The sequence below is a fragment of the Primulina eburnea genome, chromosome 9, assembly GCF_022965805.1.
Source record: "Primulina eburnea isolate SZY01 chromosome 9, ASM2296580v1, whole genome shotgun sequence".
In the NCBI taxonomy this organism is placed as follows: Eukaryota; Viridiplantae; Streptophyta; class Magnoliopsida; order Lamiales; family Gesneriaceae; genus Primulina; species Primulina eburnea.
This window is the reverse complement of record NC_133109.1, coordinates 2,744,953-2,887,856: the sequence shown is the minus strand read 5'-3', so window position 1 is coordinate 2,887,856 and position 142,904 is coordinate 2,744,953. Positions and strand designations below refer to the sequence as shown.

The window sequence follows — 142,904 nt, the reverse complement described above, 5'->3', positions numbered from 1 at the left end:
TTATCATTCTCAAAACAATTGTCCGTGAGTGCGCCACAGAATTCCAAGTAGATAAAAACTTTCTACATAAAGACTTTTATGCTACACATAATAAAGAAAAAAGATTATGGTTTTTGAAAAATTTATGGATACAAGAAAAGATATTCAACAAAAATTCTATGAATTTACAAATAAATATAAAATTCATATTTTATTTTTTGATTGGTTTGAAATATATTCCTTTCAAAATTCTTTATATTATCCATTTTCAAATTCTGTTAATCCTATTAAAAATAATATAGAAACCGCAGTTATAGATAGTAAACTCAAAAACCCAATTTTTAAACCATACCAAATAACTGAAAATAGTGTTAAAAATATCAAAGAGAATAATTTTGAATTTATAAAATTAATACAAGATAAATTAAGTAAAATGGATACAATAGCCAATAGCTCAAATCAACCCATAGATCAAATTGCTCCTAAAACACCAATATCTAATCTCAGAATAAATACCTTAAATCATGATTCAGATATTAATGAAGCTTTAGAACAATTCCAAAATCCTACAAATAAAATCAATAAAATAGATTGGAATCAATCTTCACAAAAGTTACAAATTATTCCTGCTCCAGATTTAGGAATAATAAAACCCATAACACAATCTCGTTTTAATGCTTCTTCCGTTTATGATTGGAACATAGATGGAATGACTGAATATAATATTCTTAGTATTTTACAACAAATGACTATGGCAGCAAATGCCTATAAAACTCAAACAAATACACAAGATAGAACCATAGCCGAACTCCTTATAGCTGGTTTTTCTGGCCAAATTAAGGGTTGGTGGGACTATTATCTTACAAATCAACAACAAGAAGATATTTTAAATTCTATAAAAACTGATGAAGACGGAATACCAATTTTAGATCAAGATGAAAATCCCCAACAAGATGCTGTAGCTACTTTAATCCTAACAATCTCTTTACACTTTATAGGTGATCCTTCACATTTAAAAGATAAAAATGCTGAATTATTATCAAATCTTAAATGTAAAAAATTAAGTGATTTTCAATGGTATAAAAATACTTTTCTAACCAGAGTCATGCTTAGGGAAGACTCTAATCAACCATTTTGGAAAGAAAAATTCCTAGCAGGATTACCAACTCTTTTAGGAGAAAAGGTTAGAAATAAAATTAGAGAATCATGTGGAAAACAAATAATTCCTTATAATGAATTTACTTATGGTCAATTAATTAGTTTAACTCAACAAGAAGGTTTAAAAATATGTCAAGATCTAAAATTACAAAAACATTTAAAATGGGAAATGAAAAGAACGAAACAAGAATTAGGAACTTTCTGTCAACAATTCGATATAAATCCTAATAAACCTTCTCCTTCTAAATGCTTAGGAAACTGTAGTGAATCTACTGAAAAGTCATATAGAAAAAATTTTAAATACAATAAGAAAAATTTTAAACCAAAAGAAGATTTTTAAAAGAAACCGTATAAGAAATTTAAAATTTTCAAACAATATCCTAAAAAATCATTTAAAGATATTAAATGTTATAAATGTCATAAAAAAGGACATACTGCCAATTATTGTAGATTGAATAAACAGTTAAATGAATTAGAATTAAATGAAGAAATATTAAATAAAATTTCTAATCTTTTAATTGATTCTTCTGAGTCAGAATTAGAAAATTTTTCTTCTAAAGATGAAAATGAATCTTTACAAATAGATGAATTAATTACATCTAGTAATGAATCTGAAAAACAAATTAACATGCTTTCAAAAGATCAACAATTCTTTCTTGATATTCTAAAAGACATAAATGATCCTAATATTCAAAAAGAATATCTTGAAAAAATTTTAAAATCTCTCAAAGAAAATAAAGAAGAAAAAACAGAAATAAAATTTACTACTTTATCAAATACTTCTAAAAATACTTACGACCTAACCAATATTTTAGAAAAAAGAAATAAAAGAAAAAATAAAGAGATAACAATCTCAGACTTACAAAAAGATATAAAAGAAATAAAACTAGAACTAAAAGAATTAAAAGAAAAACAAAAAGAAAATTCTGAAATAATCAAAAGAATAATAGATAATATTAACACTGAAAATTCTGAAGAATCTGAAGATAATGAAATAAAAAATATTCAAAACCTTGAGAAAATTCCAGAAGACTTTCTTTTTGTATTAAGAGAAATAACCTCTAGAAAATACATACTAAAAATAAATTTGGTATTTTCAGAAAATTTTAAAATTAGTACAATAGCGCTTTTTGATACTGGTGCTGATTTAAATTGTATAAAATCAGGAATAGTACCTAAAAATTTTCAAGAGAAAACTAATGAAAAACTTTCAGCTGCTAACAATTCTAAATTAAATGTCAATTCAAAAACAGAAGCATCAATATTAAACAATGGAGTTTTTATTAAAACTACATTTATTTTTGTTAATGATATACATCATACTGTAATTCTAGGAACACCTTTTATAGGATTAATTACTCCATATAAAGTAAATAATAATTCTATTTCTTTTAAATTTAATTACAAAAAATTAGAATTTGAATTCTTAGAAAAACCCCGTACAAGAAATCTCAATTTAATAAAAGCATATTTTATATATGAAAATAGTATTAATGTACTAATCCAAGGAAAAAATTTTCAATTAGAAAATCTTAAAAAAGATATTTCCCAAAAAAGGATAATAAAACAACTAGAAACACAAGAACTTCAAAATAAAATTTCAAAATTTCAAAAGCTATTAGAAACAGAAATTTGTTCAGAAATTCCAAATGCTTTCTGGAATAGAAAACAACATATTGTAGATCTCCCTTATGAACAAGATTTTAATGATAAACAAATCCCAACCAAAGCTAGACCAATACAAATGAATTCTGATCTAGAAGAACATTGTAAAAAGGAAATACAAGATTTGGAAAGAAAGGTCTAATTTCCAAATCTAGATCTCCTTGGAGTTGCGCTGCTTTTTATGTTAATAAAAATTCTGAAATTGAAAGAGGGACTCCCAGATTAGTAATAAATTATAAACCATTAAATAAAGCATTAAAATGGATCAGATATCCTATACCAAATAAAAAAGATCTATTACAAAAACTGCATAATGCTTCTATATTTTCTAAATTTGATATGAAATCAGGATTTTGGCAAATACAAATTTCTCAAAAAGACAGGTATAAAACTGCTTTTACAGTCCCTTTTGGACAATATGAATGGAATGTAATGCCTTTTGGGTTAAAAAATGCCCCGTCTGAATTCCAAAGAATTATGAATGAAATCTTCAATGATTATTCAAAATATTGTATAGTTTATATTGATGATGTCTTAGTCTTTTCAAACAACATAGATGAGCATATAAAACACCTAAAAACATTCCTTTATATTACAAAACAAAATGGTTTAGTAGTATCCAAATCAAAAATAAGCCTATTCCAGACTAAAATCAGATTTTTAGGACACTACATATCACAAGGAACTATTACACCTATTGAAAGATCTTTGCAATTTGCAAATAAATTCCCTGATAAAATACTTGATAAAAATAAATTACAAAGATTTTTAGGAAGTTTAAATTATGTTCTAGATTTCTGTCCTAACATTAATACAATAGCAAAACCTTTACATGATAGGCTTAAGAAAAACCCAGTTCCATGGACAAAAAACACACAGAGTTAGTACAGATAATCAAAAAACAAGTATTAGAAATTCCATGTTTACATATTGCAGATCCTAGCCTACCGAAAATAGTTGAGACAGATGCCTCAGATCTAGGATATGGAGGTATTTTAAAGCAAAAACAAGGAGACAAAGAGTATATAGTTCAGTATACATCAGCCCATTGGAACGACACCCAAAAGAATTATTCTACTATAAAAAAGGAAATTTTGGGCATTGTTTTATGTATACAAAAATTTCAAAGTGACTTATTAAATCAAAATTTTTTACTAAGGATAGACTGTAAAAGTGCGAAAGAAATTTTACAAAAAGATGTTCAAAATCTTGCATCAAAACAAATTTTTGCACGATGGCAGGCTATATTAAGTATTTTTGATTTTAATATTGAATTTATCAAAGGAGATACAAATTCTCTACCAGACTTCCTTACCCGAGAATTTCTTCAAGACAGAATCAATGCCGCCGAAAAAAGATAAAGACAAAAGGCCTATCCAAACCTCTGTTGATCCAGTAAAACCAAAAAGTTGGTATGAAATTGTTACAAAAGAAGAAGAGCTCGATACTGCCCAATCCAAACTCCAAATTCCAAAGAAAGAAAACTGTGATATTGAAACCAGACTTCAAATTATTGAAGCTCTTCTTGAAGCATCAAAGGACAAAAAATCTCTAGAAAAAGAAAATTCCGAAGAAAAATCCTCAAAAATCCAAGTTTCAAATACTTTCCAGGTATTGTCAAATTCAGATGATTCCCCTACAACATCCTCACAAAAACAATCTTTAAATCCTCAGGTTTCTTTGACCCAACCCTATTTAAAAGCCTCTTCAGAATTTTTTGAAAAACCTATATGGCAAAATATTATTAATACTGAAAGAGGATTCGATAGTTCTGAACCATTCCAGATTCTTCAAAAATATTTTGGAAAAGGAAGATATTATAAACCATATGATATTAATAAAACCCCTTATTTCTATCAAGCCATTCTTGAAATTACAGAATCCGTAATATTTAAAAATTTCTTCCTAGAAGAGAAACATGAAGATCCGGCATATTCTACTTGTAAGATTCTCAAAGTCATTGCTCCAGCTGATTGGGGATATGACTTAACCAAATCCCTATTCTTTCCAGAAAAACTTAAAGAAACACATTTCTTCGAAATACCTTTTAATTATTGGGATTATCATCAAGCATGGTACAATTCCTTTTTGATCCAAAACCAAAAACATAAACACACATGGCTTTTCTATTTTGACACAAAAATATGTGATCCCAAACAATTTCCATTTTGGTGGAATTCATGGTGGGAATTTTTCGGTTCATCATATGAAATTCTAAAACCCCCAATCCAAAGTTCGTTCAATTTATTCAAAGCTCAGTATAAACCCACAGATGAAGAAAAATCATTACAACCCTTAGCCCTTTTTTGTACAAAATTCTATGTTCCATGGGTTCTTGCATGGACAGTAGAACTTTCTAATCAAAAACTTCCAGTACTTGTAAGAAGATTCAAAGTTAAATGGTGGGATAAATTTAAAAGTCCTCCAAGCCTTTCAATTATGAATATTCAAAAATGGATTAAAGACTGTAACGTCAAGACTCCAGAAACATTCCAAACACCACAGCAGACAGACTTTTTGGTACAAAAATCTCAAATGGCAGCTATGCTTGCAACAGCAAAAACTCCTGAAGAAATGCAGGCAATATTGATGAAATTTACACCAGCCTTATCAAACAGATCAGAATCTCCAGAGCCCTCTATCCATTTAGATGATGATGATGATGGACCTATTTTTGGAAACAGTGGAATGTAAATATGAATTGTAAATTTTAATTTTTGTATTGATTGTAATATTCGTGTATTTAAAAAAAAAAAAAAAATGACGACGAAATGATGCAAGCATGACAACGACAAATACTATTCAAGATTCCGAAAATGCCCTTGAAGATATCTATAAATAGAAGACAAGTCTCCCAAGGAAAGGCAAGTTTTTTGATACCAAGTTTTGATTCCCACTTTCACTTCCTTTCTTCTCTCTTCTCTTTCTTACTTTTCCTACTTTCTCCACTCACATTCAAGGTGTTCTTACCTTACAAGCTTTATGTTCTTGAAGAATTTGTAAATCCTTTGAAGATATATTGAAGTTCTTATTTTGATTCCAATGTGTGTTTTATTTATGTGTTAAATACTTGTATATATATATTATATATTATATGGCCGGTTAAACCGCCTAAATATATATAAATACCTATATATATTATATATATATATATATCTTGAAGATTTTGTGGTGTTCTTTGCAAAAGTATGCTCTACATATAATCCTTTAAAGATTATATGCAATCAGAAACTGGAGGAACCTCAAATCTTTAAAGATCTTTAAATTCTTGCATTTAAATTCTTGTATTTAAATTCCTGTCTTTAAATTCCGCATATATATATATATATTATTATAAATATTATATGACTGGTTAAACCGCCTACTTTATTTATTGTTATTGCATTTTCTTTTTATTAATTGCTTTTATTATTATTGTTTATGAATATTTCTATTGGTGTTCAATTATCCCCCTAAGTATCACTGGGTAGTCTTTGGTATCACTGGGTAGTTATTATCCTTCTATATATATATATATATATATATATATATATATATATATATATATATATATATATATATATATATATATATATATATTCTAAACAAGTTCTTAGTCAAATTTAGCTGTTTTAAATAAGGATAAATATCACTTGAGTCTGAGACTAACATATGTGATGTGACATAATGTTTCATTGGTGATGGTACGGAGATGTTCGTTCATACATACAAGTAATCATTTGATGATATACTGAATAATCCTCCCTCAACTTTTCAAATTATCACTTATCGAGTGAAAAATTATGTGGTTATGATTGTACATCATTAGACATTTGATCCGAGACAACATGGAGGCTCTGCGTACTAGAACTGAACTTGAACTCGTTTACCGACTCCATTTAGGGTCATCAAGTGATGAGGTTGGGTGTAATTTCAGAATATGCCGGAGCAAATGGATTGTAGTCGATGATTCACCCATCATCTACGGATGAAGATATCCTATGTGATCTGATGAGTTAATAGTACAAGGAATCTTTGGTCAGAGTAAGACATGTGGATTTTGTAAAGACATTTCTCAGTTGCATATATCGTGCTACTATTATTACTTAAAGATATATCACGTCATTATTAAATTAATTTATGACTCTAGATATAGCAATGGTTGTAGATTCGATCGAGATATATGAGTTGAAGAGACCGTACTGTACTCTAATCATAACTTAAGATTTTTGCAAGCACCATCAGCAATACCCAGAGGATCATGGGCTGATATTACTAGACGCTTTTACCATGATCTGATGGGTGCAATCAGACTTGAGTTGACGTTCTTGATCAAATGGTTGATTAAAAGAATGATGCTAATTAGGGTAAGCACAAATCTGAATAAAATTTATTTTAAATCACATGAAGTTTTGAAATCACTGCTAGTTGTATCCCTAAAACACTGAGACACACAAGTAATGGATTCAGTATTCCCTTTGAGATAGTCAGGTTCAAGGATTTAAATTTGATGACTATAGTTTGATGAAAATCAAACAGATGACTTATAAAAGGAGTTTATAATTTGATTACATTTAATTGAATATGTGAAATTTAGCTTGATTGTAAATTATATGAGAAGAATTGAACTGTCTATTTTAGTGAAAAAGTTCACGAAACTGGTAGTTGCCAAAAACGGATTAGTAGAAAACAATTTCTTTCAAGATTTTTCAATTTTCATTATATGAACGAGATTTGTACTCTCGATACATCGGGACTTTCCGATTGTCGATCGATGCTATAATGAGTTCATGATTATTTGTTTAACAAATTTAGAATCTACTAATTAAATAATAATTTAGTTGTATGACTACTATGTACAAGATTCTAATGGAATATTATAGAGGAGTATATAATTGATCAATTAATTAATAGTTAATCAAGAAAATTAATATTGATCACATATATATATATATATATATATATATATATATATACACCGTCGAATTTCTGAAATTCCGACGATCTAATTTCGACGTGAATTTCGTTTAGATCTCTAGTGCAATCCATACGAGGAATCTGGTCTCTAATCGTAGTCATGATTAGATGATCGAAGAAATGAAGAGATCCGTTCATAGGGATTTAAAAACATCACTATATCCGCTTAAAACCCGGAATAGTTAAGCCAACGTTATATACGCAAAAATTAATTAAACTAAATATCCTATTAATGTTTATTTAAATCATAGGATGCCTAAGAATGTTTTGAATGCCAAACAAATTTTTTAAAATTCTGGTGCGTCTTGAATGCAGAAAAATGATACTCCAATAGTTAGATGTCTTGAACAGAAGATGAAGATAATAATCTCGCCGAAACATGCACAGATTCTATTCTCCATCATAAAATGACACGTGTGTTGAGTATAAAATTAGGAATCAATCCCTCATTTTATCATTGTACACTTTGATTTTTCTTTTATCTAATACACACATTATGTAAGCATCGATCAAACAGATGGTTATAAAAGGAGTTTATAATTTGATTACATGTAATTGAAAATGTGAAAGTTAGCTTAATTGTAAATTATGTGAGAAGAATGGAACAGCTTGTTTTAGTGAAAGAGTTCACGAAAATGGTAGTTGCTAAAAACGGATCAGTGGAAAAATTTGTCTTTCGAGATTTTCAATTTTCATTATATGAACGAAATTTGTACCCTCGATACATCGACGATGTCCGATCGTCGGTCTATGCAATAATGAGTACATGATTATTTATTTAGCAAATTTAGAATTTACTAATTAAATAATAATTATAGTTGTATAGACTACCATGCACAAGATTCTAATGGAATGTTCTAGAGGAGTATAAAATTGATCAATTAATAGTTAATTAAGAAATTAAATAATAGTTATTTTTATTATATATATATATATATATATATATATATATATATATATATATATATATACCGCCATAACACCGTCGAATTTCTAAAATTCATTCTGGCGATCTAATCTCGACGTGAATTTCGTTTAGATTTCTAATGCAATCCATGCAAGGAATCTAGTCTGTAATCGTAGACATGATTAGATGATCGAAAAAATGAATAGATCCGTTCACAGAGATTTACAAGAAGCATTATATCCGCTTAAAACCCGGAATAGTTAAGCTGACGTTATATACGAAAAGATTAATTAAACTAAACACTTTATGAATGTTTATTTAAATCTTACGATGCCTAAGAATGCTTTGAACATCAAACAATTTTTTAAAATTTTGCTGCGTCTTGAATGCGAAAAAATAGTACTCCAATAATTAGATGTCTTGAACATAAGATGAAGATATTAATCCCGTCGAAACATGCACGGATTCTATTCTCCAAATTGAGATATTATCAAGAAATGACCTGTGAGTTGAGTATAAAATTTGGAATCAATCCCTCATTTTATCATTGTGCACTTTGATTTTTCTTTTGTCTAATACATACATTTATGTAAGCATCGATGATATATCATTCATTTGTTGGATGTACAATATTTTTATGTTTCATCTTATTCAATATATGAGTAACATCTCATTGATGCTAACATAAATGTACACGGTAGATATATAACACACATACATACACACATACACACACACACACACACACACACACACACACATATATATATATATATATATATATATATATATATATATATATATATATATATATATATGCACCATGTGTATGAAATCGAATTGTTTGTATATAAGGTATTTATTATTTAATATCAATAAGAGTGGACCCAATTTTTTTTATTTATTTATTAGCCATACCTATACAATAAACGCGCCCCCATCCAAGGTGTCCCAATGAACGTACAATAATTTAACTGGTGATACTGAAATATCACTATTTTAATGTAATTATTTGGGAACAAAACTTTTTCTACTTCAATAACCAGCTGATGATACCAAATCTTTCCTGGGTTCGGTCTGGTGAGCTTGAACTTTAGATCAACAATGTTTGGACTGGGGCGGAGGGAACACTACCGGCTTGTATGAGACTAGTAGGTATTGGAAGGTGCCGAGAATTTTTCCGGCATGATCACTCCGATTTTTCGATTGGGTTTTTGTGTCTTTAGAAAAAGGAATGGGAGAATACCCTCTGAAATAATTCTCAAGAAAGTCTTATATCCTGAATGCCCTTCACCATGAAAATGTACCCGATATTAATAGTGGCTGAGGAGACTTCTTACCATATTGAGCCGAAGTCTATTTTAGGTAAATTTCTTTATAAAATTAAACTCTTCTCCAATCACTGCAAGTTAGGGCCGGATCTCTCGCCACCTCTAATCACATGGCGAAATGCCGGCCTGATCCCTTGTCGTCTCTAATCACACGGCGAGATTCTGGCACATTCAAGGCTCATTTACGCCTTTTATTTTTGACAAAGTTATTAAGATATAGGCAGATTACATGGGCTTGAGATTCGTAATATAAGCATCTGTGTTTGACAAGAGCTCGCTCCGGATTAATTGGACATGATACCAATGGTTTGGCTCGGCCACCGGGGCTCGGCCGAGCACTATCCCGGGCTAGGCCGAGCACAACCCCGAGCTCGGCCGAGCACTAGCTCGGCCGAGCACCAGGGCTCGGCCGAGATAGCCGAGCATTAGCTCGGCCGAGCACAGGGCTCGGCCGATATAGCCGAGCACTAGCTCGGCCGAGCACAGGGCTCGGCCGAGATAGCCGAGCACTACCCAGCTAGCCGAGCATTACCCTGGGCTCGGCCAAGGTTCTCAAGGAGATGAGAGATGATCGGCCGGGCATAGGACTCGAGCACGGTCAAATATTGAGGGCATCACCAGCAAAAAAAATCTGTCAAGTACCAATTCATTCATATATATATATATATATATATATATATATATATATATATATATATATATATATATATGTATAGGTACAAAAATATGACGGATTATGTGGTGAAAAGAATAAAAATTTTCGTGTAAAAAATAAAGGCAAAAATTTGTGTGAGACGGTCTCACGGGTCGTATTTGTGAGACGGATCTCTTATTTGGGTCATCCATAAAAAAATATTACTTTTTATGTTAAGAATATTATTTTTTATTGTGAATATGAGTAAGGTTGACTCGTCTCACAGATTAAGATCCATGAGACGGTCTCACATAAGACCCACTCAAAAATAAATTGTTACATATGATTAATTTCCCTAGTGTTGTTTAAGCACGCAATTTCTCCAGTGCTTCCACTATACTGGCATTTAATTTCACGGTGGCTCAAAAAAGGAGACAAGAAAAAGAAAGCAAACAAAACAATAATAATTCCACAACGTAAAAGTATCCAAGACAATATGTCATAATCATGATTTTCAAGAAAGGTCTCGTAGTAGTCCAAATGGTTATCACATCCTTATTTCATATATTGAAATTTCGATATGATATCAATTTGAGTTAAATAAATTGACATTAATTATGAAATTATATAATTTGCACAATAACTAATATATAATGTGATATATCATTGTCACAATTGTTTGGTACTCTTTCATATCGATGTATCGATGAATTCTCTGCATAGAGACTCAATTGGTTCATGGTTTCCAGAGACATCTTATTCCGAAATTATTTAAAATGGATTTGGATCGCGTTAACACATTGTTTAATTCCAAAGACAGAGACATTAGTTGACTGCACAATAAGCTTCTACAGCTATTTTGTATCTGTTCTCGTTTAACTAAAATGATTAATCTAAGTAGCTATAGAAATATATTGTAAGTCATTATAAACTGTCAATTTTTATCCATAATATCATACATTCATCATAATCTTATCTGACGAGCTAAAATGATGCTTAACAGAGAACGATTTAACTCCTATTTTGTCACGTTGGTTCGATCCGCTCCATTCGTGCCAAAAAAATCAATCCCATCCCATGTAAAAGAAATCTCCTTCGCCCTTTCTTTGTGAAAAAGTAAAAAGGAAAAGCTCAACCTATATTTAATGCCAAGAAAAGCCATAGCAATAAGAATGTTGCCGAAGATGCAATACCATTTCTAGCTCTCTCTTCCTTTCATTCAGAGTGGGTCTCATGTGAGACCGTCTCACGGATCTTAATCTGTAAATGAGTTAACCATACCCATATTCACAATAAAAAGTAATACTCTTAGCATAAAAAGTAATATTTTTTCATGGATGACCCAAATAAGAGATCCGTCTCACAAATACAACCCGTGAGACCGTTTCACACAAGTTTTTGTATTTCAAACTTATTAAGAGAAAACAGCTAACAAAATTACTTTTGTGATCTTGAATGTACATTTTCGGGGAAAATCGTGAAGTTAAATTAAAAAATATTATTTTAAATCTTATTTTATTTAATGTTAAGCATGTAAAATATATGCCTGATTATATATAATATATAATTATGCACGGAAAAATGGATAAATTAATTTAAAAATCAAGAGATTATTTAGTTAGATGAAGATACGATCATATATATTAATAGAGTTTCATTCAACAAATTTAATTTTTTTTAAGAAATAATATATAATTTGATATTTAGTAAACGATGTACGGTACAATAAATATAATTTGAAATTAAATTAATATGTAAAAAAATATTATTGAGTGTATATTCGATGAATTAAAGCACGCACGTAAAATTATTCAATGAAAGGTAAAAAAAAGTACAAAATAATTTTATGTACAATAAAAGTGATTGAGTAATTAAATTCAAAGTACAAGCATTCAAGCAAAAGGCACACCTAATTTTCAGTTTCTCAAAGCTGCATGGAATTAAGGATAGCACTCTGTCCATCTTCCATTTGATCGTAGAAATACTCAGAGCAGTACTCATCCAACGCCCACCACGGCCGATGCAGCCAATCCTCCGCCGAGTCAACCACCGGGAACTCGTAACTCCCCTCCAAGCTCGGCAGCTCGATTAACTCCCCCAATTCATCAGACCCTTCAGCATTGGCATCCGAAGTAGAACACAACGGGCTGAGCACCTCCATCGCCGCAGCTTTAGCCGCCGCCTCTTGCACATGTTGGAGATTTAATAAAATATTAAATCTATAAATCATGTGATTAAATCCATATATCACAACACGCCAGGAATTCATGTCGAATTATCAGAAAATATAAATAACATTAAATACGTACCAGAATCCATTGATTGATCTAGCGTCAGAGTTATGGATCTTCCAAGGTAACAGAGAATCGACCACCTTATTCTTGCCTTTGATGGGGAGAAGGAGAGAGATCTAAAATACGTGTGCCGTATGTATTCTGTGTTATATTCTCTGTGCCTTGGGGACCATAACCTTATTTATAGCCTTAGCAGTCTTCAACCCATCATAGAAGACCTAATTGGGCCGGGCTTCTACACATAAGGTGGACCATACCAATTTATTTAATACTTTGGAAACCCATAATTAATTAGATCACTTTATTGGGTCCTTTATTAGATAGCTTGTCCATGTACAATTAATTAAATTATGTGAGCCCACAAAATAATTCCAACAATCTCCCACTTGGGCCACATAAGTTATCCGGATATTGTACATGCAAAAACTGGATTGAGCTCTTGCTATCTGAACCAAAATATTCCTTAACAATCTGGTCTATCAATTATACCAATATTGAACCAAAGCAGTCATCGCTACATTTAAAATCACTAGACCCATCAATGATCACAATATTAGCATAATCAATAACATAGATCAAGTATGGATGTGTAGCATGGAAATACATAAATGTGATCCCAGAATAAAACCTGCATTTCCAACTGGTCCTCATAATGACTCAAAGAGGCAAATAACAGACTTTCAACCAAATGCTAAACCGCAATGAAAATCATCACTTTATTTCAGAGTAATTCAAATAAACCTTAGTCTGTACAGAAACTCAAATCATGTCAAATGAGCCAATGCTTAAACCGAATACAAACTCCCACTGTACATGCATATCAACTATATGGACAACACCAATGTGTGTCACATGCCCAAAAATCTTGGGTGGCCAACCCATGACAAACGCATCCGCAATTATAGAGTTTGCAATAACATGCTCAATTGACACACAATCACTCTGAATTATTTCCTTCCAACTAGAAACTTCATGTCAATATCTTTTGACTTTGACAAGTTTCAGTTGTTCTTTAAATATAATATAGCGGCTTTATTATCACAATTGATCCTCAATGGTTTCTTAGACCAATGATCATTACCGGTGATAAAATCCCGCAACTTTATTCGGAGTCCAAATATCCAACTATTTCCAAATGTCAGATTTCCGATGTGTGAGCATAAAATCCTCAGTTCACTTTATGTACCGCATAACCCGATTAATAATCAAATATCGGGTTTCTTAAATGTCTGCCCAACATTCTAATGATGTTCACAATATCTAAACAATATTCTCTATAAATCTGAATGAGATTACCACATGATAAAATTTATACCAGCACATATGTACATATAAACATCAATATATTCTTCTCAATGTTGACTTTCCAATATACTCACTCCCACTAAAGTCAACATACGAAATTAATTTGCATTTAATTTCAAATTTTCATGTATGCATAATGTCAATATCATTTAAAATATTGATATTCATTTTATCAAGCTTATCAATCAAGGAACTCATACCAAACATATTTGAATTTCGAAAAATTGAAAATACCACATGAATAAAGGAAAAACTTGATTTGTCTAAACATGATACTAAAATCAAATTTTGTTTTTGCAAATTCAAATACCAGAAAATAAAAATCTCAGTTCCTAAATAAAGCTTTTAAAAAAAAGAAACCAACAGTTTTATTGTTATTTTCCATAAAATGTATCTTTCAACATCAGTTGGCAACCGGCTCCTTAGGCAACCCTTTCTTTGCACGCCAATTGGCGTATTTGGGACAATCTTTCTTCACATGCCCATCAGTCCTTTTGCAAAAGAAACAAGTGATCACTTTATCTTGTTTCTGTTGCTCCATATGATGTGAAGTCCCAGAGTTTCCTTCCTTATTGCTCCATTTCCTTTTCTTATTGATGCAATTACCTTGATAGTTAGATGTCAAGTGAGCACTTTCAATCACATCTTGTTTCAATCTCTCCTCCTCCTGAACGCACTGCGCAATAAGCTCATTCAAAGTCCACTTTTCCTTCTGGGTATTATAACTTATTTTGAATTGATTAAATTGTGCAGGCAGAGAGATCAAGACTAAATGCACGACTATGTCTTCCGACAATTCCAACTTGAATGCTTTTAGTCGAGTCACAAGATTTGACATTTCCATTATGTACTCCCTTATGTTCCCTTTCTCTTTGTACCGCATTGAGACAAGTTTATTCAAAATTGTACTTGTCTCGACCTTTTCGTTTGCAGTGAAACGATCTGCTATTTGAGTAAGGAACTTTTTAGCATCATTTTCTTCAGGAATTGCACCCCTTATAGTATCTGGAATGGAATGTTTCATAATCATCAGACTCATGCGATTTGATCGCTCCCACTTTTCCAAAGAACCCTTTTGATCAGCAGTTCCTGAACTGGTCAAAAGTGCGGGACGATCTTCCCTTAGCGCATAGTCCAAATCCATGCAGCCGAGCACTATCATAACATGCTCTTTCCATTTCTTGAAGTTTGAGCCATTAAGTACTGGAATGTTGTTCAGATTGGCAGATATAGAAGATGCTATAACAAAGTAGAACAAAAAACTCACAATAAAATATAGTTCATGCATATATTTAAATTAAATAAATCACAAATATATATGCATGCAGATGGTGGTGGGCCCATAAAAAATAGATGCCTTGCACAACATTGATATTTAATCTTTGAAGAAAAATAACAATTTGTAAATGATGCACTCTATCATCATGGTTATTAAATATTGATAATAAATCCGCCCAACAATATGCCTTTCTTTGGACCGACAATTGCATGCATGGATAAATCCGAAATTATCACATATTTATTACCACATATTGTGCTAAAATTTGGCCAGAAAATGACCTTCCTTTGGGCCGATCATTTTCCGCATAAATATAACACAATTTAATATCATATAATGTGTCTACAATCTGGCAAGAAAATAATCTTCCTTTGGGCCGATTAATTTCTGCATAGTTTTGACACGCTTTAAGATCACATAATTATGTGCTTATAATCTGGCCAAAAAATAACCTTCCTTTGGACCGATTATTTTCTGCATAGATATAAACACATTTTTTTTTTTTTTTTGTCACTTATTATGTCTGCAATCTGGCAAAAAAATAGTCTTCCTTTGGGCCGGCTATTTTTCGCATAGATATAAATGCACTTGAAAAATATATATTGAATCTAAAATCTGGCCAGAAAATAATCTTCCTTTGGGCCGATTATTTTCCGCATAGATCTAGATACACTTTAAAATCATCTATTGTGTATGGAATTTGGCCAAAAAATAGTCTTCCTTTGGGCCGACTATTTTTCGCATAAATTAAAACACAATTTATTTTTGGACTTGAACAATATCTACATATCTCAAAAAATCACTTTATTAACATGAAATTTAAATTTAACCAAATTTGAGATACAAGATATTAATTTAACTTTGATTGGGCCAAATAAAACATGAAGACCAAATTTGCAAGAAATAAAATATTTACACCTCATAATTATTCATCCACAAATATTTTATCAAAATAAACAAATACGATAAAATAACGAATAATTACATTTTAATTTTATTTCATGCAATTAAATTTTGAAATGGTCTAATTTAATTTCACAAATCAGAATTGCGGAAGTCAAAATTTAAAAATTGTCAAAATTCGGGATTTCAAAATCTGGTTCGAAATTAGAAACCAAACAAAGCCTTAAATTCAACCAAAATTATCCCCAAATTCGAAACCCTAATTTCAACAGTAAAAAACGCCGCTAGCCGCCGCGGCCGCCGCCTGAACTCCGACCAACTGCCGGGAAAAGACGACCCATAAGGTGGCGACCACGTTAGAACAGAATCCGATCAAAATCAGGCCGGAAATCGGCCGGAATATGGCCAGGAAAAAAAATTCGCATGGACTCGCGCATCATGAAGAAATATCATCCAAATTCGATCGGTACAGAGGCTTTTACGGCTAATTGATGGAGGGTTATGGAGCGAAAAAGTGTGAAGAACAAAACGCCTAAGGATTCACCGCCGAAAATGTGCCGGAGAACGGCCGATTTGCCGACATCCGGCGACCCATACGAAAAAAAAGAAAATCGGATTTCGATTTTTTTTTTTTTTTTTTTTTTTTTTTTTTTTTAAAACGAAAATAAATCTGAATTTTGGGTGTAAAATTCGAAAATACTAGATCCAAATAACATGAATTTATTCAGATCCAAATTCAGAAAAATTTAAAAAAAAGAGATCTGAATCCAAAAATTTACAGACAAGAAAATCATCTCAGATCTGAGAATAAAACATACTTTTCTGCTTCGATCCATCAATAAACAAAAATTCTCATAATTCAACATTGACGTGGCTCTGATACCACTTGTTGGAGATTTAATAAAATATTAAATCTATAAATCATGTGATTAAATCCATATATCACAACACGCCAGGAATTCATGTCGAATTATCAGAAAATATAAATAACATTAAATACGTACCAGAATCCATTGATTGATCTAGCGTCAGAGTTATGGATCTTCCAAGGTAACAGAGAATCGACCACCTTATTCTTGCCTTTGATGGGGAGAAGGAGAGAGATCTAAAATACGTGTGCCGTATGTATTCTGTGTTATATTCTCTGTGCCTTGGGGACCATAACCTTATTTATAGCCTTAGCAGTCTTCAACCCATCATAGAAGACCTAATTGGGCCGGGCTTCTACACATAAGGTGGACCATACCAATTTATTTAATACTTTGGAAACCCATAATTAATTAGATCACTTTATTGGGTCCTTTATTAGATAGCTTGTCCATGTACAATTAATTAAATTATGTGAGCCCACAAAATAATTCCAACAGCACATCCATCGGAGATTGTGAAGCTGGTCGAGGAAGAAACTCGCTGATCTCAGGGAAGTTGAGAACAGCCGAATTCCCCTTTATGCTCAACGCCGCAACGTCATGTGCTCTTGCCGCCATTTCCGCCGTTGGGTAAGTTCCGAGCCAAATCCGCGACTTCTTACGCGGCTGCCGGATTTCCGAAACCCATTTCCCCCAGCTTCGCATTCTCACACCCCTGTAAATTGGATGCTTGGTCCCGCTGCTAGTTCCTTCTCTTTTCTTGCATTTCTTTTCATCATTCTCAAAAGGGTTCTTGCTTTTGTTTTTTCCGATTTTGTTTTGAATAGGAGTTGAAGCACCGGTATATTCAGCAGTGTCGCACGGCGGCTCTGCCATCAGAAAGAGGTGGCTCAGCCTTGCCCGTAAATTTATAGTGTGTGTGGAAGTTGAATATTCTTCTCCCGGGATATATATACATATATATATATAGGGGGGTGGGGGTGCGGGTGGGGGGAGGGTTTAGTGGAGGATATGAAGAGAATTTAATGCATTTAGTTGATTTATGCAGGAAGGAAAAATGGAGTTGGTTGAGGTTTTTGGTGCAATAATTATTTACACACAAAGAAATATATATACTAGTCACGATATTTTCCCAATTTATTATATAATATAAATTATTAATATTCTGTAACATAATATATTAAAATTCTACATATCATATCGTTGATAAGTCAACTCATACCTAGTGAAAAAAAACAAATGAAAAAGTTTAAAAAACATACAATTATTTCATAGTTGATAGAAAAAAATGATTAAAAAAGACCATCATGTTCCTCTTTTATTAAATTTTTTTGTGATAAAAAAAATTTGTTTAATTCCTTTAGAAATTATTTACTACCTTATATTTGATAATTATAATATAATATATATATATAATTATTATGTCTATTATAAATTATTCTAATCGATGCCCATCACGTTTAATGAATTGAGAATTTAGTGCTAGGAAACTTGTAACCTTTACCAAAAATAATTGTCCACAAGAATAAACTTGATCACCTTTTTCAAGAATTTGGGAAACTTTGCAGGGAATATTCTTAATTTTATTTTTATATTTCCTGTAATTAAAATTTCTTAATCCAAATCTTATATACATTTTGTTTGATGCTATTTAATAATATATACCTGAATATGTCGTTTCCACGAGATTCCCGCTAACAAAAAATTTCGGAAAACTTGCTCGCAACTACTATCCAAGTCTGGTGTCGTTCACTGTGATTTAGTTTGTGGAGATATAAATTTTCATGTAACACGTATTGTTATATGTATACAAAATAGGAAAACTATAATTTTGGTTATGTGTATTTGTTTTATTTTTGTTGCGATTTTAATATTTTATGTCTTCAAATTTAAGTTTTAGTTCAATATCTTTTATTTTTTGTTAATTTTATTTAATTTTCATGATAAGTACAGTAATGACACTACATACAATACATAGCTTCGTGTCGAGGGCATATCAGGACATCATCGACACCACATCAGTATCCCTCGGGAAAATAACAAGTCTTGAATGATATGTCGAGGGTATATCAGGGCCTCATCGGTGTCATATGGTCGTTGGAAATGATAAAATTGAAAAAAAAAATAGCGAATTAATGCTGAAATTTGACAAAATATATATATATATATATATATATATATATATATATATATATATATATATATATATATATATATATATATATATATATATACTCGGTTTTAAGGGGAAAAAAATTATTCATAAAGTAGGGTTTGTGGAACAATGAATGAAGTGTAAATAAGATTACTCATGTTTAATATGAAATGAATGGATCCAGTTATAAACAGGGGCGGAGGGACATTAGCTTGTACCAGGGCTTTAGTCCGAGTGGTTCAATTTTTTTTGAAAAAATTTATAGGTAAATTTTGTATAATTTTAGAATACTATGATAGTAGTCCGGGTATCAATTTAAAATATTTAAAAATTTTAGAGATTAAAATTCTAGCTCGGACGGAGCCATATTTCTGGCTCCGCCCCTGATTATAAACGACATACAATAAATAATTCTTCAAAAATATTATGAATTAAACCTATAATATATATAAATAAAAAATCTGATCAACTATGTACGTATTATTTGGAAAAAAATACTTTCTGGATTCCTTTTTTTTAATCCCTTTATTTTTCAATCTTTTAATTTTGTTTATGCAATAGGGTGAAAGATATAATATGCTCCCCTTGATTTTTTAGAGAGCCTATACTGCCAATTATCTGCCATGTTCCCACACACCATATCGACTTTGCTGTATCTTACAAGGTATTGTTTAATTTTATATTCAACTTTTTAGTGTTTTATTTGCTGTATTATTTGGTTAGATGAGTGAGCCATTAAAGAGAAAAACCGTATTTTAAAATATAAGACTGGTCTCAAGCTGAGACAACATCGACATCAAGAAATGATAAGATCGACACTTATAAGGTGATATGAGATAACATCAGTCGTAATGAACGTCTCTCTTTGGACTCATGAGCCTAATAACCCAACTTATTGGCATATAAGTAGGTGTAGCCCCTTGTGTTCACCCGTGGCTTGGTATGGGGCTTTCACTACCACAAAAAAAGAAACAAAGTTGTCTCTTTGTTAATAACTATAGTTTTTTTTGTATCTAGTGGTATGTTTTTTATCTCAACTATTTGTAGCCGAGCTAGATTACGGATTCGAATCTTTAAGAAGCATATATCTATAATTCTTAGGGGGATTTCTTGGGTTGAGCGTATTTGGGTGAAAAATTAATGAAATAAGTGAACTCTTGCAAAACTCTTAGTCGTCAAGCTGTTGAAACTGAAGTATATATGATGTGGATGGCTGAGTGAGCTGTATAAGAGGATGTCATGTCTTAATGGGTAACATTGATATATGGTGGAAATAACATTGATACCAGTAAATGAGACAACACCGACATCAAGACACTCTCATCTTAAGATGAGCTTAACAACCTGATCAACTGATACCCAAATAGGTGTCAGCCTCGCGCCTCTTCTCCCATCGCTTGGTTAGGGTTTTGCATTGTCACAATATAATGAAATAAAGTTGTGGTTTTACTAATATTTATAATTTTTGATTTAGTGGTAAACATTTCATTCTGATAGATAGTCAATTCGATTACTGTTATCATTTGATTGATGTGAAATCTATTAACTATTTTTTAAAATTAAAACTAGGGAATCGAACCCTAGACCTATGGAGACGGGGGACAAGTTGATCAGACCAGCTGGGCTAAAGCTCGGTCTCCCTCTGTTTTCTAATTACGGTCGCAGTTGCAAGCGTATCCATTTAAAATGGTTTTATTTTATTTTTACAAATGAAATGAACAATTATGAAAGTATTGATCAGCCATAACGTTACCAGTCATTAAATAAATCTACTTTGCAGTAGGGGTTTTCTAATTTATTTGCAATTTTAATTTGAAATTTTTCCTATAAACTCATTAATAGGGATGTAAACAAACCAAACCGTTCGTAAGCTATTCGGAGCTCGGCTCTATAAAAAACTTGTTTGAGTTCGTTTGTTAATCATATCAAACCAAGCTCAAGCTCGATTTTGAGCTCAACAACTTAATCAAACCAAGCTCAAGCCTAAGCGTATTCGGCTTGTGAGCTCGCAATCATGTTCGTTAATAAGCTCGCGAGCTCGAACTCGGCTCGTTTAGGTGGCTCGTAAGCTCGAGCTTGACTCATTTGTTGAGTTGACAAATAAAAATATTAGTACTAATAAAAGTTAAACTTTTATGTCTAATATAAAATTAGTTCATATATATATACTTAATTTTAACAAGCTCGAATCAAACTCAAATTCGAGTTCAATTGTATGTTTTACGAGCTCAAAAACGAGCCGAGCTCAAGTCAGGCTTGTTAAATATGATAAACGAGCTATTAATAAACCAAGCTCGAGCCCGGCTTGATTAACATGATAAACGAGCTTTTAACGAGTCGAACTCGAGCTTTTCACAAGTTTAGTAATTTCAAGACAAGTCGAATTCTAGCCTGATGATAAAAGCTCGAATAAAGCTCGAGTTTGAGCTCGAGCTCTATCAATCTTAAACGAGCCAAACTCAAGCCAGATGATAAAAACTCGAATCAAGCTCGAGCTCGAGCTTGAGCTTGAATTAATCTTAAACAAGCCAAGCTCAAGCCTGATACGGTTCGGCTTGATTTGGATCATTTACATCTCTACTCATTAAAGGCTATTACGTGAATTTTAAAGATTCGAGTCATAGTAACCAAAAAATAAAAAAAAATCAACGTCGTTTGATTCCAAAAAGTTCATTAGATATTTCTCTAATTTACCTTTGTAATAATATATTTTTAATTTAGAATTTTAATTAATTTGTTGTTTCAAAAAAAAAAAACCAACGTATGTTTATATGTTATTTAATTTATCAATCAACTTAATATAATTAAAAACTATAATTTGTGAAACTTGAAACTTGATTGTGATGCTTCGTCACATTTCACGTTTTCTAAAACCTTATTTTTTAAAAGACTAAGAACAAAACACACGCATTATATGTATAAAAAATGTTATATAATTTACGTAGACAATATTAAAATTACATAATTAAATTATTTTAAAATAGAAATAAACGACATCCTATGTTTATAGGTAAAAATGATTGCAACAAATTTAAAATTCTTTTGTATTTGTGGAATACATGTTTACATACTAATAATAAATTAAATTTATACATTTAATGATATTTTAGTAACATATTTCTTAAATCTTTTTTTAATATAAAAATCTTATTTAAAATTCAGATATTTATTTTTGTTGTATTCCCTCTAAATCTCGAATATTCTAGCTGTACAGCAGCCATACAAAGTAACAAATATAATATCCAAAGGAGGTATGTAGCCTCCATCAACCTATTACTTTTATTCTTTCATTAAAAAATTTACTTTTATTTTTTTACAAAAAAAACATATGTTCATTGTGACATTCTTATTATATACAAACGTGGTCCAAATATCTTGCTACCCACTCGTGATAAAATTTACCATTTTCTAATTTCTTGGGGGTTTCCAAGAATTTGTCTCACGCACACATATTATATTGTAGGTGTATTGTTGGGTTAAGCGTGTATAAGTGAGAGTATTACTGAGATACGTAACTTTTTGGAAGTTTCGATGTCGAGCTATTGATGTTGCGCCACTTGATCTGATTGACTATGTATGTTGTTAAAAAATGGCGTCTGATTCTAACGGGCAATACAGTCTCTGTCAGGGATGTGAGAAACAATAGAAAAAATATAAGACTGATCTTCAAGGGATATGAGACAACAACAGCAGATAAACACGCATCTCCGCGGACTAATGAGCCTAATAACACGCCCTATTGACACTTAAGTAGATGTATCGTACCCTGCAATGAAAATAAGAAAATAAAATTGTGCATTCGTTAACAGCTATAACTTTTAGTTTAATGGTAAGCACTTAATCCTAACAATCAGTATCAGAGCGATGTTATGAGTTCAAATTTCCCAAGAAGCATATTTTTATATTTCTTTGGGAGGGATGTTAAGCTAAACGTGCATGAGTGAGATTAGTACTAAGATGAGTGATCTCTTGAGAAGTTCTCGTGCATTAAGCTATTAACGTTGTGCCACTTGATCTGGTTAGTTAGGTGAGCCTTAAAAGAGTGTCGTCGAATCTTAATGGGTAATATTGTCACCGTTGGGGAGAGGGTCGGTGCCAGGGAAATAGTTATACTGATCTCTAAGAGATATAAGACAACACCGACATATTGACACGCATCTCCCGGAGCTTAATAGACTGACCTATTAACATCCAAGTAGGTGCACTATGTGCTACCACGAGTATAAGAAAATAAATTTACGTTTTGACTGACAACTATAGCTTTTGATCTAGTGATAAATACTTGATCTTAACATACACTCAAGAAATTGATTCTTCATTTATTTTCTTGTTTTTTATTCCAAAATTTGTGGAATATATATCAAAACTATTCGAGTTGTTGTGTCTACATATTTTTAGAGGGGAAACTTTGATGGAAATATGAATGATCAAACATCATAAAGATCCTCGATCAGCATCCCACTGAATAAATAACTCAAGAAAGATATATTCGAAATTTCGAAAAAATATATATAACTCAAAATAAATCTTAAATCGATGGGACCATTTTTTGTCGACGGGTGTGACAAAAATGAATTAACTAACATCGATCTATGGTATTTTTGATGAACCAAAAACCATTGGATTCAATCTATTAGTCATTTATCATTCAGCAAGTGAAATTCTTTCAACTTGTAAATAGTGGTTGAACTTAAAATCCACACCTATGTTTAACGTTAAAAAAGTATTCAAACAAATTAAATAAAAATGAAAAACTATTTAAATATATATTCATTTTGTAAAAATATTTACAATATATAAAAAATATTGTAAATATATACAACTCAAAATATTATAAATATATACAACTCATACTCAGCATATAAATATAGACAAAAACTTGTGTGAGACGGTCTCACGGATCGTATTTGTGAGACGGATCTCTTATTTGAGTCACCATGAAAGAGTATTACTTTTTATGCTAAGAGTATTAATTTTTATTGTGAATATGGGTAATGTTGACCCGTCTAACAGATTATGATCCGTGAGACGGTCTCACATGAGACTCACTCATAAATATTACACATAAAATAATGTGAGACCATTTCACGGGTCATATTTATAAGACAAATATCTGACTCGACCCAATTCTTGAAAACATTACTTTTTATGTCCAAAATATTATCTTTTCGCTGCACAGTAAACTATAATTGTTTGTTATTATATTGTGAATAAAAATTGTTTAATATATGTTCATTTGAGTGAAAATATTCGATACATGAAAAATATTAATTTTTATATCTGAAGTATCATTTTTCACTGTAAAAATATTATTCATTTAGTTATATATTATGAAGAAATATTGTGTAATATACGATAATTTGAGTTAAAAATATTATTTTTATTTCAAATATATATTTTGTAATATATACTGATTTGGTTGAAAAATATTACTATTATGTCAAAAATATCATTATTCATCGTAAGTATGAATCGAATGGATCAATTTCCCGAATATAAATCAGCGAGACCCTTGTAAAAGAGAATTATTCAAAATATTATTATAAAAATTCTACTTTGAAAAGTTCCTTTAGTAGTGCTCTTCTAAGAACCACTTAATAAAAAGATAATGTTAAACCCCAATCTAGGACAGCGAGAGGGGTCCCAAGCCAGCTTGCCTATGGTTTAGCTTAGCTTCACCAGAGAGGGAGATATGGAGCTTCATTTATTTCTCTCAAATAACTGTTATTTATGTGTGTAATTTTAAACTTTTCTATTTCAATTTTTTTTTCCTGTATGTTGTCCTTAAATTTTTTTTATATATAATAAAAATTTGTTAAACCTAACTACATCTGTAAACGGATCCAAATTTTCGTAGAGTAATTTTTTCAGATACGTTTTTGTTATCATAAAAATAATGGCGAAAATTCGCATTAGGCCGTGTACAATGAGGGTTTCCTCGCCTGAGAATGTCGCACGGGGAGCAAGCCGCGCTATATATATATATATATATATATATATATATATATATATATATATATATATATATATATATATATATATATATATATATATATATATATATATGCACACCTACCGTGCACACCTTTGTGAGCACCGATGATGTGTCACTCACCTATTGGATGTGATGAAATATAGAAAAATTGTGCATCCAATGGGTGAATGACACATCATCGGTGCTCACAAAAGTGTGCACGGTAGGTGTGCAGGATATCAAAACTATATATATATATATATATATATATATATATATATATATATATATATATATATGAGGGTTGTTCCTGCACCCAAGGGTGCAGGCTCAGCTGGCGCCCACATGTGCATTTTCGTCTAATTTTTTAAAAAAAAGCCAGACAGAGGGGAACAGAGGGACATTCACAAAATCGCTAAACGTCTCTATATATATATATATATATATATATATATATATATATATATATATTCTTAAAAAATATATGTATATATACACATTTTATTAAATTTAAACCCATTTTTACTAACTAATTTTGGTGAAGTGGTGAAACTTTTTTTATAATTTTCATAACACTCTAACAATCCAACTATATGTATTGCATTTTTATTTTACATTTTAATTTATTTCAAATTTTATTTTAAAAAAATTTATAAATTCCATTTTAAATATATATAAAAAAACATTTTCTAATTTTTATACAAAACACACACATCACATGTAGTCTGTAGATCCGCTGTAGACCTCAAAGGATGCTGTACCATTGGATCCATCACTGTACCATCCAACTTCCAGAAAAAGTTCGCCAGCCCGAGACAGCAAAAAATTCTAGCATGATTACTCGGCCCACATTGTATCGGGCCTGTCTTGATTGGGTTGGGCCTCAGTATTCCTTACACTGAAGCACCGTCTTTCCTAAACCCCGCAAATCCACCCTGGATAAAAATCAACATGCCCCATGTAACAAGCTTCCGCCTCCTCCTCTCCTCCGCAAACCACCGCCGCCGCCACTCCTTCTCCGCCGCACCTCTGTTCTTCTCTCAAAACCCCTTCTTATCTTCACTTCCTTTTTTCTCAAAAACTTATATCAAAAAGCACGATTCCCTTCCCTATTTCACCACCTTTTCTTCCTACAACAAAAGACCAGACAATAAAATCAACAAGAATTCACGTTCTTTTAGAGGAACTGTTAAAAAGAAGGACAGTGATAGTAATAAAGGAGGTTTATTGGCAATGGAAGAAAAAATGGATAATACTAAAAGTGGTGATGAGGGCTTTGGGTTTAATAGGAAGAGGGCTGAAGGTAGAGATGAGAGTGACAAGAATAAGAAGAATTTACAGCTTAAAGTTCGGAAGCTCAATCCTGTCAATACCATTGCTTATGTTCAGGTATGGAAGATTTCGAGCTTTTCTTATTTTTGGATCTTTTTTCTCGGTGCCTGTTTGAATTAAGCTCTGATAGATTGTTGGTATATGCTTTTTGAAGCGAAGTTTGTTTCTTGCATCTGGGTTTTATTTAAAAAAATTTTGTCGGCCACGTTCCAAATTGAAAAAGCTGAGCATTCACCCCTGGAAAAGAACTCTAATTTCGTATATCCTCTGTATCAAAATTCATCAATACTCCTGCACCTGGCCAAGCTATGTATGCGATAAATGTGGCTATTGCTTTCTTTACTCCATAGCTATGTTTCTAGATTGTAAGTCGGACGAATTCTTCATTTGGTTCCTATGGTAAGAAATGTTCATAGATTCTATTTTTCACTGACCTCAGCTTTTTCTTAAAAAGTATGAAGTATATTTGAAGTTTGATCACTTTCTTGGATCTGGCCAGTGGAGCAAGATCTGTTGACTGGTTTTCTTTGCGTTCATGTTCTTCTTAAATATTGTGGATTTGAGAATCGTGCCAGCCGCCAGGAGACATACTCCGTTATTTCTTTGGTGGCATGATATTAGTGTGTCCAAATTCATAGGGCCAATTCATGTTTCTAAAAGAAATAGAGATTTTGACAAAAAAGGACGGAACAAAAAAGACATTTGTTAGGCAAGTATTTTGCGCATGAGGTCCATTAGCAGGTTGGCTAATCAAGCTTTCACGTTGGTAGAACCTTACATATATGTTCTGAATGTGAGGATTTGAGTTCTCTTTAATGGAATTGGTAGAGTCTTGAATCTCAGATCTTGATTTTCTTTTCTGAAGAATAGATGCATTAGGAAGAGGAGGAACGTCTAAATGATTTTATTTGAAGATTTGGAGGAAAGGAAGACCATAAAACAATAATGCAAGAATCTTGTAAGATGCCATGTTTGGAAAATCCTTGAAGCACCCTTACTGACTTAAGCATTTATAGAAAGTGTTTGAGATTTGTATGCATGTTAGAAGAATTTCCTAGGTTTCGGGGAATTGCTCCAAGGTATAGAATAAAGGTGCTCTACACCACTCACCCTAATACTTGAGAAACTTAGGAATCAATGTTCCGAGATAGTAGAAAGATGGGTCAGTTCTCAATAATGATTTTACATTGCGAATTAGATTTTTTTAGTGACCTGATTTTGAATTTGTATATGTTTTGTTTACTTGACAAAATTACTACATCTTTTATTTATCATCAGATTCTTGGGACTGGTATGGATACTCAAGACACATCACCTTCAGTGCTGCTGTTTTTTGACAAGCAAAGATTTATTTTCAATGCTGGAGAAGTGAGTTTAATTATTTTAATCCCATTTCTTAGTCTTTCTTGAAATTATGAATCAATTTTTGTGCTGCATGAGAATTCTTTTGCTCGTTTTATTTTAAATTTACAAGGACTACTTGAAACATGGTCATGCATAACTCAGAGGGAATAAATTTAATATATCAAGCTATTAAATTAGATAACTTTATTTGCATCTCTTGTTTAGTTATAATTCCCGATTGGGGGAAACAGAGAAAAAACATGCAACTTCGAGTTGTCTAACATGTAACAACTAACTTTGAGTGGATACATCAGCATTGCCTTTTCTTTCCCTTAGCCTTGTGAATGGATACATTAACATTGCCTTTTCTTGCTCTTAGCCTTATAACTTTCTTGCGAGCGAAGCCTAAAAACCAGAGGCTTTCATAATTCCAATAGACCATTGGTTCCCCCAACTTCCCCATCTGTAACCTGTGCTACATTTTATTCAACTGGTTGGATAGGAACAGGAGAAAGCTGCACAAATATTTACTGTCTGAGTTTTGTTTGTCCTTTTAACTCTATGATTATGTGTATTTGATTAGAACTTTTATACTTGTTTCCCTGAATGTGATATTTCTTTATTCCAGGGGCTCCAACGCTACTGCACTGAGCACAAAATCAAATTGTCGAAGGTATCTGCTGCATAAATCTCAAAATAGCGCATTCTATTTTTGTCACTCTGGGGAATGAGTTACTTGTTTGTGAAAATCTCTGCAGATTGATCATATATTTCTCTCCCGTGTCTGCTCAGAAACTGCCGGGGGTCTTCCAGGTAAGCTATTGAACTGCAGTTCCTGCAATATCCTTCTTTGAATTCAGAAACACATGGTTTTGTATACATCATAAAATAGAATGACGATAGATGATCCCGTGCCATTGTCTGCAAAATTTTGATATGTTGATTGCTGACCTTTGATTGCAGGCCTCTTACTGACGCTGGCCAGCATTGGGGATGAAGGAATGACTGTAAGTATATGGATCAATATTTTTTCATGTTTGGTGGTTATGATTATGAAGAATGGTTCATGATGTAACCCTTAATTTTTCTCTAGGTTAATGTTTGGGGTCCTTCCGATCTTAAATATTTACTCGATGCAATGAAATCTTTCATACCCAATGCTGCAATGGTTTATGCACGTAGTTTTGGGCAGACACCTGATTCGAATGGGTCTCCTCGTCGAATATCAAAGAAGATGGGTGATCCTCTTGTTCTTATTGATGATGAAGTGATTAAAATTTCTGCAATAATATTAAGACCAATGGAAGAAAGTTCTCATGTGCTTAATTCTCCTCAATCTGGGCTGAATGAAACCAAGCCTGGCGATCTTTCTGTTATCTACATTTGCGAATTGCCTGAAATTAAGGGAAAATTTGACCCGAAAAAAGCTTCTTCTCTTGGATTGAAACCGGGTCCAAAGTATCGTGAACTGCAAATTGGAAATTCTGTTAAGTCAGATCGTCAAAATATCATGGTAGATTGCTTTTACCATATAAAAGGTTTTGCAGTATGCTGTATCCTTGAGTTCTTCCGGTTTAAACCTTTCAGGTATTGTGCTTTTTAGGTACACCCAAGTGATGTACTGGGTCCGTCCGTTCCTGGTCCTATTGTACTGCTGGTCGACTGCCCAACATTGGCACATTTTGAGAAGTTATCCTCTCTACAACACCTGACTCCCTACTATGTAGATATAGCTCCAGAGTGTCCCAAAACTGTGAATTGTGTAATTCATTTAAGTCCTGCATTTGTCTCAAAAACTCCTGATTATCAAATGTGGATGTCTAAATTTGGCGCTGCTCAGCATATCATGGCAGGACATGAAACGTTGGTTATTTTTTTCTTCATTTTTTTCTCTGTAATTTATAATTTTCAAATTTGGTGGATATTTTTACTTTGCCTGGTTTGTTCTGGAACAGTTAAATTTGATGGATCTCATATTTATTTTAGGAGGAATATCGAAGTGCCAATCATGAAAGCAAGTGCTAGAATTGCAACACGTCTTAACTACTTGTGTCCTCAACTTTTTCCAGCTCCTGGTTTTTGGTCTCTGCAGCATCTCAAGTCCATGTCATCAGATGCAAGAGAGTCAAATAAGGTATATCTCGATGATTTTATGTTGTGTTTAAACTCTGATTTCTGTTATCGAAAAGTACATTTAGTTCATATGATTGTACTCAAATGTGTATGTGCTCTTTACTAATTTATCTTATTCCATCCTGGCAGAATCTTGTTTCAAAAACTGAAATTATACCAGCAGAGAATCTTCTCAAGGTATAAAAGCTTCGGTGCTCAATCTGTTCTCAAGATAATTTATCATTACTTTCTCTTATATTTCTTGGACCTCTTTATGTAATGGTTAGCTTTTGTGCAGCTGGTTTTCTAACCCATAAACTGTATCATTTTTTTTCAAATTTGCTTGTACAAATACTGATTTATTACTTGTTCTTGAGTTTTAATGGATGAAAAACAAATGAATAAGAATGATAAGGTTATGACTTGATTTTGAGTCTTGACATGAATTGTTTTTAATTATCACATGTTCGTTGTTTTTATGTCATTGCACTCTTCTCACTGTTAGTTTGGAGGTAGTTTTGAGAACTCTGGGTATGTTATTCACAATGCGTATTTGTTAGTTATAGGGTTATTTACTTAGTTATGATTTAAATACTAGTGTCTATTTCAAGTCTGCTGGTGATGAAACTTATAAATGCTATGCAGTTCCATCTACGTCCCTATGCAAATCTTGGGCTTGACAGATCGGGTATACCAAATGTATCATCTCCGTCTGAGATCATTGATGAGCTAAAGTCAGAGATACCTGAGATTGTGGATGCTTCAAAACAAGTGGCCCAATTCTGGTGGGAAAACAGAATAACTAGTCTGGAGAAGACATCATTAGAAGCTGACATAGTTATGACTGAAGAACCCTGGTTACACGGAGGTGCAATTCCAAGCTGTCTTGAAAATATAACAAGAGAAGAAATGGAAATCGTTCTTCTTGGAACTGGTTCATCTCAACCCTCAAAATATCGAAATGTTAGTTCTATTTTCATTAATTTGTTTTCAAAAGGAAGTTTACTTTTGGATTGTGGCGAGGGAACCCTTGGACAGCTAAAAAGAAGGTAAAACCATGTTAAATATTCTTGTTTCGATACTTGTTTTCCTGATGTTATAAAGTTATAACATTTCCATGATATTTTGGCCACAGATTTGGTGTTGAAGGTGCAGATGAAGCTGTAAAAGGTTTACGATGTATTTGGATTTCACATATCCATGCCGATCATCACGTAGGTCTCGCTAGAATACTTGCGTTGAGACGTGATTTATTGAAGGTATCGCCACACGAACCCGTCATCGTTGTTGGCCCTAGGCAGCTTAAAAGATTTCTCGATGCATACCAAAGACTCGAGGATCTTGATATGCAGTTTCTTGATTGCGGGCATACCACAGAGGCATCTCTAGAGGCTTTAGAATCAAACAAAGAAAATGTGAAGAGTCTAGACCCAATCGGGAAAGTAGACAAACATGTTGATTCTACACTTTTTGCTCGAGGAAGTCGTATGCAGAGCTACTGGAAAGGACCGGGCAGTCATACACAAAATGCTGCCGCCATTCCTATCCTTGAGTCATTGAAGAAGGTTCTCAATGAAGCTGGATTAGAAGCATTGATAAGTTTTCCTGTCATTCATTGTCCACAAGCATTTGGTGTTGTATTGCAAGGCGCAAATAAGATCAATAGAGTTGGGAAGACCGTACCAGGGTGGAAAATAGTGTACTCAGGCGACACCAGGCCATGTCCTGAGCTTGTGAAGGCATCATCTGGGGCTACGGTTCTTATACACGAGGCAAGTCTTGAAACTCATTGCTCTACTTGAATTGGTTTTTTGGGTTGATATTTGTATGGTGAATGACATTGAAACCCCATGAGCATGGATTGTGTTTATAATAATCACCCGGGAGATTTAGTTTGCGTTGTAAATATACCTTAGTGTGTGTCACTATATAAGTATTTTAAACATCCAGAACTTATATGATATGAGTTCCATTATTACTGAAACCTATAGCTTTTAGCAAGACGATATCTACTCTTTTAAGTATATGTTTTAAGGGACATTGCTAGCAGCTTCTTGACTGTGACTTTATTGTCTCCCTCTTTTAGGCGACCTTTGAAGATAGCATGGTGGACGAGGCCATTGCACGAAACCACAGCACGACAAAAGAAGCTGTGGAAGTAGGTGATGCTGCTGGTGCATACCGTATAATTCTTACTCATTTCAGCCAAAGATACCCCAAGATTCCAGTGTTCAACGAAGACCACATGCACAAAACGTGTATTGCATTTGATCTGATGAGTGTTAATTTAGCGGATTTGCGTGTTCTTCCTAGAGTTTTGCCATACCTTAAGCTTCTATTCAGAGACGAGATGATTGTTGATGAATCTGATGATGTTAATTTAATTACTGCAATTGGATGAATCAAATTCTTTTTAATTGGTCTTTGAATATGCATATCCTATGTTTCCGTCGTTTTCACTTCAAACTGTGATCTTTTTTTCCCTGTCACCGGTGATAGAAAAATCAAGCCTACATTTTATTTAGGTTATTTCATACTTAGTTTTTTAAATTTAATTAACAATAAACATAATTACCGAAAACACGAACGTCTGCTGGAATAGCTCAGTTGGTTAGAGCGTGTGGCTGTTAACCACAAGGTCGGAGGTTCAAGCCCTCCTTCTAGCGTTTTATTATTACTTTATATGATTTTTTATATTTATGAGATTTCTTCCTAATCACCCAAATCAATGCTAGGCTATAAATGCATTTTGCAAAGAACACTTATTTAAAAGAAAAATATTTCGAAAGGATCGTCCGCTCTTCCCTTTCCCTCTGGATTGTGGTTCATCCTTCATGGAGATCGCTCCCTCGCTTGTGTACTTGAGCCCGCTCTATTCGATACTGCTTTCTTTACTAGATTTTTGTCCCGTTGCATATGGACTCGACTCGCACTAGTGACGCTGTGCTATGCACATATCCGAAAGCGGTGATAGCTTTCTAAGCGCTTGGATGTAGTTTCCTTCCTTGGGTTTTCGTCCTTCTCCGAGGATTTTTTTACATCTCGTAAGCCGGTTAGATTCAATACAGCGAGTGAGGAAAATCCAGCAAGCTTAGACAAGCTAGAAAGTAAGGAAGCTAGCTCAATTTGAGTTCTTCGCTCTTAGACTGAAAAATAAAGTGCATGAACTACCCCTATTGACCTAAAAGGTCAGCTCAGTCAGTGCAGTCTCGAGTTTGTTATAATTGAGATCGTATGTTTGACTATTGAGATCGTTGTATGAGTTTGTCATAATTGAAACAAAACAGAGTTTTAAAATCAGTCCTAAAATTTCTTATTTCATATTATTTTTGTATTTGATCTAACATCTTTTTTCTTTTTTTCCGATTGATTCTTTAGTTCAGCTTATTGGATTCTTCTTTGGCAAACTTTTTTTTAAAAGTAGCTCGAGAGAGAGTTGGTTAATACTAATGGATTTTCTAGTTTATTATTTTTCCAAACATACAAATTATTTTTCCAAAATTAATTCCTCAAAAATTCCCAAAACAAAACAATAACAAGGCCTCTTTGTACATCAATACGTTAAATGCATTTCTTCACCCCCTCGATAAGAGGAGACCTTGAATCCTACGTTCATGCTCCAATAATTAAGTTTGTGATTTAAATGATTTCTTGTGTTCCATTTCTTGATTCTCTCTGCTTCGCTCTGGAATCCACCTGGAAATGATCCTCTCCTCAACATTATAATTCTCTACACATGATGGAGTAACATCACGATTGTCACCATTTTTGCTAATAAAAAGAACCAACAACGTCTTCGCAACACTACCACAGAGACGAAGCGTGCAATTAAAATCAGACCAAACCCTCAACCTGCCATTTGCGTCACCATCTTCCTCAGATATCACAAGTACAGCATATTCTGAATGCACCAGAGCTGGATGATGCCGGTAGGCAACAAAGTCGACACCATACTGAGAGCCTGCCCTCACGACCCAGTTCTTCATTCGAAGATGAGAGTATGCTTTAAATAAGACTGGGAAACAATCTTTCTTGGAAGCCATGTATAGCCACAACTCTGTATCATCTATCAGGCAGTTGTTTCCACCAACAATCTTAATGCACTTCATCACATAGCACAAGTAAAAAGCTTCTTCCAAACACAATTGAAACCACTGCTTATCCTTCTCAGTGGTAATTATCGGGCGACCAAAACACGCTTGATTCAAGATTTCAAGTTGCTCTGGATGTGCTGCAAGAAGAACACTGCAGCCGGAAAGGATTCCATGAGAATCGGACTCGATCAAAGAGGATTGAAGTCGAGAAACTATTTTTGACATGGGGTCTGCAAGGGATGTTGCTTCTGCTGCTTTTCCTTTCCATCTCGGCCCCATTGACTCTTGCATCAAGAAAAAAATGTTCTCTTAATACTTGATGAAAAGCCAAAGCAATTAAGTAATGATACAAGGCAAAATTATAGAGAAATCAGTGAAAAGAGGGACAATGAGAACTTGGGGAATTGACAAGACTACATTCCATCGAACACTTTGTGTGCATGGTAAACGACTAGATTGTGATATAAAAATTGTTGCCAACCATATCAATTGTTCCTTGTTGAACTCGTTTATTTGTCTGCAAGAATTGATTTTCTTCTACCGTCTATGTTCTTTTTCCCACTAGTTCCCACTACACAGGCATTGCAGATTTAAGCAAGTCCCAAAATCCATTCAGTCACCCCCTTAACAGAAACAACCCTAAATCCAATCATTTAACATAAGCAAAAAACTAATTACATTTTGACATCCTTAAATAATATAACCAAAGAAATGTCAGGAGAGCACATCATCATCATCCCAAGAACAGTCTCAAACTGAAAATCTACGACAGTACAAACTCGAATTCAGTTTACCTTGCATCTTAATTTAATTCCATTCCACAATCAACATGAATCGATGACTCAACACTTGCAGCTATATTTTCACAATAATAAAACTAATTTTGCCCCAATTCGAAAGTCATTTGGAATTGAAAATTTTAAAATTAATAAAAAAAATTAGCCCAATCAAATGAAAAAATAACAGATCCAAGGATATTTTACCTTTAGGTGCAAATTACCTCAAGAATTAAATCTCACGAAGAAGATTTCTCCTGACGACAGATGAAAAATCAAAGAAGAAAAATGAAAGACGATGAAATTGAGTAGAGTACGTGAGCACACGGTCAATCCATTTTATCAATATTTATAATAAAAATAATATTTTAAATATAAAAATAATATTTTTTTATGAATAAGTAAAATAAAAAATTTATTTCATAAAATACGATCTATGAGACTGTCTCACACAAATTTTTGTCAATTGAAATTTAAGAAACACATAACTAATTTGTTTTTAAACCAAAATCCAACAATCACTCATTTTTCGCGATTGTAAACACTATCTAAAACTTCTCTATTAATTATGAATTAAAAAAGTAATTTTTATCTATTTATCCAAACACACAAATAACACAACTTTTAGTTTTTTTAAAAGTCAACTTAGAAAAATATTTTATAAAACAGAAAGCTTTTAAATCCAAATACCCTGAATTTGGGTTTGTTCTCCACGGCTGGTGCATTCAAGTTTCAATGGTATAAAATCAAACTCGACTCACCAACTCGACACGGTTCAACCCGAAAAAAATCATATTTATATTTGAGATTTCAGGTTAGGGTCAGATCGAGTTGGACACGATAGCTGACCCGAAAAAATGATCGGGTTGAGTTCCGAAAATTTAAGTTTTTTTTTCTTAAAAAAATATAATTAATAAATACTGCTTGTATTTTTATATATTTTATTTCTGTAAAAAAAATTATTGTATATTTATATCATAAATTTCATAATTTAATATTTATTTGTCCATTTTTTATTTTTTAAATAATTATTTATTTAATTTAATAAATATACTTTAATTTTCTATAATTAAACTTTTAAATTTAAATCATATATAAGAGATTTTGATATTTTGTGTTTAAATTATAATAATATAATTATTTTTTTAAATTTTATTTAATTTTTTAAAATTTAAAGAAAATCAGGTTAGTCGGGTTGATCAGGTTAATCGGGTTCATGTTCGGATTGAGAGTTTTTGAGTTAAATCTGGTTCGGGTTGATCAATTTTTAAATAGTACTATGAATCGACCCGATCCGAACCACCCGTTCCACCTGAATTGACACCCTCAGCAATGTGCTACACACATTGGCGCTTAAAGTTTAGGTTCTAATATTGATACATGATTACCGGGACACTGCATTTCATATATGTTTGTATACTTGTGCTTAAGTATTGGACAATTAAGTTGTTTACGCCCTTACTTTTATTTTGAGCACCCCATTCTCACGAGGCAAGTTTTAAGTTGGACGGACCTTTCAATCCGGCAACAATGTTCTCTTTTAGGCGTATGGCAGCGATTAGCTTGGACCAGGGTCTGATACGGAGGATGTAATTTATCTGTTGTTATTTGGCTTTTTACACCATGCCTTGGATATGGTTGTAAACTAATTACATTTACTTGGTTTTCCGCTTGCTTCTCGGAGGATTATGGACATGTCGGATATATCTTTTCACCAAGCAAACAAGACACCAAGAAAATGGATCCAAAGGCTGCAAACCAAATTCAATAAAAACAAAAGGAAGAAAAAGAAAACAAATTCCCTCAACTCTCTCTTATGACAAAAGAATCAGTTATCAAAAGGGACATCTCATTTTCCACCACGAACATTACAAAAATTGCATAAAACATTCGAAAATCAACCTTAGAACTCATTCGTAGGTAGTATGTGCTCACGATGCATGAATACATTACTATAGATGGTCCCAGCCAATCCTCCACCAATAAGTGGTCCGACCCAATAGATCCAATTGCCCGAGTAGTCCCCACTACCCACGGCGGGTCCAAAAGATCGGGCGGGGTTCATCGACCCACCGGAAAACGGTCCCGCGGCCAAGATGTTTGCACCCACAATAAATCCAATAGCAATCGGTGCAATGGTGCCCAACGAGCCTTTCTTCGGATCAGCTGCCGTAGCATAGACTGTGTAGACTAATGCAAATGTGATAATTATTTCCATTATAACTCCTTCAACGGCTCCAGCAGCCACACCATGGGTTGGGATAGCCTGCATGCCCAATATTCATCCCAAGGTTCAGAAACTGAGGAATTTTGTTGGCTTCTCCTCATTTAGATTTTAGAATTTTTTTCAAATTCGTGGTTATCAATAGCTAGCTATGCTTTAGAAAATACTGCTATAAAAAGTATACTTCATCGTTTCTATTTTGCCAGCATTATATTATTTATAGTTAATTTCATACATTATCCCGTGAAATCTCAAGATTGACTAAAAACCTCATAAAAAAAGATATATCTAACATCTCGTATTTTCAAATCTGAGCACATATAATTTCATGTTTTCAAATCTTGAGCGAACAAACACTTGTTCATTTGCATTTTCAGAAGTCTTTGTGATCAAGATTTGAAAAGAGTAAAAAAATTTCAATAGTATCAAGATTTCACAATGATAGTAATTTTCCTATTATTTACTATCGTAAATTTACTGTTTAATTTCTTTCTTTCAGGTTAGAAATAATTCATTAGGCACTAACTTAAAATGTCATAATTAGACTTACCAAGCCTCCTGTGACGACTTTAAGCAATAAACACGCTACAATGGATCCCAAAATCTGAGCAACCCAGTAGAAGATACCCGTGAGGATAGTGATCTGGCCGCCAACAGCCAAACCGAACGTGACGACCGGGTTGACATGGCCACAGGAGATGTTGGCTCCTACCTCCACTGCCGCGAAAAGAGCGAATCCGTGGCAAACAGCCACTGCCACCAGCCCGTCTAGATCGAGGGCGGCGTCTGTTGTCAACTTGTCTGTTAAGAACAATGAAATCTAGGACGTTTAGGCGTAGCAATGGTCTAGCATGCCGCACATGGATATTCAGATAAAATAGCTTCAAATTTCACGTGAAATATTTTTAAAAATATAAAGATTTTTGTATATATCAATCTTGATTATCGACTAAATTCTTAAGCCTCAACTGTAAGCCATGGCGGAGCCAACACCGGCAAATACAAAGAGAAGCGTGGATATGAACTCGGCGATGTATGCCTTCAACGAGGAAATGCTGAACGAGTCATCGAATCCTCCGAAAGCGATTCCGGCCATAATTAATTACAATCAAATACTTATGATCAAGAAAATAGAAATCGGAAAGGAAAACTAAAAGTTACTTCATACTTTTTGTAGTGACACACATATATATAAATTTTGAAATCTAATATTTATTTAGAATAGTACTACGATAATAAAAAAAATTCATAATAATTTCAAAAATAAAATTTTTGTTGTTCTGTTTTTTCCTTGGGATGAAATAAAGATTGTTATATTGGCTTCAAACTCTTCTTTCATTCAGATTCATAAGCTCTAAGGATTAATGGTTATTCTACATTACAAAGGACCCTAGTCAGAAGTGGGAACAACTTGATTTCAGGATCGAAGGATGAATTTTTCATAAGCAAATAATTAGTTAGTATTATTCCCAACTTTAAACAAGTTTAAAATTGCGCTAAATCAGGGATCAAGATCCTCTGCTGTGGGAAGAGGGTGTGCTATAGATTTTAGTCCACAACGGTATAAAAAAAAAACTTATTTTTTTAAAAAAATTGGTATTTTTATATTTTAATTATTTAAAATCAAAATTATATTTTTAATATTAAAATTTGTGATTAATAATCCAATTTAAAGTTACAATTTTATTTTTGGTTACAAATATATATTTGGGGGGAGGGTAAAATGACATATCTCTTATTATTTTTTCTTTTATAATTTTTTCAACTCTTTTTTTAAAATGTTAATAAAAATTTAATTTTTTTAAAAAATATGTGATTTCGAACGAACAAAAAAAAAAACGAAGGTACATTCAATTTTTTTTAATATTATAGTCCTTTTAAAAAAAAAAATTTATTTTCTCCTTTTTTATCTTGTTAATTTTTTATTTAGAAGTTAAAATTTTATTAATCACATATTTGTAACAAAAATAAAATTAAAGTCTAAATACAGGAAATATATATATATAATTTTAGGTATATAAGAAATAATCCAATTAAAAAAACGTACAAAATTTTTTAAAAGGTTGAACATATTGAACAATTAAAAATAATACAAAAAAATTGATATGATATAAAAAAAAATTATCGTGTATAATTTTTTCTTGTTCGAACGCTTAGTCTTTTTTTAAAAAAATTTTTTAGATTTTTTTTGAAAATTAGATTATTTCTTAAATCTCTAAGAAAGAAAAAAATATTTTTTGTATTTAAAACTTTAAAAAGAAATGAGCAAATTTAACAATACAAAAAAGGAGAAAATAATATTTCAAACAAATATGTGATTAATAAAATGTTAACTTCTAAATATAAAAATTAACAATATAAAAAAAGAGAAAATAATTTTTTTTTAAAAAAACTATAATATTATAAAAATTGAATGTAACGTCGGTTTTTCTTGTTCGTTCGGAATCAAATATTTGTCACAAAAAAATTAAATTGTTATTAACATTTTTTTTAAAAAAGAGTTGAACAAATTATAAAAGAAAACGTAATAAGAGATGCGTCATTTGACCCCCCACAATATATATTTGTAACCAAAAATAAAATTGTAACTTTAAATTAGATTATTAATCGTATATTTTAATATAAAAAATATAATTTTAATTTTGAAATAATTAAAATATAAGAATATCAATTTTTTTTAAAATTAGTTTTTTCTTATAAAGTTATGGACTAAAATCTACAGCACATCACACTCTGTTGTGGGAGAACCCACAGCCGAAGATCTTGATCCCTAAATCAGTCAATTTATTGAATAATTTTAATTTTGATGGGAAAATAACGTTTTTAGTCTAGTAACTTGTTCAATTTTGAGTTTTAGTCTACTAAATATTCAAAGTTTGAGTTTTGTACAGTAACTTTGATATTTATTTTGTTTTTGATTCTAATTTGTCGGAGTGCTGATTTGACAACGAAAAATATTGACATGACACTCGAAATTGTTGACATGTACGATAGTATATCAACATTTAAAACAAAAATCGATAAGTAAATAGACTAGAACCGAAAATTTGACAAAAGAAATCCCTGATTGGTATCATGAAGTAATTAATTTAGTCTGCGAATAATGAAATTTCATTACGTACATATGTCGTTTATAATAACCCTTTTAAATATATTAATATTAATACTCTATGGAATACAAATTCTTGAAAATATCATCATGATTTTATTCCCATTACTATAAACACGTGACATATTTTTTCTCATTTATCTACGAGATTATAAATTTTAGTCACGTAACCAATCAATTTAAGTAATTTTTTGACATAAATATCCTATTTTAATCAAATCTACAAATCACAACATCGTTAATATATAGTTTTAAATTTAAAACAATATATGTTCCATATTAAAGTTGGCAAAAACTAGCGTTAGACGATCTCATTGGTCGTATTTTGTGAGACAGATATCTTATTTGGGTCATACATGAAAAAATATTACTTTTTATGCTAAGAGTATTACTTTTTATTGTGAATATCGGTATGATTGACCCGTCTCACAGAAAAATATTCGTGAGACCGTCTCACATGAGATCCACTCATTAAAGTTTATAGCAAAACAATGTTGATAAATTTCAAGAGTAAACAAATAAGATTATTTGTAAATTATAAGAAAATTTTAATCTCACAATACGATTATCGATTTTAGTTATTAGAACCGATCATATAGAGAGTAGGTAAATTTTGTTAGAAAATCAAGATAACTATGGCAAAATGACTAAGATTGTTATTTAGCACATGCGACCCAATTTTATTTTTTTTAACATTATATATATATAAATTTAAAAAGATTTGTATTAATTTGATATTAAGCAGAGTAGCTTAATTTTAAAAATTAAAAATTTCAAAGTTTAAAGTCTTAGCACGGGTGATCCAATTTTCCTTGTTCCCCCACTATCCACCGATCATATATCTATGAGTCAACTTGATTTATACATATCATGAAAAATAATACATATGACATAAAAAAAATAAAATTTTTATGTAGTTGGGTAGGGTCAAAAACCCGTCTCATAAAATTGACCCATAAGACGATTAGAACACATTATTATATTTGAAAATACCACTTCATGCTATACAAGGGCTCAAATATTTCGCATAATGCCCAAATTACAAAATTCTAAGACGCTCAAAACCAAGAACTGGTCTAATCCAGAAAAGAAGACAACCTCCAACCCAACTAACATACAGACCAAATATGAAATCCGTGCTGCAAAATCCAAAATAAAAAATTGGACAAAGTAATCGATATCTTTCCACACACAACCAGTCACCGCCAGAGTAATCCAAAAATATGCTTCTTCTTATGCTATTTCATAGTTTTTTTTAGAAAAAATTAATTAAAATAAAGTAGATTACACATTAACCCGTCACAAATGAAACTTCTACAGTATTGATGTGTGCATGCACAGCAGTCATATGAATGAACAGAAGAATAGGAATATCGGTCTTTCTTCACCGCGCATTTATAACAGATACAGCAAGAACTAATATGGAACGTTGTTGGGGAGGTTGCGTATAACATTACTCTTCATACCAATCTTAGAGCGCATGGCCTCAATACCAGACCGATTCATTGCTTTCATTACTTTCATCCGGAGTACGTGTTCTCTTGATTGCACTGTTGCCAGACCCATGCTCCTATACCTGTGGGCAAATTGTATAAATTCACTTAAATATCCAGTTTTATTTTACTTTTAGGGGTAGGAAGTAAGGAACTATCCAATCATTTCACATACCTAGAGGCCAATTTGGCGGCAGTAATGGCGCTATTTGCAGGAGTTGGCCGTGGTTTCTGGCGGTAATATATTAAAAATTCTCTTGAACCGATCATTTTGGTCAGGGTTGTGCCGCCAATTCTTCGGGTAATAATTAACTCTGAGCCACCACTACCAAGTTCAACATCTTTCTGCATGTCATCAACCACAACCAGCTGCTTTCCTTCCTCGTCAACAAAACTTTATCCACATAAACAAAAAAGAACCACAGGTTAGGTTACACGTTCGCGCGTATAATATATTCACACACAACTATGTAGTTTCTTGGTGTTATAAAAACCTGCTGCTATAATCATAAAACACTTCTAACTCTGCTTCCTCTTCTTCACTTCCATCACCATAATGCACTTTGCAGTGGCTTTTTGCCTCCATATGCTTCCGAACGGCTTCGATACTGGAGAATGGATGACATCTCTCATTGCAATACAAACACATCAAATCCCTTTTAACCTGTGGGGTTCAGGGCATCAAGATTTAAACTTTAAAGAAGCACGAAAGATAAAATTAATGAAACACCGTGAACAGTTGGAGGAAATAATATAGTTGAAAACAAAATTGTCCTTGATATAAAAACACATTTAATACCTTGAGGCTGAGATAAGTAAGAAGACCTTTAGGATCCTTCAGATACTCAATGTCAGGTATGAAGAACCCATGTTTCTTGTGCATGTGAACCATACAGTTCTCCACTGAATCATGCTCTAAATCACACATAAAGCAGCAAGTTGGATCCAACTTATAATCATCCTCATCCATATCATCATTATCAGGACTCTCGTTCACCCTGAGTTTGGCCCTAGAATCACTTGCTTCACCAGCCAAGTCTTCCTCCATATCATCAACCTCTTCCCATTCACTCTCTTCACTATCGTCATCCTCTGGTACCGAACGATGCAAAGGCACCTTTGGAACACGTGGAAGTGGCTTAATAATTGTACTTCCCTCATCTTCGCCAGTTGTTGATTCAGAAGAGCGTGATAAGTGACTCTTAGATTTTAGATGTTGTTCGTGGGCTTTAGAACTTCTGTATCCCTTTCCACAATGTCCACAACTATACAGGAGGGGAGTTTCATCTGATTTCTTTTTCTCTTCTGCAAGTGCAGATTGTCTAGCTAGAAAAAGTGTTTCAGTCACTCCCGGAACACCTGCAACCTGAACGAAACCAGGAACTTAATTAAAGCATCAGGAGAAATTTAAGAAACACACAGCAGCAGAATACAGATACGATGGCTCTGGAGCAATACCTAAGACAAGAATTTCAAATTATTCAATCATGGAAGACAACTAAAATGTCCATACTAACAGCTACTTGCTTTCACACTCAATTTAACATGAAACTATAAGCGAAAAAAACATGGGCAATCATGATCTTACTCAAAACACCAGCTTCAAACAAAGGCAATAAATAACAGCACTTCTAAAATTGAGCGCTGGGTTTCTACAATAAAGTTTTATATCATCATGTCAATCATGTATTTGGTCGAGTAATGAGTGGCTAGAATATCTTGTTCATAAAATAAGCAAGTACGGAACTCTTCCTAGAGTCCCAAACACAGGCAATCCGTATCCTTCAAGTTCAGACACCCTGTGTTCACGAGTAAGCTGTTCAAATTCAAGACAATATGCTGACTTTTACTTTGATCATGTGCTTTCCTCGATCATATAGAACATCCAACTTTTAATTCTCTAATTACCTCACATTACAATATTGAATATTCTTCCACAAATAACATCAAATGTCAATTTTTTTACAAACAGCTTTCTTTCTATGATCATTATCTGCGGTAGAGAACCAATCATTCACCAATAGTCATCATGAATTCATACAAATATGAGCTCCGTACAATAAGCAACCCATCAACAACTTCTTAAACAAAAGCCAAAAAGAAAAGAGTCCTCCTTTCACTACTTATAACACATGAAATATGATGTGAAGTATCGACTAAAAGAATCCCATAAATATAAACAAAATCAAACACATATAATAAGATTATGAAAAGGAATCGACCGCGGCTCACCTTCCGTTTAAGATTGTAACTGTGCCACTCAGATTTGTAGTGAAGCTTCTGCTCAGAATCGTCAAGGAATTCCTTGTTGCAAGCGTTGCAAGTCAATCCCGGCATCCCTTGCTCTGGCGTCTGAATTTTTTCTTGAAGAAATATCTTTGGTTCCAGGAATTAGGTTAATTTAAGGGAGATCAGGGTTTTATTTTAACCGACATTTTGTTTGGCGTCCCAATATTTATTCACGTATTTTCTTATACGCGTTACCTGTTTTTTATAATAATTTTTATAATTTATTTAATTTATATTTAAATAAAAATCAAAATATAATTATAAGAAATAATAAAAAATACACTATAATTTTGATATATAAATTAAAAAAAATTGAAAAATAAAAATTATAAAAACAGACCATGACACTAAAGTTAGTTACTCTAAGTATCTCAAACTTAATAAAATAACTAGTACACCGATGCAGATGTTGCGTGCTTGTACGATATTTTTTTATAATTTATTTGATTTATATTTCAATGAGGATTCAAATATATTTATAAGAAACAATGAGTGGTTATATTATAATTTTGATATATAAACTAAAAAAATAAATAAATAAGAAATAAAAACGAACTCAATAAAAGAAAATCCGATATTTTCTATAAAAATGATATTTAATTTGAAGATTTCGATATTTTTTTACAAAAAAAATACCTCTAGAATTTTTTTAAAAAAAAACTCATTCTTAAAAATTAAACAACATAAAATATTTATCTAAATATGATAATTTCCGCAAAAACTGATTTTATTAGGCTATCTCTTTATCTATTCTATTTTAGTAAAATTTTTATTAAAGTTGAGGACATGATAGTAACTACAAACTATCTAGGTAGTATACCAACTTCTTTTCCAATTTTACCCTTACACCACGTTTGGTTCGAGGGATTAGGAGTGATAGACTAATTTATCCGGCCCAATCAAGTGTTTGGTTCAATTTTAAATAAACCTACATTATCCCTTCTAGGTATGATTAGGTTCTATTAGGTAGGTTAAAATAATACCTCCTCAACTACTAGGATTATTTATTCCACTCTTAATACCTCCTATTTTTCCGATTTTACCCTTCTCCTAAATTCAACCTCACCACCATTTCCCGCCATCGACCGCCGCCTCCATGACCGCGGCGAGTGGTTAGCGACGGTTTATGTAGAAAGGTTTGTCAAAACACCGTCGCTATTAGCGACGGTTTGTTTATAAAACGTCGCAATTAGCGACGGTGTGTTTACAAAACGTCGCTAAATGTCTAATTTTTAGTAATTAAAATAATTCAAAACTAGATCGGCGACGGTTTCTCAATAACGGTCGCCTTTAGCGACGGATAGTTTTCTCTACACCCGTCGCTATGAGCGACGGTTTTTGAGAATCCGTCGGTAAGCACCTGCTGACCTTTTCCAACCGACTATTTCTAATATTATTTTACATCATATATTACAATTTTATCACAATCATTTTCTTTATCATTTACATACTAATCATTAGTTTATCCTATCCTTCCAACCAAACGCAGCCTTATATGATATTAATATTACACTGTGCTTTGTTTTTGTTTTAAATTTCAACACACACTTTTATTTTTATTTTTTGTATTTCAACAATTTAAATATCAATTTAGTCCCTTCATAATTTGTCAAATTTCACATTAGTCCATCGATAATGATAAAAAAAATTGTACACACACGCATCACGTGTGCAGAATAACTATTATATAATAATGACTAGTAGAAACAGATTTTACTGGATAGTAGATTTTTTTTTAAAAAAGAAAGAAAACCCATTCTTAAAAATATAACTAGAGTAAGGGCATAAGAGAGAGATTTTTAACATCCACAAATATTATGGAGTGAGTCTCATGTGAGACCGTCTCACAGATTATATACTTTTTTATGGGTGATCCAAATAAGAGATCCATCCGTCTCACAAATAATACCCGTGAGACTGTCTCACATAAGTTTTTACCAATATTATGTGTGTAACATTATTTTTGCCGTCGATATATTAAAATGAAAAACCATACATTTTATTTAAATAACTATATATTTTTTAATTGAAATGAAAATGTGAGAATAGGTAGACGACAAAAGGGTGTAGCAATGTGAGAAAATGAAAAGTTAATGAAAATTGAAAAGAAAGAATTGGGAAGTTCAAGAAGAAGACATGTCTATGTAACTCAAACCATTTATATCTCTTTATTAATATCTGAACATGTGAAGTACAATTTGGGGATGATGAAAAAGGTTTCAACAAAAACAGAGGCTCTTTATATATATATATATATATATATATATATATATATATATATATATATATATAGACCCGGCCAACGTCCGGGCCAAACAAGGACCGAACCAGCTAACGAGCTGCTTCATCGGGCCAATTGGTTTGACACGGAACCGTGGTCGGAACCGTCTTGAGGCAGTCTGGTTACAGTCTATTGGTGTAAAACCGTGGACTCAATGGGTTGATCAAATTGTTTTTATATTCTAAATAAACAACCGAGATCAGTTGATCCAATGACCTTTGAATATTTGAGGTCACCATTATGTGACTGTTGTGCAATAGTCGGCCCGAATTTGGACCGGGAGGTCGACCGTTGAACTTTTTTTTTTGTCCGAAATATTTTCTATAAATACCTCTCATTCCCTTCATATTTTTCACACAATTTTCTCTCAATTGTTCCATCTTTTCGTAGGTACGTCGTATCCAGCTTCTCTCTTTCTACTTAGTTTTTATTGCAAATTTTATGTTTTTTGGGATATATTTAGTGTCCACTTTGAGTCAATTAATAGGTTGAAAATTGAAAAGAAATGCACTAAAGGGAACCAAATCCAAATCCAAATCCAAATCATCCGAGGGAAGAAACTTTATTTGACCAATGAGAGTAACAAGCCCATTATTAGAAAATAAGAATTCTCTTCGTGACCAAACATGTCTTACATGTCCATTTTCTTCTTGGTTTAACGGGAGCACTTTTTTATTTGAGTGAGTTTAATGTGAGACCGTCTCACGGATCTTAATATGTGAGACGGGTCAATCTTATCGATATTCACAATAAAAAGTAATACTCCTAGCATAAAAAGTAATAATTTTTCATGGATGACCCAAATAATAGATCCGTTTCACAAATACGACCCATAAGACTGTCTCACACAAGGTTTTGCTTTTTTATTTTTCTGGTTGAAAAAAATAAAATTATAAAAAAATCATAAATTTTGCAATAACAATAATAATACTAGTGATAAACAAAAATAATATTTATTAGTAACATTTTCTTGATAATGAACGAATCGGCCATTAAAATAATTTATTATCGTATTTTATGAGACATGTCTCTTATTTGGGTCATCCATGAAAAAAAATATTATTTTTTATGCTAAGAGTATTACTTTTTATCGTGAATATCGGTAGGGTAAGACCCGTCTCACAGATAAATATTCGTGAGATCGTCTCACAAAAGACCTACTCTTCCACTATTTACGAATCTTAAAATAATTAGAACCAATTAAGTAAAAAGTATTTAATTCTTTTTCATTCTCTATGATGCTAACTACTCTATTCAATTCTTTTACACCAATAATGCCTTCCTAAACCATTTTTTTGACCAGATTGATTTTTCACAATCATGATATTCTGAATTAATACATACAAATCATGAATCATTCATGCTACTTTGAGCTGAACTTCAGCCAATCTTCTGTTAATTACATGATAACGAAAATTGACGATATCGCCGTCTTCGAATTTTAAAAATTTTGATTTGTGAGAGGCCAGTTATTCACATTTTAATAAAAAATATAAAATAATTTTGAGGTGTTTCTATCTATATCAAACCAATCATTTTAGATCCATCCTTAACTGTAATTTTTTGAAGTTCATTAATCAAAATCATGAACTATTAATGGTAATTATAAAAATATTTTAATTTATATATATGGAAGTCTACAATATTAATATCTTTTAAGGATATATAAGTTCAGATTAATAAAAATATCACGTACGCAAGCTGATTAATCATGTCTCTTCCAAATTGCTCTGATATTCATTGCACATTGAAATCATATCACCAATTAATAAATGTTTATTTACACTCAAAAGATAGGGATCCGATGAAAGACCTCCCCATGCTCCAATTAAATGCAACTTAAAATAATGATATCTTAGGTTCAACAATTTTCAAAAACTAAAGTTTGTGTCATATCCAAATACAAAAGTTGGCTAATAAAAAATTTAAAAAGATACTCTCCAAACAATTATTAACCCAAAAAGTAGACATTTTTATTATGATCAAAGAGAAGACTTTGAGAAAAATTTGTTGGATCATTTTATTTATATCCAAATAATTATATATTGTGGGTTGTCGGTTAATCAGACAATATACGGTTCTTACATCCAGGGGGTTATTCGACATTTTTTTCTTCATATAATAATCCATTCAAGAATTAATGCACTTTTAATATTCATCTGATAAAATTTAAAGTCTTTAAAAACAACATAAGAAAGAAATATCTTAATAACTTATAATCTAGCTACAAACACAAATTATTCAACAAAATTTGTTCTTTCTTCATGCTTATAACCTTGTGCTACTAATCCTGCCTTATTACGAATTATATTGTCATTTTCATCAAGTTTATTTATGAAAACCCATATGGAACCTATAACAGATTGATTTGACAGTCTAAGAAATAAGTGCCAAATTTTATTTCTATCAAATTGACCTAATTTCTTTTGTATGACATCTATCCAATTATAATCAATTCGGGTTTCATCATTCTTCGTCGGTTCATTTTGGGAGATAAATGTGCCGTGCAAATATCAAGCATCTATTTCCTAGTTCTTAAAAGGATAGAAGGATTACTTATGACCAGCTCAGATGGATGATTTTTATTCTACTGATAGCATGACCCAAGAGGAATTGAATTTACAATAGGAGGATCTTGTTCTTGGATTGGATCAGATTTTTTTTCAACGAGCTCAGTTTGATTTCGAACTTGATCTGCTGTTGGTTCACCTTGATCTTCTGGTATAAGTTTGATGTCTCAATCAACTTTATTTGTGGGGATATCTGGCTCACAATGCAGGTTATTTATTCTTCTGATCTGAATCTCATCATTATTGTCAGATCGAAGATCAATGTTTTTCATTCTATTGGAAAGATCATTCCAGTGTGCATTTTGTACATTAGGAAAAACAAAAGATTCATCAAATACTATATGAATTGATTCTTCAACATTCAGAGTTTTTGTATTGAATACACAATAAGATTTACTAACAGATGACTATCCTAAAAATATTACAACATATGATTTTGCAGCAAACACAGTTAAATGATTTTTATTATTGTCACAAATAAAATACTTACAACAAAATACCCCCAAGTATGATATTTCTAGTTGATTTCCATTCCAGATATGATAAGATGTTTTTCCATGCCTTTTGTTGATCATCGATCTTTTCTGATTATAACAGAAAGTGTTTATAGCTTCACATGAAAAAGCGTTGTGAAATTCTAGAACCAGCTAACATGGTTCGAGCTGCTTCCTTAAGCGTTATGTTTCGTCTCTCAACAACACCGTTATGATGATATGATCTAGCAGCTGAGAACTTGTGCTTGATTTTAATTTCTTCCAGATAAGTTGCAAGCAACCTGTTTGTAAACTCAGTTTCTCGATCATTTCTGACCTGTCAACCACTAGGGTCTTTTCATTCAGTAGATGTTTTACAATTTTTATTAATTGAAAACAGACCTGGTCTTTGGAGCTAAGAAAGACAACTCATGTAAATTTTGAGAAATCATCGATCATCACCAAGGTATACTCCTCCTAAACTCATTACCGGAATAGGACCAAACTATCTAGTCCAAATGAAGTTGTTCCAAGCATCAAGATGCTGCAGTACATATTTTTTTCTTGAAAGTCGATTTGAGTTGCTTTCCCATCTGACATGATAAACATATATTGTCCTTTGAGAAGTCAATCTTGGGCAGACCGGCTACTATGCTGTTCTTACTCAGGTTAGAAATGGTTTTGAAATTCAAATTATTTAACCTTTGTGTCACAACCAATTATTTTTAAAATTAACAAAAATAAAACATGTTGGATCAGATGGTTGTTGTAACGAACCGTATTCTTTACTACTTAAAATTTGCGGAAAAATTAAAAATTTTCTTTGCACGTCAACATACTTACTTGACATTGAGGGATTCGTTGGACTTCGATCGGGGCCGTTGCTACACGTACTAACATGAAATCACATACTTAACTTGCACCCCTTAGACGTAGAAATCATACTACTCTCAAGTTCAATCATTACTTAGGACGTTCTAAAATTTCCCATGACACGACCTTGGCAAAACCATGACATCAAAACCATGCTAAAATATTTTCCCAAAATATACAAGACACGGACCCTGTGCCTACCTCCGTGTAGGGGTCCGTGTAGACTCGGGTAAAAAGGTTCGGAAAGAAGGGTGGACACGGACCCGGTGCCAGGGTCCGGATAAAGGTCCGTGTAGACTCTGGAAAAAGTTCCGAAAAGAATCAAAGGCACGGACCCCGTGCTTGGGTCCGTGTATGGGTCCGTGTACACTCGGGTCCTAGACACTGCTGAAGGATCAAAGGCACGGACCCCGTGTGGGGGTCCGAGTGAGGGTCCGTGCACCCTCGGGACAAGAAAACTTACGAAACTTCTGTACATGTTTTATTTAACCCTCTCGACTCGATTGTACGGACTATGAGTGGACACCTCGAGACCCATCTTAGCTTGCCATAACATTAAAACACATTCGTATGGACTCCCAAAACAATAATGTTCACCTTACGACGCATATCGTACAAAAAGAAGACAATTGACACCGAAATGACTTCCTACGTCTACCCACTATTTCAAGTGCCTAACGACATGAAACGAAACTCCAATAACACTCCTAACAACATGATAACCGTACCTAAACGCAGCAACGATCGCCCGTCGATTCCCAACGAAGCCTGCAACAATTAAACTTCAAGAACACAAATTTTCATAAAAGTTGCAGTTTGAGCAGTCCCACGAAAAACGTCATAACTCACTCAATTTTCATCCAAAAATCTCGAATTTTATATCGAATCGAAGGTATCAAAAAGTTCTACAATTTTCTAGTTGAAAGTTTTCTCAAAATCCCGACAGAAAAATCGCAGTTTCCATCAGAACAGTAAGTTACGAGATTTCAGATCTAAAAAGTATTTCAAACGCATTCAAATTATTTTCCGCTCAAACGACGAACGTCACACACATATTTTCATGCATAAAAATACACAACGCATACTATGACATGATCGATACAGAAAGAACAGATTATACGTGCCTTTTTGGTATTAAAAATACCGTGACGACGACACCGACGCGGGAAAGAAGCGAGGTTGATCCGGGACGACTTGCGGCTCGACTTTCTTGCAATAAAATTCACCAAAAACTTGCTGGAAATGTTTAGGGGAGGGGCGGCTGCTGCTCTAGCCAAGAACCCTAATATTTCTTCTCTCCAAAGATAAAAATCTGATTTTTTTGAAAGTGTGTGTGTGTTAAACGATTTTTAGTGTGTGTAAAAGTGTGTGTGTGTGTGGGGGCGTGAGTTTAGTAGATTAGGGGAATATAATATGCTAAGTTAACAATTAAAAAATGCTAATTAAAAGATAATCTCCCCATTTACAAAATCCCCCAATTAAATAAAACCCACACTCCCTAAACTTTTAAAATTTTGAAGCTTTAATAACACTAAATAAACCATTTAGGATTCAAAAGGTTAAATACTAATTAAATTATTTAGAATGCCTCAAACCCAACTAAAAATAAAATATCACGTTACAAAATGTCAAATCGTCACCGGCCTCTTCCTCGATCCCGCCTCAAATAATCGCCTGAAACATGAAACTTGAAAAACATTTTAACGTGCATCACATAAACATGAGTAATTTAAAATAATGCATTTAAATAAATCATGCACTGCATAGGCTTGTTTTAAAATTAAATAAAAATAATTTAATAATTAAATGAATGCATGGGTAATACGTGTATTAAATTTGGGCACTACAGTTGTTCTACATGCTAATCTATTTTATTATTTTACCAGTTCTGTTACATATAAACATAGTTTTACCATGTGGATTCTTGACAGTGAAAGTATGTTTGTGAAATTTTACAATATATCAATTGTCACATAATTGACTTGTGCTGATTAAATTATAATATAAATTTTCAATTAACAGTATATCATTGATAATAATATTATCATTAATAATCTTAATATTATCCATAGTTTTACCTTTTGAATCATCTTCAAAAGTGATCCTTGGACCATGATATTCAAAGGTTTTGTTGGAACATTTCATGTTCGTAATCTTGATTTTGATGTTAACAAAACTTGTTATTGTGTTTCTAACATATTTACTCAAGTGTGAAGTTGCAAACACAAGAAGCAAGCTGAAACTGAATTCTGCACAAACTGAATTTCTGGCAAGCTTCTGTATTTTGATGATATCTCTCAGCTGGATGATCCAAACGACAATCCGCCAACTGGACTGATCAGAAAACTCAATTTGGAACAAGTCGTATTTCACGTCAGTTGGGCAAAATCGAATGTTATCAAGGGCTAACTGATCGCTGAAGTGACGAACTGACTGCACGAAAACAGCAATCAGTTGGGTTTGAGCAGCTGCGGTATTTTGGTCATATCTCTCAGCTCGGTTATCGAAACGAAGCGATTCAGTATGCGTTGGAAAGATAAGACAAAGATCTACAAATCATTCTTATAAGTCAAAGTCTGAATCGAAGTTTACGATGCTGATAAATGACGATGAAGCTACTGGTTCTGCACAAACTGAAATCAGCTAGACTGATTTCAGCACACCAGCTGAAAATGAACCAGCTGCTGACCAGTTGACCAATCAATTGAACCAGTTGAACTGAACCAGACCAGCTGAAGAGCAGTTGAACCAGACCAGCTGAACTGAACCAGACCAGTTGAACCAGACCAGCTGAAATGAACCAGTTGAACTGAACCAGACCAGTTGAACCAGTTGAACTGAACCAGACCAACTGAACCAGTTGAACTGATTGACCAGTTGAGTTGACCAGAGTTGACCAGTCGGGAAATTTTCCAGCAAGACGAATTTGACCGTTGCACTTCCTGAAACAGTACAGAAACATTCCCAACGGTCATATTCTTGTGTCTAACGTATATATCAATGTTGGAGCTTATAAATACAACATCTTGAAGATCAAACAAGAGCTTTGGAAGTGGATTCAAAGCATGGGCACTTAGCATGAATATATCAGCTAGTTGAGAGCACAAGCCCTTGTGTGAGGAAACATTTGAGATGTACACTGTAACTGATAAATTTCTCACTCACACATATACAGAGAGTTTGAGCTGAAAAGTTTAGTTGAGTGAGTCTTTACACAAAGACGTAAAACATTGTGCTTGTAGTCTTTGCATATGAGACATTAAACAATATGCTGATTGTGAGGTGCTGCCTACAATCTTGAGTGCTAGGAGTTCAGTTTTAGGCAGTGGGTAAGTCCTAGCTGAATGGGTTTGTACAATGAGTTGTATAAATCAAAGTCTTCTAGTGGATCCTTCCCAAGGGGAAGAAGGGGTGACGTAGGAGTGTTTGAAATCTCCGAACATCCATAAACAAATTCGTGTCTATTTATTTATTGCATTTACTTATGATTTCCATAGTTTTAAAGATGCATTGTTGAAGCATTTTATGTGTTCTTCAAATACCAAAATATTGTACACCAAGTGTTTGATAAAATGCTTCAACTGAATATTTTAACTCATTCAACGTGCATATATTTTAAATGGTTTACAAAATATTTATTCGGTTTCTACGAAGGATTATTTCGAGTATTTTCCGCTTGGTTTGAACACCAAACTCGATTTAATTCATCGGTGTTCAATATTTCAAGAACCGAGCTATTCTAGCTCAACGATTACCCCCCCTAATCGATCCTATCAATTGGTATCAGAGCGGGTTGTTCTTGAAAGAACATTGAAACTGATTTTGATGTTTAAAATTCAAATTTCAGATTTTTTACACATATATATGCAAAACTGAATTTTCGCGCATCTTGCAGCGACCGTGGGAAAAATGGCATATCTCTTTGCTCGAGTGTCCAAATGACGAACCGCTTTTTGCGTTGCAAACTAGACTCATAGAGGTTTACAGCGGTATAAAATTTGCAGCCTAATTATGCACGAGAAAATACAGTTTATTCGTGGAAGACAGAGCATATGTGTTACAGCAGAAAATGAGCCATGGAGAAAATTGGTTAGTTACCCCTCTTCTTTTAAATTTTTCAAAATTTCAAAAATATAGGAGGAGAACTCATTATAGCTTTAATGAGTAGATTATTTTTAGATATTGAGGGGGAGAAAATTTTGTTTAAAATGTTTTGGAATATGACTTTTTGATTCCCACAAAAAGGGGGAGAAATATGTTAGTTGAGTTGATTGTTTATCCAAATTTTGTGATCATCAAAAAGGGGGAGATTGTTGGAACATTTCATGTTCGTAATCTTGATTTTGATGTTAACAAAACTTGTTATTGTGTTTCTAACATATTTACTCAAGTGTGAAGTTGCAAACACAAGAAGCAAGCTGAAACTGAATTCTGCACAAACTGAATTTCTGGAAAGCTTCTGTATTTTGATGATATCTCTCAGCTGGATGATCCAAACGACAATCCGCCAACTAGACTGATCAGAAAACTCAATTTGGAACAAGTCGTATTTCACGTCAGTTGGGCAAAATCGAATGTTATCAAGGGCTAACTGATCGCTGAAGTGACGAACTGACTGCACGAAAACAGCAATCAGTTGGGTTTAAGCAGCTGCGGTATTTTGGTCATATCTCTCAGTTCGGTTATCGAAACGAAGCGATTCAGTATGCGTTGGAAAGATAAGACAAAGATCTACAAATCATTCTTATAAGTCAAAGTCTGAATCGAAGTTTACGATGCTGATAAATGACGATGAAGCTACTGGTTCTGCACAAACTGAAATCAGCTAGACTGATTTCAGCACACCAGCTGAAACTGAACCAGCTGCTGACCAGTTGACCAACCAACTGAACCAGTTGAACTGATTCAGACCAGCTGAAGAGCAGTTGAACCAGACCAGCTGAATTGAACCAGACCAGTTGAACCAGACCAGCTGAAATGAACCAGTTGAACTGAACCAGACCAGTTGAACCAGTCCAACTGAACCAGACCAACTGAACCAGTTGAACTGATTGACCAGTTGAGTTGACCAGAGTTGACCAGTCGGGAAATTTTTCAGCAAGACGAATTTGACCGTTGCACTTCCTGAAACAGTACAGAAACATTCCCAACGGTCATATTCTTGTGTCTAACGTATATATCAGTGTTGGAGCTTATAAATACAACATCTTGAAGATCAAACAAGAGCTTTGGAAGTGGATTCAAAGCATGGGCACTTAGCTAAATATATCAGCTAGTTGAGAGCACAAGCCCTTGTGTGAGGAAACATTTGAGATGTACACTGTAACTGATAAATTCCTCACACACAATCACTCACACATATACAGAGAGTTTGAGCTGAAAAGTTTAGTTGAGTGAGTCTTTACACAAAGACGTAAAACATTGTGTTTGTAGTCTTTGCATATGAGACATTAAACAATATGCTGATTGTGAGGTGCTGCCTACAATCTTGAGTGCTAGGAGTCCAGTTTTAGGCAGTGGGTAAGTCCTAGCTGAATGGGTTTGTACAATGAGTTGTATAAATCAAAGTCTTCTAGTGGATCCTTCCCAAGGGGAAGAAGGGGTGACGTAGGAGTGTTTGAAATCTCCGAACATCCATAAACAAATTCGTGTCTATTTATTTATTGCATTTACTTATGATTTCCCTAGTTTTAAAGATGCATTGTTGAAGCATTTTATGTGTTCTTCAAATACCAAAATATTGTACACCAAGTGTTTGATAAAATGCTTCAACTGAATATTTTAACTCATTCAACGTGCATATATTTTAAATGGTTTACAAAATATTTATTCGGTTTCTACGAAGGATTATTTCGAGTATTTTCCGCTTGGTTTGAACACCAAACTCGATTTAATTCATCGGTGTTCAATATTTCAAGAACCGAGCTATTGTAGCTCAACGATTACTCCACCAATCGATCCTATCAGGTTTCAAATAATAAATTGACATTTCCTGTCATATATCTTGAACATCCACTGTCTATGTATCAGGTTTATTTCTTCAACATATCGATCTATCGTACATGTAACCACACATTAAGAATGATTTTGGTACCCACATTTATTTGGTAGCCTTTTTGGACCTACACCTGAATAATCCTGACAGATTGTGTGTCTGCAATAAGGTATGTGATTATGCTTGCTAGTGTTGTGTGGTCTGTGCTTGAAAAATCTTTTTTTAGGCCTTTCCTTTTGATCATTTAACTTATATATCTTTTGAATTGGTTTGAAGTTGAAGTAATGATTATGTCTGTCCTACATAGAGTTTTGCCAGATATGACTCGTAGTTGTTTCTCTTGTGCTCCAGAAGAGTTCATGAAGCGTTTCTTTGAACTTCTTGCTTCTTTCTCTTGTAATTAGTCACATTGCCAATTCTAATGGATCACATTCCTTCTTAGGTACTTTCTTACATCCAAAATCATCCATGATTGTATCACATGCTGATACCATGTGACTATTTCAATGCAAAATTATTATTTTTTTTTAAAAAAAGTAAGTTAATGAGGTAAGACTGTGAATTGACGATAATATAACCAAAAATGAAAAACGTGCAAGTTGCGTGACCAGAAGATTAATTTATATAAATTTGAATAATAATTATAAATCGAAAAGCTAATATATTCTGTTTGAGTTATTTAATGAGTTTAATCAACTTCCTAATATTTCCAAATAGTGATGATAAATTATGTGTCACACTTTTACTTTTTTGAAGCAGAGAAGTCGTGGAAAAATGTATATATCCGTTCAATAGCACATTAATCATAGGTTAAATATAAAGCAAAGACTACAATAATATTAAAGTAATAACAAATTAAAGTTTATAAGGTGGCTTTTTAAATTGGAACAAGTAAATTAATATTTTAATCCTTAAAGATTATTCTCCCTAAATATAAAAAGGGAATACATAAGATTGCCAACAACATTTTGTTGTTTGTTTACTCAAATGTCAACAAGAAAATGACTGCCAACAACATAGAAAACTCTAAAGCTAAGCTTTTCTCCAATTGCTGTCAAGCTAATAATCTTGATTACTCGATTAGATATGATAATTTTCAAACGAATTATGATTTGTTATGTTACCTAATAGTAAAAATATTCTGAAAAATTGCAAATTTCATGATACGTTTTCTTGCTTTTTGCGATTTTGATAATTTTTTCGATATGTGTTTAGTGACTCATCAACACTCCTGTGGAAACATAGCTAAAATTTTCAAAAATTATAAGATGAATAACTAATACTAAAATTTGACAACATAAATGACCAAAATAAAAAGAGACAAGCATAAATGATCGAAATAGCAATTTTCCTAAAATATTTGACGAAGTCTTGGTTTATGAGGATCGAGGATGTATTAACTATATTTCTTCGTAAAATAAATAAGTTAACTGGTAGATAATTAATTCGTTTTTCTTGAATCATTTAATTTTTATGCATGCATGCATGCACTTGATATAACTTAGTGTGCGCGTGTATATATATATATATATATATATAATCAACAGCTAGACGACATTTTTCCCAATAAAGGCATCACTTTAAGTATATTCTATATTCTGCACAAAACAATAATCCCGCCCCAATATTTAAATTTTTTTTACTCAATGAGTGATTCTAATTTTTTGGATTGTTTTTGTAATTTAAATTTATGTATTACTGATTAAATTTTAAAATAATAATAATAATATTTTCTTTCAATTTTCATAGGCTTGATTGCTGTGGTACAAATTAAGCATTAAAAATTTTGAATTATAATTTTAACGCTGCCCATATATAGTTTTAGATATTTATCTAGAAACCATTATTTTTTTAGTTGTACTAAATTAAGATAATTATTTTTAATTATAATAATCTTCTTGCTAAAGTTATATTCAAATATAATAATGATTATCATTTTATGCATCCATATCAATTACCAATTTATATTTATATTTTTTCTTATAACTAAAAGATTTCATTTTCGCTTCTGGCTCCGTCCCCAATTTTAATAAAATTAGCATATATCATCCAAATTTTTTTTAAAAAAAATAATAAAATAATAAGAATTTAATTACGACCCTAAAAACATTCCTACCCCAATTAAATTGGAACCTAGGTCTCGCATAATCCACCCCCAATTTAAGGAAATAATGTCCATACGGACCAAGGATTGGTTTCTTTTGGCCTGAAAACGCTACTCATCAGCTTTTTTGTCCCGCTTTGGTAATAAAGTTTAAAGCATGAATACATTAAAAGACAGCATACACACGATAAGCCATTATATTACTTATTATATACTAAATATTAAATGATCGAGAGAGACTTATGGAAATAATTACTTATGATCATTTGGTATTGTATTATGTATACCAATTAATATACACAAACTAATTTATAAGATATTGTATACATCAACGTCAGATGTCATGTCAGAAAATACACTAAAAATCAAAATATATAAGATTAAGACTGAAACTCGACGATATAGATGATTAAAATCACAGAGAATAAAATTACGAAAGACCAAAAATACAAATTATACTTGTTGTTATTATTATTTGTTTTATTTATCTGGATATGAACTAGTTAATTAAAAAGAAAAAGGAAAGATGGAGGAGGTAGGGAAACAAACCAAAGGCTAATTACTCAGCCCCACAAGTATAAAATACTCTTACTTGACAAAGACAGGAGGGGGTTTCTTTAGCCTCTTCCTGGAAAGCAAACAAAGTTCTGAAAGCTTCAAGAAAGGCTCGTTTAATTTAGGTTCACAAACAAAAGAATGTTCTGAAAAAACCAAGAAATGAATTTGGGAGAAAACCTTGCCACAAAAGAGAGAGATCCATTGGAAAAAAGTTTGTTTTCTTGTTATATTAAGTGAAGGGTTGAGAGTGGTTTTTGTTGCAGAACTCATCTCCATTTAAATTTTATTAATTTTTTTTGGGGGTTTTAGTGTGACAAATGATGGCTGGAAACCCTAATTGGTGGAGCATGAATAGCATGCACCCACAATTTTCTTCTCAATTTGTATTTGGTTCGAATCCTTCACTTTCTCCAAACCCTTCTGAATCTGATACTCAACATCACCAAGATTTCCCTGCTCGCGGTTCGTCATGGAGCCAACTTCTTCTGTAAATTTCTTCTTCTTTGTTCTTTGTCTTTTCACACACACACAGATAATGATTCTGTCACAAACCCTTTATTCCAATTTGTAAGATTGTTTTAGTATAAAATATATTTATGAAATTGGTATTCTGTTATTTAATAATCACACCTATCTATATCTTCAATTCTTAGCTTCTGTGGACACTTTTTTCATTTATATATTCAACTGCTTGTTCTGCTTCATTAATTTATCTCTTCAATCATAGCCTTTTATGTGAATCTTAGCAGCCTTCTTAATTTTCCTTCCATGTATCTTATGTATCCAGACAAATACATACAATATACATACATGCTGACAGTACATATATAATTAACTCAGACCATTTACGCCATTCTTTTCGCTAAAATCTTCGATTTTACACGTAAATATATATTATCAGAGGCGGGTTGGCTGTTAATGAAGAAGAGAACAAGTTTGGTGGCGGTCTTGTTCAGCAACAGAGGAAGCTGCAAGAGAATTCGTATCAAGACCTGCAAGTTTTGAATCTGAACCCAAGTTTCACTAGGGATTCTGAGGTCGATATCAAGCAAGATTACGACTTAGATTATGATCATCACCATCAATTTCAAGCCAACAGATCATCTCAGCCCTCCAATAATATTAATTCTAGTTGGCCGCATCAACTCATGCCAGTCTCTTCTCCCACTTGTTGTACCACAAATTTGAGCCACAGCTTGCTGAATTTCTCGGTCGAAAAGGCCACGGTGACTGGCGTCGTCGAACGGAAGAACCATCTGCATAATCAGGAGCATTCGTCTGAGGTAAGTGATGCTTTTCGAGATATCATAATGGAATGGAATGGATTTCAAATTCATGAATTTTTTTTAAAATAAAATAAAATAAAGGAGAATGAGGAATTAATCATTTTCTATGATGAGATCACTTTAATTATTGATGTTCAAAGATTCATTATTGTTACTTTATTGGTTTTCTTGGCATGCAATCATATCATAACCTGAATTCTTTGTTAAAATTGCGCTCCAAAACATTAAAAAAATATGATTAGAAAATTTATTTATCAAATTCTAAAATTTGGGATCAGATTTATTTTCTTGATTAATAATTTTTTCCTTGGATTAAAAGTGCAACAGCATTGGGAATGGTGGGGTACCAAAGAAGGCTAGGGTTCAGCACTACTCTTCACCTCAACCAGCTTTGAAGGTCAGGAATCTCACTTTAACAAATTAAATCAAATAACTATAAAATATAGTTTCATTTCATAATATTTCTAGTGATAATATAATAAACATATATGCAATGTATTAATTACTAATTTAGAAAATAAAAGAATATATAACCCTAGCTTGTGATCACAAATTAAGAATATTCAATCATCACCAAAATTCCCAGAAATATTTTATACCAATTTTGTCACAAATATTTTTTTCCCACTGAAATATTCACATTTAATAATCGTCGAAAAAATATATTACATTTCAAATAATTTTGTCTTATGATTTTTTCATGATGTTTTTTTTAATATATTGTGCAGGTGAGAAAAGAGAAGTTAAGTGATAGAATCACAGCTCTTCACCAGATTGTTTCCCCCTTCGGAAAGGTATTTGAACCTATGAACTCTAACTATTGGTCTACTTATGAACATCAAAATTTTTGATAGGATATGATTTATTATAATTTGTAAGAATGAAAAAATTTAAGAAAAACTATCCCTTTTTCAATTCGAAATTTCATTACAATGCATGAAAAAAATGCTCGATCGTTCCATATGTTTGTTTCTTACAAATAGTCCAAATTTAGTTTTTAGTATTGTAATTTTCAATTTTTTGACAGTTTCAGTCATTTTTCCTCGATAGTTATATTGTGACTTGGAATACGTTATATTTAATAACATGGTCAATTAAAATTACAAAATTAAAAGATAAACATATTTAATTTTTCCAGAAGTGAATTGGCATCCACATGTATATAATAGCACCCGAGTTTGATAAATTATAGCTTTGAAGGTGCAATGGGATGTTTCTCTTTTGCAGACTGATACTGCTTCTGTCTTGACAGAAGCCATTCGCCATATTAGATTCCTTCAAGCTCAAATTCAGGTCATTTTCTTTATTCCTTATTATTCTTCTAAACATAATTAAATACCACCTTCATGTTATTAATTAACTCGAAATATAAATATTTAAAATTAATTTTCTTTCATTTTTTATTTTCCTTTCACATTTTATTTTACGAAAATTCAAATGAGTACTTTAAAGAGTGGAAGGAAAGTAGAAAGAGACTTGGTCTGAAACTGAAATGAATAGAGATAATTATTTTTCTTAAATAAAAAGTAGTTGAATTTTATTCCTAAATGTTCAATTAACTAATTATATGCTCCATAATATGTAATAAATTATAAAAGATTGTTGATGAGGATAAACAGATTTTTGAATCTGTCATGAAGAAAGTTTATAATTCCTTTCAAGAATAGAAATATAATCTATAATAAATGTTTTAAAAAACCAAGGAACAAAATGTATAAGTTTATTCTGGTTTTCACAATATTTATAAAATGTTGAGACAATATATTCAAACTCTTCTTCAGAAAAACTTTTAAAGTACCAATCTCTGAAAGATTCCCATTTGGATAAATAAAATTCTGCATTGATCTTTGCTCTAGCAGAAGATCCTTTAGTAAAATCAATCTTTGATTTACTATCCATTAAATACTAAAATTCATTTCTGAAACTGTATCAGTTTCTCTAACTTTTTGAAAGTTACTTTTATGAACTATATTGTTTTGATTTATAATTAAATCATCTACTGTATTAGTAGATTCTAATTCTTCTCTAACTTGAGAAGTAGAAGCTCTAGAAGTTTGTGGTATATCAACCATATAATCTAGAGGAGAAATAAATGAATGACTAGATCTTAATCTAGCATAAACAGAAGAGGGTAATAATCTTCTTTGTTCATTATTAAACTGTATTTGAACAGATCCTTCATTAGTTTGTATGACTTGTTCTAAATCTCTATTTATTATAGGATTTCTAGGAACAGCCTGTTCAATTATCCAGTTTTCTGGAAATTCTATTTCTTCCCATTTTATAGATCTACGAGTTGTAATATTAGATCTATTAAAATTAGTTTCTATTAGAATAGTTTCATTTAATTTTTTATCTATTCTTTTACACATAGGATTTAGTGTAAATAATGGTTTATAATAAATACGATAACAGATACATATAACTTCTGTTCCAGGAGTATAATTATAACCATGAGTTTTAACATTTAATGTTAAAGCGTCTAATATATTTGGATCAAATAAAGATAAAGATAAATTTGGATAAACATCAAAATATACTGGACCATGTGCCAGACTAGATTGAATTATTCCCATAAGGGATTGTTTCCAATTTAAATTTCTTCCATCTCTTAAAGCTGCTATGAAGCTTTCTGGTAAGCCTTCTAATGTTAAAGGTCTAAAAGCAATTTGAATTAATCCTATATGAATAAATTTATAATTTTTCATATAAGGCATAATATCTTTATTATTTAACAATCTTATTACCATTTCATTATTATGAAGAGGTACAAATGATTCTGTAGTTTTAACTACTTGTTTAAAACCAATTCTTTCAAAAGTTCCTAACTTATAGATCATTTTAGATTCTATCTTAGGAATAGTCCATTTATTCAATAAATCTAAATTTTCAGGTAAATCATATTCTTCATTTAAACTGTTATGAACAGTTTCTTTCATACTGAAAATATTCATTTGAATAAAAAGTGCTAAATTATTAACCAGACTATTTCCATGGCTCTGATACCATCTGTGGCTTGGAATCAAAGAGGAATCTGATACGTGGCATTGTTTTACCAAAAAACAATAAACTTACAAGGTTGTAAGCAGAACTTTAAACTTTTATTGATTAACTTCAGAAGGGTTGTATACAAGAGAGAGTAGAGAGAGGGGAGCAAACTCAACCGTGTCTTCCTAAGAACACAGAAATAGCCTATATATAGATAGAAGAGCCGGACATCAAACCCCGGATTCCATCTCAAAATAAAAATAGTAAATGCTTTATTAAAGCAAAAGTAACATGGTTACAAAATTCAAAAAGTAAATAGTGATATGCCACCCACTTTTTGTCATGATATGCCATGATGATGTGTTATTCCACCAACTCTTGAATAGTGAGATTCCACTTTCAACGATTCTAGTCATCTTTGGTATTATCTTTGAGAGATTTCTTCAAACTTTCAAATATATCCTCAATTTGAGATAATTGAGGAATATCCTCATCTGGATCCTGTGCATCATGCATCTTCATTAGATGTATGAATTGATTATCACTGGAATCTGAAGCCATTGATTGGTCTGATTTTGAATCGGAGCATCCCATATTCTTATAAAGATCTTTTTTCATTTCATCAATGTAGATTTCTACCATCTTCTCTTTAGAATAGATCTCTGAATATTTTTGAGTCAAAATTTTAAATGGACTCATTGCATCTTTTTCTTTTTGTTGTTGATTCAACAAATCTTTCTGATATGAAGAAATTTTTTCTTCCATTTGAAGTAAGGTGTCATGACCATGAAGTTTTCCAGATACTGGATCTTCTCGTAACATTTTATCCCAAAATTTTGTAGAGCTAGTTCTCCATAGACAAGGGATACCTTCATCTGTATAACCAAATTCTGGCTGCCATTTCCAGATCCATGGAATACCGAATTCCATGAAGAATAGACATAAAGTCTTTCCATCAATCCAATGTTCAGAAAAAATTTTTGTAATAATTGGTGCAACATTCAACCAAGTATCAAATGGTTTTATAAAAACCTCTGGCAAAATTTTTGCTGATGGACCAAATATTTTCCACCAAATAAAAAACCAATTTGGAATAGGATAATGGAAAACATTTTCACAAATCTTAAGAAACCATGTATGTTTCCTTTTTTCATTTTCATATAATAAAGTTTTATTAAAACTTTCAATATAATCCCAAAAATTGAATTTAAAACTGGTTTTATGATTTTCTGAGTAAAACTCTTTTTCAACCAATGGAGATATACCCCATTCTTCAATAGATATAATCTTTTTGATAATAAACTTAGAGAAGTTATAACTTCCTTTTTGTTGAGTATTACTGAAAAAGTGAGTGATATCAACACTTTTTGTAGATATGAGAAGATTCTCATAATATCCTCTTTGCTTATAAGCACCATATACATATGATGTATTGGTAAAATATCTTTCCATAATAATCCAAGGAGTTTTTTCCCATTGGATATCTTTTTCTTCTATAAGAAGATTTAATTCTTTATGTTTTGACTCTGTATAAAGAGCTGTATCATTATCATCTTCTTTGATGATATTAGCATATGATGCTGAAGACTGAGAATCAGAATTATTTTTCTGCTTCTGTTTCAAGAATTCTTGAAACTCATTGTATAATTCATTCTGCTCAGTATTACTGGCTGATGAACTTGATAAGTTTTGGGCTATTAGCCTCTGTTTTCCATGTTGTGCTATGATATTAGGGGGTTTTCCCCTACCACCTCGCCCTCTATAAGAGGACTCTCCTCTGCCTCGAGAGTACATATCTGTAAATGAAAACATTAAGATAAATATTCTCGAGTTAAGAAATCTGGTAGATGATTATCTTCACCTTTTTTATAAATGATCTCAAAATCAAAAGGAGCTAAATGAGCCTGCCATCTAGCAAACATTTGCTTAGACACATCATGTTTAAAATCTTTATTAAACATAAACTTTGCAGATTTGCAATCAGTTTTTATAATAAACTTTTGATTATATAAATCATCTTGAAATTTTAAAATACATCTAACAATAGCTAAGATTTCTTTTGCTACTGTGGAGTAATTTTTCTGGGCATTATTCCACTTCCCAGAATAAAATCTTATAAGATATTCTTGTTTTGTTTGAGGATCTTTTTGTTTTAAAATTCCTCCAAAACCTATATCCGAGGCATCAGTTTCTACAATTTTATCCCATAAAGGATTTGCCAACATAAGACAAGGAAGATTTTTAACTTTTATCTTTAATAATTTGAACAGCTTTAGTATGCTTATCTGTCCAAGGTAAAGGATTTTTCTTTAGTCTATCATATAAGATAGCAGAATCTTTAGTAAGATTTTGAATATAAGGAGAAATATAATTTAAACTCCCTAAAAATCTTTGTAACTGAGTTTTATCAGTTATTATATCTGGAAATTTTGAACCAAATTCAATACTTCTTTGGATAGGAATTATTTTCCCTTTTTCAATCATATGACCAAGAAAACGAATATTAGTTTGGAATAAAATCATTTTAGATTTTGAAATAACCAATCCATTTTGAATAACAATATTTTTAAACATTTCTAAATGTTTAAAATGTGTTTCAATATCATTAGAAAACACTAAGATATCATCTATATAAACAATTATAAAATTGCTATAATTATAAAAAAATATCATTCATAATTTGTTGAAATTCTGAAGGGGCATTTTTAAGGCCAAATGGCATTACTGTCCATTCATAATGTCCTATAGGAACATTAAAAGCAGTTTTATATCTATCAGATTCTTGTATTTGAATCTGCCAAAATCCTGATTTCATATAGGCTGGAAACCAATAACCTCCATGTATGCGAAAGCCTCTAAGGAAAAGTTTGGTAAAACAATGCCACGTATCAGATTCCTCTTTGATTCCAAGCCTTAGATGGTATCAGAGCCATGGAAATAGTCTGGTTAATAATTTAGCACTTTTTATTCAAATGAATATTTTCAGTATGAAAGAAACTGTTCATAACAGTTTAAATGAAGAATATGATTTACCTGAAAATTTAGATTTATTGAATAAATGGACTATTCCTAAGATAGAATCTAAAATGATCTATAAGTTAGGAACTTTTGAAAAAATTGGTTTTAAACAAGTAGTTAAAACTACAGAATCATCTGTACCTCTTCATAATAATGAAATGGTAATAAGATTGTTAAATAATAAAGATATTATACCTTATAGGAAAAATTATAAATTTATTCATATAGGTTTAATTCAAAATGCTTTTAGACCTTTAACATTATAAGGTTTACCAGAAAGCTTCATAGCAGCTTTAAGAGATGGAAGAAATTTGAATTGGAAACAATCTCTTATGGGAATAATTCAATCTAGTCTGGCTCATGGTCCAGTTTATTTTGATGTTTATCCAAATTTATCTTTATCTTTGTTTGATCCAAATATATTAGACGCTTTAACATTAAATGTTAAAACTCATGGTTATAATTATACTCCTGGAACAGAAGTAATATGTATCTGTTATCGTATTTATTATAAACCATTATTTACACTGAATCCTATGTGTAAAAAAATAGATAAAAAATTAAATGAAACTATTCTAATAGAAACTAATTTTAATAGATCTAACATTACAACTCGTAGATCTATAAAATAGGAAGAAATAGAATTTCCAGAAAACTGGATAATTGAACAAGCTGTTCCTAGAAATCCTATAATAAATAGAGATTTAGAACAAGTCATACAAACTAATGAAGGAACTGTTCAAATACAGTTTAATAATGAACAAAGAAGATTATTATCCTCTTCTGTTTATACTAGATCAAGATCTAGTCATTCATTTATTTCTCCTCTAGATTATATGGTTGATATACCACAAACTTCTAGAGCTTCTACTTCTCAAGTTAGAGAAGAATTAGAATCTACTAATACAGTAGATGATTTGATAATGATACAATTCTTTATGTTTTGACTCTGTATAAAGAGCTGTATCATTATCATCTTCTTTGATGATATTAGCATATGATGCTGAAGACTGAGAATCAGAATTATTTTTCTGCTTTTGTTCCAAGAATTCTTGAAATTCATTGTATAACTCATTCTGCTCAGTATTACTGGCTGATGATGAATTGGATAAATTCTGGGCTATTAGCCTCTGTTTACCATGTTGAGCAATAATATTGGGGGGTTTTCCCCTGCCACCTCGCCCTCTATAAGAGGACTCTCCTCTGCCTCGAGAGTACATATATGTAGATGAAAACATTAAGATAAATATTCTCGAGTTAAGAAATCTGGTAGATGATTATCTTCACCTTTTTTATAAATGATCTCAAAATCAAAAGGAGCTAAATGAGCCTGCCATCTAGCAAACATTTGCTTAGACACATCATGTTTAAAATCTTTATTAAACATAAACTTTGCAGATTTGCAATCAGTTTTTATAATAAACTTTTGATTATATAAATCATCTTGAAATTTTAAAATACATCTAACAATAACTAAGATTTCTTTTGCTACTGTGGAGTAATTTTTCTGGGCATTATTCCATTTCCCAGAATAAAATCTTATAAGATATTCTTGTTTTGTTTGAGGATCTTTTTGTTTTAAAATTCCTCCAAAACCTATATCCGAGGCATCAGTTTCTACAATTTTATCCCATAAAGGATTTGCCAACATAAGACAAGGAAGATTTTTAACTTTATCTTTAATAATTTGAACAGCTTTAGTATGCTTATCTGTCCAAGGTAAAGGATTTTTCTTTAGTCTATCATATAAGATAGCAGAATCTTTAGTAAGATTTTGAATATAAGGAGAAATATAATTTAAACTCCCTAAAAATCTTTGTAACTGAGTTTTATCAGTTATTATATCTGGAAATTTTGAACCAAATTCAATACTTCTTTGGATAGGAATTATTTTCCCTTTTTCAATCATATGACCAAGAAAACGAATATTAGTTTGGAAATAAAATCATTTTAGATTTTGAAATAACCAATCCATTTTGAATAACAATATTTTTAAACATTTCTAAATGTTTAAAATGTGTTTCAATATCATTAGAAAACACTAAGATATCATCTATATAAACAATTATAAAATTGCTATAATTATAAAAAATATCATTCATAATTTGTTGAAATTCTGAAGGGGCATTTTTAAGGCCAAATGGCATTACTGTCCATTCATAATGTCCTATAGGAACATTAAAAGCAGTTTTATATCTATCAGATTCTTGTATTTGAATCTGCCAAAATCCTGATTTTAAATCAAATTTAGAAAATATAATTGCATGAACTAATCTATCTAATAAATCTTTTTTATTAGGAATAGGATGCCTAATCCATTTTAAAACCTTATTAAGAGGTTTATAATTTATTACTAATCTAGGAACACCTCTTTCTTGTTCAGAATGTTTATTAACATAGAAAGCAGTACATGACCAAGGAGATTGAGAAGGTTTTATTAAACCTTTGTCTAACAAAGAATGAATTTCATTCTTGCATAATTCTAAATATTCAGAATTCATTTGACAAGGACGAGCCTTGGTAGGAATATTTCTTTCTTCAAAATTTTCTTCATATGGAAGAGATATAATATGCTTCTTTCTATTCCAAAAAGCATTTGGAAGATCATTACATATTTCTAATGAAAATTTATTATAAATAGTTTTTATTTTTTCCTATAATTTAGGATTCTGTAATTTTTCATCAATAGTAAGAAATTTTATTTCTTCTTTTAAAGAGTTTATTTGAAAGGTTTTTCTTTCAATCTGTTCTTGTAATTCATTTAAGATTCTATGAACAGGTTTAGTTATAAACTTAAAAGAAATAGGATTACCTTGATAAGTTCCTATTATACCTGTTTCATCAACATAGGTTAAAGGATAAATTTGATAAATAAAAGGGAGACCAAATATAAGTTGGCTAGAAATATCTTTCGCTAATAAAAAACTGGTTTGAATACAGTTTTTATCTTTGCAAATATAAGCTTTAGGTAATTTATAATTTATTTCTAAAGGTTCTCCTCCTGCATGAGAAAGAGAATGAGTAGTTTTATGAAAATATTTTGTAGGAATTAATCCTTCATGTATAACATTTAAATCTGCACCACTATCTATCATAGCAATGAAATTCTTTTTATAAGAATTATCAATTAATAAAATAATATTAGTATACCATTTTTGAGATATTATCATACTCAAAACAGATAAATGTTTCTGATTATTATCAGGAAATGAAATATCTTGAATATTTTCAAAACTTTCAGAAATTGAATTATTATGATTTTCAATGACTGAAATACGATAATTTAAACTATTATTGTTATCATGTAAAAATTTTATTTGTTGTTTAAGATTATCAATCTCTTTAACTAAATCCTGTATAGTAACTGGATTTTGTTGACTATATTTTTTCTGTAAAATATTTTTAACTTCTTTCATAGAATAAGTGTGAGGCCCGGGGCCGAAGAGGGCGGGGGGTGAACGCCGGTGCCATCAGTTGCACGGACAATGAGCGGCTCCTGGCAGGCTTCTAGGTGAAGGGAACATGAATGAACCGACCCACACGGGAATGAGAGGGATTCCGAGACTGGGCAATGTAATGGACTGAACAGTTGAAGAGGGCTTAAAAGATTTGATTGGTACTACTCATATCACGAAGGTGCATCTTCTTTTCGGTAGCTCATCACATAAGAACTCCAAAGTTAAGCGTGCTTGACTTGGGGCAATTTTGGGATGGGTGACCTCCTGGGAAGTTTCCTAGGGTGCGTGTGAGTGAGGACATAAGCACGCTGGAAAGACTCGTCTTGGTACAGTGAGGACAGTCGTCAAATCTGGGGCGTTACAAGTGGTATCAGAGCCGACCTCTCTTAGTACGGTGTGGTTCGGGGACGAACCAAGCGGAAGCTGGTGGGCATGTGAGGCCCGGGGCCGAAGAGGGCGGGGGGTGAACGCCGGTGCCATCAGTTGCACGGACAATGAGCGGCTCCTGGCAGGCTTCTAGGTGAAGGGAACATGAATGAACCGACCCACACGGGAATGAGAGGGATTCCGAGACTGGGCAATGTAATGGACTGAACAGTTGAAGAGGGCTTAAAAGATTTGATTGGTACTACTCATATCACGAAGGTGCATCTTCTTTTCGGTAGCTCATCACATAAGAACTCCAAAGTTAAGCGTGCTTGACTTGGGGCAATTTTGGGATGGGTGACCTCCTGGGAAGTTTCCTAGGGTGCGTGTGAGTGAGGACATAAGCACGCTGGAAAGACTCGTCTTGGTACAGTGAGGACAGTCGTCAAATCTGGGGCGTTACAATAAGCTTGTTCTTGTTTAACAAGAATATTATTTTCATTATTACTTGTTGAAGCAGTATTCTCCATTTGATCAATAATTGTAGATTTTAATATTGGGTCCTTAATCATTTTAAGGAATTCTAAAATATTATTATTAGTTAAAACATTAATATTTAAATCTTGAAATTGAGACATAATTTTATAAAACTCATCATCATTATTATTATTATCCTCTATAAGATTTATACAAGATTTTCCTCGTATACAATTATTGCATTCTTCTAAATCTGAAATATCAGATTCATTATCAACAATTTCTTCTGAATTATAGGATTCTGAAGAATTCTCAGTTTCACTATCAGAATTATTATTAGAATCCATTATTATTTTAAATAATGTTTCTTTTAGATTATCATCTATATCTAAATTATTAATTTTGTTTTTAGCCCAACATTGATTAGCATAATGTCCTGGCTACAAATTATTAATTTATTTTTGTATTTATCTTTTTTCCTATCAGCTTTAGCTGATTCACGAATTTCTTTTCTTTTCTTTTTTCTTTCTTTTTGTCTTTCAGACAAATGTCTTTTCTTATAAATCTTATCATCCTTATCTTTAATTTTCTTCTTACCTTTATTAGGTAAGTCCATACCAAATTGATCACAAAATTTACCTAACTGTTTTTTCTCAAGTAAATTATGTCTTTTAATTTGATTATTTAATTTTAATTCATTACAGAGAGCTAAACCCTCTTGAATACAAGTATTTATCAAATTACCATAAGTATAATTATCATAAGAGATATTTATATCATCTTTTCTTAATACTTTTCTAACCCTTTCAGCAAATAAGAAAGGTAAGCCATCTATGAATTTAGCTTTCCAAAGACTATTATTACAGTCTGGAATCTCATAAATACGAGATAAGAAAGTATCTTTATACCATCTAAAATCAGTAAGTGTTTTACATTTTAGATTACTTAATAAAGTTCTAATTTGTTCACTATTATCAGTGAATTTTCCTGTGAAATGTTCAATCATAGTTAGAATTAATGTATATACTACATTTTCTGATTGAATATTATTTTCCATTTTTATGGAATTAAAGATTTCATCTTTTTGAGAATAATGTAAATAATTATCCCACCAACCTTTAAGTTGGCCAGTAAATCCTGCTGTTATCATTTTAGCAATATTCTTATCAGTATTACCTGATGATTTACACACAGTACTATACATTAGCATTCTGTGAGCAGTATTATAAATTTGCCTATCACTATAACCATCAATATTCCATTCATAAATGTTTTTCCCATTATAGCTATTAGCATAAATATATTCATTTTCTTCAATGAGAACATCCATGGGAGTAGGTTTATTATATTAATATTTGGATGTAGTAGGTCTATCAGCCCATTTAATTTTATTAATTTCATCTTCAGAATGATTATTAATCTTATCTAATTCTTCAAACTCTTCATTAAGAGTATTTAAATTAAGATTTCTAAATTTTTCTTCTAATAATTTTTCTATATCAAAAACAGAAGATTTAAATTTAAAATCATTTATATCAGGAGGTGATTGTATAGATGAAGTAGCAACAGAAACAATATTATTTTCTGGTTCTTCTATATGAACATCTGGTTTAATTTTATTAATAGCTAAAATAATTTTATCAATACGATCTTTAAGAGAATTAATCTCTTCTCCTATAATCGTAAGATATAAATTTGTATAATTTTGTTTTTCAATTATCTGATTAATATGTTTAACAGTAATTTGTAACATATCATTCTCAAATAATTTTGAAAAAGCAGTAAAATTTAAAATTTTATTATTCTTTTCTATTATAAAAGATTGTTGAGGAGGATAAACAGATTTTTGAATCTGTCCTGAAGAAAGTTTATAATTCCTTTCAAGAATAGAAATATAATCTATAATAAATGTTTTAAAAAACCAAGGAACAAAATGTATAAGTTTATTCTGGTTTTCACAATATTTATAAAATGTTGAGACAATATATTCAAACTCTTCTTCAGAAAAACTTTTAAAGTACCAATCTCTGAAAGATTCTCATTTGGGTAAATAAAATTCTGCATTGATCTTTGCTCTAGCAGAAGATCCTTTAGTAAAATCAATCTTTGATTTACTATCCATTAAATACTAAAATTCATTTCTGAAACTGTATCAGTTTCTCTAACTTTTTGAAAGTTACTTTTATGAACTATATTGTTTTGATTTATAATTAAATCATCTACTGTATTAGTAGATTCTAATTCTTCTCTAACTTGAGAAGTAGAAGCTCTAGAAGTTTGTGGTATATCAACCATATAATCTAGAGGAGAAATAAATGAATGACTAGATCTTGATCTAGCATAAACAGAAGAGGGTAATAATCTTCTTTGTTCATTATTAAACTGTATTTGAACAGATCCTTCATTAGTTTGTATGACTTGTTCTAAATCTCTATTTATTATAGGATTTCTAGGAACAGCCTGTTCAATTATCCAGTTTTCTGGAAATTCTATTTCTTCCCATTTTATAGATCTACGAGTTGTAATATTAGATCTATTAAAATTAGTTTCTATTAGAATAGTTTCATTTAATTTTTTATCTATTCTTTTACACATAGGATTTAGTGTAAATAATGGTTTATAATAAATACGATAACAGATACATATAACTTCTGTTCCAGGAGTATAATTATAACCATGAGTTTTAACATTTAATGTTAAAGCGTCTAATATATTTGGATCAAATAAAGATAAAGATAAATTTGGATAAACATCAAAATATACTGGACCATGTGCCAGACTAGATTGAATTATTCCCATAAGGGATTGTTTCCAATTTAAATTTCTTCCATCTCTTAAAGCTGCTATGAAGCTTTCTGGTAAGCCTTCTAATGTTAAAGGTCTAAAAGCAATTTGAATTAATCCTATATGAATAAATTTATAATTTTTCATATAAGGCATAATATCTTTATTGTTTAACAATCTTATCACCATTTCATTATTATGAAGAGGTACAGATGATTCTGTAGTTTTAACTACTTGTTTAAAACCAATTCTTTCAAAAGTTCCTAACTTATAGATCATTTTAGATTCTATCTTAGGAATAGTCCATTTATTCAATAAATCTAAATTTTCAGGTAAATCATATTCTTCATTTAAACTGTTATGAACAGTTTCTTTCATACTGAAAATATTCATTTGAATAAAAAGTGCTAAATTATTAACCAGACTATTTCCATGGCTCTGATACCATCTGTGGCTTGGAATCAAAGAGGAATCTGATACGTGGCATTGTTTTACCAAAAAACAATAAACTTACAAGGTTGTAAGCAGAACTTTAAACTTTTATTGATTAACTTCAGAAGGGTTGTATACAAGAGAGAGTAGAGAGAGGGGAGCAAACTCAACCGTGTCCTCCTAAGAACACAGAAATAGCCTATATATAGATAGAAGAGCCGGACATCAAACCCCGGATTCCATCTCAAAATAAAAATAGTAAATGCTTTATTAAAGCAAAAAATAACATGGTTACAAAATTCAAAAAGTAAATAGTGATATGCCACCCACTTTTTGTCATGATATGCCATGATGATGTGTTATTCCACCAACTCTTGAATAGTGAGATTCCACTTTCAACGATTCTAGTCATCTTTGGTATTATCTTTGAGAAATTTCTTCAAACTTTCAAATATATCCTCAATTTGAGATAATTGAGGAATATCCTCATCTGGATCCTGTGCATCATGCATCTTCATTAGATGTATGAATTGATTATCACTGGAATCTGAAGCCATTGATTGGTCTGATTTTGAATCGGAGCATCCCATATTCTTATAAAGATCTTTTTTCATTTCATCAATGTAGATTTCTACCATCTTCTCTTTAGAATAGATCTCTGAATATTTTTGAGTCAAAATTTTAAATGGACTCATTGCATCTTTTTCTTTTTGTTGTTGATTCAACAAATCTTTCTGATATGAAGAAATTTTTTCTTCCATTTGAAGTAAGGTGTCATGACCATGAAGTTTTCCAGATACTGGATCTTCTCGTAACATTTTATCCCAAAATTTTGTAGAGCTAGTTCTCCATAGACAAGGGATACCTTCTTCTGTATAACCAAATTCTGGCTGCCATTTCCAGATCCATGGAATACCGAATTCCATGAAGAATAGACATAAAGTCTTTCCATCAATCCAATGTTCAGAAAAACTTTTTGTAATAATTGGTGCAACATTCAACCAAGTATCAAATGGTTTTATAAAAACCTCTGGCAAAATTTTTGCTGATGGACCAAATATTTTCCACCAAATAAAAAACCAATTTGGAATAGGATAATGGAAAACATTTTCGCAAATCTTAAGAAACCATGTATGTTTCCTTTTTTCATTTTCATATAATAAAGTTTTATTAAAACTTTCAATATAATCCCAAAAATTGAATTTAAAACTGGTTTTATGATTTTCTGAGTAAAACTCTTTTTCAACCAATGGAGATATACCCCATTCTTCAATAGATATAATCTTTTTGATAATAAACTTAGAGAAGTTATAACTTCCTTTTTGTTGAGTATTACTGAAAAAGTGAGTGATATCAACACTTTTTGTAGATATGAGAAGATTCTCATAATATCCTCTTTGCTTATAAGCACCATATACATATGATGTATTGGTAAAATATCTTTCCATAATAATCCAAGGAGTTTTTTCCCATTGGATATCTTTTTCTTCTATAAGAAGATTTAATTCTTTATGTTTTGACTCTGTATAAAGAGCTGTATCATTATCATCTTCTTTGATGATATTAGCATATGATGCTTAAGACTGAGAATCAGAATTATTTTTCTGCTTCTGTTTCAAGAATTCTTGAAACTCATTGTATAATTCATTCTGCTCAGTATTACTGGCTGATGAACTTGATAAGTTTTGGGCTATTAGCCTCTGTTTTCCATGTTGTGCTATGATATTAGGGGGTTTTCCCCTACCACCTCGCCCTCTATAAGAGGACTCTCCTCTGCCTCGAGAGTACATATCTGTAAATGAAAACATTAAGATAAATATTCTCGAGTTAAGAAATCTGGTAGATGATTATCTTCACCTTTTTTATAAATGATCTCAAAATCAAAAGGAGCTAAATGAGCCTGCCATCTAGCAAAAATTTGCTTAGACACATCATGTTTAAAATCTTTATTAAACATAAACTTTGCAGATTTGCAATCAGTTTTTATAATAAACTTTTGATTATATAAATCATCTTGAAATTTTAAAATACATCTAACAATAGCTAAGATTTCTTTTGCTACTGTGGAGTAATTTTTCTGGGCATTATTCCACTTCCCAGAATAAAATCTTATAAGATATTCTTGTTTTGTTTGAGGATCTTTTTGTTTTAAAATTCCTCCAAAACCTATATCTGAGACATCAGTTTCTACAATTTTATCCCATAAAAGATTTGCCAACATAAGACAAGTAAGATTTTAAACTTTATCTTTAATAATTTGAACAGCTTTAGTATGCTTATCTGTCCAAGGTAAAGGATTTTTCTTTAGTCTATCATATAAGATAGCAGAATCTTTAGTAAGATTTTGAATATAAGGAGAAATATAATTTAAACTCCCTAAAAATCTTTGTAACTGAGTTTTATCAGTTATTATATCTGGAAATTTTGAACCAAATTCAATACTTCTTTGGATAGGAATTATTTTCCCTTTTTCAATCATATGACCAAGAAAACGAATATTAGTTTGGAATAAAATCATTTTAGATTTTGAAATAACCAATCCATTTTGAATAACAATATTTTTAAACATTTCTAAATGTTTAAAATGTGTTTCAATATCATTAGAAAACACTAAGATATCATCTATATAAACAATTATAAAATTGCTATAATTATAAAAAAATATCATTCATAATTTGTTGAAATTCTGAAGGGGCATTTTTAAGGCCAAATGGCATTACTGTCCATTCATAATGTCCTATAGGAACATTAAAAGCAGTTTTATATCTATCAGATTCTTGTATTTGAATCTGCCAAAATCCTGATTTTAAATCAAATTTAGAAAATATAATTGCATGAACTAATCTATCTAATAAATCTTTTTTATTAGGAATAGGATGCCTAATCCATTTTAAAACCTTATTAAGAGGTTTATAACTTATTACTAATCTAGGAACACCTCTTTCTTGTTCAGAATGTTTATTAATATAGAAAGCAGTACATGACCAAGGAGATTGAGAATGTTTTATTAAACCTTTGTCTAACAAAGAATGAATTTCATTCTTGCATAATTCTAAATATTCAGAATTCATTTGACAAGGACGAGCCTTGGTAGGAATATTTCTTTCTTCAAAATTTTCTTCATATGGAAGAGATATAATATGCTTCTTTCTATTCCAAAAAGCATTTGGAAGATCATTACATATTTCTAATGAAAATTTATTATAAATAGAGATCATTACATTTGGCTAGAAATATCTTTCGCTAATAAAAAACTGGTTTGAATACAGTTTTTATCTTTGCAAATATAAGCTTTAGGTAATTTATAATTTATTTCTAAAGGTTCTCCTCCTGCATGAGAAAGAGAATGAGTAGTTTTATGAAAATATTTTGTAGGAATTAATCCTTCCTGTATTACGTTTAAATCTGCTCCACTATCTATCATAGCAATGAAATTCTTTTTATAAGAATTATCAATTAATAAAGTAATATTAGTATACCATTTTTGAGATATAATCATACTCAAAACAGATAAATGTTTCTGATTATTATCAGGAAATGAAATATCTTGAATATTTTCAAAACTTTCAGAAATTGAATTATTATGATTTTCAATGAGTGAAATACGATAATTTAAACTATTATTATTATCATTTAAAAATTTTATTTGTTGTTTAAGATTATCAATCTCTTTAACTAAATCCTGTATAGTAACTGGATTTTGTTGACTATATTTTTTCTGTAAAAGATTTTTAACTTCTTTCATAGAATAAGCTTGTTCTTGTTTAACAAGAATATTATTATCATTATTACTTGTTGAAGCAGTATTCTCCATTTGATCTATGATAGTGGATTTTAATATTGGATCCTTAATCATTTTAAGGAATTCTAGAATATTATTGTTAGTTAAAACATTAATATTTAAATCTTGAAATTGAGACATAAGTTTATAAAACTCATCATTTTTATTATTATCCTCTATAGGACTTATACAAGATTTTCCTTGTATACAATTATTGCATTTTTCTAAATCTGAAATATCAGATTCATTATCAACAATTTCTTCTGAATTATAGGATTCTGAAGAATTCTCAGTTTCACTGTCAGAATTATTATTAGAATCCATTATTATTTTAAATAATGTTTTTTTTAGATTATCATCTATATCTAAATTATTAATTTTGTTTTTAGCCCAACATTGATTAGCATAATGTCCTGGTTTCTTACATTTTCTACAAATTATTAATTTATTTTTGTATTTATCTTTTTTCCTATCAGCTTTAGCTGATTCACGAATTTCTTTTCTTTTCTTTTTTCTTTCTTTTTGTCTTTCAGACAAATGTCTTTTCTTATAAATCTTATCATCCTTATCTTTAATTTTCTTCTTACCTTTATTAGGTAAGTCCATACCAAATTGATCACAAAATTTACCTAACTGTTTTTTCTCAAGTAAATTCTGTCTTTTAATTTGATTATTTAATTTTAATTCATTACAGAGAGCTAAACCCTCTTGAATACAAGTATTTATCAAATTACCATAAGTATAATTATCATAAGAGATATTTATATCATCTTTTCTTAATACTTTTCTAACCCTTTCAGCAAATAAGAAAGGTAAGCCATCTATGAATTTAGCTTTCCAAAGACTATTATTACAGTCTGGAATCTCATAAATACGAGATAAGAAAGTATCTTTATACTATCTAAAATCAGTAAGTGTTTTACATTTTAGATTACTTAATAAAGTTCTAATTTGTTCACTATTATCAGTGAATTTTCCTGTGAAATGTTCAATCATAGTTAGAATTAATGTATATACTACATTTTCTGATTGAATATTATTTTCCATTTTTATGGAATTAAAGATTTCATCTTTTTGAGAATAATGTAAATAATTATCCCACCAACCTTTAAGTTGGCCAGTAAATCCTGCTGTTATCATTTTAGCAATATTCTTATCAGTATTACCTGATGATTTACACACAGTACTATACATTAGCATTCTGTGAGCAGTATTATAAATTTGCCTATCACTATAACCATCAATATTCCATTCATAAATGTTTTTCCCATTATAGCTATTAGCATAAATATATTCATTTTCTTCAATGAGAACATCCATGGGAGTAGGTTTATTATAGTAATATTTGGATGTAGTAGGTCTATCAGCCCATTTAATTTTATTAATTTCATCTTCAGAATGATTATTAATCTTATCTAATTCTTCAAACTCTTCATTAAGAGTATTTAAATTAAGATTTCTAAATTTTTCTTCTAATAATTTTTCTATATCAGAAACAGAAGATTTAAATTTAAAATCCTTTATATCAGGAGGTGATGTATAGATGAAGTAGCAACAGAAACAATATTATTTTTTAGTTCTTCTATATGAACATCTGGTTTAATTTTATTAATAGCTAAAATAATTTTATCAATACGATCTTTAAGAGAATTAATCCTTTCTCCTATAATCGTAAGGTATAAATTTTACAATTAAATGAAGGCACTGAGCGGCCCATACATGCGCTATTCCTCTGCAGATACTGCACAACATTATGTAAGTAGTAGCACACGCGCAATTTAAGCTTCGCATTTTCCAATGTAAGACCAAAATTTTAACATACATTAATGGATATATATATATATATATATATTGGGAAATGTGAATGTCATCGAATTATCTATTTTTACAGCCAAAAATAATTACTGTAAAAAATTAAATATATTGCCAGGTTCAAGAAAGGAATATTTTTTTCCACGAAGAACATGGCAAGGTATGCTTCTATTGGATCCATAAATTGTAGTCTTTTAATTAATTTATGGAATCATAATTATTGTTATTTGTTTTTTAAATAGCAAAATAGTATAAGAAAAATATAATATCAAAACATTTTCATACAACCCATTATCTACAAATTAGCCATATCTCATAAGCAATATATAGTAGTTACAACTAAACAATATTTTTAGTGGAATTAATACTATATCGTACTTTACTTCTTCGGGGAATATAATATAAAACAATATAATAATTAATTAATTAATTAAACTTTGTTTTGGGGTTTGGTGTAATTATTATTCAGTATGAAAATATTCAAAAACTAAATAAATTTCTTCCATATATGAATTAAAGGTTCCATTTAAACTAATATTATTCTTTTAAATAATTAATTAACAAGCAGGACTCCAATGGTGCCCGGGCAGTAGTCAAGGACTTGAGAAGTAGAGGGCTTTGCTTGGTTCCAATATCTTACACTCAACATGTGGGTAACGACTTTAACGAGGTCGATTACTGGACTCCTCCGCCGGATCTTGGCGGAGGCTTTTGAGTTCGAGTCCGACCAATCTGTCATCAATATTAGATTTCGGAAATATCGTTGTAACATCAGAAACAGTCATTCTCTAAAATTCACAAAAAGACTGACTGTCATTGATGTTACTTGCTCATGTTATGTTGTATTTTGTTCTTTAATTAACTATGAGGAGGGAATGAATTTAAATCAAGATATTATGACTAGTTTAATTTATTATTAATTAATATGACAATGGGTTTAATTTCATGTGATTGAATGGAATTATCATTTTGTCATGCATCCTAAAATTTCGACAATGTTGGATGATGGTCATGTAAAATGTATGTGATATTCCGCTAATCAATTTTGTGAGAGTATCTCAACATTTTTAAAATTACAATTTAAAATATCTCTTGTTATGTAATATTGAAAAAATATGATGATACCTGATCAATTTTGAAATATAATTTAAAATATTTCTTGTTACGTTAAATATTGAGGAAATATGAATTTTAGTCACATATATTTGTTTTTTGAGAATTCGGTTTTTTATGCTAATATATTTTAGTTTTAGTTTATTATATCTGTTTTTTTTAATTTAGTCTTTTTTCGACATGTCGCTAATGTGAAATCAACACGGCCTTGAAAAAATTTCTCTATAAAAGTGACTAAAATTTCAAATATTATCCCCATTCAGATCGAGACAGAACTTAGACTTTAACAACAAACAATAAAATCGCTAAAAAAAAAAAACTACCAAATTATTTTGATTATAATATAATAATAGAATACTTTTTAGAATGAGTACAAAATCAACTTGAAAATAATGACTTTTTTTGTCTATGTAAAATAAAATTCATAAGAAGAAATGAAAATACAATAAAATAACAATATTTTCTAATTTTAACATTTTTTATAACAATTTCAAAAGATAGAAACAAGCATAGCCTAAATTTTTTGTTAAAACCATCATCATGAATATATTCTAGCTACGTCACTTCCACGAAACTCGTCAATATCAATGGGTACTTGGAAAAGAATATTCACCCACAACTTCCAAAAGATTTTATTTTCAAAGCTTTTATCTTCGTTTTTGGCTCAATTTTTTACTAGCAAATATAAAATTAATAAATACACTCAATATTTAATCCATGGTATGACTCAGCAAAGATTCATTATTTTATTTGAATATGAATTATTATGAAAAACAAAACAGAACATGCATGATTACAAAAAAAAAAAAATTGATTATGGTGTTTGGTGTCACGTCCCTTGAACAAGATTGAGAGACATCCGGAACAAGATTCCTAGTAGTCAAATAATCAGTATATTTCATAAAATAGGTTCATATTTACAAAATGTGCAAGCGTACAACGATTAACAAAGAAAACTTCTTCTTTTTTTTTTTTCACAAATGGGACTCGATTATCAACTCCAAAATTGATATTGATCTTCATCCTCCAATTGTTCTACGCTAAAATCTGCGAAAGAGTGAGTATTTGGACAAATACTTAGCAAGTGGGACCGATCGTGTGAGAACCCGAATTTCCAGCATTCCAGCAGCAATGGAAAAATATTCCATCAGAAGCTATTATTTCAGAAGCTGGTATTTTTCCAGCAGATTAGAATCCAGCAGCAAACAACAGATAAAATCCAGCATCAAATAACAAATAAAATCCAGCAGACAGTTATTAATTCAGCCCATGACTTGTAACTAAAGCATTTAACATGGAATAAAGGCTGTTAATGTCAGATTATGGTCATTAATTGGGAGGCTAACAGTCATAATTTGGTCTATAAATAATACTCTCAGACTTCTGAATTGGATTACACAAATCTTGAGATTATCACTTGAATTTCGAGCTAAGAGAGTGCTGATTTTCGAGGGGTAGAAACCAGTAGCAAGAACAAGCAGATTTCAAGCTTCAACCGAAACACTTTTAGCAAATTACGGTAAGTGGACTTATGTATAAATATCTTGAAACCCGTTTGATGATTTCTGTTTTAAAGCAAAGTATATTCTTGATTTCTGATATCTGGTTTTGAAGCACTGAAACTTAGTGAACTAATGGTAAGAATATATATATTTTGAATATTACTGATTACTGATTACTGGCCTCATCCCTTAGAGGAGAGAACATATAGGGGACTGATATCAGTTTAGCCATGAAATTCACGAACATGCTCAGTGCTTACTTGATAAACTTCTGATTTCTGATTACTGACTACTGATTACTGATTTCTGAATATTGAACACTGATTTCCGGTATGAAAATAAGAATTTCTGTATATTTTTGTATTACTGTTTCTGTATGAAAATGATTTCGAAAACTGGGAGTTATTCCCGCCCCCGCTTACTGAGTGACAACCATATCACTCACCGACCATAACATCTCAGATAAGAACGATGAAGAAAGGTTAGAAGAAAAGGAGCATAATCAGTTTTGTGGATGGTGAAGAAGAAGACTGTTATTCTCAGTTTTAAATTATGTTTTTCTGCTGTATCTGTAGAAGCAATGTTTTGTCTGTTTTAAATTTCCACTGTAAAACATTAATGATTCGAGTTTGTATCAGACTATGAATTATTTCGTATTATGAATAAAAAGACTGGTTTCTGAATTTTGTACTTCCGAGACTTGTTGTTTTCAAATGTAAATTTTAGAGCAACGCCGGTGTCAGTTTTAAATTATGTTTTTCTGCTATATCTGTAGAAGCAATGTTTTGTGTATTTTACATTTCCGCTGTAAAACATTAATGATTCGAGTTTGTATCAGACTATGAATTATTTCGTATTATGAATAAAAGACTGGTTTCTGAATTTTGTACTTCCGAGACTTGTTGTTTTCGAATGTAAATTTTAGAGCAACGCCGGTGTCAACCAACCCCCGTCCCGGGACGTGGCAGATCGAACATAGAAAAATATATAAATATAATCTTTAAATATAGATATTTAAAAAGCTGAATCCTAAGATGCTGACAACAAATCTTTCAAATATTGACAATCATGGTATCATCACAAAAAGTTTTGATGTCATATCAAAAAATATATTTCGAATTACCAGTAGCACTGAAACTCATATCATACTCCACGATATTACTGATAAGTCCTCTATATATAAATTTTCTAATGGGTGAGACCATATATCAGTTATTCGGATCAAGATCCTCTGCCGTGGGGGAACCCACAGCAGAGAGTACTGTTTATTAATTTTTTTAAAAAAAATTGGTATTTTTGTATTTTAATTATTTCAAAATCAAAACTATATTTTTTATATTAAAATATGTGATTTATAATTTAATTTAAAGTTATAATTTATTTTTGATTACAAATATATATTGTGGGGGTAAAATGACTGTTACTTTTTCTTTTATAATTTTGTCAACTCTTTTTTTAAAAAAATGTTCATAAAAATTTAATTTTTTTATTACAAATATGTGATTTATAATGAATAAGAAAAAACGATGGTAAAGGAGGAGAGAAAGTGAATATCGTATTGTTAATTCAATGTCCCGGTAAATTAGAAATATTTTTTTTTCTTGCTTAGAAAAGAAAATATTTTTTTCAGCTCAATTTTGTTAATTTTTCTCATTTCTTTTTAAAGTCTTAAATACAAAAATATTTTTTCCTTTTTTAGAGATTTAAGAAAATAATCCAATTTTCAAAAAAAAAATTAAAAAAGAATAAGTGTTCGAGCAAGAAAAAATTTTACAAGATAATTTTCTTTTATCGTGTCAGTTTTTTGGTATTTATTTTTATTGTTCGATAAGTTCAACCTTTTTAAATTTTTTGTGAATTTTTTATATCGTGTCAATTTTTTGGTATTATTTTAAATTGTTCGATACGTTCAAAATTTTTAATTTTTTGTAAATTTTTTTAATTGAATTATTTCTTATATCCCTAATATATATATATATACACACACACACACATACATATTTATATAAATATATTTCCTGTATTTAGACGTTAATTTTATTTTTGTTACAAATATGTGATTAATAAAATTTTAACTTCTAAATAAAAAATTAACAAGATAAAAAAAAGAGAAAATAGTTTTTTTAAAAAAGAACTATAATATTAAAAAAATTACATGTGCCGTCGTTTTTTCTTGTTCGTTCGGAAACACATATTTGTAACAAAAAGTTAAATTTTTATTAACATTTTTAAAAAAATGTTAATAAATCCTGTAAGGTTTTTATAACATGTACAAAAAAAATGAAGCAAGTATATATCATAATTTTTTTTAAGAATTTATGTCCCTATAGCCAAAGTTTTGGGAAACTTTTTTAAAAAAAATGTTTTGAGTTCCAATTAAATATGAGAAAATAACATTTTGGTTCATTTACTTGTCCAATTTTGGATTTTGTTAAATTTTCAAATTTTGATTTTGGTAAACTGACTTTTAATCTCTGTTTTTTGTCTAAGTATTGACATGATATTCGACATGTCATCAATTTTTTTATGTCATATCAACATTTTTCGATATCATCCTAGATTTTCCTCGAGTCATATCATCATTTTTTGGTGTGTTACGTCAGCATTCTGACGAAATAAAACTTAAAGACCAAAATAAAATCAAAATAGATACACCAAATCTTAACTGTAAAAAATTAGTAGAGGGAAACTAAAATCATAAAAAGTTAACAGACCATCGATTTCTTTTTCTGTATTATATGTGAGCAATTTGTAAAACATAAATATGTGTTCATGTGGCTGTTGTGTGTTAATTTTTGGGGAATTTGGGAAAAAATCCCCAACCACAAACTAGTTTTGTTGCTCAGTCCCTCATTCATTAAAAATTTCCCGGCACAAACTGAGAGAAGAGGAAATTTTTTTAAAACTCTCTCCCCGATTTTTTATTCATTTTCTCTTGTAATATTATTATTTTTTATCCCAAATCTCATTCTCACTTCCCCATTTCCTTTCTTGTCGGCCAAAGAATCCCTACACTTCCACCACTTCCTTCAAGACTACATTTCACGCAAAACCCATGGTTTAGACGATGATGATTTCAAATGGGGTTACATAAGTTAAAAAGAATGAAGAAAACCAATTGACATCGGCAGCCAATTATTTGGAGAATCACGAAAGCAAAGCAAGTGAGTTTCTTCATCTTTTTTGTTCGCTCGCTTTTTCCAGTAATTTGATATTTGTTAGCACATTTTTAAATGATTTATGTCATTGTCACGATTTTGAATGAAAATCCCTAGCCACCAAAACCCACTGCGTCGACACCCACGATAAAGACAACTGGAAGCAAAAAAAAAATTTGGCTAAAAAATACACAGATCTTCTTGTACGCATGTGACTAAAAGAAAAAGGTCGGAACCATTAGAATTCGTTTTTCTAAATTTTCAAAGTAATTTTGACAAAAAAAAATTGTTCACTTTGTTTGAAGAAATTACTTATTTGTAAAAATATCTTAGTTTTATGATCTCTTCGATAGATGTTTATGTACTACTTTTGGTTGTGCATTTTTTAACCTTCATAAATTTGGTAGTACTTGTCATTTTTAGTGCAGATATAATCATGAATTGATAGGTGTGCATTGTTATACTCTGTAAAGTTGAAATTTTACGAAATTTGTGGATTTTGACATGCTTCCCATTTTTCCGTAATTTTATGACAGTGTTGTTGTGAGAAATGGATTGGAGCAAGATTTAGCATATGCATAGGTGTTTATTTATTTATTTGGACTATTATGATGAATAAGTTTAAAGGTGAGTATCCATGTTGAAGGAGGTTCAAATTATCATACATTTTTGTTCCATTAATCAATATTATGTAGATGTTGAGACTTTCAATTTTTTTTAGAATGGCACTACAAAAAAAAAAATCAAAACAATAATGCACATACGAAAACGGTTTTGACTAAAACCATTGTCGTGATCACGCCTTGTTCCAGGACCTCTTCTATTTTTGTCAAGGCAGGAATTTGGCAGACAACAGGCGTGATCACGCCTAGTTCTAGGACCTCTTTTGTTTTTATCCTTCTTCCATAACTTTGTCACTATAAGAATCAAGCATTGGCGCATAACTTGTGGTCAACGATAAATAAACTAGATATTGAAATGGAATAATATAAGGCCGAACCAAAATATTTTTTTAAAAAAAACAAATTCCTGTGAACAGTAGCGTGCGGCTGCGCGAGATCGCATGCGGCTGCACACGCAGCGCTGTCGAAAACAGAAGCTTACGCGCGGTTGCATGACATACTGAGCAAAATCAAAAAATGAAAATTTTGAGCATATCATATATTACCAGGGGGATGGTATCCTTTCAGTTCTTCTTCGCCCCAGTTGGCTCCGAACATCGGGGGAATTGATTACTAATGCATGATTGGCATTGTATTCGTGCATCTCAAACATAGGAATCGGATTTAAGATTCCTTTGTAAGTTTCACGATATAACTCCATTGTAAAGTATTTGTCACAAAAATTATATAAAGGCACTGATTTTGACTCTATTGCACCACATGCGTGCTTGCATGGAAGTCTCTACATGAACAACTCGTAGAAGATAAATCAACAACAAATGATTTATCTCCATCCACAACCTCAAAACTCCAACCACATGCCTTACGCACTTGCAAGCTACGAGATTCAACATATGTTTTTGGAAGAATTTTTCCTTTGATGGACTTGATCTTTTATCCATCCTCATTGACGCTTCACGTCGTTTGTGCATTATGTCCATAATTTGAATGCGTATGTGGTTCACCATGCCCACAATAGGAAGAAATATTGTTGCTTTCACCCAACTATTCCAACACTCAGCTATATTATTGTTTATTACACCCCATCGATTTCCAGGAAACCATGCATTTTCCCAACTTTCTGGAGAAGAATTGACTATAAAGTCTCTAGCAAGTGGCATTGACGCTATTATATTGTTAATATGCATTTCAAACTCATGCCTTGATGGGGCATATGCAGCTTTTTTGAACACAGATGACCATTGTTTCATGTTGTGAAGTGGGTATCTTCGCATGACCTATATTAAAAAAAAAGATAAAGTATCTAAAAACAAAATACACATAAAAATATTTTAAAAAAATGTTTCCCAACAAAAATATACAATTACTTACAAACCTGTTTCATGAAATTATCTACAAAATGGCGCAGACAATACACATGATGACTGCTTCGGAATATTAACTCAACAGCCTTGATTATTCTGGGATGCCTATCGGAGAAAAAATGTACTCATCGAACCCCATACAGTTATATAAAATCAAAGCACCTTTAAGTTGGAAACAAAATCATCCCCAGTTATCATCATTTTCAGCATCCACAACTGAATATGCTAATGTAAAAAGATCATCGTTCGCATCTTTTGCAACATCAACCAAAATATTTCCCTTATATTTATTTTTCATATGAGTGCCATCCAAGAAAACCAAGGGCTTACATCCACTGACAAAACCAGTTGCACATGCATTGAAACAGATAAATAATTGTTTAAATTTATTATTAGAAAGGTCAATTTCACACTCAACAATACTTCTAGGATTAGTTTCTTTGACGACACTACAATACCATCTTAATCTATCGTAAGACCAAACATCTGCACCATGAATATTATGCATAGCCAATTCTTTCCCTTTCCAAACCTTGTGGTAATTGAGTTCGACCTCATAATCTCTCTGTATGTCTTTCAACATCATACATGGTCTATACGACGGCTCTCCCCTCAATCTCTCTATCACAACATTGGAAACTCAAGCAGCATCAGCTTTAGGATGTCCTCTACTACGTAGATTGTCATCTCCACATGTATGGATTAGATTACATTTTCTAATGCCAAAATGATTGTCAGATTTGTGTCTTGGAGCATCAATTCTCCAAGAATAGTTGTTTACACTACAAACAAGAGTAACCTTCTCATTATCATTCTTTCTGTACAAAAAAGAACGTCTCGTAGAAATTGCATAATTTTTAGCATAAACTCGAAATTCAGCAGCATCCTTGAATATTTGACCCTTCCCATGGATTCAATTACTCCAAACATCTATGGAATTTTTTAACAAACCAACTCGAAGATGACCGTCATTAATACTCACTGTGTCATCTTCATATTCAACTCTATTTTAAGTAATGCAAAAATTTGTTAGCACTTATATTTTGTACCTTTTAAGAAATTATTAATACAACACATGTCAAATAATACTTATGTTCTAGATAACAATGTAAATGATAAGTTAGTTGAAAAATATAATTGACACATCATCTAGATTCACAAGAAGCACATTCACAACAGATCTCCATGAAAAATATAATAAAAAATGTTATCCTAAGTAGTTGCACACTCACCGTTGTCGTAGGTATTTTAAAACTGTTGTTAAAGCCTCTATGGTTAAAGGATGTGCTGAAAGACAACGGTTTCGTTAAGATGTTGTAGCTGCAATTTGCGACGGTTTTTGACAAACTGTCGCCTACATATTTAGCGACAGATTACCGTAAACCCATCGCTAAGTAGTGACGGTTAGATCATATTTTCCGTCGCTCAATTTAACGACGGTTAGTTCATGATTTGCGTCGCTAATTTTAGCGACGGTTAGATCTTGCTTTCCGTCGCTAATAGTTTCGGGAAAATAAAAAAAAATTACTTTTAATAATTTAATAAATCTAAAAAAACTTACCATTTGAATAGGCTAACAATATTCATGATATTAACAAACACTTAAAAAGTTATCAAAAATGAAAAGGAAAAAATTTACCCTAAATCGAAATTAAATCGTGTGAGAAGAAAAAATTTTAATGTTGTAAAGTGTTAAAATTGTGTAAGAGAGAAAAAATTTAAATGTTGTGAAGTGTGTGGAAAAGTATTTAAAGAAAGTTTGAGATGGTTAACCATCGCTCTTAGCGGCGATTGTACTTAAAACTGTCGCTAATTAAGGCGGTTATATTCAATTTTGAAATATTGCGACGGATTTCTGTAACCGTCGCGATATTAGCAACAGTTTAAGCTAAAACCGTCGCTAAATATAGCGACGGTGGTAAAACAAATTGCGACGGATTTATTTAACCGTCGCGATATTAGCGACAGTTTAAGCTTAAACCATCGCTAAATATAGCGACGGTGGTAAAAACCTGTCGCTATATTAAAGAAGGCGACGGTTATTCCTAAAACCGTCGCTAAATTTAGCGATAGTTGTTTTTAAAACTGTCGTTATTTTAAAATGGTGACGGCGTATATACAACTCTCGCTAACTATAGCGACGATTTCGTTGAAACCGTCGCTAAATATAGCAACATCCGTTGTTGTTTGTCGAAAAACAATTTAATCGACGGTTTAAAAAAACACGCTTATAGATAATGGTTCATCATAAACGCTCAAAGACAACGGTTTTATAGAACCCTTGTTATTGGCCCTAAAAACCGTTGTCTTTGACTCCCAAAAGACAAATGTTTTTTTTTTAAACCGTTATCTTTTGCCTTAAAAAAACACCATACGGCAACGGTTTCACTAAAACCGTTGTCGTATGTGTGTTGTTGATTTCTTGAATTTCTTGTAGTGATGTGTGAAGATGGGTCATGATACGGACGTCATCATCTTCATTCAACGTCACATACATCTTCTGATGGGGGGCTAGATACTGCAATGTAATAGTTTGTGGGGAAATCTCCGTACATTTTCTCTCAAAATTAAGAAACAACTCTGTTAGAGAGAAGCCATTAAAGATTGAAATCATATAAAGCTTATTTTTGTACTCGCAGCTACCGAGGGATGAAAATTTTGATTATCCAAATCCATATTCCATTTCTCCAAGAAATCAAACAAAACCTGTGTCAACTAAGTGATTATAAATTTCATATGAAAAAGATTTTACTAAACACAAAATTATAAACAAAAAAAATTCACACAAAAACTAAAAAAATATTCTTCATAAATTTATTCATAAAACGTTCACCAAATCTAATAAAAATATTTATAAATCCACTAATAGTATAGAAATAAGAGTACATAATTAAAATACAATACGACAAAGTAAAATCTGCGATAACATACGATTTAATAATAACACTAAAGTATAACAAAGCCCCAATTGAACCAACATGATATGATGAAACCAACATATATCGAATAGAAACTAGAGACAATTAAAAAAAATACACAGATCGATTACATCAAATATAACAACACTGCAATAATAGAATAATAATCTATACAACAAAAAAAAAAGAGACATATTGACTATACATTAAAATAACAAACCACATACAAAAAGCACCCATAAAATTGTACAAACGTACAATAACTAATAACAATAAAAAAAAATTGAAATATAACCTCCGAAACACAATAACATACTGATGAATGGACTAAAATAAGTTCTAACTTTAAACCAACAAAAACTAAAGAAAATCCAAATTTGTCGACTATTTTTTCATCTCTATTTAATAATTTTTTCACATAATTTTAAACGCATAATTAAAATTAAAAAAATACAAAATCAAAAAAATACAAAATTAAATAAAATTACAAATAATTAAATCTAATTAATTACGAATGATGGAAATTTTTTTCAAATAATTTGATTTTGCATATTGATGTATGGTATTGCACGTCACTCAACTTTAAATCGTCAATATATTTCTCCATATTATATGATCTTCATATCCCCTCTCCCTCTTTTGTTGCCCTCTCTCCCTCATTTCTTGTTTCATCTCCTTTATTATGTTTTTGGTTGTAAAACTTAGCTCCATATTTGCAAAATTCTCTTGTGAGATTCATCTTCTCATCCTCCATTGCATAACACTTTTCTTCCTCTTCATGAATTTTTTTGATCAAATCCACCATGATTGGATCTTTCAATCTTTCTCCTTTCATGGCCTTTTGAATGCCTTCCTTCCCAATATTGGTCCAAGAGATATGCCTAATTCTTACACGGGGTCTCTTTTATAGGATGCAGATAAAGGGGATTAAGTGTATTCACCATAAAAAAATTTTAGCTTCTTGGTAGCATTTCGAACAACCATATCTTCCATTTTTTGATTGGTCCCTCGTGACTAACCAAGCTTTCTCATTGGACTCATGATATTAGTCAAACATTGTTTGAGTTTGGGGATACTGAAAAAATCGGATTAGAAATTTGCTAAATTAGGGAATAAAATAGAATATTGAAAACACATTCATCTCAATGAAGAGCCGCTTTGGAGTACTTCTAACTCACTTAGTTTGTTCTAGAAAGCGAACACTCGTTTTAAAAATCTTTTAAATATTGGCGCATGTTATCTCGTGTACATATTTTTCAACCATTTGGCAACTCATGATTATATTCATTCAAAACCAATCACCAGAAACTAACGTTGCTTTAATCAATGTCAAGTGCTGGATTTGTAGAAGTGTTACACTACGCCTTAGCGAGACATACATTTTATGTATTCATGCATTGTATCCTTGTGATGGCTTCACCCTGTGCATTTCACATTTTATTGATCATATTATACTTGAATTTCTGGAGTTATTAGTTTGACTAATTACATTCAATTACTGAGTGATTGAATGACTGAATGAATGAAAGATTGAAGCCCTGAACATGATCAACATATCAGATTGCTAGTCCATTGGACTACATAGCTTCATCCCGAAAAGTGAGTCCAACGAACAACAAGTTTTAAACCGGATGCATAATCCATCTGAACAATGTGACTTCGGTTCGTAAATATGAATTCATAGTAGATCGTAAATGATCGATTGTACGGATCTTACTTGAGTACGTGAGAAAAAATGTTACAGCGAATGTTAGTGGGAGCCACTTTTTTACCTCCACGATATTTATTTCAGAGTCCTAGATAGTCATTGCATATCACTTGACAAGATATTTTGTGATGATACATTACTACTGAAACATTCATCTCATATTGAAATATTACACTGATATATTACAATAAAACTATATATAAGTCCAGTTTATTCTCTCACGAAGTTTTCAAATAGTTAACCTATATTTTCCTCCAATTTATTGTAAATTATAGATATAAGATTACAGACTCCGAATATGAACAAAATCGAGAAAATGAAAATGTTGTAGTGTCAAGGATTGTACATGTTTAATTATTATCTTTTTTAGAGTCAAGGATTGTACATGTTTCCACGACTATAAGTTAAAAGTGATCATAATGATATTACAAGCCGAAGCTCACTCTCTCGATCCTTGGAGTTCGAGAAAACCAGCTAGCAAGCGCATGTTGGGCATTCTCTTATTGAGAAGGGCTGAGAACTGAAAATAAACAGAATTCTCTCAAACCCGCAGTCGTGTCTGAGTGCAAATACAAACCCATGACTTCTCCACTGCTTCATTTTGTACAATGAGAAAAGCATAAAATTTGTATCCACGGGCTTTCCCTGATAAAATAAGGGGAATTTGGGAAAAAATCTCCAACCACAAACTAGTTTTGGTGCTCTGTCCTTCATTCATTGAAAATTTCCTTGCACAACTTGATTTAAGGATTTTATTTTTTAAAACTCCCTCCTTATTTTATTCATTTTCATCCCAATTCCCCAATTTTATTTCTCACTTCTCCTTCCCCTTCGCTTCTCACTTCTCCCCTTTCTTTCATGTCGCCCCCAAAAAAACCTTCATGGCACGTGAGACATGGATGATTGTAATGCCCTAATTTCTAGCTAATGGATTTTGAGTAAACGGTCCATTTCATTTTCTATTCTCACCTTCCACCCTCTTCCCTCATCTCAGCTTTTACACCCAAATCTTTACCCAACAAATTTGACGCCTCCAAAAAACCATTGGGCGACTTAGTCACCGATTGGAGAAACCCACCGGCCGAAAGAACATATTGAAACCAACGGAGAAGATGGCGAATTTCTGTAAATTTTTTATTTTTCTGTTTTGACCGATAATTTTTTTTATGTTGTTTGTGCTATTTTTGGGATTTTGCAACTATTGCTTGTCAACTTATTGAATTTTATGTTGTTTGTGCTAGTTTGGGGCATTTTGTGAATGAAAATAAATTCGCTTAATTTGAACAGTGAACCAGCTTCGCTATCTTTGTGCGAAAAAGAATTTTATGTTGGTGAAAATGAATAACAGAGCATTTTAGGAATATAATTTTTATTTCACGAGTAGCTGTGTAATTTTTTTTAGAAAATCGAACTCTATATGTAATTTTTTTTACATATATATGACATACACAAGTTTTTTGGTTCTCGCAAGATTTTTGTTTTCTTTAAATTGAAAGTTCAATGTAGAAGACTTGAATAAAAAAAAAATCATAAACCAACATGATCTATATTCCATTATCTCACCACTGCATAACCATGAAATGATGTTACCAATAATATCACCATATTATCAATTTTATTTTGCCACAGTCATCTCATCCTTTAAGATGCTCTAAGTTATTGTGAAATTCTGTGCAACATGAAAAAGTATCAAATCATACATCTATTTTCTCAATCAAAACTCATTTGTCAATGGTACATACAAAGCAGAAAATTGATACTGTTTCTTTTCTGTATATCTCTATCTGCGTGTTGAATGTCTTTTCATACAAAATAATCATTTCCGAATCCAAAGATGGTCCGCGCAACAGATCCTAGAAAACTACATTAGGCAGCAACAGCCTCCTCTTTTGCAGCAAGCTGATTCTGAATGTGCTGTGGAACCACGTCAAATTTGGCCAACTGCATAGTGTAGGAAGCGCGGCCTTTTGTCATGGATCGAAGAGTACTGACGTATTGGAACATTTCAGCAAGAGGAACCAGTGCATCAACCACCTGAAATAATCGACTATCACTTTCAAGAGATTGAAAAAAGTTGAGAGATTTCAGACTGTAAAGTAGTTTGAAACGGTCTGTCGCGTACCTTCAATCCACCGGGTTTGTCCCCAAAGTCGTTGATCTGACCTCTTCTCGAGTTAAGGTCACCAATCACGTCTCCCAAATGTTCTTCAGGTGTGACAACTTCGACTTTCATAATCGGTTCAAGTAGTCGTGGGCCTGCTTTCCTTATCCCTTCTCTGAAAGCTCCTCGAGCAGCCAACTGGAATGCCAACACACTCGAATCCACATCATGGTAAGAACCATCCACTAATACTGCACGAACATCAACTACAGGATAGCCAGCCAACACCCCATTGGACATGCTTTCTTCCAATCCTTTCATGACACCAGGTATGTATTCTCTTGGGACGGATCCTCCCTTGATCTCACTCTTAAACTCGTACCCATTACCTGCTTCCATTGGCTCAAACCGAACTGTAATATCAGCAAACTGACCAGCACCACCAGATTGTTTCTTGTGAACATACTTCACTTCTGTGACCTTAGAAATGCTTTCCCGGTAGTTGACTTGGGGTGCTCCGACGTTGGCTTCCACCTTTTTCCAACAGGAAAAATTATTTATCAAAACTTCACCATGAAATATGTTAAATTGACAATGCAAGGATGGGAGTCCAGAACTTCACGTATGGCCTAATGTCTTTATTTTTCGTTCATGTAATTGAACATGATCATAATTCTTTTTCATTTACATCATCCAATACGTATACACTTTTGTAAGAGGAAGTCTCGAAAACACTTTTTTTTTGCATACATATGGATAAATGAGTAATGGAAAATACAAACCTTAAATTCCCTCTTGAGCCTGTCAACGATAATTTCAAGGTGTAATTCTCCCATTCCTTCAATAACTGTCTGGTTTATCTCTTCATCTCGTGAAAAGTGAAAAGATGGATCTTCTTGAGCAAGCTTGATTAAGCCAACTGCCATCTTATCAACATCAGCTTTTGTCTTCGGTTCAATAGCAACCTTAATAACAGGATCAGGGAAATCCATTCGTTCAAGTACAATAGGTTTATCAGGATCGCACAATGTTTCTCCTGTAACTGTATCCTTTAGACCTGCAAGAGCTACAATATCACCAGTTAAAGCTACTTTGACGTCCTCTCTGCTGTTAGCATGCATTTCGAGGAGTCTACCGATCCTCTCTTTCTTTCCTTTGTTTGCATTTAGTACATAAGATCCAGCAGCAAGCTTCCCAGCATATATTCGAACGAACGTAAGAGAGCCAACAAAAGGATCATTCATGATCTTGAAAGCTAAGCCAGCAAATGGTTCGTCGTCGTTTGCATTTCTTTCGATTATCAACTCGGGGTCATCAGGGTCGGTTCCTTTCATTGTTGGCAATTCAATGGGAGATGGCAAATAATCAACAACCGCATCAAGTAGTGGCTGAACGCCCTTGTTCTTAAAGGCTGAGCCACATAGAACTGGAACAAAACTGCCTGAAATAGTTCCTTGCCTGACTAATCTCTTTATTGTTTCCTCGTCAGGCTCAATTCCTTCCAGATAGCTCTCCATAGCTGCATCATCCTGCTCCACAACAGTTTCAATCATCTGTCCTCTATATTCTTGAGCCAAGTCCTGAAGATCACCAGGAATCTCCTCGTACGTAAATTTTGCACCCAATTCTTCTCCGGACCATACTATTGCTTGCATCTTCACAAGATCAATAACCCCTTTGAAAGTATCCTCTGCACCAATTGGGAGTTGAAGAACAAGTGGTTTTGCACCAAGATTTGATACAATCATGTCCCTTGTTCGGAAAAAATTTGCTCCTAGACGATCCATTTTATTTACGAAACATATTCTTGGAACACCATATTTATCAGCCTGCCTCCAAACAGTTTCAGACTGAGGCTCCACACCAGCAACACTGTCAAATAAGCATATTGCACCATCTAAAACCCTGAGGGCTCGTTCCACTTCAAGGGTGAAATCGACATGCCCTGGAGTATCAATTATGTTGATCCGATGCTTGTTCCAAAATGTGGTAGTTGCAGCAGAGGTAATGGTAATCCCTCTTTCTTGTTCTTGCTCCATCCAGTCCATGGTAGCTGTTCCCTCATGTACCTCACCAATTTTGTAGTTTCTACCAGTGTAATATAGGATTCGCTCGGTTGTGGTGGTCTTCCCGGCGTCTATATGCGCCATGATTCCTATGTTGCGATAGTCTTTTAAAGGAACTGTTCTCTTCTCCTCTGCAGAAAATTCAAGCAAAAATCTTGTTTTTTAGAGTTCCAATACCAATCAGCTTTAGAAAGGAAAGTTGCCCTTGTTGCCTTACTCAGAACTTAACCAATGATCAGACAAGTGGCTAGTTAATCATCAGATAGTTTCAAGATAAACATAAAATTAAAAAAGAGAAGCTGATGCCGAAAGGTCTTTTTTTTTTGGGAGAAAAGGATAAATGATCATGACAAGTTCGCAGAAATGAAACTGTAATATGCATTCCATTATCCGCTTGATGACCAGTGATCTTGAGCTAAGAAGAGAGGTTCTCTAAAAATTGATGAAAAAAGTTGCGTTTGGAGCGGCAGCCAAATTATGAAATATCGGACTTAGAACCACATTAATAATCTTCAGTTGCACATGTTTTAGACATTTAGCATCAATTATCTAATCTACATCAGAAAGACTACAACTCAATCAATTTTTTCTTATTTCTTCAACTTTAGCTCTCGAAAAATGCAATATAATTGTATTTACTGAAACACTATTCCAACTATTACAGGATCAACAACGTGATTCCCAACTATCAGAAAACAAGACCCAGAAACAAATACACACAATACAAAAGAAAAAACACAAAATTGCTATATCCAATAGATTAATACCTAAAAGGGCACCACTCAAAAAGTCATCTAATGCTCAACAAACAAAATTAAAATCTATTTGTGCAAAAAAAAATTCGATAAATAACACTCCAACTGGAAATAACAGATAAAGAATTCACCAGCCGCCATAGCAAAGATAGAGAAGTTCTTCTTCCGCTGTTTCTGCGGCAAAGGCGACATCTTCGCAGGTTCAGGGCAGAACCTCATGCTCCCCAGAAACGAAGAAGTGAGAGCTAGAACTCTGGAAGCAGAATCTGCCTTACGACGTCCTGTGGATTGAGAAACATGCGGCACCGGCCTTCTCGAAGACCCATTACAGTTGCAGAGAGAAGAAGCATTAGACGTCGCGGCCATCGATATTTTCAACATCGATTCAGCCGACGCTGCCGCCATATCTTCGAGCCAGAGAAGAGCAGAGGGGATAATGCAACGAACGGAGGGGTTTATGTGGAGAGTAAGAAGATTTTGTGAGGCTTCAATTCATCGAGAATTTTGGCCATAGATATTTTTTTTTTCTTCTCCACATTTCATTTTCTATATTTGTTTGGTTTTTTTTTTTTTTTGAAAAGTTATTTGTTTGGTTTTAGTTTCCACAAATTTTAGATGTAATAATTCCTAAAAAAAAAATTGAGATAAGGCAATTTTTCATTAAATATAAATAAAATAAGACATGACAAAATTATATTAGTTGAGTGATTTACATTATTGAATCTAGTTTCTTAAAATGAATTGAAAATTATAAAATAATTATAATGTATATGATAGGTAAATCATGCATTTTCTTTCTGCTTTTTTTTTTAAAAAAAAAATTAAAGTTGAAGCATAAGCATTAGAGTATTAGAGTTTTAAACGTTTGATTTTCTCCAAGTAATAATCGTCAATTACTCATATGTATATAAATAAACCATGTTATTTGTGAGCTATTCGAGACTCGATTTGATAAAATCTTGTTTAATGAAGCTCGTTATAAACGAACAAAGCTCAAGTTTGACAATACTTGACTAGTGAGTCAGCTTTAGATGAAAAATAATTGTTTTGATATTTGATTTATAGATTTTGCACTTTACTTATCAAAAATATATTAAATTTTAATAACAATATTATATTTTTATCTAAAAATTTAATTTAGTTTTTAATGAATTTAATTAGTATTTAAAATTTTAAATTATATTTATTAAGCTGGTTTAGGCTCGATAAAAGATTGAATAAGTTCGCAAGCCATGAATATATTTGTTAATAAAATTCGAGCTCGTTTCGATTATAAAAAAAGTCAAACTCAAATATTCAAGTCGATTAGTGGGTCTATTGGCTCACTCTTTTTTGTTTTTTATTTTTAGTGAGGGATGAAAGATCTGGGAGAGCCGATGACACCATGACCAAAGGGTTGTAACTCAAAAAAATTTAGGAAGTGCTTCCATGAAGCTCGTATCTTTGTCCAAGTGAATCCAAAATTCAATTAATTGGTTATCCAATGGCCACGAGTCAAGCGTTTATTAGCCCCATAAAATAAACCGATAAAAACAAAGAATTAATTTTCTTTGGATATAGAAGCTAAAAGACACGAAGGCATCGATGTTAATTTATTATTATTCTTTTGAAAATTATGTGATTTTACTTGTGTTCCATATATATTCAACGTTTCAATATAGATATAGTTGACTCATCTTACAGATAAAACGAGATCGTCTCATGAAATACCTATTAAATTAATTATTAATAACTAAATTGCAAGCTAGTCCATCCAGGAAAACAAATTGAATAAAATGTTATGCATAATGTGAAGTTGAAAAAACATGGCTAGTCATTTTGTAAACTTTATTAAGAATGAATGAGATAGTACATTACAAGATTAACCAATTAAAACATAAAGTTCCCTGGTTCTTTACAAAGGAAGAGAGGGAAGAAATAACAGAAGATTCAAGTGAGTGAGCAACCGTATTCGTCGATCTGCTTTTGTGGTTAAAGTGTAATGTAAACATAATCCTAGTAAGTGTCAATTTAATGTACTTGTAAATAATAATTGTCATGTGAATTATATCATAATATTCCTAGTGAATTTAACAAAAAAAATCCGACATTGTATAGAGCATGAAATGCTTTAAATGATGGGACAGGGGAAAATAGAATTAGAAGGCTGTCACTGAACATGACCAAACAAATTGTACAGACAAGTTGTACAAAAGAAAGACATTTGCATTGGGCATACTCTCTAGAGTATTCATAGTATCAAGAGGGATGAATTGAGCTAAAAACAACATACTTAGCGCAAAATACATGCATGGAATCCAGTTCTTGAAGTCGACGTTACTGCCCCAGTATATCCGATATCGACTTGTTGATTGTTCGAAACAATTCTTCGCTGCATGCCAAAATACCAGTAATTTGCACCCAGAAACAGAATCACCAATGCATTATAGTGGTATGCTACAACACAAATTACTGGTTTGCGTCAAAACTTGATCCTAATACAAATATCCAACGAGCCCATCTCAAAAGACTTGTCAGTCCGGCTAAGTTGGAGGAATCTCTCAAAGTTTTTCTTTTCACTCGCAACTATTTGTCAACCCAACATGAGAGACATGACAAATATCGAAGTTTATGAAGTCAGAGCAGTTACAAAATGTATATATTACTAAACATCAAGCTCAAAATGCGATCGGAACCCGTAAAATATGATAAAGATCACTTGTAATATATGAAAGGCGAGGCCACAAGGTTTTGTTGAAAAAACACATGCGATATAAGGCCATGCCGTTATCATAGTACTCCTAAAAGGTTAGATAAGTTCCATAAACGTGAAACATAACAAAGCTGATATTTGATTTATAATGGAACATATGGAAACTATGTTGGTAACGGAATGGTGGTATGCTGACTTTAATAGAAGTTCTTACCGATCGGGTTTGTACAAGAGATATCGATATGTGAACCACTGAAATAAGAAATTCACATGTTAGAATTCGCAGAACATCCAGAAAAAGCATAAACAGAACAAATGGAATATAAAAGGTTGAGCTCAGGAGCACAACTATTGTTTGGGGAACCATTATTCCACAATATTCGTTCATTTTCTTTTTCAGAATTTTCACTATGCGCATCATTTAACAATTAAAATTAACTATCCAAACATAATAGTTACAGAATTATTCTTTATTGTCTAATTATTTTTATGACTATAATTGGATGATTTTACTCTTTATATAATGAATCATATGCTACATATCTTTTTGTATCACATCAGCTTTCATAATTCATATCTCAAAATTATTTGAGAAAATTTTCTCAACACTGCTGAACTAAGGCAAGTTGAAGCCTCAACCAAATGCCGACATAATCTTTTCGCTGAAATGCAATGCAATGGATTCTTCACACTTTTATCTGCACATATACATTACAGAAAAACCCCAAGACGAACCGCTGTTGATCTCTTTTATATATCATTTTCTGTCTCCTCAAATATCTTTCTTATAGTATATTAGTGTATAAATCTCTCTTTTTTTGTCCAATTTTCAGCATGTTCAGTTATCTTTTATGATCATAAAAGTAAATCCACTTGATAGAAATATGAACATCAGATCAGTTTCATGCTATTATCTTAACTATCTTGCTATGTCTTTTTATTTCTTAAGATACCATTTATGTACTTCAAAAATGTTGTAACTGTAAAGGAATTATGGAACCAGTTATTGCACTCAACAGAAAGGAGTCCTCTCCTTTTTCAATTCTCTCCACCACTTCATTCCATTTATTATTTTTCCACCCATTGTTTTTCTAACCCATTTAGGCCATTTTTATACTAATTGCTAGCTGATGGCGAGAGGACACTTGGCTTCTTTTTGAGACAAACACGGAAAAGGCAATACTAATGCAGGTGAGAATCAATGCAGTGAGCTCATGATGTGACTAGTAAGACACCTTCCCAGTCATCACAAACCCCTAGGGATAAAAGCAAGAGTTGAGCTAAGGAGTTCCTCAACCAAGTTCAAGGTATCGTCTGGTCTGAGCTTTTTAGCTCAACTGGAATTAAAGGATCAAGTTATTTCAAGCTGAGCTGGATCTTTCCCTGCTCAACTTATCTCCACTTGGCTGACATCGATATGAGCAATATACAAAATTATTGCTGTGGGGCCTCATCAATCATCAGGACTTGCACCAAACGACATATAGATATCCACATTAAAAGAAAAAAAAATTGATATTTAAAAGTATCAGTTGATAAACGTTATTAATTTAAGGATATGCGATATAAACTATAAAGAACATGCCCTTCACAAAAGCAAGAGACTTACAGATGAATACACTAATCCTATGAGCTCAAGAAAACCTGGGACAATAGGAACTTTGTCGATGGCCTGTTTTGACATCAAAGACAGAGGACAGAAATTAATAGATGAATTAAACAATAAAATCAATTCATATATAAAGAAATGCAAGTTCTTGCAACACCACGTGAGGATAATTGTGGAGTTCTTGACCTATAATGGATGCAAATGATATAAATAACATGTTAATATTGTTAGCATTAGATAATTAAAAGTGACAACAGCATATTCATGTTTAATTTTGAAATACTAATGCATTAGATCACTTTGGTCAATAATTTTGAAATACTAATGCATTAGATCACTTTGGCCTTGCAACTTATCTTTTTCCTGTAAAATTATCTTGTCATTTTTCAATGCACCACAAAGCATCTTGATCATGCCAGCAACTACTGAAATTTTACCGATACAAGATTTATAGCCGCCCATAAAGCAACAACACCAGCAAAACCTAAGCCAATGAGAGCCACCCGATCTTCAGATTTATCCCACTAGTTGAACGAATAAAAAGGAGACGGTTAGGAATGATAAGGGAAAAAACCAGTGTAAACTTAATCACCAAAAAATGGTAGTACGAAAATGTTGGGGGTTGTCAACGACTCACAACATTTTGAACAGACTTGACAATTGAAGTTTCTGAGTTTTCACCCGTAGCTTTTGATTTTATACCAAGGCGATCATGTCGCTCTGAAAAATTATAGCGAACTATTAAAGCAAAGCTGAAACAGAAATCTGTAACGATGCTGATTATATCTATGGAATGCGAAGTCATATATTATATTTCATTCACGAAATACACAAAATGATATCTGTAATCATGACAAGACAAGAGAAGCCTCAAAACCAATAAGTCAAACACAATAATGAACTTTCAATTAATATTCCCATCAAATTCATACATAGTACATTCTCGCACATTCATTTACCTTCATCACAAGGATTGTACACTGTTCAACTAAGCAAATCACAACCACCGATTTTTGGGCTTGGCATTTGTATACTCGTTAAGTAAGGAACTAACTGTCACAACTAACTGACACTTCGAGAATCCACAACCTTAAACTTACTTTCTCCTGCATAAGATACCAAGTAAATCACCTACAATTACCCAATTGTAGCCTTTTCTTACATAGCCCTCTGGTCAGTCGATTCTCAACAGCACCAATGGAAGGATACAAGCAAAAGAGGTAAATTCCAACCACAAAGGAAAGCTCCTAAAAGACTAGCCTCCAAAATAGGAGAGGCCCTCAAGCACGTTAACCACACCATTATATTTTGTTTTGGAACCAAAGTGGGACACCAATAAAACCTCTGTTTCTCCAAACCTGAACTATTTATCAAGTCCTAAATCAAGGGCAAGCGTTACATTAAACTTTTTCATGACAAATAGCTTCAAGAAAATATCCCTAAAACGAATTGCTGTAGCCACAATTTTCAAATATGGAAGCCAAGCCTCATCATAACTTAGGTTGCATTTGAATTGATATATTTGAAACTAGGAATTTCAAATCCATAATAACAAATCTATTAGATTGTTTGAACAAATACACTTGACAATAGATTCCACATACCATATAGTTAATTTTTTAAGTCCATCCTGTTGAATTTCAAATCCACGAGTCATTTCAAACCATCACCTCAGATAATTTCTCAAATCCAAATCATTCGATCCAAGACAAACTTAAATAATTTAACTTTTAAAAAACAAAATTCAACATTTCCTGAACTCTACTTAGACTGCTGCACAGAGCAAGAAAAACTGGATAAGCAAATGTAAAACTAGAACAAGTCAATCCAACAGCGGCGCTCCTTTCACACAAACGCCTAATATCTTTGAGCTAAAGGCCTACAGCTTGCCACATTCCTAAAATGGGGTCCGATTTTCAGCACAATTCTGGCAGGTTCCACATGTACTTTTCTTAAGTTCTACTAAATTGAAGTTTCAAATCTTGAATGGCAAAAGGGTTTGATTACCTTTAGTGGAAGGCATTGCCAGTTTCTGAGGAGTCCCGTTAAGGGTTTGTCTCCCATTGACCAACACCAATGGTGGGAGAGGCAGTCTTGCTGTTATTGATGCCATCTAATCTTATCAAATTCAACCAGAAAATGAGAATTGCATAAAGGGGCAGTATACTTTCCAAGAAAAATAAAAAAAAAAATAAGAATTTCAGGCTGATTCTTTAAATTCACCTTTCCCCGGACCAGAATTCCGAAGTTTCAAGAGAGAATCTTGGTATGCTAAGATACAAAAAAATATCAGCACCAATTATCAAATTCATTTTCTTTTTATTCAATTTTTACAATTTTCCAATCATTTGGACTTGTATATAACTGGATGTTCGGCCCAAATTTAAAGCCCAATCGAAAATGTTCTCTATGCTCTCTATCTTGTATTTAAAGAAGCTATCTATCTTGTATTTAAATTTGGGATGAGATTTTAGATTCGAATCAAATTGAAATAATTTCATTTTCTAGCTAAAAAAATCAATAATTTTAAAATATGACTTCATATTGGAATGAGAAATAACACAAAATTCAATAAAATAAAAATACAAAAGAATTTCAATATCAATTTTTGATCCCACAAAAACTTTTGTGAGACGGTCTCGCGAGTAAATTTTATGAGACATATAATTTATTTGCGTTATCCATGAAAAAGTATTACTTTTTGTATCAAAAATATTACTTATTATTGTAAATATAGACATGATTGACCTATATTACAAATAAAGATCTCCGAAATAGTCTAACAAGAAAACTTACATAGTTTTCAGTCTAAGTAAAAAAAAATAGAAACTATTTGGTTGCTATCATTTTAATTGGTGCGTTTGGTTGAGTGGATTAAATAAAGATATATTAATAGTCAAATATTTATCGTTAAAATTTTAAGATGTTTTAATAATCATTTTGGCCCCGTTTAGGATCCAATTTTATTAATCAAATAGTTATCCATAAAATTGGATCTTAAATCGGATCAAAATGATTATTAAAACAACTTAAAATTTTAACGATAAATATTTGACTATTAATCTATCCTTATTTAATCCTTTCAACCAAACACACATAGGATATGATAAATAAAGGATATATAGTATAAGGATAAACCGATGATAAATATAATGATAAGATAATATGTTGAATGTTTGGTATGATTTTAACAAAAGTGATTAAATTTATATATTGAATTGTAATGACAAAACTAACCCTATGACAAAAACTTATATTTCATTGTTATCAAGATCTTGTAATTGCATATCTCAATAATAAACATTTAACATTAACTTAAATGCATTTAAATTGAGGGTAATTAAGTTATTTGTAATGTATTTTATCATTATATTAAAATTATTACACCTCTTACAAAGGATGTTTTATCCTTCTCAAAATTTATTTATCAAGGGCCCATGATATTATCATGAGCTTTTTAAAAAAGTACCAAACATGGGATAAGAGGGATTATTTATCAAGAGTGAGTCTCATGTGAGACCGTCTCACGGATCATAATCCGTGAGACGGGTCAACCCTACCCATATTCACAATAAAAAGTAATACTCTTAGCATAAAAAGTGATACTTTTTCATGGGTGACCCAAATAAGAGATCCCTCTCACAAATAATACCCGTAAGACCGTCTCACACAAATTTTTGTCATTTATCAATTTCACTCTTATCCCATGTACCAAACAATGCCTAAAGAAATAATAATACACGTGGCAGATCGATATCCAATCAAAATATCAAAAAAAACTCCAGACTCACATTTGTTTCCCAAATAAAATTCAAATTATTTTCTTTCAGTTCATTTCTTGAGACACGCCTGACAATGGCATCTCTTGCAACCTTTGGCGCGGCCACCGCCACCGTCAACGGCCTCACCGGGAGATCCATCGCCGGAACTTGGCTGCATGTTAAGCAATCTAGTGCCGCATTCCGGCCAACAAGTTCCCGGTAACACGGTCAAACGCTCAAATACTACAATATCAGCATTTTTAAAGAAACAACCAAAATTGTAATTGCTGTGTTCTTACTCGCGAATAAATAGAAGACAAACACTTATGTGAGATGGTCTCATATGTCGTATTTTGTGAGACATATCTCATCCGGATCATCCATGAAAAATTGTTTTTTATGCTAAGATAATTATTATTTTTTATTGTGAATATCGATAAGATTGACTCAACTCATAGATAAAGATTAACCGGAGATCTACTCTAAATTGAATGAATTATTTAAGTTAGCAGATTTGATGCATGTATAGTATAAAAGATTTAATATGAGGTCACCACGTGCGTCAACGAGGAGACAGGAATTATGTAAGATATTTTGTACTCTATTTTAAAGGTTCGGATGCACCTTCCCTACACAACCCCCTCCAGGTGTTTTTAATAATTATGATAATAGATTTTATTTTATATATATTTAAGATTTTATTAACTTATCATATATATATATATATATATATATATATATATATATATATATATATATATATATATATATAGTTATATTAATAGTTAGAGAACAAATGGAAAACGAAAAGAAATATATATAAAAAAAATTTAACAAAAAACAAGAATAGTATAGAATGTATTTTTGTGCACCCATCATTTGCTTTAAAGATATTATGAAAAATATTGTTTTGCTTGTGAGATGATTGTAGGATCAGTATCTTTCTACACCCAGCATTTATTTTTCATATATATGAAAAAATATCGTTTGACTCGTGAGATTAGATGATGTAAGAATTATATAATTATTTATAGAAGTGTTTTGTTCATATCTTTAACATTTTTCTTTTGGTTTAAAGTTGACTATCGAGCTATACTATATAAATGTTTGATTTGAGCAGACTCTAATTTGAAGCAGATGCAAATATGTTGAAGGTGAACTTGAAAATTTTGAACCTGTATGTTTGACTCTCATCTTATCACTTTTTTCTTATATTTAAAAATTTCCCGAGATAAACAAGTTCCGAGTTCATACTCAAATCTCGTAAATAGTGCGGGCATTTATGTTGCATTATGTAAAAATATCATATTTTGTACAACTCGTTCTTGCTAATAATCAGCAGTTATTTTTATATATCAATTTTACCATGTTAATATTTTACAAATTTAATATAGAACGTTAGATAATATTTCAATAAATAAATTTATTTTAAAAATTAATTTCATGAAAAAGAACTCTATATATTGTATGATTAGTATACTACTTGTACATATATTTTTCCGATGCAAAGAGCCAAATTACGATACCTAAATTAAGATGTTTAATTAGAATAGGCTAAAATATAGCCTGCGATATTGATATGTTACTTAGTGTCACGGCACTCGACGTTGTTTAACAATCACGTAATCATAAAATAATAAAATAACAAGCCTCGTAAAAAATTTATCTTTATCTTCAACATCATCCCAAAAAGTGATATTGCTCTTTATCGTCGACTTGCTCTTCATTCTGGGGTTGTGAAATACTCAGCAAATGGAGGCAAATAACCAACTTAATTTTAGGCAAAAACTGACGTGAGACGGTCTCGTATGTCGTATTTTGTAAAACAGATCTCTTATAATTTGGGTCATCCATGAAAATGTATTATTTTTTATGCTAAGAGTATTACTTTTTATTGTGAATATCGATAAGGTTGACCCGTCTCACAGATAAAGATTCGTGAGACCGTCTCACAAGAGATCTACTCTTAATTTTAATTCTATTTTCCAAAAATCTAGCTTCATATAAACATCAATCACAATTATAGCGAGTCCCTCTTGGATCACATATACTAAATAATCGTTAAAGACTTCGGATAAAAATTAACCAAGAGATTTCAAGAATAGTGTCATAATAATAATAATAATAATAATTACCATCATCATCAAATCAAAGTAATATTCATTTTCTCCTAATGTAAACGGTTAGATGCTAGTTTTTAACTGAGTTAATTTTTTAGATTAGTTTGTGAAGAAAATATTGATTTTAAGATTTTGTATATAAAGAGATAATTAAAGAGAATATTGTTTTGAATATATCTTGTTATTGTTGAAAATATTATGAAGATGAAAATATATTATCTTGATTGATATGAGAAGATAATGTTGAATTTTTTGTCTATATTTGATATAATGAAGTTCTTTATTATTAGAGTTCTCATTCATATTGAAGATTGCCGTGAACAGCCGGGGCCAATGGGATTTAATGTAAAAAATTTCATATTTGATTTGTTGGTTATTGTTTTTATTCACTATATTCATTCATATATTCTTCAGAAAAAAGAAGGTGAGTTTCAGAGAAAAGAACATTTTTTCTTACATATACCATATTTCATTTCGTGGATCATATGTTGGAGTGCCCGACTTTTGTGGAAAAAAACAAATATATGTTCATTTGTGTTGCATCAAATGCTACGACAAGATTCAAATAACGCCACTTTATCATTATGTTTTGAGAGTTTTTTCTATTACCGGTGGTTCACAAACGTCCACTATTATATATATATATATATATATATATATATATATATGTGTGTGTGTGTGTGTGTGTGTGTGTGTGTGTGTGTGTGTCTTGCTCGCCACAAATCATGCTTACTCAGTGGATGTATATGCATATGAAATATGATATAGACAACATAACAAATCTATATATGTGTGTACGTGCGTGTGTGCGTATAATTGCATAATATGAGATATCTTATAATATAGTTAAATATATGATTTAATTCAATTTTTTGAAGGTGGTGGTTTTTAACTAGTTTCGAACACCACCGGCGATTCCGCCATTGATATAAAAATTAATGTGTTTTAATCAAACTATCGTTAAATTATTATATTTATTTTGTAGCACATGTCGCGATTTGATGCCCATGATAATATTAAATTAAAAAATTTGATCGACATCATGAAATTGTACGTAATTGTTTCGAAAAACCCTAGATGGGGACATATATAATATGTTTGTCATATTATGTATGGACAACAATAATAATAATACTATAATAATGTGAAAAATATACATTTCTTGAACATTACTTCGCATGATATGGACAATTTTGTCTTTTATTGGCTGCGGATGGGGGCCCCATAATAAATTATGTTTGATTTATTTTATTTTATTTTTCATATTTCAAATCGCCTAGTTCTGAAATTTGATTAATCTGAAAGAAAAAAAAATTGGCTTAGTTTTATTTTTGGCACACTTATATATAGATAGATGTGTAAACGAACCGAATCGAGTCGAATATTAGTAAAATTTAAGATTTAAATTCGGCTCGAATCAAGTTTATTCGAGCTCGATTGAAAGCTCGATAATTTTTGTAAAAAAATTTGGCTCGAAATCTTCGAACTTATTCGTGAGCTATTCAAATTATTGTTCGAATAGTAAATTTCGAGAATAAAAGTTCGAAAGCTCAAAACGTCTGAAAAATCAAAATGTACATATAAATATTATATTAATGTTCAACAGGTTGCGAACTATCGAACATATTCGAGTTCGACTCGAAAAAGTTCGAACCTATTCAATCGAATTCGACTCGATTCATTTACGGCCTTAACTAATACACTCATAAAGAAAATTGTTGATCTATTTATTATGCATATTATATAAATATAATCTCAAGCATAATAACAAGACCAACAACAAACGTAAGTATTACAAAAAATAAAATATATAGTGCTTCAAAGTACAAAGTTCAAAGTCATATTTAATGATCTATAATCCCATTTTATTCACCAACTCAACAATTAGTTGAGAGCTTCCCTTGCACAATAATGGTGGGTGCAAAAAATTTCGAATTGTTGAAAATAATATATTTAAATATTGAAAAAGTAATAGTTGAATATTTGAATGTTGAAAATAAGAGTTGTAAAGTTAGAAATTTGTGTGTGATGATGTAGGTAATGATGTATTTTATTTTTGGATTATGTGTAATGAAACTCTATAAATAGATCTCTCATTTGTGAAGAAAAACACAATTGAGTAGAGAGAAAAATATTATAAAGTGTGTAGTTTGGTAAATTTTGAGAGTTTGAGATTTTTACTTTTTACCATAAATTTTTATTTTTTCACAACACGTTATCAGCACGAAGCTCTAAAAGTCCTACATACTTTTCCAAGCTCCAAACAGAAGAAAAAAGTAACAAAAGTAATAATATTTATTTTACTGTTATTTATTTATTGTGTATTTATTTAATATACAATATAATGTTATTATTAGAAATAATAAAAATAAATTTTTCATAAACTTGTTATAAATCCTGGGAGGATGTTAAGACGACATCCCACACTCCCAGTAAGGGATACGACAAGTATAAAAGCCTATAATGTTTTTAAACAAAATAAATTATGACACTCATTATAATATTATGATATGATATACATAATTATTTAAACATGTCTAATATTATATACACCATATTATTACCATAAAATTATACAAATACATACCTTTATTTTTTTGTACACCAACGGTCATAAACGGTAACAAAACGGCTAGTTTTTTCTCTATAAATATCATCTCACAAACACATACAATCACTCCAACTTTCTCTTCTTCTCTAAAAATTATTTTTCATCAAATTTTTCGAAGAAAAAAAGAAGATGGCTTTCTCAAGGGTATTTTTAATTATTTTGGTTATCATACTCACGAGTCTTGTATTTATCGGAGAATATCCTCCTCGTGTGTTTTCTTTATTTTTACAAATACTTGTACTTGTTGTTTATCCGTTACTTTGTATTGCAATATTTATTAACTAATAAAATGCATCGTAATTTTTTTTAGTACCACCATGTCAAATTTAACAAAGCTCGAATTTATTGCGCTCGACATCACGGGAAAGAATTATATGCCATGGACTCTAGATGTAGAAATGCATCTTGAGTCATTGGGTCTAAGCGAGACCATTAAAGAAAATGGCATATGCACGTCACAAGAAAAGGCAAGAGCCATGATATTTTTGCGTCGACATCTCGACGATGGATTGAAATGTGAATATCTAACTGAAAAAAATCTCATGGCTTTGTGGAAGGGATTAAAAGAGAGATTTGAACATATAAGGGAAGTTATACTTCCGACCGCCCGGGATGAATAGAATACGTTGAGATTCCAAAACTTTAAAAAAGTCAGTGATTACAATTCGGCGATGTATAGAATAATCTCGCAATTGAAATTTTGTGGCCATGAGATTACTGAATCTGAGATGCTTGAAAAAACATTTTCCAAATTTCATGCATCAAATATTACTCTACAGCAACAATATAGAGTACGTGGATTTGCCAGATATTCTGAACTCATCGCTTGTCTTCTTGTGGCGGAAAAGAACAACGAGCTATTAATGAGAAATCATCAGTCCCGACCCACTGGATCAACAGCATTTCCCGAAGTAAATGCTGTAAGTAAAAAAAATGAATTTAAACCTCGGAACCAAAATCAAATTCAAAGACAAGATTTTGGTCTTGGTCGAGGTCGAGGTCGTGGACGTGGACGTGGAATTGGCCGTGGTCGTGGTCGAGGCCGTGGTTTTGAAAATAATAGGGATAGTTATTTTTATAACTCATCTCAAAAGAGCGTCCCAAACCATCCACAGAAAAGGCATCATGAGAATACAAGTATTAATGAGAATCACTCAAAAAGATATGAAAGTTCTTGTTACAGATGTGGTACTCCAGGACATTGGTCCAAAGTTTGTCGAGCCCCTGAGCACCTTTGTAAACTTTATAAAGAATCATTAAAGGGGAAAGAAAAGGAGACCAACTTCACTGAACGCAGTGACCGTTTGAGTGATTCAACTCATCTTGATGCTGGTGATTTTATGAATGATTTCTCTGGAAATGATCAATATATTGGGATAGAAATGAACAATATTGATGCTGCAGATTTTCTCAACGATTTCTCTGAAAATGAACAATATAATGGTAGAATATAAATGTACAATAATTTATTTTTCATGTATTCATAGAATAATATTTTATTGTATAATTATGAAATGTGTTATATTTAAATATATATTGCCAGTAATTTATTTCATTGCATATTTTTTTGAAGTTCAAATATGGAAAATGCTATGAGCAAAGCTGAAGGTTGCATACCCGATAGTGGTACAACGCACACTATCCTCCGAGATAAAAGATATTTCTTGGAACTAAAACCAACAAAAACAACGGTGAATACAATATCAGGTCCTGTAGACTTGATTAAAAGATGTGGTAAAGCACAATTTTTGTTACCTAATGGTACAAAATTTTTGATCAATGATGCTTTATATTCACCACAATCGAAAAGAAATTTGTTGAGTTTTAATGATATATATTCCCATGCGTATGATACTCAAACAATGAATGAAGGAAATGAGAAATATATGTGTCTTATCACATATAAATCAGGAAAGAAATATGTGATTGAAAAACTACCAATGCTCCCTACTGGATTGCATTATACACATATAAGTCTCATTGAATCAAACATGGTAGTTGATAATTCTTCGATATTAACCAATTGGCATGATCGATTGGGACATCCTGGTTCGACAATGATGCGAAGAATTATAGAAAATACACATGGTCATCCACTGAAAGACCAGAAGATCTTTCAGAATAATAAGTTTCAATGTAAAGCATGTTCTCTTGGAAAACTTATTATAAGACCATCACCAGTCAAAATCCAAACTGAATCACCAATGTTTCTTGAACGTATTCAGGGTGATATTTGTGGACCAATCCATCCACCATGTGGACCATTCAGATACTTTATGGTATTGATTGATGCCTCCAGCAGATGGTCACATGTATGTTTATTGTCAACTCGAAATGTTGCATTTGCAAGATTACTTGCTCAAATAATAAAATTGAGGAATCAATTTCTCGATTATACAATCAAGAAAATTAGACTTGATAATGCTGGTGAATTTACTTCCCAGACTTTCAATGATTATTGTATGTCTATGGGAATCATTGTTGAGCATCATGTTGCTCATGTACATACACAGAATGGATTGGCTGAATCATTGATTAAACGTCTGCAAATGATTGCTAGACCAATGATTATGAAAACAAAGCTCCCTATTTCTATATGGGGACATGCAATTTTACATGCTGCTTCATTAATTCACATCAGACCAAGTGCATATCATAAATACTCCCCATTACAGGACATTTCTCATCTGATAATTTTTGGATGTATGGTGTATGTGCCTATTGCACCACCACAACGAAAGAAAATGAGACCTCAAAGAAAGGTTGGAATTTATATCGGTTATGATAGTCCATCAATCATTCGATATCTTGAACCTCAGACAGGAGATGTGTTCACAGCACGTTTTTCTGATTGTCATTTTAATGAGGAAATCTTCCCAATGTTAGGGGGAGAACAGAAACATACCGAAAAAGAAATTACATGGTATGTATCATCATTGTTACATCTGGATCCAAGAACAAAACAATGTGAAAAAGATGTACAACAAATTGTACACTTGCAAAGAATAGCAAATCAAATACCAGATGCATTTGCAGACACAAAAGGGGTAACTAAATCATATATACATGCTGCAAATGCCCCTGCTCGAATTGAAATTCCAAAGAAACAAATGGAAGATACTCATGATGTCATTAAACGCCTGAAGCGTGGAAGGCCAGTCGGTTCCAAGGATAAAAATCCTCGAAAAAGAAAATTCATAGAGAAACACGATGATCACAAAATAAAGAATGATGTTTCTGAAGAAACACATGATGATCACAAAATAGAGAATGGTGTTCCTGAAGAAACACATGATGATGAAAATGTTCTGTCAGAACCACAAACTGACGAGAATCATGAAATCTCTATCAATTACATTAAGACTGGAAAAATATGGAACCGAAAAGATATAGATGAAATTGATGATATATTTTCTTATAATGTGGCAATCGACATCATAAATGATAACGAAGATCATGAACCAAAATCTTTTGGTGAATGTAAAAATTGGCAGGATTGGATAAAATGGAAAGATGCCATCCAGGTTGAATTAGATTCGCTAAATAAACGTAATGTTTTTGGACCTATAGTCCTTACACCTGAAGGTGTAAAACCTGTTGGATACAAATGGGTTTTTATTCGAAAGCGAAATGAGAAAAATGAAATAATAAGATATAAAGCTCGACTTGTTGCACAAGGTTTTTCTCAAAGGCCTGGAATTGATTATGAAGAAACGTATTCTCCTGTGATGGATGCAATTACGTTTCGGTATTTGATTAGCTTGGCGGTATCTGAAAATTTAGAAATGCGTCTTATGGATGTTGTTACAGATTACTTATATGGATCACTTGATAGTAATATATATATGAAAATCCCTGAAGGATTTAAGATGCCTGAAGCACAAAGTTCAAAACCCAGGGAATGTTATTCTGTGAAATTACAAAGATCATTATATGGGTTAAAGCAATCAGGTCGAATGTGGTATAATCGACTAAGTGATCACTTGATGAAAAAGGGATATGTAAATAATTCAATATGCCCTTGTGTTTTCATTAAGAAAACAACATCCGGATGCGTAATTATTACTGTATATGTTGATGATTTAAACATCATTGGAACGAATAAGGAAATTCAAGAAGTTGTGTCATACTTGAAGGAAGAATTTGAAATGAAGGATCTTGGAAAAACCAAATATTGTCTGGGTTTACAAATTGAACAAAAAGAATGTGGAATGTTTGTTCACCAGACAAATTATACAGAAAAGATCCTTAAACGTTTTAATATGGATAAAGCAAATCCTTTAAGTACTCCAATGATTGTAAGATCATTAAACATAGAAAAGGATCCATTCCGTCCATGTGAAAATGATGAAGATATTCTTGGTCCAGAAGTACCATATCTAAGTGTCATCGGTGCCCTTATGTACCTTACAAATTGTACAAGGCCTGATATATCTTTTGCCGTGAATCTGTTGGCAAGATTTAGCACATATCCAACAAAGAGACACTGGAACGGAATTAAACATATATTCTGTTATCTACGAGGAACGACAGACTTGGGACTTTTGTATTCAAAAGATGCTAATCCAAGTATAATTGGTTATGCCGATGCTGGATACTTATCTGATCCACACAAGGCACGTTCCCAAACTGGATATGTATTTACTCGTGGAGGCACTGCAATATCTTGGCGTTCAAAGAAACAAACGCTCGTAACAACTTCATCAAATCATGCCGAGATTATTGCACTACATGAAGCAAGTCGTGAATGTGTGTGGTTAAAATCAATGACCCAACATATCCAAATTTCATGCGGATTATCATTCGATGATAAGCCTGTGATACTATATGAAGATAATGCTGCATGTGTTGCTCAAATGAAAGAAGGATACATAAAAAACGACAGAACTAAACATATTCCTCCTAAGTTCTTCGCATTCACCAAGGAGCTTGAGAAGAATAAATGTATTGATGTTCGTCACATTCAATCAAGTGAAAACTCATCAGATCTCTTCACAAAGGCACTTCCTACGTCAATATTCAGAAAGCACATATATAATATTGGGATGCGCAATCTACGAAATTTGTGAAGAATTGTTCATGTCAACATCAGGGGGAGTTTACGTGACTGCACTCTTTTTCCCTTACTATGGTTTTTATCCCAATGGGTTTTTCCAAGTAAGGTTTTTAACGAGGCAGTACAAAACACGTAATGAAGACATCATCGTACCATGATCATCATCACAAGGGAGAGTGTTGAAAATAATATATTTAAATATTGAAAAAGTAATAGTTGAATATTTGAATGTTGAAAATAAGAGTTGTAAAGTTAGAAATTTGTGTGTGATGATGTAGGTAATGATGTATTTTATTTTTGGATTATGTGTAATGAAACTCTATAAATAGATCTCTCATTTGTGAAGAAAAACACAATTGAGTAGAGAGAAAAATATTATAAAGTGTGTAGTTTGGTAAATTTTGAGAGTTTGAGATTTTTATTTTTTACCATAAATTTTTACTTTTTCACAACACGAATAATATTTTTTGTTTTTTTTTAAATTATAAATGATAGGATAAGTATACACAGGGCGACATAGCTTTAAATAATAGTCACAATCTAGAATAAACATTAGAGTACAAATCGAGCATTTCTTTCAAGATGTCGATTGAGTTTAAATCTATGATACTTTTACATTAGAGTACAAATCGAGCGTTTCTTTCATTCTATTGGTCAGAGCTATCGAACCATGATATTTGAGATCTCATACAGTTTAAAAGATTTGAGTTACACTATTACCACCAGCTATAATTTTTGGTAAAACGACAAGCACTCGATCATAAAATTGGTATCAGAGACAAGTTTATGAGTTCGACTCTCATTTGTTATAATAAATGCGATTATTGAGAGGTAGATTCTTGGTGTGCAATAATTGACTTTGTTGGATATAGCAAACGAACTTTGACTCCTGAACTACTATGCAGTTTAAAAAATTTGAGTTATATCATTATTATAATCTATAATTTTTCATAAAACGAAAGACATTTTATCTACCTAAATAAATAAATAAATGAATTTGTGACAAAAAAATAGACAGATCTGGAAATGAAAGGTAACTGCATTTGGGATGGTGGACCATGTAGGAACGACAGGTCAATTATTAAGGTGATGCATGTAATAATTAGTGAAGACAGCTAAGATTAAATTAGATGTGCCCACTTGTTAGGTTTATGATAATCCGAAAGTGGATTCTTTAAATATGAAATAAAATACATTTTGACATTATTTTGAAAACAATTAAAATTCATTATTAACTATATAAATATCTACATATATGGTATGGAAAATCATCTAGAATTGCATCTGCGTAAAAACAAAGAAATATTAGCTTAGACATATGTTGTTTATTTACATAAAGGTACAATAATTATTCTTTCTTGTATATCAATCGAAAAACGACGTTTGTACTGTTGTATGATTTAAAATAATTGAATTATATAGTTACCATCAGCTATAAATTTTGGTAAAACAACAAACGCTCTTACAATTTATATCAATGCCAAAGTCATGGATTTAGAACAATTTTTGTGTGGAAGATTGTTGGAGTCCAATAATTACTCTTGTTGAACAGAGCAATCAAAAATCTGATTAACACGGTTACTATCAACTATATCTTTTGATCAATGTCGTCATTCGATTTTAAGCAATTGAATCATGCAAAATCAAGTTTAATATTCACTTCAAAATTCTTTGTTCATCACAAATTTAAATGAAACCTCATTTTGATTAACGATCGAGCTTAAGGTGTATTTTATATTCATAAATTTTTACGATTTTTAGGTCAAGATAGGGCGAATCAAGTCGAATAAGTATTTTTATATATCTGAGTTCGAGTTCAAATATGAAGTTCGAATTAACTCGATTCATTAATGCTCATGATATTTTATAAATCAATCCTTTAAAAACTCACATAGGATTCAAGAAGCAAATTCCACTCCACAAAAGCAAAGATACAATGAGAGAGGGTTTTTATTACTTGCACTTAAATTCTACTTTCCAACTCAAACAAACGAATAAACAAATTAAAGAAATAATATCTTAATCTTTACATACTTAAAAACACATCCAAAAGTAGTCACTAATCATCTTTTCCTCCCCCCTAAATTTCTTAAATTTCAATAACACCCCAATCTTTCCGTTGGGTGAAAGTGTGACACTTCTTCATACTTCTTGTGCTATTTTAATTAGATATTCATATATATATTTAATTTGGAAAAATATATAAAAAATATCTAATTAATATTATGATATGCACAATATTATATCCATCAACCCTGAATGGCCAAACTTGGATGGGAAGCTAACGGCGATAACGGCGGAACCTCAAAGATGCCCTTCTCATCTCCCCAATCCCAAACGGCCGTCCAACTTGACGGCGTTAAGGGCACTGTCGCCGTTAACTGACTTTCACTATTAACTTCTTGTATTTCTTCCCTCTTTATTTCCTTCTTCCGTTTCTCTTCGACCTCACTTCCCCTAACCCTTTTCCGGCCAGAAGTCGCCGGCAGAGGCGTAATCTCCGGTATGGGGTTCAAGTTTCCTATCTCAAGTGGGAAATTTAGAATGGCTTTGCTGCCTCTCAGCTTGAACGCCGCCCTGTCGTACGCCTTCGCCGCCTCCACCGCCCTGTCGAAGGTTCCCAGCCAAACCCGAGCACCCTTCCTGTTCGGGTCGCGTATCTCCGCCGCAAACTTCCCCCACGGCCGCTGTCTGACTCCCCTGTAGTGCCGCCGCTCGTCGGGATTCGCCTCAACTTTCTGCTCAACCACCTTGAAACCGGCGGAGTTGTTGACTTTAGGAATTGAGATGTTAAGCGAAGGCTTCCTTTCGGTGAAACTTGCACAAACCTCAGGCTTCGTTTCGAATCCCAAGAACTCACACTCGGTTTTAGGAGCCAAGAGACCGGAGATGTTTGTGCTGTAACTCGAGCCTGAAAAGCTCAAATTTACAGGAGAAAATGCAAAAGATTGATCGATTGAACAAGAAGATGAACAAGAATTGTTCGTGACTTCAGAAACCACAGAATCAGAACTAATCGAAGTTCCTGAAATCTGTGATTCTGATGAAAAAGGGCAGTAATTCTCGATAAATGCCATGTCATCAAGAAGATGCTGGCGTATCAACTCCAGAGCCGAACTTTCATCGGGTGAAGCCATTTTTGGACAAAAAATTCTTGAACAATCTCAGGAAGGAAAGGGCCTTTTGTGTTTTTCCCTGTTCTGAACTGAATTTAGTTCTTGATCTAAAATCGATTCCCCTTTTTCTTGTAGTGGATATTGTGGCAGTGAAGAAGATGATTATATAAGCAATTGAAATTGTGAAAGGGGTTTCTAGGAAGGCTTGTGTGGAGGAGCGAGGAAGCATCATTTTTGTTTGGATTTATTCACATTTCAAAAATTAGAAAATTATTAAAAATAAAAATGGTGGAATTCTTAGGTGGGTCGCACAAAAGACGAGGATACATTTTTAATTTGTTTTGGTTAGGAAAAAAGTTATGAGGTTTAATTGCATTTGCATTATGTTATCATAACTTTTAATATGGATGATATTTTTATATGAAAAATTTTGCATATAGTTTTTTCATGTTCAAGATATAATGAAAGTTTTAGAAATTTAATTGGATCATGTAAATTAAGTTTGGACAATTATATGATTTTAATCGGACAATAGGGTGTTTATTGAAATATTTTTAGTGAATAATCACTTAATTTTTATTATTCTGGTTATTAAGCGGAATTGTATCTTCATACGCACGATAAACTTGATTCATATTTTTTCAATCTCCAAAAATAACTTCGAGATTGATTTTAGAATTCTTCTCAAATAAGAAGGGCGGTCGAAACCTTCGTTGAGAGAGAGGTGATTTGCTTTGATATCAAGCAAGTTGTGTTGTTTAAATCATAACTCTATATTTAATCATCAAGCTACATGGATTCTTTAATCGTTCTAAGATTGTTATTACGTGATTTGCCGAACTAAGACTCATACTAGTTAATGTTTGATTAGGATATACAAAGCCTGTCAATAAAAAATACATGAACGTGGTTTCATCACAATTTCGATCAACAATCAGATATCATGGTCATAACAAGTGTAAACAGCTCGTTATAATTATGTGAATTCAAAATTTTCGAAAACCACTATGTCAATGTCAACATATCAAATTCAACTTGGTCTTAGTCAACTAGTCAAAATTAACTATCCACTAACTCAAAATATGGAAGCTATTGATTCTGGAACAATTTCACAAAATTCAGGCAGTTGTAATCTCCTCACTATTTTAGCAGTCGTGCTAACTCTCTGAACTTCCAAATATGAAATCTGTTTATATACCTTTTATAAGCTAAACGTATGATTTCCATCCAACTTCAACACCACATTCAGCTCCTTGAATTTGTATATCTCAACAAGAACACATAAACTAATACTTGTGTGTTACTCAATGTTCAAAAAATAAAGCTAGTCGTGGGTTCATAACTTAGTGTGATTATAGACAATATATGTCTCTTATGTGGGCTTATCTTAATTAGCCTCGTTTTATGTATCAACTAATTGATCATAAGAATATCATAACTCATTTTTTATAATACTCATCGAATCATGGTAAAAATGCCTAGTAATAAGACTCCATGATTCCATAGTATCATTGATAGTGTCTACAAGAACCAGTAGATTATGGTTAGCGTACTATAAAGTTCTTTCACCTCATATATCATGATCGAATATCTAACAATTGGTATATCGAGAGTTGCATATGAATTCGACAACGATTAAATATATCTTTGAGTGATCATAGTGGCATAGCATGTGCAACTATGGAACAACTTTACCCACCCTAAAGCACATCTCATATTGTAACCAAATATTCTTTGCAATATTAACTCATCAGATCATATATGATATCAATCCATAGACGAGCAGTGAATCCCCAAATACAATACACTGACTTCTACGTGCGTCGCCACTACACCCAATCTCGCCATCTGTGACCCTCATGGAGCCGGTAAACAAAAAAATGTGTAGCACTGGTACGTAGAGCCTTAGTGTTGTCCATCTCAAATACTAATGATGTACAACCATAACTGCATATTTATTCACTCTATAAATGGTAACCACTTAGAAAATTCAAGGAAGGGTTGTTTAGTGAACTTGTTACAAACGTTCATCTGTTAGGTGATTTTCTTTGATATCGAGCAAGTTGTGTTGTCTAAGCCATAACTCTAGACTTAATAATCAACACTACATGGATTCTCCCATCCTTCTAAAATTCTTAGTAAGTGATTTACCCAACTTTGACTCATACTAATTAGTGTTTGATTAAGATACTCCAGGCATATCAATCAAAAATCCATGATCGTGGTTTCATCACAATCCGATCGAAGATCAGATATCATCGATGCGACGAGTATAAACAATTCGTTGTAATGATATAAAGTCAAACTTTTCGAAAACCACTCAACCAGGTGAAAGTCATATTGTAAAAGTTAACTTGGTCTTAATCAAATATACAAATTCAACTATTTATTGACTCAAAATATGACAATTGTGAATTTTGGAATACTTTCACAAAATTCAAGTAGTGCATTATCCTCACAATTTTACATTCATGCTAACTTTCAGAATTTTCAAATATGGAATCCTTTTATTAACCTTTTTATAAGCTAAACATGTTATCTACATCAAACTCCAATCATCAAATTCAATGATACAACTAGCTGTTGATTCATAATTCAGTGTGATTTGGGACAACATGTGTCTCTTATACAAGTTTACCCTAATTAGCCTTATTATATGCATCAAATAATAGATCATAAGAATGTCAGAACTAATTTTTAATTATACCCATCGAATCATGATAAGAGCACATAGCAGTATCGTCCCATGATTCTCTAGATATCATGGATAACTCCTGAAGAACAGTAGATTATGGTAGCAGTACATTTCATTCGTCTCATATATTACGATCAAATCTGCAGTAATTGGTATATCGAGGGTTGTATATGAATTCGATAATGATGTGATGGATCTTGAGTGATCATAGTGGCATCACATGTGCAACCAGGGAGCTACTTTACATAGGGACAACACATACTCTGGACATATATTTATTGCACTATTATCTAATCAAATCACATAGAATATCAACACTTATAGTTGAGTTGTGAATAATCGACTACAATGAATCGACTCCTACATGTGTTTTCACTACACTCAATCTCGCCACTTGATGATCCTTATAGAGTCGTTAAACTAGTCAAAGTGTAGCCCTAACACGTAGAGCATCAGTATTGTCAACGGTGTACAACCATAACCGAAGATTTATCAACTTGATAAATGATAATCACTTGGAAATCGAAGGGAGAGTTGTTTTGTGAACTCATCATATGAGAACTCATCATATGAGAACTCATCTGTATGATTGAATCTTTATGTCCCCATCTATGAAACTTGACACACATCACATATGCTAATCTCGAGCGACATTTATCATTCTTTTAGGTATCTAAATCGACTAGACACTACTTTAAAATATACATTAATTAAGTTACATGTTTCATGACCGGCATCACATGTACGATCTCATATTTATTGCACTATAATATATTTAATATCTTTCTCTATGTACCTTTCATGAGTACACAAAAAAAGAAAATGTCAGAATTAACAAAATACAAAATATTATTATAATAAATATCGTTTGTAACATAAGAGTCGATATAATTAATGTCAACAGTTGGATGGTAGGACACATACTTTAACTAAAAATTAATGTATTTTTTGATATAAAATAAAATAAAATATAATAATTATTTTACGTTTATTATACTTAAACTTAGTTTGAATTTCCTTTTTAACGACCACGTACTCCAACAATTTAAACTCAGTATCAGAAAAGTTTGAGATATTCTCAGTTTCGAACACTCGAGGTCCAAGCATCTCAAGATTTTAGTCAAATGTTTTTTCTGATATAAAATGTGTGACAATCAAGTAAACAAGGTAAATACGTCTATGAGAGGTGTCTGAATTGTTGGAGTACGTGAGCATTTGACCAATGGTCATAATTCGATTCTCTCTATCAAAACTTTCTCGGACTAACGTGTCGTATAAAAAAAATTCCGAAATCATTACTGTTAAAAAAAAAGACTATAACAAGGTTCTATTTTTAATTATTTTTTCTCAAAAAATATTAATCTTGCTAAGATCGATCGATTAGTCGAACACCTTGCATGCCCCTCTCATCCAGTTTAGTTGTCATATTCTTACGAATTTTTATACAAGAGAGACGTTGCTTATTAAAAAACTCCACAATAAAAAGTTATTATTTATTTTTATGTAACTAATAATTATTACCAATTTTTTTTAAGAAATTGTTTTTTTTTTTGGGTTGCACGTGGGAAGACTATCGGACTTTTTGTTTAAATAAAGCGAATTTCGTTTGGAAAAAAAGTATTAATTAATGCAAATTGCGTTACAAACAACAACTTCGGTTGGATGAACTTGCAAGGCATCAACTTGATTGAGTCACTTTCTCTAGCAGGAAGGACATGTACGTCCCTAGTTGTTTCTTCTTCTTATTTCTTAATTCAATTTTTTTTTTATTTGTGATAATTTAATATTTTCTTGGGGGTCCAGTGCCCATAAAAATTCATGAACCTACCCTAACTTTTTTTTTTAAAAAAAATTCCAATAAATTTATAAATTTTTTTGTCGTGAAGTATGTGTGTGTGATTGCAAATTTTGTTCGAATAATCTTATCATAATCATAATCATAATCACAGAGAAGTTTAACCGACTTATGTGTCGACATCGATGTTGATGGAGTGATAACTCATTCATTTTAGATATATTATTTATAAATTTTTACTTTGTTTTATAAAAAGGTTGATACTTGATAATATTCTTATCATGATTTTATTATTAAATCGTAATTAGAAATGTTTGACATATAGTACAAAATAACTAAATATTACTTCGACTTGTATAAATTCTTTCCGAAAAGTTTTTTACTTGAAAAAAAATGAGAAAAAAAGTAATTCTGATGTTTTTTTTGTTAGATTTATCACATCTTCTGGATTGTGTTTTTGAGAGTTGGATATATAGATTTGAACCATTAGTCTCCTTCTTTGAGATGATTTTTGGGGTTGAGTTATGTTCAAATCTCAATTTTAATACGATATCAATGCTAGACTTCTTTGTAGGTCACCTGCTAGTATTTCGTAAAATTAAAACTTGGACAATCATATCATTTGAGCTAGCTTTTGGGGTTGGATTAAATCTAAATTTTAAATTAACTTTTATTCTTTGTGATTTACAATTTTGGTCGTTTATGTTAACAAATTTCATTCATAGTCACATCTTTTCGATTTTTGACAATTTTAATAAATTTTTATCGAAAATATTGACATTGTTTTCACACATGTTAGCGTCGCATTTGGTGTCATATCAATGCTAAATCGAAAAACTGGCTATAATTGAAAGAAAGAAAAATAAAGATAGCATAATAACACTGAAATTTAACAAGATATAAGATTAAAATCTCGAATATTTAAGTATATCGGACCAAAAATGTGATTTTCAGAAAGAAAATTAAATAAAAATTAACTATATCAAAGACAATTTCCACGAAATCTTGGTATTAGCGAGCTAGGGATGGAGTTACTGGTCACTGCCGAAAAAATAGACATTTGTCGTCTAAAACCAAAATTCAAATTCTTTGATTGATTTAATTCAACACACATTCAAAAAAGTCATCCAAAATTAATGAGTAAAATATTCGGATCTTGAAGCTCTCGTGGTCTATTGAATTATTATATTTATTTTAATTGAAAAACGAATATGTTTTTTTATGTAACATATGAATTATTTGATGAAACTTTAGTTCTGTTATCATGAACACATGATGTCAATTTTCATTAGAACTATTAAAATGGATTAAGTCCTGTCGGATTGATCTGTCCCACAAAATAGACCGGTTGGATTCTGGCCAGCCCAAACGCAATGCAAGCTCGCCAAATTTGTTGGTTGTGGTGAGTTGCGGGTGAACCCGACTCTCTCCACCTAATATAATTAAAAACACACGGGTTGGTTGGTAAATTCTGAACCACCCAAATGACGGGGTCAAATGGTGGGTTGCAGACCGACTCGTTCCGTCAGCCTATTTCGACAACTATAATTTTCATTAATATATAATGTTGAAATATGAAAAGAATTATTAAGCTGAGCATTGAAGAACTCTGAAAATAATGATATTCGACATTTTAAAATTTCATGATTGGAATAAAATTAAATAACATTAAATCAGTAATAATTGTGTTTGATCCACAATAGGAAGAGGTCAATTTAGCTTTGATGTAAATAGCTTTGGATACATATCGTGCTTTGTGTAGACTACAAGTAATATTATACTTCATTTGTAATTTTATTAACATTATAATTATAATTTCAAATTAATTTAAATGAGTCAATGGCGGTTGGCATTTTTTCTTCATATAAAATGCGGCTACGTGGAATTGAGTTTCTTCCTTTGAATTTTGACCCATGATTCTCCTAAAGCTAAGTTTTTGAGAACTAAAAAAAAGAGACTTTTTTACTTATTTTTATTCGTGAAACGGGTCAATTATGTTCATGTTAACAATAAAAAATAATACTTTTGACATAAAAAATAATATTTTTTTCAAAAGTGACTCAAACAAAATATTTGTCTCACAAAAATGACACATAATAACGTCTCACAGGAGTTTTTCTGAAAATTTATATGTGCTGCTAATTCAATTGGATAAACATTTAATAAAATTGGTGTAAGGAAATATGATAAAAATGGAAAAAATATGGAATATATATTTACAATTGGTATAATAAAATATTTACAATTTTTATTTCAAAATAAAAATATCCCCTTATTATATTCTTTATCTCTCATTCCCATGCACGTGACTGTTCATGTGGCATAATTTGCGGCCCAGTTACCATAATAGGATTAGCAAATCTTTCCTAGATTACGTTGAAAATTATATCATGCTTGACAATTCTATTTTGAATTCTTCACGTATTACTTTAATATAATATTTGCCGCCAATCATTAATTAACATGCTTAAATAATTAAAAACACCTGAAAAAGTAGGAGATTGACTTTAATTCGGGTGAATCAAATCTTTGCAAACCATAGTAAAAGGATAATTCAATCAGTTATTCTCATAAAGAAAAGGACACATACAATGCCGCAGATGCACTTTGCATGACAAATTATTTAGGTTACGTATTGATTATCATGTCTCGAGATTTGGGTCAATCGACACCGACATTATTCAACAATTACATAATCGATAAACAATAAACTTCATAGTACAACATAACCAAAACCAAGTTTATATCATAAATATCATAAAAATTTGGGTTGTCTTTACAAAGGAATTACTTAAAACAATAGAAATAATGCAGATGCGTTACAACCTAAGTAAATTGAACTTAAAAGAACATAAATTTAAACTAAATGTCTTTATGCGTCCATCATCAGCCCCAAAACTAGTATGAATCTTCTTCCTCGATATGTTCTTCGGACTTATCTGAGAGGACAGAGTAAGAAGTGAGTAATATGATCGTCACTCAGTAAGCGGGGGCAGTTCGAACACATACATAACAAATACACATGATTTTCGAAAATCATATATCATATCATGCTTAACATAATTCGCATAACATGTTATCAGCATAAACGTAAGTATATATTTAGCCTAGGCACAAATATTCCTCTAATTGGTTTACTGATATCGGTATCTGATTTTTATTCCTATAAGGGGGCAATGCCATATAACAGTTACAATATCACCTTGTATGGCCATAACTTATCATGTGTTGAGATTATCACTCATATCCAGTTGAATCCTCACAGTGCCAAAATATAGAACATACAATAATCATATCAAAAAAGGCTAGAAACAGAACAACGATGCTCAACCACAACTTTAGAAAACTGAAATATGGCATAACGAAAATTATACTTTTAAAACAAGTCAACTTACTTCAGATCTTGATGCTAAAAACTAAAGGACGGTTAATGGCTAGGATTTTCGAATCCTCCTTGGATCTAGACTGCAGCAGAACTGCGATACTCAACAGAACATGGAGAGCAAAAATTCGAAAATTCAGCAGCACTTGGAGAGAAAATTTTTCGAAAATATAGTGATTGAATGATATACATTTCGAATGACATAGGTGTAATATTTATAAGTGGCGATGTGAAAATCTTACCATAATATAGATGATATTCTTCCAAAATTTTGAGATGATTCTTCCACAATTTTGAAATGTTTGTTCTAAAAATAATACCATGCCAAATTTTGAAAAAAACTTGGCCACCAAGTATCAAAATTTCGAAATAATGTATTGGACTAGATGATTGAATGTAGACTGCTTTCTTGTAAAAATTCATAATGTACATATAATGCGCTGATAATTTGCTAGCTTTCTTGTTAAGAAAAACTACTTTGTATGAAACATTTTCTTCCAATTGGATTGATATCTCAACCTTGATTAATAATTTTTTTGTACTGGGTTTCGAATTTCATGTATATTTTGGCTTGAATTTTTTTGAATATCATATAATATTTAATATTTTTGACTTTTTTTATTATTTAACATAATACCAAGATTTTGAAAGTAAAACCTATACATGTCTTTGATTAATTAAATTATTACTTCTCCAAAAATTTGGGTTCTCACATCCTTCCATCTTTATTAGAAGTTTCGTTCTCGAAACTTGTGTTGGCTTGGTCTTCAAACATGTAAGCATATTCCTTGCACATTTTCTCTTCGAACTTCCAAGTAGCTTCTTGTTCCGTGTGGCTTGACCATTGCGCCTTGACATAGGAAATGGTACATCGTCTCAGCATTTGGTATTTGGTGTCCACAATTTTAATAGGGATTTCTTCATATTTCAATATTTTTTCCAAGTTATCTTTGATCATAAGGGGTTCTATTTTCAACACATGGCTTGGGTCAGAAATATATCTCCTTAGTTGAGACACGTGAAATACATTGTAAATCCTTGACATGTCATGTGGCAATGCTAGTCATTCTAGTTTGTAAGCATCTCGGAAGGAAGGTTATAACCATTTTTTGGTACTGAACTCTTATTACACCAAAGAGTAAAGGACAAGTTAATGCCAAAACATTTAACCGACGGGGAAAAAATCAATCTGACTAAAATTATTTCAAAAAAAAAAAAATTAAGCTGATGACAACTATGGAAATGATTGGTCTAGAAAATCTTCAAGGTCTTGCAGAGTCTTCTGCGAATCTCAAGGTCGTAGATCTGAAGATGAATATAATAAGAGGCGAACCTCTCACAATATCTTGGTCATCTTCCCATGAACCACCAAGAGATAGTGTGAGCTCTTACAATATAAATATGAGAGGACGCCAAATAGATTTTCAAGTAGGTGGAGAAGCACATCCAGCGAGAACAAGATCAAAAAGAAATCAAATTCTCTTGTACTAAACACCTTATGAGAAGTCTATTTTAGAACCAACACATGTTTACGAGGTTATGCTTAATCTTAATATATTAGATTTCAAAAACACAGAAGATCTCATAGATGACTGGACACTATGAGAATTACATCAGACACATTTGATATCCACAAAGAAGGATTCATTAAACTTTTAGAAATGAATATCACGGGATCAACTAAAATCGCTTGAGACATGATTCGACAAAACAAAGAGCCAGTCCTAGTCGAAAAATATCTTAGTGAGATAGTTGGGAGAATGAATACCATAATTAAAGCACAACTTATAGGGGTATACAATTTTAAGAGTCAAGAAAAAGAAATAAAATCAAGCTTCAATAATTTTGAATTACATGACATATGTTTGGTTCATGAATATGTTATATTATCCACTAATCTGGGTAAAGAAGTGGACCATAAAGAAATATGATGTTATTTCCAGCATCAAACTCATCTCGAAGCATGGGGCGTGCCCAACAAAGAAAACTTTTAGAAGAGCTCAACCGAGCTAGTGAAAGCTTTAAAGATTGAAATTGCTGGACATGTGGATCAAGATGTCATATTTCGACCAACTGTCCATAAAATGACAGAAAGGGCATAAAACACTTCGAACCAACTCCGGGTATTGAAGAATTGGTTATTACCAAGATCTAGTTCAATTATACCAGTTTGAATATATTCCTTCAGACTATAGTATATATGAAGAAGAATAAATCTTGAGTCAGGAAGAATCTGATGGAACAAAATCATAATCTTACTGAAGACGAGGTGTTTAGACACAAAACATATGAAGATCTGTCTAGTTTCTTTAGCTAGACAACATTATCTCATAACATGGTCTAAAAGACAATGATGGAAAATCCTAGCCTACAGAGATATCAAGAATTCTCTGCAAGACAGGTAGAAATGTTCTCACAAAATATTGGCATAAGAAACATAAAACATCATCTAATTTATAAAAGGTTCCAGAAGCGAAATGACAATCCAATAGAATTTACGAGAGACTTGGTATAGATGCAAGTAATTCTTTATGAATAAATTAAGGAGGAATTTCAAAAACTCACGATAAAAGTAGCAAGAACCATGTACTGGATTCGTATCAGAGCAATCCAAATTATGATAAAATATACTTCTAAAAAAGGAACATACTTACCTATTGACATTGTTATATGCGATTAACGAATTAATAATGTTCAAGATTCAATACTGAGAACAATCTCAAAGAATATATAGGAAAAATTGTAGGAGTAATTTACCCATGAATTGCTTATCTTACAACCTGGCAGATCGAGATTTTAGCCGAACATTAACATTACATCAAAATTTCAAAAAAAAAAAAGGCTGATGAAATATGGTAATAGACTATATTATATACATATCATATTTCATATGTTCTATATAATACACATCACTCAGAATTGTTTTATTTATAATGATTTTATAGAAATACCAGAAATTTTTTGAAAATTTTCCTCATGCAATTAATCTAGAAAAATCGAGTTTCTTTTAATACAGGAAATAAATATTCAGATCCAAGACAAGCCGATTCTACAAAAGAATCAAAGTGTTACACTGGAATCAAGAAGAATTTCTTTTCTATGAGATAAAATAATAATTCATGGGTGGAGAAAACAACTGTCCAGAAAGCCCAATAGATATTAAAAAGCTTTTTAACAATAGGAAAACTTAGATGTCCAGAAGGGTGGAGATAATTCGAAATAATATTTGATATTACAAGACAAAAAAATCAATTTCTTTGTAATATTATATACTATTTGTATCAACCTATGATAGAAACTTACTACGGAATGATCTATATTGATGAATTGGAAATTCATATCAAAAGAATCCTAGGAAAATAACCAGATCAATTGGTTCTTGGGCTAGAGTTTCTCGAAGAACACAAAATTTGGAAACATCTAGAAAATGAAATGGAATTCATGACAGATGATATAATGTGGAAAATTCATGACCACGAGACCACTCTCGACATTCATCCAGTAGGGATTTTATATTAACGATATAAATCAGAATATTTTGCTGCTTATATTTATTCTAGAGAAGGAATTTGTACAGCAAAAAGTTGAGTGTTTCCAAAAAATTTGGAAGAAAAATTACCTCAGATTGCTGGATAGATTTCCTGTGAATATTAACTTTACGAAAATGGATTAAAATTACAAAAATATTAGTCGGAGGTGACGTACAAACACATTCGTACGAGGTGAAACATGACTGATTCATAGTGGACATTCTGCTAAGGTATAATTTATTGCAATTGTTTAAATCTTATACACCTGAGAATGAGACTAAAAGATTAATGTTCACAACACCATGAGGTCACAAAGTCATATTTCATAGACTAAGAGAGGTATTTTACAGAAAATTGTCAATCTATTTTCGCAGCAAACGAGGTGTAGAAGAAAAACTTATGAACCAAAAAATGAAGGATTCTAGACGATCTAGAGAAAAATGATTCAATTAAGATAGATCAAAACATCCCACCAGAAGAAATAGAATTTTTGAAAATAGATTTTGAAACTAGAAGGATGTAGAGTTCGAAACAAAAGTATCTATAGGAGATGTTAAGAAAATTATCAAAGAAAATTACAATGAAGATATATTGTCATGGTGGAACAGAAACCAACTCCAAGTCTGCCTTAAAAATTAAGGAAAGAAATACTAGTTTTCTAGATTTAAGTATATCCTGAAGAACATAAATCATCAAAAGGATGTGAAATTTTTTTTCAAAAAACATTTAAACTTTGGTTTAGTCAAAGAAGAAATATCACCATTTATCAGTCCAGGTTTTCGATAAGAAATCACGGTGAAATAAAAACGAACAAACCCACATTAGTAAAAAGTTATCAAGAAATTAATAAATTCTGGAGTTTCGTGGGTATTTTATATCAAGCAGATAACATTTAATAAGTTGTATACGCAACACTAAAATATTATCTAAATTCGATTGTAAGTCAGGATTCTATCAAATTCGGATGAAGGAAAAATACAAGAAATTTACAGTTTTCTCAACTCCACAAGGTCACAATATTTGGGAATTATCAATGGATTTGTCTTATGCACCCTAAATATTTCAAATAAAAGTGGATAATCTATTTAAAAATTATTTTAATTTTATGTTTGTTTATATTTATGATTTTTAATAAATTCGAAAAATATGGACGAACATATTAAACATTTAGAGATATTCTTAAGGTTTGTAAAAAAAGATTAGTCAGATCCGAAAAGAAGACATTCATTACTACAAAGAAGATTGAATTCCTTATAATATAAATAAATCAGTCACGAACAATTGTACAATAACACATAGTGGAAAATGTGTAGAATTTTCCAAATGAGCTAAAAGAGAAAAAACAACTTCAAAGTTTCTAATAGTTGTTAACTTTGTTGAATGTTTATTAAGAACATATCATAACATAGGAAAATGTTTAGTCCATTACTGAAAAAAATACAAGATTTATTTTGACAGAATAACACACAAAGGAACTTATCCAACTAAAAGAGATTTGCAAAAATCTTTCCTAAAATTGTTATTCCCCAAAGTTTCTAATAGTTGTTAACTTTGTTGAATGTTTATTAAGAACATATCATAACATAGGAAAATATTTAGTCCATTACTGAAAAAAATACAAGATTTATTTTGACAGAATAACACACAAAGGAACTTATCCAACTAAAAGAGATTTGCAAAAATCTTTCCCAAAATGGTTATTCCTCAATATGAAGATGATCTGGTATTATATACAGATGTCAATGATCAATGGTAGGCATCGTTTATTACAACAAGTTGATAAGAGCGATGTTTCTAATCGAATAACATGTGTTTTACAGACTTATACTTAGCTATTGTCTGTATTGCAAAATCCGATCCTCCAGGCTATTGAAAAGCCATTGGTTTCCAAATAGATAGTTTTCGATTACACGACTCTATACCTTGAGTAGGGGATTCAAATACCCCTTGCATTAGTGCTAAGTCGGGTCTTCTTTTAACGAGTCGACAAAAGAAAAAAATTTGAAGCTCCGGATCCTTATCTCGAGCCTTCAAGTCAACCCTTCACATCGAGGATTGAAGATGGAGAGATCAACCTTAAAACTCAAACCAAAAAGGTAAAATCTAATGTTGGTACTAACGAGTTTATAGTTTTTTGATTTCAGGTATATCAACATAAATGAGAGAAACAAAAAACAAGAATATGCATCAACCCAGCCACAATCCGAGTTGATATAGCAAGAAAGTATCTTAGGATATGAATGAAACCAAATTCTTATCCCGAGGAGGTAAAAACATGGTATGAATTTGGGGCTCTTGCCTCAGTTTATATTACATCACACAACTTCCCATAAACCTCAGCACTACCAAAACGGATCCAGGAAGCTGTTCATGAAACATGAGCAAATAATGAGTATTTTTCAAGAAGAGATATTCTGGAGCTTTACCTTTTTAGTGCAGCACTAGAACCAGAAGCAGCCGAGAAAGGCTCGTATGAAGCCTTTCGCTTCATCAAGTCGAGAAGACTAGATATGAACATTTAGAAGTTCATCAAGGATCCTCCAGAAAATTTAATACCTCTTGTTCCATTACTCACTGAAGACGATATCTCCATTAGACGAGCATGATGATTATGGGTCTCTCTCACAAAGATGGACCAAGTTATGTTTACGTTTAAGTTTTATCAAAATTATGTAAATGGATCCTTTCTGTTAAATACCATAACAGGAAAAAATACAAACTTTGCAGAAGAGATATTTTTTTAAAAAAATATTTTATAGAACAGCAAGCTGCCGACAATGTTGTAAATGGCAGTCGGCAGTGGTGGAGCGGTCGGTGACCGCCTATTGCTTCGGTCGCCTAGGCGGTTGAATCTTTTAAAGTAACTTTTTATGGATAATCATATATAATCATTTAATATAATCATAATAGTCATCATTTTTATGTAATATGTGTAATTAAATAATGTTTAAATATAAAGAAGCTTCATATTATATAATATCATCTGGATAATGCGAAAATAAATATATAAATGCAAACTAACAAGATAATTAATAAAGATTCATCGTCATATTATTGTTATTATATTAACAATGTAATATAATTAATTTTTTTTTCAAAAAACTAAATTTAAATTTCAAAGTTTCAATCCTTTATTAGAACAAGTACTAGACTACACATAATATTTAACAATAAATCAATAATAACAGGGGAAAAACAAATTTGATTTTTGAAATCAAAAAATCTGAAATATTATAAAAAATATGTTAAACAATAAATATGCAATGCCTAACTTAAAGCTTCTTGCTGCTGCTGGCGGTGGGCGGTAGACAATTTGTATGGTGGACTTAATGATTAATAGTGAGAATGAGTGATAAGCAAAAGATTTAAAAAAAGTGGGTGTGATTTAATAATTACGTTTTGATTTTTAAAATTAGCTGACTTTGACTAGGTTTTTAAAATTTGTTGACTACAACTTAAAAATTTTGATTGTCTCACCTAGCCCGCTTGTTCGCCGCCTGCCACCGTCCTAGACTGCTGTATACAGAGACGGATTGATATAAGGGCTGTACTGGGCTGTAGCCCACCCCATTTTCAAAAATTTAGCGACGGTTTTTCAAACCGTCGCTAATATTTGCGACGGTTTGTACAACCGTCGCCGATGGGGATCGGCGACTGTTTTAATTATACCGTCGCTACTAGCGACAGTTTATTCAAATGTGAATAAAAACAGTCGCTATTAGCGACGGTTTTTCAAAAAACAGTCGCTAATGGCGACGGTTGTTCCAAAAACCGTCGTACATCCGTCCAATCAAGTCCGGACCATTTATAAGGATGAGACCACATACATTTTATTCTTGTTTAAGATTATAACTTGAACTATTTGAAAATGGAACATCAATCTGCTGCAAAGAAAGGAAAAACATTGATATCTTCTTTCTTTAAGAAGAGAGATCGTCAAGCTAGTGAAGATACTTCAATTCCTACGGTCCTTACAATGCAACATCAATCCAGTGAAAGTCTTCTATTTCCCAATATCCAAATTCCTTCATGTTCCTCTCCTAGAGACGATCATCAGTCTTCGTCTACTTTTATTGAACGAGATCCGGGAAAAAGAAAACAGATATGTGAATATCATGTTAATGTACGAGATGAGATAAGACGTTCATATCTAAATATGGGGCCTTATCAACCAGATATGTTGGAGTATCCAGGTACGAAATTTGGAAGCCAGAATCGTCGTTTTCAGAAAAAATGGTTTCAGAAATTTTATTGGTTGGAGTATTCGCCTTCAACAAATAAGGCATATTGTTTCTATTGCTTTCTTTTCCTGAATGATGTTAATTCATCTAATATCTCGGCATTGGTCAATGAAGGATTTGACAATTGGAAAAGGGTAAACCAAGGAAAAACATGTGCTTTTCTTTCCCATATTGGTTCTGCAGCTTCTTCACCTCATACTATGTGTGAGAGAAGGGCTGAAAATTTGATGAGGCCCTCACAACATATTGATAAAGTGATGCATGCACAATCTAAAGAGGAAAAAGAGAAAAATCGTCTGCGTTTGAGCACCTCAATTGTAGCTGTTCGTTGGCTAGCACTTCAAGGTTGTGCTTTTAGAGGTAACGATGAATCTCTATCTTCATCTAATCGTGGAAATTTTCTTGAATTGGTGAAGGCTTTTGCAAAAATGAATATAGAAATTGATGAAGTTGTGCTTGAGAATGCTCCAAAAAATGCCCAATATATCGCTCCAGAAATTCAGAAAGAGATTTTACATATTATGGCCAATAGAGTACGAAAGATGGTTCGTGAAGAAGTTGGAGATAAATACTTTTGTATTCTTGTTGATGAAGCCCGAGATATATCTAAACGAGAGCAAATGGCCATTATATTGAGGTTTGTGAACAATCATGGGATTTTGACAGAAAGATTTTTTGCCATCAAAAGTGTTAGTGACACTACCTCAATGAATTTGAAAAATGAGATATCAAATGTTCTTGTTCATCATGATCTCCATGTTAAGAAAATCAGAGGCCAAGGATATGATGGTGCTAGCAATATGCGTGGAGCCTGGAATGGACTTCAAGCATTATTTCTCAAAGATTGTCCCTATGCATACTATGTCCACTGTTTTGCACATCGTTTACAACTGACATTGGTTTCTGCAGCTAAGGATGTTAGTGTTATTTGGGAATTCTTTTCTCATTTGGACAATATTGTTAATATTGTCACTTCTTCTACTAAGCGCATTGCTGAATTACATACTGCACAAAGAAATGAAATTGAGTATATGTTGTCAATTGGAGAACGTGATTCTGGAAGTGGTGCAAACCAGATTGGTAATTTGCAACGAGCAGGAGCTACTCGTTGGAGTTCTCACTATGATTCGGTAAAAAGCTTGATAGGTATGTACACTGCAACTTGCAAAGTTTTTGAAGTTCTCAGTGATCATTCTCCAAATGGAAGAGCTAAGGCTGAAGTTCGGGGGATTTACAGAAACATGGCAAGCTTTGAATTTGTGTTTATTTTGCACTTAATGCATAAAATTATGAGAACAACAGATACTCTTTGTCAAATTCTTCAAAAAAAATCTCAAGACATTTTGACTGCTATCACATTTGTCACTACTACCAAAACTTGCCTTCAAGAATTTAGAGAATGTGGGTGGAATGAATTTCTTCAGGAAGTTAAAGTTTTTTGCTCAAGAAATGAAATTGATGTGCCTGATCTTGATTGTCTATATAAGATTGGACGTTCCTGTCGGCAAACTACAATAGAACATCATTACCACTTTGATGTTTTTAATGCAGCAATAGATTTCATTTTGATGGAGTTAAATACTCGGTTCAATGAGTCATCGGTGGAACTTCTTTCTCTTAGTACAGCTTTAGATCCTAAAAATTCATTTGACTCATTTAACAGTGATGATATTTGCAAGCTTGCGAAGAAGTTTTATCCTGGAGATTTCACAGATCAAGAAATTGTTACTTTGGAGTATGAATTGATACATTATAAACTTGATGTGATGCAGAATTTAAAGGTTTCTACACTTGTTGAGTTGTGTCAGCAATTGACCGAGAGTGGACGGTCAAGTGTTTATGTTATGTTGACTAGATTGATTCATCTTGTTTTGACATTACCTGTGTCTACTGCTACTACTGAGCGAGCTTTTTCAGCAATGAAGCATGTGAAGACGGCACTTCGCAATAAAATGGAGGATGACTTTCTTGCCGATTGTTTGACACTCTATATTGAACGAGATTTAGCTAAACATATTGATGTAAATTCTATTATTGATGAATTTTATGTTTTAAAATCTCGTAGGGCACAACTTTGTTGAACGATATAATGTATTTTTTTTAATAATATATAACTTATCATATTGAGTTCAAGCCCCCCTCAACTTTTATTCCTGGATCCGTCCCTGGCTGTATAGCTTGGGTCCTCTAAAACAACTACCTCATGCATAGACGGAGCAGTCAAGGGCCGCTTACCGCCTAGGCACCACCTAGACGGTCGTCTCGATCATCATTTAGAATACTTGTTGCCAGGAAGTAAATAAATTTGTCGGAAATTCTGCAATATAGTTCATGTTGGAAGATGGCCTTAAAAATATTTCCAGAATGTCCAAACCAGAAAATGCTAGAATTCGGGAAAAGTTTTCGGCTCAGATCTAACCGAAAACATAATGCGGAGACCAGTCCAAGTGGTGAAAGTCAACACAAGCCACGTTTTCCCCATGGAGCATTCAAAAGCAAAAGATTCCCTGAAAAAGTTAAAGAATGCATGTGATCAAACCACTCCACTAGTGGAGGGTGGTCCATTCAACCACCACAACATGACAGACCACTAACTAGTGGTGCACCAACTAAAAGATGTTAGACACAACTGGCAAATCAATTCATATGTCTGAAGTTCGGATTTCAATATACTAAGACTTCTATATAAATCAAGACAGAAGGAAGATGAATGTATCAGTCAACATTTTCATTAACTTCTCTAATATCCCTTGAGGTAAGAAACAATACAGGATTGTGATAAATTCTGTCGAAGGGACTTATATCATGAACCATCTATTGCGACTGTATGGTTAGGCTGTGAGGAGCATTCTATAAAACCTAGTAGATAAAACCCGACAAAATTTCAGTCAATAGGTAGAATGTTTAATTTTTTATTCAAAAGCATGATAAACTATTAAAAAAAAACATAATTCATGGTATATAGGCTGAAAACATTGCGTAGCTCTATACTTTTGGGCAGAATCAATACGTATAATAAAGCTACTGGTCGAAAAAGAGGTTCAAATATGATTTTGCAAAATCTAAATAATATGAAACTCAAACTAACTTTTGACGAACAAGTGAGTAAAATTTCAATGAAATTAAGGTTTTGGGATTTATTTGAAATTTTCCCAAATTTTAAACTCTATATGCTAAAAATATATATTTTAAAATATATAAATATATAAAACAACTAGTGTGTCTTATCCATTAAATTTGGTGGTGCCCATGCAGTTCTTGGAAGCAACGGAAAGTCAACAAAATGATGTGTTGTCATATTGACTGAGACCGTATGGATGAATCGTTGTACCTACTGACTTCTTAGTCAAATGTACTTATCAACGTCAAATATATGACTTTTAATTTAATATTTGTTGGAATTTAGGAATGGGCACGTGTGTACACGAATAATATAATATATTTAATTTAATTTTTTTGACTATTACACATAAATTATTTACTGTTGGAAGAATTTTGAATTAAATGATGACTTTTGGAAGATCGGACTATTTTTATTTTATTTAATATAGCCATGCAGGTTCGTTGCATCCACGGCTTAATTCCTTTTTAGTATAATAAATCAAAATTCGAGGTAGAAATTTATATGTTTTGATTTGATTTTCATTTGGAATATAAAAATTAAATTCAAACACTACCACTTGCTGGCTCTTAAACCTTAATTCTTAGTCCTCGTTTTTTTTCCCCAAATTAAATAAATTTTATATAGAAAAAAATATTGTCCATGAATCCAAATCATTAAAATTGAAAATCGATGCAAAGACGAGATCCGACATCTCGAGTCGAGTTTGACTCGATTATTACAATAATTGGAGTTAAAAAAATAGCTATTATATTTTTATATATAATTGGAGTTAAAAAAATAGCTATTATATTTTTATATTTCAATTTATCGATATATCATTCATCATATCATCTTATCAGTCAAATGATATTTAAAAATATTCATTTTAGAGCAAATCGGTGATATAGACATGCAATAATGAATGATTTAGGAGTGAGTTTCATGTGAGACCGTCTCACGGATCTTATTCTGTGAGACGGGTCAACCCTACCCATATTCACAATAAAAGTAATACTCTTAACATAAAAAATAATATTTTTTATGGATGACTCAAATAAGATATCTGTCTCACAAATACTACCCGTGAGATCGTCTCACACAAGTTTTTGCCAGGATTTAGAGCAACACAAACATACATGTAGGTAGGTGTCTTAACTATCAGAACTCACCACCATTCTCTTCCTATGAATGCGAGGGTTGACAGTTGTTCGGCAGGCTTCTTATCTACACTATTAATTAAGGAAGAGATCCGATTAACTTTTAGTGAAACTTTTTTTGAATTCCAAAATTAATTCTTACACATTAGATTATGATGTCTATAATTTTGTTCTTCAATTAAACTCTTTCCAAAAAAAGAAAAAAGATTGTGTTTTCTTTATTATTTGTTTATATATGTATTTCATATTATAAATTATTTTAAATTTTATTTATCTCATAATTATAAAATATTCACCTTAGGTTGATAGATGATATATAGCAGGTAGAGTTCAGACATTATGCGGCTAGAATTCTTGTCAAAACGGCTTGATGTTCTTAAGCATTCGTCTGAATGGCTTGACCTGATCTAGCGGCCCAAAATCTTGAAAATACAATCAAAGAGCGATTGGACCTGAAATAGCCCGATGACGTTATTTATTCAATCACAAAACTTAGTGTAAAAGAAATACGCTAACAATTTTTCTTTTTTTGATGACGACAAAATCATGCTGCAAATCTTTACAAAAAGTTACATTAAGCATAATAAGCGATGTATAAAAAACAAATGCTTTTCATTGAGCAAATGAATTGTCATTTGTACAGGTCCAAGAAAAAAAATCCTAACACATCTACAAAAAAAATATAAAAACCTATCTATCTCCTGTGGCTAGCACCTCCACCACCGCCCACCTCTTCTTCTCCTGTTCTTCCTTCTTCTGTTTTCATTTAATTTCTTAGACCCTTCATATCTTGTTTTGTCATCTCGATGTTTCTGCTTTTCAAATGTCTTGTAATCCATCACCATTTCCCATTTTTTTGGCATCACCACATTGCATATACTTAATAATTTCTTGCAACTGTCTGCCCATAGTGTCGAACCGTTCGTCCTTATGTTGTCTGACTTGAGGAACTTTAGCTTTAGTTTCAATCTCCGTATGATGTTGAATTCGAGATACATGAGTTGAAGGTTCAATGTTCATGACAACATGAAATAGGTAACTTTGTGTGATTCGAGAGTTGGTAGGATACATTTGTAATCATTATAAATAGGAAAAACATTGAACGACTTGACTTCTGGTATCCAATTTAAATAGCCAATTTCTGACTATCCATAGTGCGGTTGGATTTTCAGCGGTTTGAACACGTGTACTGCGAGTAAGTTTGAAAGATGTTATCTTGCTGCTATAGTTCAGCATTATGTGGCTTGATTTCTACCCAAAACAGCTTAATCTTCTAATGCACTTATATGAACAACTTGAACTGATCCAACTGTCTGAAATCCTGAAAAATACAATTATGGAGCGGTTTGACCTGAAACAGCTCGATGCTGCTATTTTATTAATCAATAAAACTTAAGGCAATAGAAATATTCTAACAAATAATGTAAAATCCAAATGAAAATAATCTTTGATTTAAGACCATCAATTATTTCATGATAAAGTTTAAGATCTTTCTTTTGTTTAAAAGTACCAAGATATAATAGAGGTAAAATTTAATTCATCATTTACATTTCATTATTTAAATTTTGAATTTTCATATTTTTTCTTCAATAATAGTCTTGACTTGACCATTAGAGAGTTTTATGTTTAAAAATATCTCATATCCTCTCACCTGCTAGTTTGTAAATTCTTAACATTGCTTGTAACCCTAAAATATCCTAATGCACTATGCTATCCATCGCCTACGTGCGGCAAATGATACGCCACATCGGGAGAATTATAAGCCAATGGGACATAAGGCCAATTTTCTTTTGTATATTGTTCACCTTTAAAGTGTGAAAAATTATATTTTTGCTTTTTTTTAAATTGCACGTTTTTTTTATCATATTATTTAATTCACATTTATAATCCACTGCTTCACATTTTTTTCGATGAGATTTTATAATTTTCCAATGTTATGTCAATAATTAAATAAAAAATATATGAAATAAAAAAAATAGAAAATTGAAATATAAATTCACCAATTAAAGGATATCCTATAGGAATAAACCAAAACTTATTATTTTAGAATAGCAATACAATAAGGGTAAATTGTAGATAAATCCCTAATACCCACCTAAAATTTATTTCAACTCCCTAAACCTAAAAACTTTGTTTAAACTCCCTAAAAGTTTTAAAAAAGACATAAATACCCCTTATTCCCTTTATTAAGTTTAATTGATCCCCACGCCTCCAAAATGGTATCAGAGCATGGTTAATTCATTTCAAACACAAAAATTTTATTATTACTAGTAACTAAATGTATGAGAAGGAGAATTTCGAAAAAATTATGAATCCGAACTTTAGTTCGAGAAGAATAATTCACAAGAACTATTCCAATATTTTGGAATATACACAAGCTTATCTAACTATTGTTAGATATCAGAAACAGGAGAACAAAGGTATGTTCCAATGGTGACCATCAAGTTATGGTACAGATCTGATGGAAACATCAGACATATGACGGTATATGTCATGTATCAAGAAATGAAAGGATTTAGGAATCCCCGAAATCATTTCAATCTTTATTCCAGAAACATTAGTTTCCGAATAGAGCTATTCAGATGTTCTATAAAGCATCTGAAACAACTCATTGAATCAGGAAATTTATCTCCTGATGAAAGACAGCAGTGTTTGCAAAACCTTGCATACACAAAAGGTAGACTCTTACAGGCTGAAAAAACCAGATCGTCAATGATCTGTTAAAAATGCCAGGGACTACCATCCAGTTCGAAATTGAACTTATTTCCCTGGAAATAATTCAATTAGAACAAGAACTACAGCGACGTACATGCTTCACTGAACTCAGAACGAAAGGTATGCGTTTACAAGGTTTAAAGAACCGTAAAAACATACTTCAAAATCTGCTCAGAAGAAATTCTTCAGAGAACAATGAATCTGTATAGACAGAAGAACTTCAGGAGGTTGGCTACCACCGTCCTTTGGTACCGAACCTTTGTTACATCAACAAGGGAAGGCCAGAGTGGTGTCAAAACCCTTAACTGAAGAAGAAAAGATGATCAATCTAATCAAGTCTGTCTCAGAAAAGAAATTGATCTGATGACAACTTTAGAAAGGATTGGTTTGGAGGATCTACAAGAGCTTGCGGAATCTTTCGCAAATCTCAAAGTAGTAGATCTAAAGATGAATACAGCAGTAGGTAAAACACCACCTGCAATAACCTGGTCATCTTCTCAGGAACCACCAAGGGAAAGTATGGGATCTCATGATGTGAATATGAGAGAATCTCAGACTGATTTCCATACTGGTAGGGGATCACACCCAGCAGGAACAAGGGCAAGGAGAACTCAAATTCCTTTGCACCAAACACCCTATGGGAAAACTGTTTTAGATCCTAGACATCCTTACGGGGTTATGCTTAACCTTGATGTATTGGACTTCAAAAACAGAGAAGATCTCATAGACGATTGGACATCGGCTATGAGGATTGCAGCAGGAACACTTGATCTCAACAAAGAAGGATTCATTAAACTTTTGGAAATGAGTCTTATGGGATCAGTAAAAATTGCTTGGGACATGACTTCAGCAGACATGAAGGAGTCAGTCCTAGTTGGAGAATCTCTTAGTGAGATCGCTGGAAAGATGGCTACCCTATTCAAAGCACACTTTATAGGGGTAGACTATTTCAACAGTCAAGATACAGAGAAGAAGAAAAAATATACTCAATCTCTGTATAGTCTTGAATTACATGATATATGTTTGGTAGATGAATACATTATGTTATTCACCAAATATAGATGGAATTCAGGAGTCGAAGAAGATATAGCCATGCAGCTTTTCTTCGCAAAAATGCCAAGTCCTTGGAGAGAAATGCTCATAAGGGAATACGTACCTGGTAATCCAGATACATTGGCAAGAAGAGCCTCTTTCCTCAAAGGAAAATTGGCAGAATGGTGTCACATGGCAGCATTACAAAAAAATTACAAACGACTAAGGGGTATCAACAAAAGAACTCTTTTGTGTTGTAAGGAAAATGATCTTCCAACAATTATTGGAAGTAAACCACAGAAGCATAAAAGGAAACGTTTTAGGACTCATCCTTATGCACGAAGTGGAAGAAGTTCTTGGAAACCAAGAACCGTATGGTCTAGACAGAAAGCCAGATCTTATAAATCTGGACAAAGAAGCGGACCATCAAGAAGTAGGATATCATCCCAGGCATCGAGTTCATCTCGAAGCATAGGAAGAACACCTACAAAGAAAACTTTCAGAAGAGCTCATACTAGAGCCAATGAAAGCTTCAAGGATTGTAATTGCTGGACATGTGGAGCAAGAGGTCATATCTCGACCAACTGTCCAGAAAATGAGAAAAGAGGTATTAAACGCTTCGATCCTACTCCGGATATAGAAGATGCAGTTTATTACCAAGATCTCATTCAAGTATACCGATTTGAGGACATTGCCTCAGATGAGAGTATATATGAAGAAGAAGAAGTCTTAAGTCAGGAAGAATCTGATGGAACAGAATCGGAATCTGACTGAAGACGAGGTGTTTCGACACGAAACACATGAAGATTTGTCTGAGTTTTTTAGCCAGACAACAATATCTCATAACATGGTTCAAAGAATCATGAGAGAAAATCCAAGTCTACAGAGATACCAAGGTTTCTCTGCAGGACAGGTAGAAAAGTTCTTAGGAAGTCTTGGCCTAAGAAACAGAAAGCATCACCTAATCTATAAAGTTTCTAGAAGGGAAATGGCAATCCCGATGGAACTAACAGGAAATAGAATGGAGATGCAGTTAATTCCTTCCGAAGAAATTAAGGAGGAATTACAAAAACTCAAAATAGAAGTAGCAAGGACTATGTCCTGGATTCATATCGGAGCAATCCAAATTATGATAAAGGCTACTTTCAAAGAGGGGATAGATTCACCAATCGATATTGCTATATGCGATAAAAGAATGGGGAATCTACAAGATTCAGTACTGGGAACAATCTCAGGAAACCTCTGTGCAGGAAAAATTGTAGGGGTAATCTATCCAAGGATAGCCTACAACCTGGCAGATCGAGATTTCAGCCGAGCCTTGACATTACATCAGAACTTTAAGGAAAAAAGGCTGATGAAAGAAGGTAATAGGCCATATTCTATTACCTATCAAATTTCATATGCTCTATCTAATACACATCATTCTGAATTGTTTATTAGAAACGAGTTTATTGAAATCCCTGAAATATTCGGAAAAGTTGCTCAGGCAATTTATCCAGAAAGAGTTTAGTTTCCTTTAATACAGGAAACAGATATCCAGATC

At 31.9% G+C, this 142,904-nt stretch overlaps 10 protein-coding genes and 1 non-coding gene across 21 annotated transcripts; 4 read left to right on the top strand and 7 right to left on the bottom strand.

Annotated features, from left to right (window-relative positions):
- Positions 1 to 12,414: 12,414 nt before the first annotated feature.
- Positions 12,415 to 18,230, bottom strand: LOC140841125 (dehydration-responsive element-binding protein 3-like). Its single transcript, XM_073208330.1, has 2 exons — positions 17,784 to 18,230; positions 12,415 to 12,823 (listed from the first exon to the last, which is right to left on the bottom strand). The coding sequence occupies exons 1-2, from the start codon at positions 18,154 to 18,156 to the stop codon at positions 12,555 to 12,557; spliced, it is 642 nt and encodes a 213-aa protein (XP_073064431.1). The 5' UTR covers positions 18,157 to 18,230; the 3' UTR covers positions 12,415 to 12,554.
- Positions 18,231 to 26,329: 8,099 nt separating this feature from the next.
- Positions 26,330 to 32,632, top strand: LOC140841124 (tRNase Z TRZ3, mitochondrial-like). Its single transcript, XM_073208329.1, has 12 exons — positions 26,330 to 26,798; positions 28,020 to 28,109; positions 28,714 to 28,758; positions 28,844 to 28,898; positions 29,049 to 29,092; positions 29,179 to 29,598; positions 29,689 to 29,948; positions 30,072 to 30,219; positions 30,348 to 30,395; positions 30,843 to 31,246; positions 31,333 to 31,969; positions 32,284 to 32,632. The coding sequence occupies exons 1-12, from the start codon at positions 26,361 to 26,363 to the stop codon at positions 32,596 to 32,598; spliced, it is 2,904 nt and encodes a 967-aa protein (XP_073064430.1). The 5' UTR covers positions 26,330 to 26,360; the 3' UTR covers positions 32,599 to 32,632.
- A 157-nt stretch (positions 32,633 to 32,789) lies between these two features.
- On the top strand, positions 32,790 to 32,863 carry TRNAN-GUU (transfer RNA asparagine (anticodon GUU)). Its single transcript has one exon. It is a non-coding gene; the product is annotated as a tRNA-Asn (tRNA).
- An 821-nt stretch (positions 32,864 to 33,684) lies between these two features.
- LOC140841123 (tRNA-splicing endonuclease subunit Sen2-2) lies at positions 33,685 to 35,401 on the bottom strand. 3 transcript variants are annotated; one of them, XM_073208327.1, is made up of 2 exons: positions 35,292 to 35,401; positions 33,685 to 34,575 (listed from the first exon to the last, which is right to left on the bottom strand). In XM_073208327.1, the coding sequence occupies exon 2, from the start codon at positions 34,568 to 34,570 to the stop codon at positions 33,824 to 33,826; it is 747 nt and encodes a 248-aa protein (XP_073064428.1). In that variant the 5' UTR covers positions 34,571 to 34,575; positions 35,292 to 35,401; the 3' UTR covers positions 33,685 to 33,823. The 3 variants fall into 3 exon arrangements, with proteins under 3 accessions (XP_073064428.1, XP_073064427.1, XP_073064429.1); XM_073208326.1 differs by having other exon boundaries at positions 35,275 to 35,381; XM_073208328.1 differs by lacking the exon at positions 35,292 to 35,401 and adding an exon at positions 34,773 to 35,267.
- A 1,391-nt stretch (positions 35,402 to 36,792) lies between these two features.
- On the bottom strand, positions 36,793 to 38,473 carry LOC140842167 (aquaporin TIP2-1-like). The gene is made up of 3 exons (XM_073209987.1): positions 38,261 to 38,473; positions 37,842 to 38,092; positions 36,793 to 37,333 (listed from the first exon to the last, which is right to left on the bottom strand). The coding sequence occupies exons 1-3, from the start codon at positions 38,385 to 38,387 to the stop codon at positions 36,971 to 36,973; spliced, it is 741 nt and encodes a 246-aa protein (XP_073066088.1). The 5' UTR covers positions 38,388 to 38,473; the 3' UTR covers positions 36,793 to 36,970.
- Positions 38,474 to 41,540: 3,067 nt separating this feature from the next.
- LOC140841122 (cytoplasmic 60S subunit biogenesis factor REI1 homolog 1-like) lies at positions 41,541 to 44,307 on the bottom strand. The gene is made up of 5 exons (XM_073208325.1): positions 44,126 to 44,307; positions 42,693 to 43,259; positions 42,388 to 42,557; positions 42,069 to 42,287; positions 41,541 to 41,976 (listed from the first exon to the last, which is right to left on the bottom strand). The coding sequence occupies exons 1-5, from the start codon at positions 44,228 to 44,230 to the stop codon at positions 41,817 to 41,819; spliced, it is 1,221 nt and encodes a 406-aa protein (XP_073064426.1). The 5' UTR covers positions 44,231 to 44,307; the 3' UTR covers positions 41,541 to 41,816.
- A 14,744-nt stretch (positions 44,308 to 59,051) lies between these two features.
- On the top strand, positions 59,052 to 80,358 carry LOC140842165 (transcription factor bHLH113-like). Of its 8 annotated transcripts, none has more exons than XM_073209979.1 (8): positions 59,052 to 59,523; positions 59,938 to 60,319; positions 60,642 to 60,719; positions 61,051 to 61,116; positions 61,550 to 61,615; positions 79,328 to 79,381; positions 79,557 to 79,598; positions 80,004 to 80,358. In XM_073209979.1, the coding sequence occupies exons 1-8, from the start codon at positions 59,354 to 59,356 to the stop codon at positions 80,151 to 80,153; spliced, it is 1,008 nt and encodes a 335-aa protein (XP_073066080.1). In that variant the 5' UTR covers positions 59,052 to 59,353; the 3' UTR covers positions 80,154 to 80,358. The 8 variants fall into 8 exon arrangements, with proteins under 8 accessions (XP_073066080.1, XP_073066087.1, XP_073066086.1 ...); XM_073209986.1 differs by having other exon boundaries at positions 79,365 to 79,381; positions 80,007 to 80,357; XM_073209985.1 differs by having other exon boundaries at positions 79,365 to 79,381; positions 80,004 to 80,357.
- A 13,153-nt stretch (positions 80,359 to 93,511) lies between these two features.
- Positions 93,512 to 97,230, bottom strand: LOC140841121 (elongation factor G, chloroplastic). Its single transcript, XM_073208324.1, has 4 exons — positions 96,878 to 97,230; positions 94,708 to 96,122; positions 93,947 to 94,459; positions 93,512 to 93,858 (listed from the first exon to the last, which is right to left on the bottom strand). The coding sequence occupies exons 1-4, from the start codon at positions 97,149 to 97,151 to the stop codon at positions 93,691 to 93,693; spliced, it is 2,370 nt and encodes a 789-aa protein (XP_073064425.1). The 5' UTR covers positions 97,152 to 97,230; the 3' UTR covers positions 93,512 to 93,690.
- A 1,646-nt stretch (positions 97,231 to 98,876) lies between these two features.
- On the bottom strand, positions 98,877 to 103,412 carry LOC140841120 (protein CURVATURE THYLAKOID 1C, chloroplastic). Of its 2 annotated transcripts, none has more exons than XM_073208322.1 (7): positions 103,271 to 103,412; positions 103,055 to 103,160; positions 101,685 to 101,767; positions 101,485 to 101,571; positions 101,048 to 101,110; positions 99,653 to 99,690; positions 98,877 to 99,117 (listed from the first exon to the last, which is right to left on the bottom strand). In XM_073208322.1, the coding sequence occupies exons 2-7, from the start codon at positions 103,158 to 103,160 to the stop codon at positions 99,063 to 99,065; spliced, it is 432 nt and encodes a 143-aa protein (XP_073064423.1). In that variant the 5' UTR covers positions 103,271 to 103,412; the 3' UTR covers positions 98,877 to 99,062. The 2 variants fall into 2 exon arrangements, with proteins under 2 accessions (XP_073064423.1, XP_073064422.1); XM_073208321.1 differs by having other exon boundaries at positions 103,055 to 103,165; positions 103,271 to 103,366.
- Positions 103,413 to 116,492: 13,080 nt separating this feature from the next.
- Positions 116,493 to 117,870, bottom strand: LOC140841119 (ethylene-responsive transcription factor 5-like). Its single transcript, XM_073208320.1, has one exon. It carries the CDS (start codon positions 117,730 to 117,732, stop codon positions 116,845 to 116,847), a length of 888 nt encoding a protein of 295 aa, XP_073064421.1. The 5' UTR covers positions 117,733 to 117,870; the 3' UTR covers positions 116,493 to 116,844.
- Positions 117,871 to 132,981: 15,111 nt separating this feature from the next.
- On the top strand, positions 132,982 to 136,657 carry LOC140842124 (uncharacterized). Its single transcript, XM_073209936.1, has 2 exons — positions 132,982 to 134,598; positions 136,610 to 136,657. The coding sequence occupies exons 1-2, from the start codon at positions 132,982 to 132,984 to the stop codon at positions 136,655 to 136,657; spliced, it is 1,665 nt and encodes a 554-aa protein (XP_073066037.1).
- Positions 136,658 to 142,904: the final 6,247 nt, after the last annotated feature.

What these genes read in the sequence shown, in the direction of transcription:
- LOC140841121 (XM_073208324.1), bottom strand. Translation starts at nt 97,151, where the DNA reads ATGGCGGCAGCGTCGGCTGAATCGATGTTGAAAATATCGATGGCCGCG. An exon ending in TATCTTTGCTATGGCGGCTG is followed by an intron (nt 96,123 to 96,877) that starts GTGAATTCTTTA and finishes AATTTTCTGCAG; the next exon opens with AGGAGAAGAGAACAGTTCCT. An exon ending in GGCTCAAGAGGGAATTTAAG is followed by an intron (nt 94,460 to 94,707) that starts GTTTGTATTTTC and finishes TGTTGGAAAAAG; the next exon opens with GTGGAAGCCAACGTCGGAGC.
- LOC140841122 (XM_073208325.1), bottom strand. Translation starts at nt 44,230, where the DNA reads ATGCCGGGATTGACTTGCAACGCTTGCAACAAGGAATTCCTTGACGAT. An exon ending in TTACTTATCTCAGCCTCAAG is followed by an intron (nt 42,558 to 42,692) that starts GTATTAAATGTG and finishes TGAACCCCACAG; the next exon opens with GTTAAAAGGGATTTGATGTG. An exon ending in GCCGCCAAATTGGCCTCTAG is followed by an intron (nt 41,977 to 42,068) that starts GTATGTGAAATG and finishes ATTTGCCCACAG; the next exon opens with GTATAGGAGCATGGGTCTGG.
- LOC140842124 (XM_073209936.1), top strand. Translation starts at nt 132,982, where the DNA reads ATGGAACATCAATCTGCTGCAAAGAAAGGAAAAACATTGATATCTTCT. An exon ending in GGGGGATTTACAGAAACATG is followed by an intron (nt 134,599 to 136,609) that starts GCAAGCTTTGAA and finishes GTGCCCATGCAG; the next exon opens with TTCTTGGAAGCAACGGAAAG.
- LOC140841124 (XM_073208329.1), top strand. Translation starts at nt 26,361, where the DNA reads ATGCCCCATGTAACAAGCTTCCGCCTCCTCCTCTCCTCCGCAAACCAC. An exon ending in TTATTTTCAATGCTGGAGAA is followed by an intron (nt 28,110 to 28,713) that starts GTGAGTTTAATT and finishes TCTTTATTCCAG; the next exon opens with GGGCTCCAACGCTACTGCAC. An exon ending in CAGCAGAGAATCTTCTCAAG is followed by an intron (nt 30,396 to 30,842) that starts GTATAAAAGCTT and finishes AATGCTATGCAG; the next exon opens with TTCCATCTACGTCCCTATGC.
- LOC140841120 (XM_073208322.1), bottom strand. Translation starts at nt 103,160, where the DNA reads ATGGCATCAATAACAGCAAGACTGCCTCTCCCACCATTGGTGTTGGTC. An exon ending in TAGGATTAGTGTATTCATCT is followed by an intron (nt 99,691 to 101,047) that starts GTAAGTCTCTTG and finishes TTCTTATTTCAG; the next exon opens with TGGTTCACATATCGATATCT. An exon ending in CTCTTGTACAAACCCGATCG is followed by an intron (nt 99,118 to 99,652) that starts GTAAGAACTTCT and finishes TTTGGCATGCAG; the next exon opens with CGAAGAATTGTTTCGAACAA.
- LOC140842167 (XM_073209987.1), bottom strand. Translation starts at nt 38,387, where the DNA reads ATGGCCGGAATCGCTTTCGGAGGATTCGATGACTCGTTCAGCATTTCC. An exon ending in TGGCTCCGCCATGGCTTACA is followed by an intron (nt 38,093 to 38,260) that starts GTTGAGGCTTAA and finishes TGTTCTTAACAG; the next exon opens with ACAAGTTGACAACAGACGCC. An exon ending in AAGTCGTCACAGGAGGCTTG is followed by an intron (nt 37,334 to 37,841) that starts GTAAGTCTAATT and finishes TTGGGCATGCAG; the next exon opens with GCTATCCCAACCCATGGTGT.
- LOC140841123 (XM_073208327.1), bottom strand. Translation starts at nt 34,570, where the DNA reads ATGGGGCCGAGATGGAAAGGAAAAGCAGCAGAAGCAACATCCCTTGCA.
- LOC140841125 (XM_073208330.1), bottom strand. Translation starts at nt 18,156, where the DNA reads ATGGCAGAGCCGCCGTGCGACACTGCTGAATATACCGGTGCTTCAACT. An exon ending in AGCTTCACAATCTCCGATGG is followed by an intron (nt 12,824 to 17,783) that starts ATGTGCTGTTGG and finishes TAAATCTCCAAC; the next exon opens with ATGTGCAAGAGGCGGCGGCT.
- LOC140842165 (XM_073209979.1), top strand. Translation starts at nt 59,354, where the DNA reads ATGATGGCTGGAAACCCTAATTGGTGGAGCATGAATAGCATGCACCCA. An exon ending in ATCAGGAGCATTCGTCTGAG is followed by an intron (nt 60,320 to 60,641) that starts GTAAGTGATGCT and finishes TTGGATTAAAAG; the next exon opens with TGCAACAGCATTGGGAATGG. An exon ending in CACCTCAACCAGCTTTGAAG is followed by an intron (nt 60,720 to 61,050) that starts GTCAGGAATCTC and finishes TATATTGTGCAG; the next exon opens with GTGAGAAAAGAGAAGTTAAG.
- LOC140841119 (XM_073208320.1), bottom strand. Translation starts at nt 117,732, where the DNA reads ATGGCTTCACCCGATGAAAGTTCGGCTCTGGAGTTGATACGCCAGCAT.